At 48.1% G+C, this 144,179-nt stretch overlaps 1 protein-coding gene across 2 annotated transcripts; it reads right to left on the bottom strand.

The window, feature by feature from the left end:
- Window positions 1-26,425: 26,425 nt before the first annotated feature.
- On the bottom strand, window positions 26,426-133,266 carry DLG5 (discs large MAGUK scaffold protein 5). Of its 2 annotated transcripts, XM_080926709.1 has the most exons (32): window positions 132,772-133,266; window positions 91,181-91,249; window positions 81,919-82,081; window positions 80,361-80,504; window positions 79,555-79,738; window positions 66,970-67,229; window positions 65,572-65,884; window positions 62,057-62,241; window positions 60,500-60,625; window positions 58,318-58,450; window positions 57,464-57,591; window positions 56,640-56,815; window positions 56,250-56,353; window positions 52,735-52,827; window positions 50,219-51,238; window positions 49,426-49,549; window positions 49,000-49,144; window positions 47,699-47,811; window positions 47,064-47,153; window positions 46,721-46,871; window positions 43,928-44,090; window positions 43,666-43,799; window positions 42,923-43,072; window positions 42,091-42,274; window positions 41,055-41,203; window positions 40,198-40,368; window positions 38,248-38,441; window positions 31,117-31,260; window positions 30,763-30,890; window positions 29,709-29,818; window positions 29,116-29,225; window positions 26,426-28,058 (listed from the first exon to the last, which is right to left on the bottom strand). In XM_080926709.1, exons 1-32 carry the CDS (start codon window positions 133,073-133,075, stop codon window positions 27,955-27,957), a joined length of 5,766 nt encoding a protein of 1,921 aa, XP_080782835.1. In that variant the 5' UTR covers window positions 133,076-133,266; the 3' UTR covers window positions 26,426-27,954. The 2 variants fall into 2 exon arrangements, with proteins under 2 accessions (XP_080782835.1, XP_080782836.1); XM_080926710.1 differs by lacking the exon at window positions 80,361-80,504.
- Window positions 133,267-144,179: the final 10,913 nt, after the last annotated feature.

Raw genomic sequence — 144,179 nt, 5'->3', positions numbered from 1 at the left:
GCTCCTGCAGACTTTTAAGCCTGCAGTCTATTGAGGGAAATGCACTGCGGGATGCTGTCCCAGACCTGTTAATGGAGACACTAACAGTTGACAGAAAAGGTGTGCCCATCTCTGGACACAGTTTCTTCAACTTCCCAGTCTAAATGGATGACTAATGCTAAATGAAAACAATTATAAGGTAATTAATTGACTGTCAAAAGTTAATTCAGGGAATGCTCAGCAGCTAAGAGCAGGCACTCACTGCCTTTGCAGAGAACAGGAGGTGGGTTCCTTGCACCCATATCTGGATGACAACTACCCATAACTAGCTCCAAGGGGACCAGATACCTCTGACCTCTGTGAGGAACCTGCACTCACACCTATACAGCCCCTATATGCATACATTTGCAGTCATGATCAAATTTTTTAAAATTCAAATGTTTACTCTAACCATATAGAAATTTATTTAGATATATGGGTAGACAGTGGGACTGCCTAACCTTGATACTCAATGCTTTTTATTTACAAATTATTTACAATATAATTCCTTTTTTTTATTCTTAAAAGAAAATAAAATTGAACTTAGAGGTGACACAGATTTTGTAACTAGCAGACAAGAGACATATACGAATGCTGGGGGTGGACATGTGACGTGACCCACCTGAGCCTTAGCGTTAGTAGCACATACCTTTAATCCCTGGAGTTTCAGGACCGCCAGGGCTACACAGAGAAACTGTGCCCCAAAACAACAACAACAAAAAAAAAAATCCACTTGCAAAAGATTAAAAGAGAGCTTCTTTGGCAGCTCAAGCAGGGAAAGAGAGCTAAGTCAAAAAAAAAAAAAAAAAATACTAGATGCTATAAATAAATGTAATGTTTGAGATGAGTGGATTTGAGGGACTCATCACAGCAGAGGGCCAGAAAGTAGGGAGACAGTCAGTGAGCTCAAAGATTCTATCAGTAGGAATGATCGCATAGTTTAGTGAAAGAGCTTAACAGTCAAAACACTCTGATGTCTATAATGCACACACACACACACACACACACACACACACACACACACACACACACACACGAAAAAAGAACATCTAAATTGATATACAAAGAGAAAAACAGTAACTCACAAAAGAATACCGAAGGGTTGGCAGAGTACCTATAATGACAGGGTCTCATAATGCCTCCCTAGATGACCTGGACTTCTCCATGTAAAAAGGTTGACCTGGAACTCCAGAAATCTACCCATCTCTGCCTGTGTACTGCTAGATTAAAGGCACTCATCACTGCATTTGGAGCTTCAAAAGAAAAGTTTAAACAGAAATATTCAAAGTGGCCTTTTGTTTTTTTTCAAATACATGCAAACCACATGCCCCAAAGACCTCATGCAACTCAGAAGATGACCAAGTGCTGTCTTTGTGGTTACAAAAGAAAACTCACCCAACAGCCTGAGGAGACTTAACAAGGAAGACATCTTCAGAAAAGAAAGATGAAATTCCTCCTAAAGTCAAACCTTGGAGAATTCACCTAGAACCAGCAGTTCCAGCCTTAGTGATAGAAGGAACTAGAACCCATAAAGACAAGAACTCAATCAAGGCTGTGCCTTAACAATAGAGTAGTGCTAACCTAACAATGCTTTGAAGACTCAAGTTTACTCCCCAGACTACACAAACAAAATAAATAATGAAACATTTCCCACTGCCCATTGAGTTATTTTAAAGTTTCCACTACCTCCAGCCCCCAGCCTCAAACATAGCTTACTCTCTGGACATCTCTTCGGCAGTATTCTGAAGCAATAAAAGAGATGGATCTCCCCAGCACAACCACGGCCTGTCAGACAACTTCAGTCCTCCCCACCAGGAACAGAGGAATGCCCTGTTTCTCAGGAATGCTTCAGTCTGAACTTATCATTTTCACTTATGGGGTGGGATGGGGGGCTAGGGACTGGGAGCCAGTCGCTCTGAGCAAATGTCACATAGGCCACTGCGACCTGAAAGTGTAGTAAACGGACGCTCTGGTCAGGCTACCCTAATGAGCACAGGGGGCAAACATCCCCCAATACTAGTTGAATTCTTTTCTTGATCTAGAATCTTAGCTCTGGTTCCCAAGCTAAGGCAAAAGAGCCTCTCTCCCTGATACAAAGTGGGTCAGCACGAGGCCCTAAAACATTACTTTAGGAATTTGGGGCTATTTTTTAGTTAGCACACAAAAACATAACATATTTCATTATGACATATATATAGAGAGAGGGGGGGGATTGATTCTTAAACACACACCTACTCCCCATTACCCTTCTCCTTTTGTTTCCCTGGTCTCTTTATTCCTCTCAAATAGTGCCCCATCTGCTTTCATGTCTCTCTCTCTCTCTCTCTCTCTCTCTCTCTCTCTCTCTCTCTCTCTCTCTGTCTGTCTCTCTCTCTCTCTCTCTCTCTCTCTCTCACATATATATTTATATGTGTTAATATAATATGTGCATACATACCTTTATGTGCATACACATGCACACACAAATTCTGCATGTAAGAGAAGACATTTGTCTTTCTGTGTCTGGCTTATTTCACTTAACATGATGGTGTCCAGTTCCATGCATTGTCCTGAAAATGACATAATTGCATTCTCCCTTGTGGCTGAATAAAATTCAGTTCTTGTGGATGTATACCACAGGGTGCTCTTTTGTGAGCACAAGATATAGAATGGCCTGGAACGTTTCTCATTCTGTCATTGCAGCAACCTTAAAAACTGCAGCCTACAAAAACAAAAAACAAAAGGCCTCCCGGCCATCACCACCATCACTCGGACTTTGACTGTACCGTTTCTCCTTCAGCCCATCAATCTGTCTTTTCTCCTCTGTCCTGGTAGGTGTAGGGGAGAGGAGATGGTCAGCTCAGACATTCAGAGCTTACTTTCTCAATAGATATATGCTCTGGACCTCTCACAGGAAGGTTACATCAACTAGAAACCATGGCATTCCACTGTCTCTGATTTGGAATGAAATCTGTATGGGGAGAGGCATGCTCCTTGATTGTAGCACTGTTCTCAGAAGCAAAAAGGTGATACCTCATCAAATATTGGTAGATGGTGTGTTATACCCACACAATGGACCTTAAAAATGAGGTACAAATGCATATGGACTTCTAAAATGTGAAAGAGGCCAGACAACAAAGTGCTTACAGTTCCATTATTTGAACAACCCAAAATTCAAAATTGGTAAACCCCACAGAGCCTGAAAATTTATGGTTGCTAAGGCCTGGGGTTGGGGCAGGGGCTGGGCATGGAAGGTGGAGATGTTTTGGGACTAGGTAGAGGTGATGGGCTATAGGCTATGAATTTATCCATGTGCCTGAGCCGTGACTTGGAGGAACCTATTTTCATGTTGTGAGCTTTACCTCAACAGGGATGGGGGGACAAGTGTGTAGAAAGTCATGAGCAGAAACTTCTAGTAACTTCCTACTTTAAGAGTCACCAGGCAGGCTGGAGAGATGGCTCAGTGGTTAAGGGCACTGACTGCTCTTTCAGAGGTCCTGAGTTTAAATCCCAGCAATCACATGGTGGCTCACAACCATCTATAATGAGATCAGATGCCCTATTCTGGTATGTCTGAAGATAGCTACAGTGTACTCATATATAATAAATAAATAAATAAATAAATAAATAAATAAATGTTTAAAGAGTCACTAGGTACAGACTCTAAAGCTAAACATTGAAATTCTGTGGGAATATACAGCCATGAGCTGTCATCAGAGGTGATTTAAGAAATAGTGGTTGGTTTTAAAATGCCTACAAAGAAAATCTTACAGCAAAATTCACTTAGTTGATTTTTAGGAAGATTTTAAAATTTTCCGTCATGTGTATACGTGTGCCTTTATGTGGGTATATACATGTGAGCGCAGGTGACCACGGATGCCTGAAAAGTCTCAGATGGAGCTGGAGCTGAAGTTACAGGCAGCCATGAGTCACTCAACATGGATTCTGAGAGCCAGATTGGTGTCTCCGGTGAGAGCAGTGTGTTCTCTAAACTGCTAAGCTGTCTCTCCCGGCCCTCAGATGATTTCTTAGAAGAGTGAAGAGAGAAGCTTTCCAATTACTAAAGGCTGAGTAAAGTCATTGTCCAAGACCCACACTGTAGGAAACACTGCAGGAAACTGTCTCAGCAGAAAGAACATCACATCACAAGGAAACAGATCTGCACGCAAGAACGAATGCTGTCAGGAGTGAACCGGAGAGGAACAGTGACTCCATTTCTTCAGGCCGTTGGCTCACATGCCTGAGCAAGCCATTTGCTTACCTAGACCCACGACAGCACTGCCTCTGATGACCATTTCTAAGCCACCCTCTTTAGACCTTTGCCAGGCAAACACTTGAACCCAGACCCCCAAAGGTCCAGCCTCTTTGTCTCTCTCCTTCTGAGACAGCAAAACATTACCACGGTGATGCTCTTACTGCAGTAAATTCACATAAACCAAGTTTTGCCTTTAAAGAAGAGAAAGAGACGAGTACAGTCCCCACACTGGAATCCAGTGTTTGTGTAAAATGATATGTCTGCCTACACTGAGAAAGACCTGGGCCGGTCCCTACAGTGCCCCCCTCCCCTTTTTTTGGAAAGGTTCTGGAACTTAACTTCTTCCCTTTGACTCTTTTTATTCTTTTATATTATCTGGGTGCCCCACAACAGGTTATCTATTACCTCTATAGTCTAAAAATCCCAGCTTCAAAAAATAAAATAAAATAAAAAACCCAAAGAAACAAAAATTAAACAAACAAAAAAACAAAAACAAAAAAGCCTATGGCTCAAAGCTATGCTGTCATGAGTCTAGAGAGAAACATTTGACAAAAACTGCCCCCCCCCCCAGTCAAAGGTTATTCTTCGCCAGGCTGGACAGAAGAGTCTGGGCAGAGAAAGTTTAATATAAACTCGGATCATTCTTGTCTTAGTCATTAAGAAAAGTCAAGTGTCATGCTTCTACTCAGCCTAATGGGCACACCCAGGGTGCAGAAGTCCCGTCATGGTGCGCCAAGGTTATGGAAAGAGTCTCTTGCAGAAGCAGTTGGGGTACAGGGTGGCTAATGGTGTCATCTTCAGTGCACTGGGGCAGAGTATGAGACAGTGGACCTAGTTGGGGTGCTGAGGCAGACACTGAGCTTCCTGACTGACTGCACACTGAGGATGCAACTGGCTCACCCCTGACCAACTATTCCCAGAAATCTACCTCCACCAGGCCCAGACCTGAGTCTGAATCTAAGCATCACTTCCGTCCCATTGAATGTCAGTGACTCAGGACAGGTCAAGCAGCCTGAGCTGGAAGCAGTCTGATGATACCTCCCACATATTCCTCAGTGAACTCCATGAAGCCTTCAATGCCATACAAGGTAGATGCTCCACCTCTGGACCATTTCTGGGGTTTTCCCCATGCCCTAAATAAAAGTGTTCTTTGCTTTGTCTTTATGGATGGGATCCCCAGACAATGGAGCTAGATGATTTCTTCTAGGTAACAGGAGGGACCCCTCATTACTGACTCTCTAGTGAGAAAAAAATCTAGTACCCTAGGGAGGGAACTTAGTACCATAGGAGTAATAACATTTGCTGCACCCAAAGTAGCAAATGCAGTTGGTTCCTATGAGACATCCCCTGGGAACAGCCAGAACCCCTTGAACTTCCCAGGCTGGGAAGAGTTACTGAGGAAACCACAGGCAGGCAGCCTTGGGAGGAAACTCACCAAGAGCACTTTCTGCTAGCATTTCTCCTACTTTTCGATAGCTTCACTGAGAATCAAAACTTGAGTTAGAACATAAGATGATGTTTTAGTTGTAATGTGTATGATGTTCAGTGACCATCTTAGGACATGGTCTTGATTTCTTCCCAGCAGGGCTGATCTCTGCCCACTCAAACCCATATTCCTAGGAGCCAAGGCTGGAAGACTGGAAATGCCCTGTGCTTCTTCCCTGGATGGCCAGGATGGCGTGACAGTAGAGCTGTGAGCCACAAGGAAAAAGAACAGTCCCATGCATCCCTAACAAAGAGTTGACTACTTGAAAATAGCCAACGAGGGGCATTGGGGCAGGCTACCCCTAGGTCTTTGTGATTTTCTTAGAGTAGTCCCATGTGGAAGTGAAACCCAAAACTCCAGATAGGAACTGGACTGAATTGGGGATGGTCTCTGACAGGCCTTGGGTATTTGTAGTGTATACCTTGTCTTCCTAAAATGCTTTGGGGTGTTGCATTACTTGGGGGTCAGTTGTGCTTTGAGTGTAGGCTCACAGTGCACTTTGTGTTTGATTTAAACCCATAGGGCCTTCTTATGGGTCCAAAATTAGCACACAGATCTGGGGTGGGGGTGTCCTGGAGAGTCCCTCTTCAGTCCAAAGATACCTCAGCCTTGTTTTTCATGAGGAAGTATTTGAGCTTCTTAGCATTCTCTGGCAAGAAAGTTAAGCAGTGAAGAGATTTCAGCTGCCGTGCCTTAGGCCACTAACATGACCTAGAGATGCTTCAGAGCCATGTTTCTGGCCCATCATCAACCACAAACAGCAAGCTGCTGACACTTCCTAGCAAATAGGATGGTGTTCTTGATGGTTCCGATCCCCTAACAAGATTACAAAGCTCACTCAAAATCCCTTTTATACTGAGTCACCCCAGCTTGTCTTCTCAGCTCTTCTATGGTACCAAAGCCCTCTTAAAGCATCACCTCCCTGGGTAACATTTTTTTTTTGCTGTGCTACTCATCTGAAATGTGTAGGACTCAATCCAAGGGACCTTGCCTCCCAGGAAGTATTATAGTGCCCTGTCTCCTAGAGCTCAGAGCTTTGTCCAAGTCTTTTGATTGACATGCAAGCTGAGGTTGCTCTCTCCTTTCACATGGAAATATCTAAGAGAGGATTTTTTTTTTTTTTTTTGCCTCCATTCTCCTGTAGTCAAAGATCTTGATTCAGGTTCCAACCTATACCCAGAAGTAGCATGGTGCTGAAATACTATAACTTTGCTGATAAAACACTTGCAAAGAGCATTTGTACAGCCAGAGAGCTGGCTGCTGGTCTGTGTCGCTAGCACAGTAAATCCTAACATAGTCTTCTAGAATTAAGCCCATGGAAAGACTAACAGTCTGAGGTAGCCACTGTAGAAACACATAACCATTGGGGGATGATACTGGAGTGGAAGGAGCGGGTGCCAGCCCCAGCCAGCTGCCCCAAGCTCCGGGCCTGCAGTGAGACATTTGAACTCTCATTTGATTTCCTAACCTCCTCGTTGTCTTAACTGAGATCCCCTCTCACTCTGCAGGATGCTGACTGCACCAACATTACCAGTACACTGGGTCACAGTGTATTGCTATGCCAACTCCCTAATGGCAACTCCCACCCTTCTCCTTGTTGCAGACAGCATTACTAGAGCTGCTAATCCCTGACCTCTGACCTTAACATTAGCCAGCCAGCGCAGAAACTACCTTGACAGACTGGGACTGTGCTTCCTAGCTGCAAAGGCAACTAGCAGCATCCTAAGGACCAGTCCTAAGTATGCTTCAGAATCTGTGTCCCTCATTGATCTAGCTGAGGTCCCTGGTTCAAGGACAGGTTCCCTGGTCCTAATGGATATCTCCTTCTCCTGGGATTTCCTCTTGCAGTGGCCACTGAGGATCAGCACACCTGACCTGTTCTGAAGATGTTGCTACCCTTCTAGGCTCAGCACTGCTATCCAGGGATAGCCACCTTCTTCGCACCCCAGACGGGCATCCTAGGAAAGCAGTGAAGACCCTGGCCCTGCTACTGTCTATATGACCTAAGGCAAGTTCCTCAACCTCTTTGTGCCTCAGTACCTCCCACAAATCCTACAGAGCTGGGATGAAGATTGACGCCACCATGACAGCACATCACATAATAAAAGCCACATGGCTACTGTCAAGATTCCTGATTCCTCAGGGCATCGTGTGGAGCTCTGAGTCTCCTGCAGTCTTCCTCACCTGTGCTGTGTAACATCCCTTCAAGTTTGGATTCATCCCCCTAGAGGACGGGGTTTGAGGGGGTGGCGCTCTCCTTACCTAGGACCTCTCCTTTCTTAAACTTTTTCTTATGTAAAAATTGAAAAGAGGTGCAGGCACTGTGTGCTGGCCTCCAGAGGCTGGCTCTCAAGTCATGGTGCCAGCAAAAGCCTGGAACATCTCTGCCAAAGAAGAGGAGACCTACCAAGAGCACAAGAGGCTGGTCCACGGTGCCCCTCTGAGAGCACTTTTGAACCCATTGGGCCACCAAGTCTGTAAAGCCAAGAACTGAGCCTTGGGATCTCAGCCACAGAGTGAGTCTGAGATATTCACTGGTTCTCACTCAGTACAAGATGACCTATGATTGCTGGAGCATAGGTTTTAATGGACTAAGCAGTTATGTATGTCCTCTGATGATCTTCCTGGAAGTCTAGGACCATGGCTGGATGCTCAGCCACTTCCCCAATGGAACCCATACTAAAGCCAGGCATGAAAAACAAGTTCAGAAGAGAAGTAGGTAAGGCCTCACAGCCAGGAGTTCCTGCCCTAACTCGGGGCCCTCTCACACAGTCCTGCCATTGAAGGACTACCTAGAACCCAACATCTCCATCTCCTCGGTGACTGGCTTTTTTAGATGTCTGTTGTCGAGATGGATCTTGGTTAGCTCCGCTGTTGTCTGCAGTTCGTCCAGCTCTGAGAGGACTTGGCCTGGCTCATCGCTCATGTGTTGGCGTTGGAAGTACACACTGTGCAGCTACGCTCTGCATTGCTCTGCCAGTTTTTCTCCAGCCTGGTCATCAGTTCAGCTCTCTCCAACCACGGGAGTGCCACCTCCAACTTCAGAACGTTGTTTGGTTGTGGACTTAATCGCTCTCTTATATTTTTGGTTGTGAGCATAGTGTTTAATGACTGAGACATCTCTCCAGCACGGCCTCCTCACCCTCTTGATGGATTATTTCCAATCAGAGGAAGGTTGGCTGAGACATGGGAAGGACAGGCACCTACCTAAAGGGCAGCTGTACCTGATACTATGTCAACCTGCAGCGCACACACACACACACACACACACACAGAGAGAGAGAGAGAGAGAGAGAGAGAGAGAGAGAGATACCAGGTTATGCTCATAGATGGCCAGATCTACCTCCTACGGGGCTTCCTTCAGCTCCTAACATATGTCTTATAATGTTTTCAACGGGTTTCCAAAGCCTTCTTGTTCCTCCTTCGTAGGCCCCACTGTCTTTGATCCCCACTGCCAGTTGAAGCCTCTCTATCCAGTTTGGGCGTGACCAGTCACACTGGTTTTTTGTTTGCCTTTGTTGTTGTTTTGTTTTGCTTTTTTTTTTTTTTTACAAGCTGTGCTTACTTTTCTCATGTTTACCTGGCTCCCCTTTGTACTTTTCTGACTCCCAAGTAGTTTTTACTGATTTGATCCTCCACAGAACCCCCAAGCCTGCTTCAACTTCTAGCTCAAATGGCATCTTTTCCTGAGAGACCCCTTCTCACACTGAGGGCCTGGCACATCCAAACCCAGCCTTCTTTAGGGTCCTAGCCCTGTTTCCCCCCTGTCACCAATTACCTTCATCTTTGTCCCAGTGCCCCTCATAGGTTTCACTCATATGGGAAATTGGTCAAAGGCATGGGTCTTTGGTTATTTCTAACTATGGGGCTCCAGGCACCAAGGCAATATGGAAGATTAGACTTCCACACTTTAAAACAGCATTTCCCAAAACATGCGCTTGAGAACACTGATCCTGCATGAGGTCTAGCACCAAACAAAACCAGTAGTATTTCCTGAGGACTTGAATTTGGGAAACTGCATTCTGGCCTTCGTTGGGAATCAGCTGCACAACACTAGAGCAAAAGGACTAGAAGAATTCAAGTCCCCAAACCGACTACTACCCAGAGAATGTATCTCGGGGGAAACTAATAAGCTTTTGGAGGAAGAGTCAGAAATATCCAGGAATCCAGGGTAGGTAGGACTGCCCAAGGCTGAGCACCACATTCCTAAAGGCAATGAAATTCTAGGGAGCACACTACCCTGACAAATTAACCTTCCCTTTCTCACCTACTAGGAGGACAACCACCACAGAAAGGAAGGTTGATGGGACGATATATGAGTGAGAGAATGCTCAGAACACACGGGACAGCCCGGCTTAGAGAAACATAAATACAAGATGGATTAAGGACCAAACAAAATGTTTCCTGGACAGTAGTTCTTGGTGACTGAACCAACTTGATATTGTGAGGTGTCGTTTTCTTCCCTGGTTCTGGTTGAGAGCATTGAAGAGGACCAGAAGACATGAAGGATAAAGGTCCTAGGCAACGAAGACCTATTAGGCTTCCTTCCTCCTCCTCCTTCTCACCTAGGCGCCTACCTCCTCTGAAAGAGTTCACAGCAGTGCGCCATGTCTCTCTGCTGAGTCTGACTGCTTCAGCAGGCTCTGGCTCTCTAGCAGTTGCTCCAAGTACATGGTGACCCTCCTGATGTGCCCTTTCCACCAAGCAATGGAGTCCTCCTTGGCTACCCCCAGCTTGCCCATGGCTGTGTCGTACCCTTGCTGAGGTTGTCTGGTGGCCCATATGCCTTAGCATCTGGGAACAGGAAAGAATCCTGCTTACCAAGAAGCAAGGCAACAGAGCAAACCTCCTTCGCCTCACTTCTACATCTAGAGATAGGACGAATGATATGGTGGAGGGGACCTCAGAGCAGATAGAGGGTTGATTTATAGGCCCAGCTGGCTTGTTGATGGGAATTCCTTCTCAGATATTTGCTGTGAATTCTATAGACATTCTGTGAGCCCTGCAAGAATGTGCTGTACAGAGAAAAGCCATGGCTGTCTGGAAACTTGCATGGTTGCAGAGTCTAGAAACTTAGGGGCCAACAGTTCTCTCTGCAGATAAAAATCCTCACCTGAATGATAAGACAGGTCTAAACTACACAATGTAGCTACTGCTAAATACCTGTTTTCTTCCTGTAGTCTGGAACTTCTGACCCTGCTAGTTAACAGGTACCTATTCCTACTTCTAAACGTGGTTTACCTCCCCACTAAGCCAGGCAGACTATATAGCTCCTGGAAAAAAAAAAAAAAAGTCGCATGGGATGTAAAAATGATATGCTAAGCATGACCCCCAGGGGATTCTGGGAGGACCCAAACTATGGACACCAACCAGGGACCCGTTTCCAACAAATAGTGCTTTCCAGATACGGATGTTTTGGCTTCCAAGCCCCTACCACCAATCTACTGTGCTACTCCGTCAGTTTCTCCAGCCACAGGCACTCACGATCACTTGGTTTGTCATTTTCTCTGCTCCCCCAGGGGGTAGATGCAAGGTTACACCAATTCTGAACAGTGTTGAGTTTGAGAGCTGAGGCTGGTGACACAAGAACAAGGGTGATGCTCAAGGGTGATAGAAGTTACGCACTTGGGATATTACGGGGTGGGGGTTGGGGAGGCACTATTTAATTTGCCATCTACAGATGGGCTCTGAAAGGACCTCATCACATGGCTTATATACTCTTTGACACTGGAATCCATATTGTCTCCTGTTCTCACAGCCACAGGTGAGGGCTGGGTTTAACAAACATTCACCCATTGACTGAGATGACTAGCCATGCCCAGGGGACTGGAGGGAGGCTAGGCTCTGGGGGCTGGGGGGTGTGCCTTTGTTGTTACCATTGTTGGAGCCCAAGGTAGTCATGGGTTATCTTGGCATTAACAGGATTTTATAAGGCCATGCCAGAACAAGAACACATGCCTCACTTCCAGACCAAAACTTTACAATAAAGCCAGTGATGCAGGCAACTGCTCTCTCTTCTTTCCTTGGCTTATAAAGAGTTTTCTCCAAGTTCTCCCTAGTAGGGCAACATGAGTGTTTTCGTGGATTTACTTTCTTGGAGTAAGTGGCCAGTGACCACCCAGGATAATTCAAAATCTTAGGTATGGGGAGAAAGAGTATGTCCAAAGGGTCATTTAGAACAATTACGTAGCTACCAGAGAGGCTTCCAGTAAAATAAATAAATAAAGGCAGTAGCTTTGAGCACAGTTCAAATATGACTGATAGACTAAGAGGCATCTGACTTCTGAGTGGGTAGGTAGGGGCTAAGTTCATCCCATGGAAGAAGAGAGCCACCACAAAGGCATCAGGATATGGGCACCTGTGGTGGTTACCGAGGTGGGTGCTGGAGCGTGTCAGGCGGAGTGGAGGAGAAGCTCCCATGTCATAATCGTTCCTGCAGGCCTGTGGCTCAGGTCCAGGCTGCAGCGATCTTTGGTGCTGAATGATGCAAACGAAATAGAGAGGTGGGGGCTCAGCAGGGGCCACTGGAGAGAAACACTGGGCCTTCCTGATTCGGGTTAGCAGACTAAGCCTAGCCACTAACAAGAACCTTTGAGCAGTAAAAGTTTTCACGCACAGGGCAGTCAAGGTGAGTGTCATGATGAGGTAGGTCATAGAGCCCTAGGAAAAGAGAAAGGAAACGTGCTCACCCTCTCCTTCTCTCTTTGCTTTTTGTTATTGCCATTATTCCCTGGATTAAGCTGTCATTTCTCCAAAAAAACAAGTAAGTCACTGTCTCACCATTACGCCAAGAAAGGAGAGGGAGAATGGGGGACGTGAGAGGGTCGGTATTATAATCTAAGCAGTCAGCAGTTGTTTATATAGACCAGCTCCCAGACAGGAGATCCTATAACTTTTCCATGTTCCTGGATAAAAGTAGGAGCCCCAATCCCTGTATGGGGATAGGGGAAGGAGTGGAACATGAGCATCTTAGGACCAATAGGAGGAAGGAAGAACATCTAATAAAAAAAGCAGGCCCCACCCCCTTTTAAAGCCATGGTCGAGCTCGTGAGCCCTTCCTCAGCTGGAGGACTCTGCAGTACTTGCCAATAACTTTACTTTGACTTTGCCTTCAATTATTTTCCTGTTTTATTGATTAACTGGCGGGGCATAAGAACACAACCTAGGACATTCATCAAACCCTCTTCACTTCCAAGGTCAGGAATAATTGAGCCTACCTGACATGGAATAAGGAGAGAGAACCAGAAATGTCCAGCACTCTCTTTGTGGGTTCCAGATCCAAAGAGGACACTGGTGATCAGCAGAGCAAGACTCACGGGCTGATTCTTTTTCTCTTTCTCTCCCATAATGAGCTACAGAGAATTTAAGGCCTACCAACTTGAGAACCTTGATACCACTCCCTACTTCTTAAATGAATCACAGCCAAACTCCCAAGCAGATTTTTTTTCTTTCTTATGAATGTAAAATATTACGTTTCTTCTAATGACTGTACCCTTGGGAGGCCGGCCATGGAGCCTTGAGAGGCTGTCTGTCCTCCTCAGGTTCCTTGTCCTTTATGCCTTTATGTACAGTCAGTGACCAGTACCAGAGAAGACTATCCCAGTGCGGATAACTTCTGTTCCCTTAGGGGGCACCTGCTGACTCACTTGCCCACAATTTTTATCCTCTGCTCTGTATCCAGAGACCCTGCCCCCGAAGCAAGCTGTGACTCTCCTTCTTCCTCTGGGTCCTCACCTCTCTCAAAGGGGCCCAAACAAAAATATATCTCATTTTTCTCTATCTAAACTCAAAGACCTAAGAAAGTTCATCGATAATCCTGGACTATATGCCCAAACAACTATCAGTACTATCCAGTGGCTAACTAGAAGTATGACAATGTTCCCATGGGCCAGCAGTCACGTTGCCTTTGACAACACCAGTTGGGAACCACCATGAACCATTACAGAGACTGAAAAATGAGTCATTTCTTTTATTTATTGTTTGTTTTTTGAGACAGCATCTCTTGGTGTAGCCCTGGCTGTCCTAGAACTCACTCTGTAGACTATACTAGTCTCAAACTCAAGATATCCTCCTGCCTCTGCTTCCCAAGTGCTGGGATTTAAGGCTACACCACCACTGTGTGGTGTCATTTCTTCTATTGCATTATAGAAGGGATAAGAGAACAGAAGACCAAGACCATTAACCACGCCTAACTTGTGACAATGTGTGTGGAGAAAAAGGAACCATTGGTGATTTTCCTCCAGAGGCTTCAAAAGAACTATATCATTAGATACCGCATGATAGAATCAGGAGCACTGGTCTGAAATCTGTTCTTCAGACTTTTGTGATGGCTAAAGAAACCTTTTATGCTAGGCATCCATCTTGATACCTATCAGCCATTTGTCTCTGATCCCAGTCCTTGGAAGTCAGTGGGTAGTAAGTCCCAGTAACCCTGACTCAGTGACCCCTATTCAAAAATGTACAGCGGTAACTATGGACTTGTTATATGACTATTTTTTTTTTGCCTCTATAACATGCTTACATGGATACCCGAAGATTATTTTGAGTTTTAATAAGTAAACTTGGCAGAACAAAATTGTTTTTCATTGCTTGCACAGATATTGAAGGTCTCCATGTGGTTTTCCCCTTTAAAAATCCTCACTCATACCCTTTGTTTTAGGGTTTTATTGCTGTGAAGATATACCATGACCAAAGCAACTCTAATAAATGACAACATTGAATTGGGACTGGCTCAACCGTTTCGGAAGTTCAGTCCATTATCATCATAGCAGGAAGCATGGCACCTTGCAGGTATACATGGTGCTGGAGGAGCCAAGAATCCTGTATCTTGATCCAAAGGCAGCCAAGGGGAGACTGTCTCTCTGCAGGCAGCTAGGAGAGTCTCTTCTTCCCTGGGTTGAGTTTAAGCATAGGATCTCAAAGCCCACCCACATAGTGACTCACTTCCTCCAACAAGGACACACCTCTTAATAGGGCCAACTCCATAGACCAAGCATATACAAACCACCATACCTCTCTTTCACGAAAATCATAAATTTGGCTCCAATTGTTGGTCCAGCCAGCATCTAATCGAATTCTTTTTATTGGAATTGAATTGGGTCTCTGATCATTTACCAGCGGTCACAAATTCTATAACACATTTTTAACCAAGTCTGCCTCAGCATTCACAGAAAGCCCAGCACTAAAAACCAATGGTTAAACCAGGGAAATCATTCGATGATTTAGTCCAAGCTGCTATGAAGTTTTCTCTAGTTGAGTCCAGAAAAGGTGGAAATGTGGGTGAGGTGGGGTAAGCAGCATAGGGAACTCTTGACCACATTATAGATGAAACCTTTTAGATCAGGTCCTTTCCAACCAATGGACTGAGCCCAACCCAAGAACGTGCTTCTATTGCATGTTGGAAGGTTACTTTACTTCTGACAGCTGACAGACAACTCACAAAGTAGAGAAAGGCCTGGCTTTAGATCCTGGATGACTCACAAGAAGAGCTGTTAGACGCCACAGTGTTTCTAAAGGGCAGTAATGAGTCCTGGAACCTCACCCCAGGTTCAGGCTCTCCCACCTGCTACAATCTGAACATTGGGAGAGCACCATGGCACACACCCCTTTCAAATCCTGGATTTTTGGTTCTCCTGTCCTCTCCTGGACCCTGATTAAAATGTAAGGCCATTACTCAAGGACCCTGGAAACATCCTGTCTCTTGGTATCTTACTTGTTCCCAGGAAAATCTCCATTTTAGTCATTCCTTTCTTGAAGTTTAGGGGGCATTAACTAGAAGTCAGAGTCCCACTTCCTCCCTTCAATGACCTTTGCTTCAAAGATAAATGAGCTAGTGGAACCAATAGGGGAACATGTAGGTTGATTCAACTGGCTTTTCTGCTCCACTTTTTATTTTTTATTTTTTGTCACTAAATAAAAAGGGGACAAATCCAGGTTCGTTGACCAATATCAGGCTTCAACTCCATAGCATGTTGGGTATCTAGGTTAAGATACGGATCCTTTCTGGGACTCGAAAAACAATTTGCTGAATGTCAGACAAGCACAGCCTTGAGAGAGGGCTGTAGCGACAGGGTCAGCCTTTTCAGACAGAGAGACTAAAGCCGCCAGTTTCACTGTGATCTGTTGCTTGTTCTCTCTGCCCAATGGCTCCAGTCCTACTTTGACTAAAACAGCGCATCTATCCCTAACCTAGTCTGCTTTCTATTGCTGTGATAAAACATCATGACCTGGAGAAACTCGGGAAGAAAAGGGTTATTCCACTGTACAATTCTCAGGTCCCGTTGAATCGCTGAGGGAGGAAGTCAGGGCAGGAATTCAAGGCCAGAGCCTGGAGGGAGGCAAAAACCGAGGCAGGGCCATACCAGATTGGTGCTTATTGGCTTGCTCCTCACGGCTTCCGGCTTCCTCAGTCTGCTTTCTTACAGCTCTCAAGAGCATCTTTCCAGGGATACCAAGGCTGACACTGGGCGGGACTTCACATACCCATCATTACTCAAGACTTGCCTACAGGACGTATGACTGGGGCATCGTCTCAGTTCAGGTTCCCTCTTTCCAAATGACTCTAGCTTGTATCACGTTGACCAAAATCGAATGGGCCTGGTCCCCTCTGAGGTCTACCCACTCCTCTCCACTCCATGATGCCTTGAGTGCCCTTGCCTTTATAAATCCACTTGCAATGCTGCGGCATGGACCAGCTAAGAGAACCTTCTGATGCTACCTCCTTCCGAGTTCTCATGGGGGGAGGTTGTTTTCTGTGCTTATGTTTTCTTTGCTAGATTACAGGCTTTTGAATCCAAGATAAAAATGGTAAATTACGAAGAGGTTCTCTTAAGCCAGGCAGCCCAACAGATGGCTCCTCTTCGGTGTCTCCAATGAGACATTGACCCTGAGCCCTGATGTGATTGCTTCCTAGCTAGACTTGGAAATATGATAAGGTCTGAAGGATGAAGAGTTTGTGAGACAGGACCAAGGGAAGGAACATTTGAGAGGGGTATCGAGGGCTCAACCCACAAGGGAGCTTAAGATTCACCCATCTAATCATTAACAGTTGACTGACACACCAACCCTTGAGGCCTAATATTTACTCTGGAGACTTAATGGATGGTGGGTTCTGCACAGGCAAATCAAAACTAGCCAGGCAAAATGCAAAGAGAATCAATTAAAGCCAACCTAAACTACAAATGCCACTAGTAGGAGCCTGACTCCTGAGATAAGGCTATTCCCAACACTCAGTAGGGGTCCCCCAGGGAGATGTATTAGGCCATAACAAGAGCGGTCTCCTCCAACTGGCCAGAAAATAGACTCTGAACTGAAGAAAGTGCTCATAGTTCCATCTCTCTTGTTTTTAAAAATTGTGTATGTACAAGCATTTTGCACTCTATGTGTGCCTGGTGACGGAAGAGGACAAAGGAGATGGTCTAGATCTTTTGAACTGGACGTATAGATAGATTGTTGTGGTGTTGGGAATCAAACCACTGTCTTCTGCTCTTAGACAATGCTCTTTTACCTGCTGAGCCATCTCTTCATTTCCTCTCACAGATGGATGCTAATGAGCCTAACACACTTCTTGCTTACATCCTTAAGAATTAGTCTATCCTGAGCTACAAAAGTTTGATCCATGGCAGGACCTTAAGAGAAAAGACCTGACATTTTTTGTCCCTCTTCACTTGAGCCTGATCTAAATTTGAAGGAGGGGGGGAGAGAAAGTGACCTTTAGAAGATATCAACCATGCTATCCATTCTAGAACTTGATCTCTTTATAAAAAGCAAGGTATTAGTCAAATTTGCAGGTCTTCTGTCTCCACTTATAGGCACACATTGATTGCAGTCACCAGTCTTCAAACGAGCAGTGTAGCTGGTGGGTAGACACAGTTTGTAAAGACAGACATCCCAGTAAGCTTGGTCCTTCTCGATTATGGGGTCATCATACCCATGACCTCGTAAGATATGAAGTCCTCAAGAGATAATACTCCAAATACAAGAGTTCCCTCCATGAGAACATCCTGAGTCTGTCTCTTTTGCCAACCAAGACCTAACAAATAATATGACGCACTTGGACTACTATACTGTAGCCTTGGCTGGCCTAGAACTCATCATGTAAATCTGGCTGGTCTCAAACTCACAGGCATCCACCTACCTGCCTCTCGTTTTATTCATACAATATATTCTGATCATATCTTCCCTCACTTCCCCACTCAACTAACTCCATGTCCTCTGTTAAATAAATAAATTTAAAAAAAAAACAGGCAAACAAGCAAACAAAAAAGATAAAAGATAGAAAAACCCATGAAAGCCCATAAAAATGCAAATTTTTACATTTTTATATTTTTTATATTGTACACATAATGTACAAACAAAAAGCCAGTAAGGACACACAACACACACACACACACACACACACACACACAGAGAGAGAGAGAGAGAGAGAGAGAGAGAGAGAGAGAGAGAGAGAGCAAGCTCAAACAAAGCAACATGGAACCTAAAGGTCTTGGAAGCACCACTAAGCTAATTGGGTGTTGCTCATCTATTCCAGGGTATAGGGCCTACCCTTAAGTGTGGTTACTATCCAGTAAGACTCTACTTGGGGAAAAAAATGAATTTTTTCTTTGCAAGTTGATGGCAGTTGGAGAAAGCTTCATGATTAGGGGTGAGAGCTCATGCCCACTTCCCCCTCTCAGGACTGGGACCCCATCCGGCCTGAACCTGTGCAGGGCCTGTGCATGCTGTCATAGTCTCAGTGAGTCCACACAAGTGTTGGTCCTGAACATTATTTTCTTAGTGTCATCATCCCCTATGGCTCTTACAATTTTTCTGCCTCATCTTCTGCAGAGCTCGCTACACCCTGAGTGGAGAGGGGTTTGATGAAGGCATCCCATGTAAAATAGAATGTTCCAGAGTCGGTCACTCTCTGCACATTGTCCAGTTGAGGTTTTCTGTTTGTTCCTAGCCAAAGCAAGAGGAAGCTTCTCAGGTGATGGCTGAGTGAGGCACCAGATCTATGAGCACAGAAGACTGCTGTCAGGAGTCATTTTATTGCTAGGTTTCTTTAGCAGAACAATAGTCGTTGTTTTTTCCCCGAGGCCCATGACCTTAAGTAGATAAAACATAGTGTTGAAAGTTCTAAAGTCAAGAAATGAGGCTAGGGCATAAGGGGAAGATGCCACGGTCCCTTCACCTTCTCAGAACGTATGACAAATGACTCTGACCCTCCCGAATGACATCAGTGCACAGGGACAGAGAGACCCATGACTACAGGAAGGCATCAGCACTAGATGATTTAGCATTCTATCACAGTCTGGTCTTGTGCAAGCCCCCAAGGCAGAGAGTGAGCAGGGGCAGAATGGACCTGCAAGATCAAAATGTCATCCACAAAGGCCAAACATCAGAATAGCATCAGACTTCTATCAGAAACTCTAAAAGTCAATAGAGAATGAAATGGTATATTTTAAGCCCTGCAAGCAAATAAATGTCAACCAAGATGGCTGTGTCTTGCAACACCGTCTTTATAGTTGAGAAAGAAATGGAGATGTTTCAAGACAAACACAGACCAAAGCATCTAGTGACCTACAGTACTACAGAAGAGGCTTAAAGAGACACTGTACACGAAGGAAGGAAAGAAGAAAGGAAGGAAAAAAGGAAGGAGGAAGGAAGGAAGGAAGGAAGAAGGAAGGAAGAAAGGAAGGAAGGAAGGAAAGAAGGAAGGAGGAAGGAAGGAAGGAAGAAGGAAGGAAGGCTATATAATAAATGGCTCAGCAAAGGCATGTGAGAGACAGGTAAACCAAAGGGATCTTGGAAGGACTCCATCACGCACAGTAAGCCTTCCAAACCCCAGGACTAATGGGCAAAGCACAAAAACACTCCAACAAGGAAAGCAACCAGCAAAATAACAGATGCAGACCAGCTGACTGGATTATACAATACAATCCAACTATCTGTTGCCTCCAAAGGCCACATCTGACTGGAAACAACAACCAAAGACTGGGAATCAAGGCAAATAAAAGCTGCAGACAAGCTAATGTAGCCATTACAGTCTCTGAAGGAACAGACTTCAAAAGGAGCCATGACTGGTTATACCGGCTCCGGCCTGCAGAGCTGCTTCCGCAGTCTAGAGAGCTTGCTGCTGTTGCGTAGGACCTGAGCTTGGTTTCCAGCATCCACAGCATAGCTTACAACTATCCATAATTCCAATTCCAGGGGACCCAGCACCCTCTTCTGGCCTCTACAGGGACCAGGCACATATGAAGTGCACACACATAGATGCAGGCAAAACACTCATATACATTAAAACAAAAGTATCTCCGATGCTTTTAAACGCCAGGGCTTCTGATTTCATAAACACCAATGGGCAGAAAAGGCCAGATAGGCACCAACACACGAGCACTGGGCGACAGATACTGACACCCCATTCTCATTACTAGATAGCCATCTAAACTAAAAGTTAAAGAAGTGTCAGAATTAAACTACATAATAGATCGATCGAATGGACTTAACATGTCTGTAGGATGTTCCACCCAACAGATACAGAATGTAGACACTTTCCTGCAGACCATTGTACCTTATCTAAAATTGACAAGGGGCTGGAAGATGGTTCAGCAGTTAAAAATACATTCTGCCCTTCTAGGGGACTCGGGTTGGATTTCCAGCTTCCACATGTGGCTGGCAGCTCAGACCATCTGAAATTCTGATCGGTACTGTAACATTTTTAAGAGGGGACATGGCGCCCTCTTCAGGCCTTCACAGGTATTGCATGCATGTGGTACGCAGACATGCACACAGGCAAAACATAGAAATACATAAAATAGACCACATTCTCGGCCTCAAAGCAAATTTTAACAGATACAAAATGATCAAAATAATGTTTTGTATTTTATAAGACTATGGGGAAATAAAATCAAAGGGAACTGCAAGGGAAACCAGAGTAAGTGTGTAAATACCCAGAAGCCCGCGGATACACTCTCGGATGAATGATGGGTGACTGAGGAAACTAATAGAAAATTTAAAGATCCCTAGAGTCGAGCAACAATGAAAGCACAAGTTACTAGAAGTCTTGTGACACAGTGAGCGCACTCTAAGAATAAAGCTAACTGTGTTCTGACATTAAACATCTCAGGGCCAGCTCAGGAGCTGTACCCCATTAATTCCCACACTTAGAAGGTAGAGACAGGTGAGTTTGAGGCCAGTTCTGTCTGCATAGTGAGCTTCTTGTGACCTGGGGCTGCACAGTGGAGACTAGGGAGGTGACTCGGTGGGTGACGTGTTGGCCACACAAGCTTGAGTCCGATCGTCAGCGCCCATGTAACATCCAGGAAGGGAGTCGAGAGACTGAGCCCAGCTGGGAGGTCCCAGGAGCTCGCCAGCCAACAGCCTAGTCAAAATACTGAGCTCCATGTTGAGAGATGGACTCTCTCAAAAAATTAGAGAGGGGCTGTGAAGGAGGGTGACACAGTATCAACCTGCCCTTCACACAGGCAGGCAAAGAAGAGTGCAAATGCACGCACACACAATTACACACACACACACCACACACCTATCACACACACCACACACACCTATCACATACACACCACACACACACACCACACCACACACACACACACACACCACACACCTATCACACACACCACACACACCTATCACATATACACCACACACACACCACACCACAAACCACACACTACACACACACACCACACACACACACACACTACACACACACACACACACACACACACACACACACACCACCACCATCATCATCATCATCATCATCATCACCACCACCACCACCAATCTCAAATAACATTGTTTATATTTCAAGGTCTAAAATAAAAGAAAGTCAAGTCTGAAAGCAAACTTGTAACCAGCATTATATGCTTAAAGGGAGAAATCCAAAGTATCTCTTCTACAATGAAAAGGAGATGGGAGTGTCACTCTCTCTTATTAACAACGCTTGGACTCTTATCTGGAAGCAAGAAAGTGACGTAGAGGATATTTTTAGGAAAGAATTCAATTGTCTCCCATTTATAGACAACATGTTCCCATACGTAAAAGATGCTAAGCTGAAGGAGGGATACTGCTGGTATCACAGAGCCCACTCTCGAGTTACACCACAAAACTACCATCAAGTGCGGCTATGTGGAAAAGCAGATCGGTGAATAAAGCAAAGCCATGCAGAGTTTAACAAAGGGGTCTGAAATACACATTGGAAAAGGCCCTTCAATAAGTAAGTGGTGTTGCGGGAAGCGGGATAAAAGGTCTTCTACAAGCCGGGCGATGGTGGTGGCACACATAGTAGTCAGAGGCAGGAGGATCTCTGAGTTTGAGACCAGCCTGATATAGAGAGTGAGGTCCAGGACAACCAGGGCTGCTACATAGAGAAATCCTGCCTTGAAAAAATAAGACAACAGAAACCAAAAACACTATTCTGAGATAGCACCTTATAGTCAGAATGGCTGTCATCACAGCTGGCAGCCATTGTGGAAATTGTTTTAAAAAATTAAAAATAGGACTACCATATGATCCGATAGTTCCATCCTGGGGACTGTATGGAAGAAACCCATACCTTACTATAGAGCTTAATTAACACCTTATTACTGCTTTATTCACTACAGTACAGAACAGAAATCGGTGTAGTTGTCCATTGAAAGATGTAGGGATAAAGAAAATTTGAGGCACTCTTGTACATTTTTCTTTTAAACATTTTTGTTTTGTTTTTTGAGACAGTGTTTCTCTGTGCAGTCCTGGGTGTCCCGGAACCTACTCTGTAGACCAGGCTGGCCACAAACTCAGGGATATAGTATAAGACATAGAAACAAGAAAGGAAGGGAACGGTGAGTACGGATAGTGAAGTGTCTTTGCATTTCTAACTCATCAGTCTTTTGGTTTGGGTGGTGGATAACTGCATAAAATATATTTGTTAATGAAAATGTAAAACCCAGTGTGAATTTGCACAGCTTTAGAACAGCTGTTCTAATGGTAAAAAGTTCATTGAAATGGATAGGCCCTAGGTCTGGTTAGTTTTGGTGTGTGATCTTTTCTACTTGCATGGCTTTTATAAAAATCCATTTGCAAATATATATACACACGTTAGAAAAAAAATTTGAAAAATGGTGCAGGAACTGGAGAGATGTGTCCATAGCTAAGAGCACTGACTGCTCTTCCAGAGGTCCTGAGATCAGTTCCCACCAACCACATGCTGGCTCACAACCATCTCTAATGAGATCTGACGCTCTTTCCGGCCTACAGGCACACATGCAGGCAGAATGCTGTATACATAACAAATTTTAGAAACAAAAAACTGGTGCTATAAAAGGAAAATTAAAGCTAGATCTTTACCTCCCACCCTACAAAAAATCAGTTCGAATTGGATTGAAAATCCTGATGTAAGGCTTGAAAAAAAAAAATCTGAGCCTGCTGGAGGAACACAAGCAAAACGCTTCAAGTTTTCTTCATGGGCAAAATAATCCCAGGAACTGACAAGTGAGGCTGCATGGAATTAAAAAGCTCCACCTATGAAACAGTTCCTAAAGTGAGTGAAGAGGGACTATGAAATGGGAAAGTCGTTGACAACTCTAGTTCTGACAGATGTAAAATAAATTATCTGATGAGCTAATGAACTAGATTCTTCTCAGAAGAAGAAATATAAATGCCCGATAAATGATTGAAAATAGTATTTACATCTTTAACATGCTTAGGCACCAAAAAAAAAAAAAAATGCAAATAAAAGCTGTTTTGACAATCTGTCTCACTCTAGTCAGATGATTACCCTGAAAACAGCAATTGATGCTGGGAAAGACGTTTTACCCGCTCTGGTGCAGCCACTATGGAAATCGGTTTGAAGGTTCCTCAAAAAGGGAAACAGAACTACCACATGCTCCAGATACTGTGCTCTTGGGCATAGATCCAAAAGACTGGTGAGTTAGTGTGTCACAGAAATATTGCACAATTCACAATAACCCGGAATTGTAACCAGCCTAGATGTCCATCAACAGAGGAATGAGTCGAGAAAATGTGTCCCCTCCTGCACACACAGTTTCATTTGAGTGTTTAAAAAAAAGGAAGCACAAAACTATGATGTTTGCAAGAAAGTCAATGGAATGAGAGAGAAAAACAGGAATATCTTTTCTCATATGTGGAATCTAAATTTGTGTGTGTGTGTGTGTGTGTGCGCGCGCACACATTGATGACATGATATATAGATGGATCATGAAAGTGGAAGATGCCCTAGATAGATGAAAGGTAAGTGGATGGATGGATGGATGATTGGATGGGTGGATAAATGGGTGGATGGAGAGAGATAGATGGAGAGGTGGATGAAGAGGTGAATAAATGGATAGGTAGACGGATGGAAAGACGGGTGGGTGAATGGAAGGCTGGCTGGCTGGATGGATATGTGGAAAATGGAGGGATGGATATGAAGGATAGGTAGATATAAACAACAGGTAGATTAAAGGACTACAAAAGGTGAGGAAGACACCCAACAGTTAATGGCAGGACGCAGGATGCCGTGAAGAAGGACCTTGCTAACCCATGCATGCCCCATGCCTCCGGAGGTCTGCCTTCGCTGAGGACCATTCCTCCAACGCTGCCCCTGTGCCCTTTGTGCAGTACATTTTTCTGTTCTTTTATCCTTGACATATATGACCCAGGTGGACCTCTGGTTCTGCCGATTTCAAAGGGGGTAGCCACTTAAGCACTCAGAACAAATCCCCTCCCACAAGCTTCATTTACATTTTAAGACTTGCTCCTAACCAAGGAGAAAGGCCCAGGTTCTAGACCTGCTAGGTCCCAGCCCCCAGGCCTAGGATGTCCTCCGTGCTCACAGTGGCTCTGCCTGCAAGCCTTCACTAATCCTAAACATTAATCCATCCCAAACTATCCCCTTACCTGCATCACAGAATCCTGAAGGATGTCATGGGAAGTGTCCCTAAGGATTGTGGTTTGGGTATGAAATGTCCCCAAGAAGTTCATGCATTTAACACCTGGTCTCCAGATGGTAGCATTGTTTGGGAAGTTATAGAACTTTTGAGAGATGGAGCCTGGCTAGGGGAAGTAGGTCACTGGGAAGTGAGCTTTGGTGTTTTATAGCTCTGCTCCACTGTTTCCTCTTCCCTCCATACTACAGAGGGTATGCACATAGTCGCCCCCTGCTCCGGCGGCCATACCTTTCCCACCATGATGGAATGACCCCAACTGTAAGCCAGAATAAATCCTTCTTGACACTACTTTCTGCCAGGTCTTTGTTCACCAGAAGCAAAGTAACCAATGGAGAGGGCATCTATCTATCCCTTTGGGTACAAACACCAAGGCTGGGGCTACCACCACGTCAACTTGGCCTTTTCAGGATGATCTGAGGGACTCCATGCAATGCAATAGTGGGCACAAAACCTTGTAGCTGTGGCCAAACAAAAACATTTAAAAGAAAAATGTACAAGAGTACCTCAAATGTTCTTTATCTCTACATCATTCAATGGACGACTATACTGATTTCTGTGAGATCTGGGCTGCCAGGAGGTAAAAACAGGCCCATGTGGATGTGAGTCACTGCAAGCCTACCACTCTGTAGGCTGTGGATAAGGCCATGGTGGAACATGTGGGAATAAGAAGGAAGAAGGGCGACATCAACACCAAGTCTGCCCCCATTGGACCACCACACTGGGGCTTGGGCAGAGCATTCTCTCTGAGCCCCCACAAAGAGAAGGGGCAGAGAAGAGCTGGAGAGATGGCTCAGTAGGTAAAGTGATGGCTGGTCAAGCATAAGACTCAGAGTTCAGATCCTAACACCATGTTAAAGAATTAAGGATAAAAAAGAGCCAGAAGTGGTAGTGTAAATGTATAACCCAGAACTGTGAAGGCGGAGAAAAGAGAATCCAGGTAGTTTCAGAAATCAGTACTCTCCAGGATCAATGAGAGGCTCTATCTCAGAGGAAAAAAAAAAAAAAAAACAGAAGAATCTGGATGTTGACCTCTGACCTTCACATACACACCCACAGGCAAGTGTATTTATGAATACATGTGCGTGCATACACACACACACACACACACACACACAAATAATAAACACGAGCAGTAGAGGCAGGTTGTACTCTAGGCTGAGCCTCCCTCCATCCTTGTAACCACAGGCCACGCCTTTCTGTCTACTTCCCAGTGCTTCCAGCACCTGGGTCTTGCCTCCTTGCAGGTTGCTTCTGGGGTCCTGTGGTTCTGGGTGTTACAATGTGATGCTCTGAGGTTTTTTGGTTTATTTTTGGGTATTTTTTTTATGACGGGGGGGGGGGTATCCTAATCCAGGTAGGGCATTTCCAACCTGAGGAAATAGATAGCACACCAAATGTGGACGCTCTAGGGTTCTCCCCAAAAATGCTCCTTTGTTTTTGCTTCTCATAGCACAGCTTGACACCTGGAGGCTTGAACATGAGGACCCGAGGGCTGGTCAAGCTGCAACCATCACTCAATGCACTGCTCGGCAGATGACAGATGGAGTCGGGCAGAGGTGGGCACAGCAGGTGATAGACTGTCAGTGAACCTCTTTCTTCACCCAGAGGGCTCAGGCTCCCGCACTGCAGGGGTCCAGGTGGAGCGCAGCCACACAGGAGAGAAGAAGCTACAACAGGTTGAGCTGAGCGGAGCATCCACCAGGATCTGCACTCACAGGTTACACAAACTGACCTTTATTTGTTGTACTGAAGTCTGTTTTTGATACAAAGTAACATTTTAGTACAGCATGTCCCACCTGTCAGATCCACACCTGCCTGCTCGCTGAATACTGAACAGGGCCTATGACCAGGGAAATAGCCCCCCCAGTCCTGAAACTGTGCAGAGTAAGACCTTGAGAGTAGCCTGCGGCTTTTCTCAGTCATCTGAGATAGAAAATGTGTGCCTGTACGGCACAGAGCAGCCGTGAGGACTGCAACTGTCTCTCTCTCTTTAAACAGCTGTGCAAGAAAATATATCCCTTTAAAAAAATGTCAATAACGGCCACACTACAATCTAATGCCTAGAATTACAAAGAATAAAATGAAATCAACGATTTCTTGCTAGTAAAATGAAATGTTAGGAACAGTATTAAAATATAGGTCCTACCCCAATGACACACAGAACCCAGTACAGTACCTATTAACAGGACACACAGTTGAAGAAGGGATTGAATCAGCTCTTTAGCAGATAGATCTGGTATCAGAAGTGTGGTGGGGGTGGGGTGGGGGATGAGAAAAATAGATTGGAAAAAAAACAAAACAAAACAGAAAACCCAACAAAGAATGGGAACGTCCTCATGGAATCAGGCTGAGAATGTTGTAATCAATATGAAAAAGCTCCCAGGTTTTCTTTTTACGAGTCTGACCACTGTCCCCACCAGAAGCCAAACCAGTGTAAGGGTGACCTTGCAACCTTGCACTGACAAAGGCTGCCTGCCCTGCATCTCAGAGCCTATGGGGAACCAACGGCAGGCCCATGCTCCCTGCGGAAGTCTAGGGCTAACTAGACGGCAATGCTTAAATAGAAACTGCAGCTGGAGAAGAAACAAGAGGCCAGGGAGGCAGGAGAAAGGCCGAGAGGTGAATCTGTAAGAACACCAAAGCTGCTTTCCCAGTGTGGGAGTGCTGCCGTGGCAAGATGGCCCCACCAAGGCACTGGTTCTGGTACCAACAGTGGTCTGAGCACCTGCAGTTGTGATGTCTTCCAGAGGAGGGGCCACCGAGGAGCAGGAAGTCTGTCAAAGCTCTGGTCCCACTGACAGGAACCTCCTGTAGCAAAGCATCCCCCTACCCCACAATGAGGTTCCAGAATTGTCCTGCCCAAGACAGTAACATCAAACCAACAGGGAGTGACAGAGGGGTCAGGATCAGGGGCTGGGCACTGACAACATGGAGCTATTCAAGTAAACATAGACAACCAAATACTTAGAAAAGGCTTGTAAACTTGTGATCAGGAAGGTCCTGGGCACAGCAGCACCTCTGCTGGGCTGGCTATGGGAAATCAAGTCTTTTGTGTTTCTGCTTTTTGTGTGTTTTAAAGCGCGTGTGTGAGTGGTGCTGTCCACCAGCTGAGCCCAACTCTTTGTGGCTCTCCATCTAACAAGGAAGTGTTCCTGGAGTCCTGGTTCCAGGTCCTTCCCAGCTTGTCCATAGACATACAGACAGACCTCTAGTGGCTAGAAAAGAGCCAGCCAGCTGTCTCCACCATCCAGTCATGGAGGTGCCTCTGGCACAGCTTTCTGCTAGGGTGGGCAAGCGGGTATCCACAGGACTTTACTTTGCTCTTGACTGACCATTGCCAGGATCTGAGTGCAAATGCTGGACAGGGCTCCACCCTGGACGACCCCTGCAGAGAAGGCCACAAACACAAGCAGGTTAGGTCAGCTCTAAGTAAAACCCTCCCGCCCACTAAGGGAAATGAACACAACCTGCTCTCCTGTTTGTCTATGGGCTTCTTGACTCCCCCACATGAACCTTGTGCTTTCAGTAGGAAAGAGGACAAAGGAGCAGCCCCAGTCACCTGGATTACACTGACTGCTCACACTCTGCCTGCCACAGTGCCTGGATAGGGGAGGCAGGGGCTGGCCCTGTACTGGGAACTGGAGAAGCAGCCTGGGGACATATTAGGAGGTAGGACACAGGAAGCAGGGAATAGCAGGCTAGTGATACTCCAAGTCAGAGAGGACACACCCTCAAAGGGCCAGGTACCTTCAGAAAGTATTGTTTCTGTTTAACCTAATTTAAAGACAAATCAGTATATGTATAGTTTGGGTTTTTTTTGGTTTTTGTTTTGTTTTTTGTTTTAACATTTCCCTTTTCCTATTGGTCAGTCTACTGTTCTGTGATAAGCTGGAAATGAAAATGAGACAAAGCTAGGGTCCATGGAAGTACTCAACCAAACCCCAACCCTTTCTGTGATTTGCTAAAATGGCCTCACTAGCTCCTACAAATGCCTCACTTTACCCAGTAGAGGCAGGGAAGCCGGAAACCTTCACCCACAGGGTGGTTCATTTGGCAACCAGAGACTGGCCTTGCTTCACCAGCCCGCTTCAACCTTCATTCCTCCACCCCTCCCCACCCCCACAAGATGCCCTGGACAGCACTCGGGATAGACAGCTGCCTGCACTGGACTGTTGTGGTTCCCAACCTGTCTGGGGTCACCGTGGTCATGTTGCTGGGTGTTTGTGCCGAGTCGGCTCCTACTGCATGTTGTGGTCAAACCATGCCCAAAGGCTGGTTTGTGTAGCCCTGCCTCCTGGATCAGCTCTGGGCCAAACGTCTATGTACCGAAGGGTGTGTGGCAGCTGCCCAGCCTGTCTTCGAAAGTTGCATTGCTGTAATTCTTAGGAATGTCACTTGGGGAAAACTCCAGTTCCTAGCTGGCTGGGCCCACAACCACTTACCTGTGAAGTACCTGCTGTACTCCTGATCGATCTTCTGTGCTGTCTCGAATTGCTCTTTTGAATGCCTCTGTGTCACCTTGTCCCTCAGGTAGACAGGGTCTCTCTGTTCCCTGCAGGGGCAGGCAGGAAACTAGGGGTGAGTCCTGAACTTACCCCTGGGTCTCCTCTTTCTTCCTTGGTCCAGGTGACAGGGGCCTCCATGAAGACAAATATTGGCTAGGTAGGGCAGGGGATCTAGGGAGCATTCCCCTAAATCAACAGCATCTAGGCTGACAGGGAATCTGGGCATCTTGGTATCCCAGGATATGAACAAAGTTGGCAGACATACCAGCCGGCTCCAAACACAGGTACCAGGAGCCCACCAGCACGGAAAAGCCAAACAGTAAGGGGCCTGAGTGAGTATGGCTGAGCTGGACTTAGCTCTGGCCTGCTGCACAGCAATGCAGAGGAAAGGGAGCCCTGCTGGCTGAGCCAGCCATACTCTGGAAGTGGGATTGTACCCAAACAGGAGGAGGTGCAAAGCCTGAGGGGAATGCTGTTGCTCCAGCGTTGGACCCGCCCCCAGCAGGAAGCCAGCTGGCCCAGACACCCACTTGATGTGCTTGGCGCTCTTGTATCGGATGAAGATGACAATGGGGTAGATGTGCATGTGATGTAGCCTCTCGATGGCATGCGGAGCGATGTCCAGAAGACAGTGCCGGTTCTGAAGGACAGTGGCAGAGAGTGAATACAGATGGCAGGGAAGAGGACATATCTTCTGCCCCCTCCTAAGGACCCACCCTTGTCCCACACAACTCTACCTTCCTCTACACTAAAAAATACCAGATAGTACAAGCAAGGTTTCTAGAAGACCACTTAAGACAGGGAGGGAGAATTCCCTGGGGGATTTATCTCAGCCCACCCACTGATGGCTGCTGAGGTGTGAGTAGAAACTGGTCAGCAAGCCACACCTCAATGTGGACACTTTCTTGGAGCCCTACCCTACCCTCACAAATCTGTTCCACTGAAGAACTGTGGTGGGGGAGGGGAGCACAGAGCTTTGCATGGCTATGAGAAATACACCCCATGAGCCCCTCAGCCTCCAGGATGGGAGTCAGCCTAAGAAAGACTACAGGCACCCTGCGTGTAACTCTCCCCACTGAAGGGCATTTACTAACTGAAGCTTGTCCACATCAAAAAAGTAGTGGGCATTTCCAACTTCCTGCAGCTCACACTGTGGAAGAGGGAAGTCAGACCAGAGAAGTGGCTGGAGAAGACAAGAGGCCAGAGGCTGAGCAGCGGCAAAGAATGTCCACTCTGCTAGTACACCTTGCAGCTAACGCAGCCCCTGGATGTCAAAAGCATTAAGAGACACTCCTGACCTTTACGGGGTCAGGGACTGGGTGGTAACTCTCTGTATCCATGTGTTCAGGGATCCATCCAAGAATGGTCTAAGAGAAGGCCTTCCCAGAGTTCAAAGCTTTCCTCAGCACCCTCCAGAAAGCAGAGCGGCATATACCCACAATGCTAGTGACACCTAGGTCCTTCTCAGGGGTCTGTGTGTTAGTGGTGAAGGACAGAGACTCACAGTGTCCTGGAGGATGAGACCAAGAGCAGGAGGTCTCAGATACCAGAGGAGCTCAACCCTTGGGCCAAAGCCCTAGGTACCTTTTCTGTGATCTCCTTTATTGAAGCCACGGTGGTAACATCAAAATGGCCACTCCTCCGCTTGTAGTCCACAAACAGGCAGTCTTTGACACCCCGCTCAATGGCTTGCTGGGAGGCCTTCATCACCTCTGTATGGTAAGATGCAGAAGTCAAGGTGCTGAGTACACTGAGGGGCCCCAATGCAGAGCAACTGATCATCAGCACAGACACCCAAACTACTATCTGCTCTCTTGTCGAGAACAGAGGGCCACAGGCAGGGTCTGTACACATCAGCAGAACTCTTAGACTCTGTAGGACCAGAAAGGTAAATAAATAGGGACAGACACACCTAGTGGGCACAGGGGCATCCCTTACCAAGTGGGCATCTGCAGAACTTGCCGGGTGCCTCATTTACCAGCATCTCCTTCACCACATCCAGTAAAGGCCCCAGGATGAGGACAGGCCGAAGAGAGGTACAGTCCACTTTCTGGACCCGCTGATAGGCCAGGCTCACTGAGTCTAAGAGACAGAGGGGGCAGGGTCATGGGCCCAGCCTGGGCAGAAGAAAGCAGAGCTGGGCAGCCATGCCCTGACCTTGCGCATCTACACAGGCCCACCCAACCTTACTTACCTGGACATGTCTGTCTTCATCTCTCAAAACTAGGCCAGCGACAGTGGCCAGCTTGCCTAGCTTTATCAGGATCAAGTAAGTCTACATCCCAGGCACACCAAAGCACCATCACTCACGCACTCACAAGAGACCGCAGGAGTTCCTCTGCCTCCGAGGACACTGGGACAACTGATGTCCAGTCATCTAACCCCTCACTCTACCCCAGTCTTCCTCGGTTATCCCAGGCCCGCACCCACTTCATGTCTTCCTCTGCTCCGTCAAGACACAGCTCCAAGGTTTGCAAGCCACAGGACATGGACAAGAAGGATAGAGGTAATAAGGGACATCTTTGGCCCCTGCCCATGGACCTGAAGAGGTGGTACTCTGAGCCAGCTCTGCTCATACAGAGGGTAAATGTCTAAGGCAGAAGACAGAAGGGACCTGGGTCTTGAACACAGAACTACATCTGCTGAGCTGCCCACCCACTCAAACTATATGTTGCAGCTCCTGCAAGGCTTCAGCTACTGCTCTGGGTTAGCTTTAGTGATCAAGCCATCTTCCTAGTTAGTTAACACAATGTGAACCCAACCCCCAGATGCACAAAGTTCTTACAGAAAGAGATGGTCAGAAAGCTAACAGCAATTAGCTGCCTTCCTAGAGACTCCAAGATGGTGTACACTGGCTTCTCAGAAACACAAAGAGATACAAAGCCATCTGTCCAGTCTCTGCCCTTTGGAAGTTCATGCTAACTGGGAACCCAAGACAGCAACACCAAATACCCAGACAAGTGCTGTGTGAGGATTCCAGGTATGCAAGTGAAAAGTTAAAGGAGTGCTGGGATGAGCTGGTTCAAACTGGATGAGATCAGGCTTAAGGTGGGGGGCAGAGAAGGGCAGGCTGGAAGAGGGCACAAGGTGACTGTGGCAGGTAGATATAGAGAGGCCAGGGCTCTGTGGGGTCTGCACACCTCTGTGTGGGCACTACGGGTAGAAGGCAGTGGCACAGCTACCTGGAAACACAGTCACCGAGTGCAGAGACCCACCCACTGGCAGAGCAAAGAGAGTGAGGGTCGTCTTGCCTCAAAACGCCTGTCTATGTGCTTGCCCGAGAGGATGGATCACATTGGTTTCTACACAGTTCATCCTGGCCTGGGGCCCACTCAGTGTGTAGTCTACATCCATAACCTTGGAACACCAACGCTCTTTCTCTTTTAAACAATTAGAGCACAGATCTAGCCGATACTGTTGATGGTTGTATCTGCCATTACTACACCACACTAGCCTCCTCAGGTGTCGCCACTAGGTTAAGATGGACGTATGTCTTTCTAAATGACGCTTATTACTATAGGCGGGTTTTTATAGATTGAAAAAAAAAAAAACTCTAGTGAATATTCTCTCTGTCTCTATTTGTCTGTCTCTCTCTGTCTCTGTCTGTCTGTCTCTGTCTCTCTGTCTCTGTCTGTCTGTCTCTCTCTGTCTCTCTCTGTCTCTCTCTCTCTCTCTCTCTCTCTCTCTCTCTCTCTGTGTGTGTGTGTGTGTGTGTGTGTGTGTGTGTGTGTGTTGCTAACATCCAACAATAGTGACATGATACCATGAATGGCTTGTAGCTCCCACTCCCCCTCAGACTGTTTCTGGAAGGCATCACAGGAGGTCATGTTCCTCTCTCGAGGACTCTGCAATATTCCATGCACAGATAAAATGTAAGCCTGGGCAGAGCTGCCGTCAAGACCCTGGAACTCAGGCAGAGTGCAGGAAATATCCATAGCAAGTGAGACAAAACTGGAGTTTAGGGTATTCACAGCAGCCGCAACCCAAGAGCCAAACATGCAGTGGAGGGGCTGGGGTGGAGTGAGAACTTGAGTCTGGGAAACTGACTATGCAAGCATGCGCCCTGGAGCCCAAATCCCCAGCACCCGTGTAAAGAGCCATGGACACCTGACTAGCCCCAGCCATATGGGACAGAGGAATGAGGGCTGCCACACTAGCTCCAGGTTCAGGAACCTTGTCTAAAAGAAATCAAGCCTTTCTGTCCTCTTTGAGTGCATGTTCAACCATAAACACACGTGTACACACCATATATGCTTTACTCGTGAAACGATTTCCCCAGCTGCTGTATAGCATTTTTCTAAATGTGCATGATGTGTGTATATGTGGGGGGTGTAATGTACACCATGTGTAGGGGAGAGGGCATGTGTGACGAGCGTGTGTGTGTGTGTGTGTGTGTGTGTGTAGGGGGGCATGCATGCTGTGTGTGTACAAATATAGATAATACCTATCTCTCTATCTCCCCACTCACAAGTAAATAAATACAAAGAAAGCTAAAACATTAAAAAGCATTTGCCAAATTCCTAAGCGCTAAGAAACAAGAAGCTAAATGTGTAAGAAAAACACAAAACTGCAGGGCAGTGGAGCTGAGACCCAGGGGCCAGCTCAGGGGGTCAGGGTGAAATGTACACAGCACAGAAGTTACAGTCCCGCCCGAGGTCAGCTCAGCCTCTCTGTGGACCCGGGCAGTCACCAGTGCTGGCTCCGGAGGTGCTGCTGGAAGGCTTTACTCTCAGCCTCCCTGTTCTCAACAGTTTAACTAACAATTTCCAGGCATGTTTAGAAAGCAGGGCCGAAGCAGGGCTGGAGCAGAGCAAAGATGACGGACGGCTGCCAGACAGTCCTCACAGGTGCCGAGTTTTATTATGACAGAACAACATCTGTGGCACGGGTGAACTGGACAGGGTGCAGGGGCAAAGTCACCAGGAAGCAGCAGGCTGGCTGAAGCAAAGAGAAATGGGCTGGAAGGAACGGGGGAAAGCATGCCGGAGACACGCGACAAGATCCGGTCAGAGGACGAAGATGCCACAGAGGTGGCTTAGGACACGATGGCCTAGAACTTTCTCTAACATCAGGCTGTAGACTTCAGAACCGGAAGGTAAACATGCCTGGGCAGCAGATGGCGGCCTGAAGCCAGGCACACAGACAATGCCCAACCCCACTGGGTCTAGGGGATGTGACCTTAAGCATAAAAGCCTTAGTGGAAACACTCATAGAAACATTATCAGGTAGGGCCAAATGTGCTCCGAGAGCTGGCTCACTTCCTGGTGCCAACGGCCTATGACTAGTACCTTTTCTAGAGAGGTAACATTCTCCTGAGTTGCCTAGGAGGAGCTTAAATGTCTCCATGGGGACATGGGATTTTGAGGCAGACACAGGTGGGAAAGGGGTTGTGAAGAAGCAAAGAGAGGTTTCAAGACAATAGGGATGTGCCCAGAAGCAAAAGAATGTTGGCAGCCACTGCTCAGAACCAACAGAGGTTAAGAACAGACCTTCCTTCAGAGTTTTGCAGGGCAATGGTGGCTGCTGGCACCTGACTTTGATCTGTGGCACTAGTCTTGGACATCTGGCTTTCAGAATGAATATACACTGTTTTAAACTACTCGTTGTAAAGATTTGTCACAGTAGCCATAAACACATCCCCTTGTATTGGCCTCTTCCTTGGTAGCTCTCCTATGGCATTTATATAAACGCTGGGGATCTGAACTCTGGTCCTCCGCCCTTAACCAGGTAAAGCACTTGGCTTTAAGCATGGAACAATCTTCCCAGCTTTGAACAGCTTTTTGAATTGTGCATGCCATCTGTGTATGGGGGCAGGAATACTGTGTGTGGCGGTCAGAAGGTCCATTTACAGAGTCAATTCTATCCTTTCACCTTTATGTGAGATCAGGGAACCAAACTCAAGCCTCCGGGCTTGCTCAGCAAGCTCCTTTCCCCCACTGAGCCATCTCTTTTAGCTCTAAGAATGGTAACTAAAAGCTCCTAAATAAATGCCATCAGCCCTCTGTATTCATAGTTTTGAGTTCATGGATTCAATCAACTGGAGATAGAAATGTCGAAATCAGGTGTCACAAGTGATCTAGAGACACTTAAGTATGTGGGAGATGAACGAGAACTAGAAGCCATATGCAAACCCCAATATCAGTGATTCATGAGTTAGCAGGACTCACGAATCCTTCCAGGTTCCCGGTACCCACGTGGTGGCCCGCAACCATCGGCAATGCCAGCCCCCGGGGTGATCTCACACCTATAGATGTGAGGATCTAGAGGAGGCTTGGTGCCAACTTCCTGACACACCACAGAGTGCCTGTGAACACCAATATATGACTCCACGGAGAAGGGCATTTCTGCAAAGTGGTAAAGTGGGGACAATGCATCCTGAGTACACTGAGCACTCACAGGAGATGTTGAAGGAAAACAGAAAGATGACAAGGTCAGACAGACAAACAGAACGAGCGGGAGGAGTGACCAGCAGCAGGAGAGGTGAAGAGGACCTGTGAACACCGCCAGTGCACTAACTGGGGTGACACAGGAATGGTGGTGAGTGGAGGTGTGGGGCCAGCACTTCAGACTTCCTGGGCCATCAGTCAGAGGCAGGGGTGAGGGCTACTGAAATCCCAAAAGACTACAAACTGAAAGCTGGCAAGGCAATAAAATACCTGATTATTCCCAAAGTAGAAAGGACAACTGAGGCGGAAGGGTGGACACAAAGAAAAGACGGGGCAGGTCACAGGACACTAAACATCCTGATCACACAGTGATGGAAACGTGTGCTTTGTTCACATTCCTGTCCTGCCACCTATCCACATGTGAGACTCTTGATAGTATTGTTAAAACACACCTGCCACAGCAACTGAAATGAAGCTGCCCCGCCCCACCCCATCTACCCTACCCTACCCCACCCCACCCTACCCACCCCACCCTACCCTACCCCACCCTACCCCACCCTACCCTACCCTACCCTACCCACCCTACCCACCCCACCCTACCCCACCCAACCCCACCCTACCCTACCCTACCCTACCCTACCCTACCCCACCCCACCCTACCCTACCCAACCCCACCCTACCCTACCCTACCCCACCCTACCCTACCCCACCCTACCCCACCCTACCCTATCCTACCCCACCCCATCCTACCCACCCCACCCTACCCCACCCTATCCTACCCTACCCTATCCTACCCTACCCTACCCTACCCTACCCTACACCACCCTATTTCATCCTACCCCATCCTACCCTACCCTACCCTATCCTATCCTACCCCACCCTACCCTATCCTACCCCACCCCACCCTACCTCAACCTACCCTACCCTACCCTACCCTACCCCACCCTACCCTACCCTACCCCAGGAACAGCAAACAAAACTACAAGGAAGTTCAAAGGATGAACTGTGGTGGCCAGAAAAAAGGTCAAGTGGGTGGAGACTAATTGGAAATGTGATTAGAAATGAAACAACCCACATTACAAATCTTCTAAAGGGGACACTGTTGGAAATAAGATGGAGGTTTTTTTTTTTTTTTTTTTTTTTTTCAGTGACAGAAGGGTTATTGAAGGAAGACAGAACAATCTAGAAGGCACCCAGTGCTAAAACAGCTTCAATCTGAGTGGTGAGGCTGGAGAGATGGCTGAGTGGTTAATAGCACAGGCTGTCCTTCCAGGTTCCCTACACCCACATGGTGGCTCGAAACCATCTGAAATGCCAGCCCCAGGGAGAGCTCCCACCCTCTCCTGGTCTCTGCAGGTATGTCACACATGCAGTGCACATGCCTGCATGTGGGTAAAACACTCAGCACACACTAAATAAATATTTTACATTTTTTAATAAGCAGGGCAGAACTTCCATAGAGCTGACACACCCACCACCCCTCACTAAGCACATGAGAAATGGTGCCCATGGAATGAAGAAGTGGGTGTCAGCTAGCACAGGCCAAAAGAAGGAAGGGTCATCATCCAGGACAGTCTCTCACATTCCCAGTCCACATAGCTCCAGCCTGGCTCAGCATCCTACCTACAAGGGTCCTGTGAAAGATCTCCGATGGATGTGTGAATGAAGCAAGAAAGGCTGAAGAGCGTTCAGCACGAGCCAGACAAAGTGTGCACGGTGCAGAAACCACAGCCCCAGACCCAGGGACTCTCACTGAACTTGGAGTCTCACATTTCAGCTAGGCTGGTTGGCCATGTGCCCCTCAACCTTTCTTCATTCCCAGTGCTGGGGTTACAGACACATCACACCCGGCTTTTGCTATGTGGATTGGAGCTTGGGTCCTTAAGCGTGCACTTGACACAGTGAGCCATCTCCCCAGCCTAACCCCTGCCACTTTGGCCTTGCCTTTCTCCTTCCTGATACACGACTGGAGGTACAAATAAATATGGTGGCCGAGAAGAGACCTTGAGGATTAAAGGCACATGCTGCACTGGCAGATTCTCAGGACCACCCTGCAAGCCCGAATGCCCACCTGCAGACAAGTATGGGAAAACTGCTCACCGAGGCGGAAGTCCACCATGATGAGAAAGCCTCTGGGCTTGGTGCAGTGTGGGAGACTCCCTTCATTAGCAGGGCTTCTCCTTCACGGACCTTGCTGGGGATTCTAAGCCCCCCACACATATGCCTCTACCTGAGGAAGGTCAGGCAGCCTCAATAAGCTAACAGGACCAATTTCCTTTCTCCTAATAAAACCTGGTCAGCCAGCACCTGGGATTCCTGGAAAGCTTCCCCATGCTAATGAGGTATGTTAGGTACTCACAGCCAATGACCTTTGACCATCCTGGATGTTTCTGCCCTCAGTCCCCCAAAACTTTATAAGCTTTGAATCACCCTAAATAAAGTTGATCTGCATCCTGATAGCTGCTCCTGGTGTGGTCACTCACAGTGTTTGGACTCACAGGGCGTCCAAACCCACCATTGATGTCTCTGCTCCCTCTGCCCTGGTGAACCAAACTGGCCAATGAGCACAGAGACTCACAGACAAGTACCCAAAGACATGTGAGCTGTGTGAAGTCTCATGGTGAAGCTTTGGTACCCCACCACCCCCACCCCTGGAGCTCATTGGCACGAGCCCAGCACTTGCCTTCGAAGAGAGGAATGGAGTCATTGGAAAAGGTGTCCAGGGCGAGCAGGTCCTTGCCATCTTTGGACCCATTGCGTTTGTGTTTATGTTTCCTTCTGAAGAAGGAACGGCGTGCAGCTGCCGACAGCGTCTTGGCTGTGTTGTCGTCTTTGACCTCAGACATGCTGAGCCTCCTTGAGAACTCTTGGTCCATCCTGCAGTCACAGAAAATGACAATGCTAGGAAGACCATGGGGAAGGAGGAAGCTAGGTTCCCCCAGCTACCCCCCAGGCCTCCCTAACTATTGGCCATGCCTCAAGGCCCTCAGGCATCACCATGGCAACAAGAAGTTGGGGTCCAGCTTCAGAGCAGGTAAATTCCCACGGACAGCCAGCTCCCAGCAGCTGGTGCCAGTGACACTGTTAGCTGTGGCCCTGCCATGCTGCCATGGAAGGTGCACACACTACAGTCTGACCGTGTAGCACGTGACTGCGTTTGCATGAAATGCCTAAAGAGAAAACTACAGATTTGAAGTGAAATGAATGGCATAGGGCTGGGGGGTGGGGTGGGGGTGTAAGCTGTGCTTTGATCTGTATATGAGTTTTTCTGTGACCCTCAAGGGTCCAGATGTTGTAGGAGACTTGATCCCCAGAGTAGTAGTGCTAAGATGGAGTACTGAGGTGTCTATAAGAGACTGTGTGTAGTGGAGATTGGTTAGGTCTCTACCCTTGGAAAGGATTACTTTCTCCAATGGTAGGCTGTTAAAGAAAGAGCTAGCCTGACTTTGCAGCAGTGCCCGCTGTAGTGATTTGAATAAGAATGACCCTCAGAGAGTCATAGATTTGAATGCTTGGTCATCTGGGAATGGCACTACTTGAGAGGGATTAGGAGGTGTGGTTTTGTTGAAAGGAGTGTGTCACTGAGGGTGGGCCTAGGGGTTTCAAAAGCCAAAGCCTGTCCCAGAGTCTCTCTCCCTGCTGCCTCTGGAGCCCACAGATATAGAACTCTCAGCTACTATGTCTGCCTGCATGCCACCAGGTGTCTTGTCATGATGACAATGGATAGACCTCTAAAACTGAAAGCCAGCCCCATTTAAATGCTTGCTTTTATAAGAGTAGATGTGATCATGGTGTTTCTTCACAGCAACAGAACACTAAGACGCTTCCTGTTTTGCTATAGGATCTCTTTCTTCCTTCTGCTCCCCTACCATATTGTGAAGTGGCCAATGAGGGCTTCATCAGATGCTGAACAGATGAGGCCACCTGACTTTCATCTCCAAAACCAAAAGAAAAACAAACCTTTCTTCCTTGTGAATTTCTCAGCCTCAAATATTTTGTTACAGCCACAAACCAAAAGCAGACACAAGGTAACACAGGGTAATAGTTAATTGGGCTTCTATCAGAGGTGATGAGCATGCTTTAAAATTAACTCTGGAGTAGCTGGGAATGTGATCTAGTTGGTAAAGTGCTTGCCTAGCATGCTCAAGGCACCATGTAAACTGAGTGTAGTGGTACATGCCTATGATTTGAACACTCAAGAGATGGAGGCAGGAGAATCAGATCAAGGTCACCTTGTCTACATAGCAAATTTGAAGTCAACCTGAGGCTACATGAGACCCTATCCAATCTGTGTGTGTGTGTGTGTCTGTCTGTCTGTCTGTTTATAAGTAAATAAAATAATGGTGAAGATGATTACACATATCTTGTGAGCATACAGGACCCTGTATCAATCAATCACTGGGATGGACTTGTCTAAATAAGAATTACAGCTTCATGACTGTTTGGGGAAAAAAAGTATGCATCCTGATTCACTGTGGCGCTTCTATACACTGACAACTATGAGGAACAGCTTTCTGGACCATGACCAGGCCACATGTGTTGGAGCGGCAGCTCCCGAAGGAGTCAGTTGTCCAGCAGCTCACTCCACACTGATAGGCCCCGAGGTTCCCACCTGGACATGGAGAAGACTTACACATATTTGCTGGGAATTTGCCCACGCTGGATCTTCTGGGCATTCTCATCCAGCTGCCAGGCCATCCAGGACCCAAACATGCCCTGGGGCAATGTGTCATCCACATACAGGATGTCATCTTTCTTAAAACTCAGTTCAGGCTCCACTTCTGCCAGACGGTCGTACAGGGCCCTGGACCATGGAATAGGGGACACAGGTTGAAGAAGCCCATACCACACACCTGCCTCTTGAGGCACCTGTCTGCTGTCTCCAGACATCAGGAAGAAAAGGATTTGGGGGTATCCCGAAGAGGCCCCCTCAAATACATTACAGAAGAGGTTATCCCCTTTCTTCCCCATCACTGAGCTCATCCCTACTGGAGAAAGACTTCCTGCACCCTGTCCTTTCAAACAGGCATTTTCTATCTGCCTGTCTCTGAAGTTAAAGCCACTGCTTCCTGATGGGAAAACATGTCACTTGCCACCTGCATGGTGAGAAGAGTATCACTCATGCACGTTTTCACTGACTCTGTGGTCTGAGGTTGTGGGGGAGCCCTGAGCTATTCAGAGGAGATGCCTGATACCCTCCCACATCAGGATGTGCACGTGACTTACAGGCGCCATAGGCACCTGGGGTCCATGCATACTGCAGAGGGCACTGAGAAACTTAAGGGGAGATCACAGGAGAAATATAACATACAAGGTAAGAGGCGTCAGGTCTCAAAATTCCTGTAGACCCTTCCCACCCCCACTCCCCCAAAATAAGCATAGCATATAGACAATGGCAGTGTGAATGATGAGCCCTGGGGGCAAGTGGTCTAGGGGATCCAGCGACCCTATGAACTTTCCAGAGTCCCTCCCTTACTGCCGATGTAGCACCTGATGTAGAAGCTGTCGCCGGGCAGGCCTTTGGCCCTGGTGAAGTCCTCGTGGCGGTACTGCACCTTCAGGCGGATACTATCCTTAGGCTTCAGCATCTCCACATAGACATCCTCCACCGTCTTGCTGCGCATATCCAGGTTGCCATACTGAACGGGGACAGGGTACCAGGGTCAGAAAGACAGCCTCCCCAGTGCCCCTGCCCTATGACCACATGGCTACCAGAGCCAATGGAACCACAGAACAGTGATGACCTCTACTCTCTGCTTGTGAATCTATATCCTTGGCATTGTGCTGGCTATTTTTATGTCAACTTGACACAAGCTAGAGTCATCTGAGGAGAAGGAGCATCAACTAGAGAAATGCCTCCATAAGACTGGGATTTAGGCAAACCTGTAGAGCACTTCTTAATTAGTGCTTGATGTGGAAAGGTGCAGCCCATTGTGGGTGGGACCTCCCCTGGGCTGCTGGACTTGGGTTCTATAAGAAAGCAGGCTGTGTAGGCCACAGAGAATAAGCCAGTAAACAGCACCCCTCCATAGTCTCTGCATCAGCTCCTACCTCCAGGTTCCTGTCCTGTCTGAGTTCTGCCCTGACTTCCCTCAGTGATGGACAGTTACCTGGAAGTGTAGGCTGAGTTAAATCCTTTCCTCCCACAGTACTTTGGCCATGGTGTTTCATTACAGCGACTATACGTAGTGACTGAGAAAGCCATCTGTGTGCTGTCTCCCCCAGGGCATGGGAGACTCAAAGTGAGAAGACAGAGAGACAAACCAATCATCTCAGAGACCTGTGGCTCATGAGACTGGCACCTCCTCCTTCTGGCTGTCCCAGACCAGAGCCAAGGCTGAGCCCTTGGGATGCCTCAGTGGCCCACCTCGCTGCCCAGGGCCTTGGTAGTACCTATCGCTTAGAACACGAATAACTCCCTTGACAAGTTGCTGGGCTTAGGGGAATTCCATATCCTGTGCCATGTGAAAGGACACAAGCTGACATCACATGAACATGGCCTGGCACACACAGTGGAAGAACTCACCTCAAGAATGAGGTCTCCTGGCACAAGGCCATCGGGACCCTTGGCAGGACTGTCATCTTCCACCTCAGCTACAAACACTCCGTGCAGGTTCCCACCACACAAGTGCACCCCAAGATCCAGCTGGGACTTCTTGATAAAAACAATGCGGGGATCAGGGGTCTTCTTGCTGGTATCTCCCACAATCCTTTTGGAAAGGAAAATAAAGTCCTTAACATGTACAGAGAGAGGCAGACTGAGTGAAGGAAGTTTTTGCCAATGCCCTGCCTGCTTGCTTTGCAGATCTGGGATTCCTGAGAGCCAAAGGGTAGGCTGGGCACAAGCTCTCCTCTGTTGAGTCAGTACAGGATCAGAGGCTGAGGGTAGCAATGTGAGAGACAGAAGAAAGAGGGCAACAAACATTTCAAAGAGAAAATGAGAAAGCCAGTAGAGGACAGAGCAAAAGGCAACACCCGTGCTTCTGGCCCAGCCATCCTTCAGTGCCTTAGGACACATGTCTTCCTGGGCTGAGCTTGCCTGCCTTGGACTAGTTGTTAACAGATAGCTTACTCGGGGACACACCTGAGCAGTTTCTATGCCAACTCATACAGGGTTGTCCCCATCAAGACCTGAAGAGGCACAGGTGACGCTGGGAACATTGTGAGGAAGCCAGACATCTGTGGACACCCTGAACAGGATATAAAAGTAGGGCCCAACCCTGGTGACAATTTGCCTGCACCTAAGTTTCAATGGGAGTGTCCCCAGGCAGAGATGCCTCAATCTGCAGGATACTGGTTGACACAAGGCTCCCAGTAAATAAGGAGGTCCAATGGACACTCAGCATGCCTATACTGACCTGGAGCTGACGGAGCTCTGCTTGGCCGGGGGAGTGCCAGGGCCTTCATCCTGTTCCATCAGTGGGTCAATGACAGACGGGTGTTCTGAGGTGGCAGCACTGCTGCTCTGGAGAGTAGTGTGGGTGGCGGCAGCAGGGTCCAGGTGGGAGCTGGGGGTGAAAAACAGGAATGTGACTCACAGGCAGCACTGGCAACAGGCAGTGTATAGGGAACCCGGCTTCACACACTAAGTCCTGGAAAGACAGACACGGGAGTCTGACAGTGTTCTGCCTGCCCCACAGGGTCTGCCTGACTCCATCGAGGGACCCCCTGCAAAGGTATCCAGCTTGGGGGACACACAAACCTACTTCCCCTTCTCGGCTGCTTTTATTCTCTGCCAATCCATATGTGGTGGCTCTGCATAGGACATGTAGCCCCTCCTGTCACCCAGCCTGAGACCCACATTTTAGGGGCAGGTATAGGCAGGCATCCAGTGTTGGTTCACACATAGTCAGCCACTGAATATGAATTCCAAACCACCACCACCATCCCCCCCCCCCGTCGTGTCCCCAAACCCCAGCTGTCCACACTCTGAATGTTTCAGAACCCTGTCTCTGGATACCCCTTGCTCCAACTTCAAGGTGATTCATCTTCCCTTACTAGAAGAATCTCAAAAACTTGGAACTGGAGTTAGGTAAGTAATCACCAGTCATACCCATCTCTCCATCCCCCAGCCTGGACAACGGCCCCCTGGGAAGCTCACCTGGAGCGGGAGTGGCTGTTGAGCTGATGAATGTGGGGGTTGTACTGGGCCAGGATGGTGATGGTGTCACACTGCTGTCCGATGATGAGCCGGGCCTGCTGCTCAGTGGCACTCCTCAGGTTTATGCCATTGAACTGGAAAGATGCCCAGGGCAGAGTCAATGATGGGCAATGACTGAGATAGTGAACATGGACTTGGGAATGCGGCTCTTTAGGGAGAAAGAGAGGAGGGAAGGAAGAAAGGAAGGAACTCGACCTCTTACCTCGAGTAACTGGTCCCCATACTCAAGTCCAGCTTGGTGGGCGATGCTCCCCATGGTCACCTTGGAGACATAGATACCACCCTTCTCTCCACTCACGATAGATATGCCCAGAGGCTCTGAACCCTTCTGCACCTTCACATGGCGTGGCTCTTCCACAAAAGGCCTGGAAAAAAGTGCCAATGGTTTCAGGGACTCCGACCCCAAGCAGTAGAATGGGGAGGCAGAGATCCAGCATGCAGTCAGCAGGATGGCTTGGAGCTCAGGTGTTGTGATAATGATAGAAAATGACAGCTTTGGGCAAAGGTACACATTCCTGAAAGTGCATGCAATACAAACACAGCACATCAATACAAACATAGAAAAGACAGAGAATGGTTCATGACTATAAATCACACACACATTTTTATTTGATGAAAAGATCTTATCAGGATATGCATATCCCATGGAGGAAGTTCTGAGAAAACGTGATGGCTCTGTAATTACAATCTCTCCTCCCTCCCAAATGTATGAATAGGCAGTTCTTCTGCTTGTGGGTCCCTGGGATGAACATGAAGCAGCTTTAAGCCGTGAGAAGAGGGCTGAGGGACACTGGAGCAAGGATGTGCCCATGCATTTACTAGCCAAGGAGCTGCCTCCCATATCCAAGGGCATGAAGGGGTGTGAGAAACTCATGTCAGGCCAACCTCAGACTCCTCAGTGAGGAGGACCTGGGCCTAACGGCCACGGGCAGCCTCAGAAGGATTCTGTGGTGGAAGAGACACATGGATGGGTAAAGGTTAGGAGAGAAGGGATACTCGGAGGACTACACACTTGAACAGACTGAAGATCCAGGATTCTGCCAAGCTCTCCCCTAGCCACAGCTTCACCCACCCACCAGAGCCTCTTGGTCTCTGTAAAAGGCTGAGGAAGAGGGATTATTACCCTTCCACTGGAGGTCCCCTCTAGAGCTCAAGAAAGTTCCAGGTTTAGACAGGCCTGTCACTACCGTGAGCCAAACAACATCCACAGCTGTGTCTTGGAATAGCAGAGAGTAAAATGTTTTTTTTCCTAATTTAGAAAAACATTTTATCTTTACATTTATGTATTTGTGTGTACATATGCGTGTGCACACATGTGCATTGCCATGTGCATGTATGGGATTAAGAAGACAACTTTTGGGGTGGTAGGGGCCAGTTCTGTCCTTCCACCACGAAGGTCTGGGGGATCAAACTCAGGCCACCAGGCCTGGCAACAAATGCTTTTATCTGCTGAGCCGTCTCATTGCTCCCAGGAAATTCTTCTTACGCTTCACTGACACCCTTCAGGTAGTTTTCCTTCTACAGGTCTTCCCTGGAACTTCTAGCTCTACAGGCAGTTCTGCCATTGCACATGGATCAGAGTCCCAGGTAGTTTACAAGGACCCTTAGAGGACATCCGACTAAAGACTGTCCCCAGAGCCCAGCCTAAGAAGGTAGAGCAGTGGAGTCACACCAAGGAGGAAGCTGGACTAGTTCTCAAGCGAAGTTCATCCTCCTCCAGTGACTACGTTTTCCCCTGTCTACATTAACATAGTGTGTTTAGCTTGTAAAAGTGTGGTGCTGTGGTACCTTTAACCCCAGCACTTGGGAGGCAGAAGCAGGCAGATCTCTGAGACTAAGGACAACCTGGTCTACAAAGTGAGTTCCAGTACAGTCAGGGCTATATAGAAAAAAAAAATCTTAAAAAGAAAAAGTAGGTGACCAAGTTTAATAATGTCACATAAAGGATAAGAAGCTGAGGCTAGAGAGATGAGCATCTTAGTAATGAGCATTGCTCTTTAAGGACACGCCAGGCCACTCACAGCCACCTGTAACTCCAGCGTCTCGGGATCTGATATCTTCTGACCTCCAAGGGCACACCTGCACTCATGTGCATATATACCTTAACACAAACACTCAGACACACAGACACACAAACATATACATAGACCAATTCACAGACACACACACAAGAAACTGTTCCAAATGACCCTATGAAGACAGAGAACACGCTCTGGGTGGGAGAAACTCCTAGTGATTTATATGCATGTTTATATCCATGGGTTTCATTTTATTAAATTTATGTCAGTGTGATGGTTTGAATATGCCTGGCACATGAAAAATGGCTCTATTAGGAGGTGTGGCTTGTTGGTATAAGTGTGTGTCACTGCACAAGCAGGCTCTGAGGGCTCCTGTGCTCAAGCTCTGCCCAGTGTGGAAGAGTTTCCTCCTGGCTGCCTTTGGATCAGGATACAGAACTCTCAGCACCATGCCTGCCTTGCCATGCTTCCTGCCATGATGATAATGGACTGAACCTCTGAAACTGTCAGCCAGCCCCAATTTAATGCCTTTATAAGAGTTGCCTTGGTCATGGTGTCAAGTCACAGCAATGAAACCCTAAGAAAGCCAGTCCATACCTATACATGCACAGATTTTTGACAAAGGACCTTAGGAAGACTGTGAACAGTGGCATCTGAAGGGAGAGCAACAGGTGTCTACTTCATCCATCTTCCCATCACCCATCTCTGGCCTAACTGTGAGCCCTGGCGGGCAGGAATCACTCACAAAACAGGGTTTGGACACAGCTCACTCTTGTGAAATGCACTTCCATAGCCCTGTCCCCGGCCGGCCATCTCTAGCATCGTGCTTAGCCACTGCTTGGGGGAAGAGCCCACCCGGCTCTGCTCCCGCCATCCACACCTGACCTGCAGGCCTCAGGCGCTCTGCACTACCCCAGCACTGGGGCACATATGATGTGCCCTGGGTTACCCCAGCCACAGGTGTCCCTGACACTCACCTGTCCTTCCTCCGTTCCCCATGGGAAGAGGGGTTTACTGCAATTCTGGGCAAAGTGGAAGCTGAGGTCTGAGGCTGGCTACAGGAGGACAGGGTATCGATATTCAGCGGGGACCGGGGAGGAGTGCTACATTCAGAATGTGACAATGAGCCTGCCAAGAGAGAAGAGGTAGAAGTGACTGGCTCTGCCATCTAATCGCAGGCTGTGTGGGTCTCATCCTGCGCCTGGGGCCCTGATGACAGTCTCCACAGCAACAATGAGGGCTAGGCTCAGTCAGCTTTCACAGAGATGACTAGAAGGGAACCCGGGGCAGCAGGCACAGGAGGGAATGCCCAATTCTTACCTCGGTCAGAGCCCATGACAGACCGGGGATATCTTGGTGTTAATGGAATCTTAATCCGCTCTGCCTTGAACTGCAGGTTGCTGGAAGACCCTGTTGTTCCAGGAGACAAGTATCAGACCTTGTGACTAAACCGCAGCCCTAGGTCCTCACCTCACTCAGCAGTCAGCATGGTAACACATAAAGCTCACTGAGTACCCCTGAGGGAAATGATCCGTGAAAAGCTAGAGAGAAGCAGACCCGGAACGTTCCAGAACAAGAGCACATGCCCCAAAACGCAACAGTCACCTAGCTGCTGCAGCGGATGCTCCATCTTCTCTCTGAAGCCCTAAAGACCTCGCCCAGGGTCTTGCTACCAGGCAACAGGACACCCCTTCTCTGGGCTACATATCCCCCAAATATGTGTCCATATAGCACACCCCGAATGACTAACTCAGGGTCATGAAACAGGACTCCAACCAAGAGGTCACTTGGACCAACCATGCAACCATCACAAACCCTACAGGCAGAAGCAGGAGCTTGGAAAACATTGCTATGATAGACAGGTCCCAGGATATCAGTCATCCAGAGGAGGGAGCAGAGCTCAACCTCTAGAGGAAAAGGAGTCATGTGGGCGGCCCACCCAAAGTGGTCGTTACCAAGGCGGGCACTGGAGGGCAGAGAGTTGGAACCCTGCGAGGCTCGAATCTCGGAGTAGTCACTGCAGGCCCTGTGGCTCAGGTCCAGGCTGAGGCGTCCCTGATGCTGGACACTGTGAGTGAATCAGAAAGATGAGGTGCCCTGGAGAAGGGCTAAGACCAGACATGACCACCAGGGAGAAACCCCGTAAGCGGCCTGAACCTCCCTAACACAGAGGAGTACGGTGTTCTTGCTGTTTGCCTGGGAGAGCAGACTGACACTAGTTGCTTCTCACAGACAGCATCTATTCAGGACCTGTCAGCAGTGGAGGGACCACACAAGGGCCAGGATGGAAGTTGGATGGACAGAAAGAACAAGACTCTGCCTCGAGTGGGCATGGTCTACGGGAGGCTGGATGTGCGCCGAGAGTCATCGATAGAGCAGTGTTGTACCTCACCCAGGACAGCATGCCCAGGAAGTAGGGGGTAGCAGAGATCAGCCGGGTACTATCCACACTGACTGGCCTGCAGTCAGTGCCAACCAAGTGGCTTAGGTTCTGTAGTGATGATATCTCTTCACTTAAAAACTCTTTGTCCTGTGTCTCCCCTGTAGGTCTTTCAGCACTTAGACCTTGGTCTTGGCCTCTGGACTCCCTGGCAAGCACTGCCTAGGTTCCCAGGCGCCTGGCCCTCAGCCCTGCAGCTCTCCTTTCAGAGGCTCCTCCCTAACTTCGGTATAGGTACTGTTGGTTTTCTTTCCACATTGAGGCATTAAACCCAGGACCCTGTGCAGGTAGGCACTTGTTCTACACTGAGCCCAGCCCCTGTGGTAGGCCATTACTATTCTTCTAGTCAGAACAGCTTCTCTCATGCCACAGTGCACTCTGCAACCACTCAGTGTCCAATCACAGCCCAGGTGCCGCCCCGTTTCACTGGGGTCACTTATCACCAAACCACATATACACCTGTCTCGTGCCTTCCACACTGAATACAAACCCCATTAGTGAAAAGCTGCCTTTCAAGTTTACCACTGTTTGACCTTGAAACCAGAACAACCATTGGGGCATAGTAGGTGCTCATTAAAAAATTTGCCAAACAAATGAATAGGGTTATCCTGAGCTTTTTCTCCCACTTCTTTTAATTTCAGGTTTCTTTGAATACTGGGGTAAGCTCACATAGCATCTGCTAAGCCCAGCTCTGCTTCCTCAGCCCTTTTCTAGCAAGCCGTAAGGCTTCTCTGTTCACAGGCCTCTGTAAGAATAGCTCTCCAACCAGGAAACTAGACAAGTGGTACTCAGGACAGCATAGGGGCCTTGACATACCTGGGAGACAGGCTGTGGGAGCCAGCATCCCGGGGCACGGGGGGAGAGCCGCAGGGAGCCACTCTGTGGCTGCGCACAGTATAGATGGGGTTCCTCAGAATGGAGCTCACAGTGGTGCTGGGAGTCATACTCCGAGGAACAGTGCCTAGAAATGGGCTGGGTCAGAACAGCGGTTCCAGAACACCCAGACAGCGCTGGACAAGCATATACCCTCCCACAGACAACAACCAATCTCAGTCTTTAAGGAAAAGGGTTCTAGGTAGAGAATTGTAGTCACTGAATTTGCCTTATGGCTTTGACCACTGGCCTTTCCCATCACAATGAGCCAAAAACAGAGAGGGGACCAATGACCACAATCACGGGCTGAATACTTGTGACAATATCTCCTCTTCCCAAAGACTGGACATCCCTGTCCCAGCAGCTTACCCACAGATGGCCTGTTGGGGTAGAGGAGGGGGTTGCCATGCCGGTTGGAATGTCCCGGTGAGTACGGGGACCATTCCTGAACCTCAGGGGAGAGCTCTCCGCTGGCTGGAACACACTCCTGTTCCTGCAGAATCAAAGGCAAGAGTGTCAGCTGGAGAAAGTAAGCACTCAGCGTGTTTGGGAACTGACTTCTGCTCATGCGCCAGCTCCTCCACTCAGGGCTATGGACTGACTAGTGGGAGGGGCCACTGCCCAACCATGTGGTCCAACACCGGCGCAGACAAAGGGCTTCCTCTACAGACCCATCAGAAGACAAATGCAGAGAAAGAATCTGTCTTTCAAATAAACAGACTGTGGGAATGGTAGTTGGAAAGGCATGTCAGAGACAGGAGGTGCGGTGAGCACTGTGCCCTAGGAGTTTCAGCTCGAAGCAGTCTCGAGCACAGACAGCAGGTCTGCCCAACTACCAGCTCCATACATACCGTTCATCTTCCCCAAATAATCTGTCACTTTTTTTTTTTTTAACAAGCTCAAAAACTTCTTTAGAAAGCAAACCAATCATATGTTCAGGCAAGTGTTCTCTTAGTGCTATTTCCCACTACCACACATGTCCCATGACCCTTCCTTATCCCCTAGAGGGGACTGTTGCTCGCCAGCAGCCACCTGCCACCCTATCCACTTTTGAAGGCACACACAAACAAAGAAGGCACCGGTTCCGTAGGAGCCTGGGAAACTGGGGGGCTACTCTGAAGGCTTCCCATCCCAGATGCTCCAGCCCCAGCCCAGCCTCTACCTCCAGGCACTGAGCAGGAATCACTACTGGAGAGATCTTGGGCCGAAAACTAGGGGCAGACTTTGGCCGGTGCCGCTTCTGTCCCAGCTCATCTACTTTCTGGGAGGTGAGGTCTTCATCACAGGGCTTCTTGGCAGGCAGGTAGGAGGTGTCTCCATCCCCTTCAGAGTGGTAGCTGGAGGCGATGCGAACCCTGGCCTTCCGAGGAGGTGAAGCATGCCTGGGCTCACCAGGGTCCATGCTGTGGGGGGGAGCACTTGGAGGGCTTGTGGAAGGTGAGCTGCCCACCAAAGTGGCTTCTGACTCAGAACTGGTCTCCAGCCTGTGTTGGAACTTGATAGAGTCACTTCTCCTGGGGGGCTTTGGAGGTGTCAGAGACCCTACCCTCTTGGAGGGCTGGGGGGAGTGAGTAGGCCCAGGGCCTGGAAGCAGGTAGTCTATTTTGGGGGGTGTCTGTGGACGCTTGAAAGTATTTGGGTCAAAGATAGACCTCCTTTGCTTGGGTTTCTTATACACAGAGAGCTTCTCAGGCCCTGATGTGGAGCCAAGCACAGCCTTGGGCCAGGTCCCACCACTATTGGGGCCCTCGGGATCTACCTTGTCCAGGGGCGCCTCTACTGCCCCACAGGGGCCCACCTCAGTCTCAAAGGACAGCAGTGGTCGCTGACTCTGCATGTCCAGAAGCCCATAGCCACGGTCTGCAGAGGTATCGGAGCGGAATGAGTTCAGACTCCGCTCAGAGGTGCTGGGACAGGCCTGAGGGGAGGCTGGAGAGGAGGCTCCAGAGAAGGGCTTGTGCAGAAACGAACTGCTGCCTCCAGAAGGACCCAGCTCCTTCCTGTCCTCCAGCCGGTCCGCATAGAAAATGTCCGTCTGCGTTGAATTATTGTGCTGCAACAAGTTCCGTTTGTTATGTGCCTGGACCTCTGAGCCGTGGGCTCGGCAACTCAGCATCCTATCTGAGTCCTTGATATTTTCAAAGATGTTCTGGCCACTCCATGAGGAGCTCTGGGGAAACACCTGAGCCAGGGGTGCAGGGGGGCAAGAGAGAGAGGTGAGGTTGCTTACAAGCGCCATTGTAAACTATCCCCTGAATGGAGCAATGAAAAAGAACAGCCACAGCTCCTCGGCAGAGACAGACAGACACACAACAGGCACACGAAGATGCATGCACATATACATTAGTGTCCAAGTTTTCTAGTGAGCCTGGCTATGCAAAACTCATAAGAGCAATAAAATCTTGTTGGCTTTCAGCCACCTGCACACTGTGTAAGAATCATTAAGCATAAAGGTAAATTATTCATGGTAACCCAGGCAACGGAAAACTAACCAGGGCTAAGAGGAAAGCTCTCATGTCACAAAGAGACAGAGAAACATCATTTGTAATGAGCAAGCCTATATGAAAATGGGGTCCGGCTACAGGGTATTCTAGAAAAGGCAGAGCCTGGACACAGTAAAAGAATTGCTGGTTCTAAGGAGAAGTGAAAATGACCAAGCAGGACCCAGGAGACTTTTATGGCAGTGAAACTACGTGCAGAGTACTTTAATGATGACCATGTATTAGTATACATGTCCAAAGCAGTGGCTCTCAACCTGTGGGATTTACCTTACAATCCATAACAGTAGCAAAACCACAATAATGATGTGATACCGTAGCAAGGAAAATAATTTTGTGGTTGGTGTCACCACAACACGAGGAACTAACTGTGACAAAGGGCTGCAGCATTGGGGACATTGAGAACCACCGTCTAATCCCATAGAATACGTGACATCAACAGTGAGCCCCCATTAAGCTATGCAGTAGTGATGGCACATCATCTGTACCAAAGGCACCACACAAATGCAAGGCGTTGATACCAGGGGAAACCTAGACTGGAAGGCCCACATGAAGGAACACACAGAACAGTCCGCCAGCCCAGATGTTCTGCAGACCTAAAACGGTCCCCAAACATCTATTAGTTTAAAAGAGTAACTTAGAAAACATCTCATAGTAAACTGACAAGACTAGTGTTCCTAATTTCTACTGCTAACCTTTTCAAGTGTGTAGGAAAGTTGATATAGAAGTATGGGTGTCCACGCACCCAGTGACCAGATTCAACAATCTGACCAGATAGCCTTTATCATCTTCATCGATGCTGACATAAAGAACACTGGAAAGATGTATGTGTGTGTGTCTCTGTGTGTGTGTCTGTGTGTGTGTGTGTGTTTCTTGGTATTTCCTCAGCTAAGAACTTTTGAGTGAACCATCACAGAGAGTCATTCTCCACTAAATTTCAAAGTCACTGCCTGGCCTAAGGAACCTATGTCTAGGACTATGATTGTCTAGTCCTGATTGAAATGTACCCATCTGTTCTCAACAGTTTTTCAACCTATCCCAGTCAGTTTTCCTACACCCTGCAGTTGGACATCAATGACTTTCCCCCAAGGATCCTGGTGCTCTTTAGAAACAGCTCAGGAGCATGGAGCTGAGGCTTCTTCTCACCCTCCCAACCATGGCAGAAGTGCCCACTGCCCACCTTCAGGAGGGAGAGGGTCAAGGAGTCTTGACAGCTGCGCAGCAGAGATTCACATTCATTCAGAGACTTATTGTCCAGTGCAATACCGTTGATCTAGGGCCAAAGAGAGAGCTGGTCAGGCCTACTGATGGGGTGGTCTCAGTGATTCTAGTTTGCCAGGCCAGAGGCTGGGCCCACATGCCAATCCTAGACTCTTTATGTAAGGAGCCAAACTGGGGATTAGTGGAGGAAAGCAAGACCCTTCCCAGCAGCACCTGGACCTATAGATTAGTATCTTCCGAAGCAGGTGGAACACAATCTTAGCATCACTCTGGGTGGGACCAGAACATAGAGGACCCCAGGGAGACATCCTACTATGTGCTCCCAGCTCACCCCTTCATGCCTGAGTGGCCAAAGGATTCATATGGCTCCTGGAAGTGGGTGGAGAATGGAAAGGAGAGCATGTGACACAGAAAAGAACCACATGAATTGAAGCACTGCCATTGTCACAGAGAATCAACACCCTGTCCTGAGATCTGTCCTTCTCCCTCACAGAAACCATCTGTGAATGCCTATGCTGTAGTCATCCAAGCTGCAGAAACGTCTGGTAATGGGAAAAGCTAACATTGGGGACCCAGAACACATGGAGGCTGTCATAGGGTGGTGTGGAGTGAATACAGTCTTGATGGAGTCACAACTATATGATGCCATGCATCACACAACTGAACCTCCAGGGCAGGAGACTGTGCAGGAAGGGACTATAAAGAGGAGACAGAAGGGGACCTGCATGATAAAGAAGCAGTTCTGTGTCTAAAGGATGCTCTCTGCTTGAATCTGAGGCCTGCTCCAGAGAAGAGGACTCAGGCCTGATATTGTAAATCTGATCAAAGCCCATGGCATTGGAGGTCTGTTGTTTTGCTAAATGGCTTTGTTGTCAAATGTCAAGATGTAATACTCACACTTACACCCATGACTTTATGCTGCTTTCAACCTCAGCCAGCGAAGCCTCTTTCTGCAGTGGACACTGGCTAATGTATTGACTCAAAGCTGACCAAAGTGGACAGAATAAACAGCTGCAGAATGGTCAGCCTTAAACTGAACACCAGCTACCTAAGCCTCAGAGAACCGGAGAGGAGGCCGGGGAGCAGTGCTGTGAGATCCTGTTATCCCAGTGGACATGGCAGGAGGGGTCAAGATAGATTACATGTGCAAACTTCTCAATGAATAAGTAAAAGATATTTTTAAAGTCTCACAATACAAAGCTATATCAAAATGCTCCGCTGTGTAAGACAGTGCTATGTTATGACATCATAGCTCCAGTGTGTGACATCACAATGCTCCAGTGTGCCAACAAAATACTAAATGGTACCCCTCACGTCATTGTTTTTAAATAATTCTGCTTTCAACTGTGTTTCTAGTGGCTCGTAGAGCTGTCACCACTCCAGTGGAACATCACATTGTTTCAAAGTGGCATCAGGATGCTCCACGGTGCTGTCACAACCCTGTGTATGACATCACAGCTCCGCTGTGATGTCAGAATGCTCTACTGTGTTCTCACAGCATGCTACCACAATGCTATATAACACTGCTCAGCTGTGCTATCATGTGTCCTCATAGCACAATGCTCAATTGTGCCAAGACATGCCACATTTTTATGACATCACAGTGCTCCACTGTGACATCACAGAGTTCCACTGTGCCCTCACAAGGCTGCACATGATATCATTAGAAAAAAATTCAAAGACAACAAAAGACAGATGATTCTTGAGGAACAACTCTCAAGGATGACCTCTGGTCTCCTCATGTTCTGGAACACATGCATATACACATCTGCACATACATGTACCCATACAAAGACACACACTGCCACCTCCACATATAACAACTAAAAAGAAAATATCTACACAATGTGATTATATTGGGAAGGACAATTAATGTGCATTTCCTGATACCTTGTCTCCAGTTTTAAGACCTTTCCCTGTGACCATGCTGTTTTTAGGCACTGGCTCTCCTCAAATCTGAGGAGCACTGGCAAGGATGTGCAGTGATGAGCTGTCTCTGTTAGGTTCTAGTCAGGCTGACAGGAGAGCTTCCTGGTAGCCATGGAGCACTGCTTATAAATGCAAAGATGCCCACGCTGGACTGGCTGGTAACACAAGCTGACATCCCTGAGGACCCACATGGGGGCTGAAGATGTGCTCCTTGTAGACAACTTGCTTAGCACACATGACAGTCTACACCCTAGGTTCCAGCCCCAGTACCACTGACTGATGAATTATATCAATTTAGAAGGAACCACAGGAGGATCTGCAGACATTAATCTCTCTAGGTCATGAAGTCAAAAAGAAAATGCAAGGTGAACTAATGAGGGTGTTACACTTCTAAACACAGCTATAAATACAATAAAACCAGAATGTGCATGCTTGAAGCAGTGCTAGAAGTAAACCCAGTAAAATGCTAACTGTGGGAATCCACAGATGGCTCCAGAACCAGATGACAAGCTGTCACTACCGCCTTGTACAGAACCGGAACTTTACATGTGTGCCACGAAAAGGCACATGTGTGTTCCACGCCAGCAGGTTGGTCTGAAGATTGGCACGTGTCAGCCCTGCTACTCAGCAAATGCTTCCATTTCTCATTTAGTGCTGAGATTAGGATGTCCAGAAATGGCTGTCCATCACAGCCATCTGTAATGGGATCCAATGCATTCTTCTGGTGTGTGTCTGAAGACAGCTACAGCGTATTCATATAAATAAAAATAAATAAATCTTTAAAACGAAAAAAAAGAAAGAAAGCACCGGTGATGGAGAATGCAAATTGCAGATCCCACTGTTGTGTTTAAACACAAAGCTAGACCCTATACATACACAGAGAGTCTTACACGAGCACTCGAGGGCTGGGCTGAAGCACCTTCCATGTGGGGGCAAATCTCTAGGAATAGACTCAAAACAGAAGGGGAACGACTGCTTTTTGATCTGTGCGTGTGTGTGTGTGTGTGTGTGTGTGTGTGTGTGTGTGTGTGTGTGTGTTTAAATCATGTGACTATTTTATAGCAAACTGGTTTATGTTGGTAATTTAAAAAAATAGAGTAGGCATACTGGTCAGTAAAATTACACACACACACACACACACACACACACACATATTTAAACCAAATACAATCAGTCTGAGGCAGGAGGATTGAATTGCCTTATCTCCTCTCAAAGCATACAACAACTTTACAACCATACATACACAGTTGGAAAACAAATCACAGATGTTCATTCTTGGAAAAGTGTCCGTTACAGGCATCCACACACTGAGAAATGCTTAAGAAAGGCTTGATTGCCTTCAGTGTGCAGAGAGAGAAGTGATTCTCTTCTTCCTCCTAGACTGTCTGTTCTTCCTCATGTTCTACAACATTCACTATCACAGCGACTCAGCACTTCCCTCAGGAAAAAGGGTTTTTTTTTTTACTGTTCATACAGTACAATACCCATGACCTCTTGTTCAAGGCTCCCTGCCTCGTAGCAGAGAGCTCTGTTCTGGAGACTCACCGCAACAATCCTGTCTCCCACGGCGAGAGACCCCTCTTTGGCAGCCGGGCTTCCAGGAACCACAGCGGCGGCATACACTCCATTCTCCAAACTGATGCCACTGTCTACAAGTCACAGGAGGGCATGGGATGACCTGGCCTGGCTGCCCCATCCCACTTCTACTGACTGCATTTATTAAAGGGACTGAATTCCATTCTGTGTTGCCCCCATGGGGAATCCATCGCACCCCTATCTGGTGAGTCAGGCACTTGAGACTCAGGCAACCTCCCACCAGGACAGCACCTGGGCTGCATTAACCCATCAACATGCATCCCTGGGAACAAGGCAACCTACAAACACAGCACCCTCCTCCAGCAGAGAGGATGGCTGCCTTATCTTGAGGCCTACTACCTTTCTGTCCACTGAGGTTGATATGCAGAGGTGTGACGACCTTCCCACCCAGGGACTTCCTCCGCCTCACAACCATGTTGATGGCTCCCTCTCCATTGAGAAGGGCCTTGATGGCCTGCTTCTTGTCTTTGTTGATGAGGTCCACATCGTTGATTCTCAGCAGCCAGTCGTTGACCCTGAGGAGGGACAAGGTCAGGCAGGCACTCACTCAGACCCTGAGACTGGCAGCTGCCCCTCACTACCATATCCGGGCAGAAACGTCAGGGAGCAGGTTCACATCCAAACACACTAGGGCTGTAGCCTCCAGAGTACACAGCTGTAAAACTCTCGGATGCTAGCGTTAGACAGACGCTGGTGTTAGACAGCCTTGGCTTCAAATCCTGACGATGGCACTTACTAGCTGTGAAACCTAATGTTTCAGTCTCTCCATCTGTAAGTTGAGGCAATACCTGCACTTGCCTAAAATTATGAGAATTAATGATGAAAACATAGTGTGCACACCAGTACTTGGAGTAGTTATTAGGACAGGGTACACTTTATCCTCCAGTATTTTATGGAATGAGTAGGTGGTGCCACATCCTCCTGAGCCCTGGTCTCCCAGAGAAGCAAAAACACAGCTCCAGCTACCTGGAGAAAAGCCAGATTCAGGGGGGAGCCAAGAGGAGCTTTCTTTAAGACCATCCCAGCTGGGCTTCACACCCCTCTGTAGGTCCTCAGATACCAGGACATGTTCATTTTGCTGCCAGATGTCCTCCTTGGAGTGGTCTACACTGGGTGGGAGGACGCCTCTTGCCCTCCAAGGGCTGGCCCTCCTCAGCTCTCACCTTAGGCGACCATCAGCAATGCTTCCTTTGTCCACCTTGGTGACAAATATGCCGCAATCCCCTGGGAAACAAGGCTCATTCACACCTTCTGCCATGTCAAACCCAAGTGCCTTCAAGTCAACATTCTCCTGTGAAAACAGCACCAGAACGACCCTAAACCCAAGCAAGGCACTCGGTCCTTGAGATGGGCATGTCTGAACAGCTGCACCTGCCCGCTCTAGCCACTGTAGATATCCCTGTGTGACTATTGCCCCTGGTCTTTCACTGGGGCCTCTGCCTTCTGCGGGATTTGTCAGCACCACCATGAGACACAAGTAGTGTAGCCGAGCTTGGGTACATGCTGGCTAGTCTTAAGTCAATTTGACATAGGACAGAGTTATCTGGGAGATGGAAACCTCACTTGAGAAAATGCTTTCATAAGGTCAGATCACAGTCAAGCCTATGGGGCATTTTCTTAATAAGTGATAGATTTGGGGTGTGGCCATCCCTGGGTGGTGGTCATGGGCTCTGTAAGGAGGCAGGCAGAGCAAATATGAATAGCAAGTTAATAAGCAGCACCCCTCCGTGGCCTCTGCATCAGCTCCTGTCTCCAGGTTCCTGCCCTCTTTGAGTTCCTGTCCTGACTTCCTTCAGTGATCAACAAAGATGTGGAAGCATAAGCCAAACAAACTCTCTCTTCCCCAAGTGGCTTTGTCATGGTGATTCAGCCCAGCAACAGCAACACCAACTGGGATGGCTGCTCTCTACCTGGGGGAGGTAAGCCACGAAACAAGAACCAACAGGGGCCTCCTCGGCTGCCCCCAAGTCCTCACACCCAAGAAAGAGGACAAGCACAGCCACCCAAGGCAGCTCACCGTCTCTCTCTCGAATTCCACAACTTCTGTTTCCCACTCCATGGAATCTGTGTCGATGGCTGAGTCGTGGGAACTGTGGGCCATCAGCTGGCGGAACCGGGCCTCCTTCTCCAGCTGGCACTCCATCTGCTCCCTGTGAAGAGAAGAGCGGTGGCCGTGGCCCTTCTGAAGGGGAAACATCTCACTGAATCACGGCTCAAAACTAAGGCAGCCAGAGCTGTGGGCTCTGTCCCCTGGTACTCCAGCTTCTGGTAAGCTACAATGAAGCTTTCATGAATTATCAGCAGGTTTCCACAGTAGTGTTTCTAAACACAGAAAGTCTTGCCAAATTTATCTAGAGGTTTAGAGCAATTTAGGTAAGGCCAGCAAGAGACCTAGAAATGTAGCCCAGTGGTGAAATGCTTATCTGGCAGCTATAAGGCTCAAAGGTAGAAGCGTGATGGTTAGCTTTTTTTGTTTTGATTTGGAGACAGGGTCTTACTGTGTGGCCCTGGCTATCCTGGAACTTGCTCTGTAGACTAGGCTAGCCTTGAACCAGAGATCCTCCTGCCTCTGCCTCCCAAGTGCTGGGACTAAAGGAGTGTGCCACCACATACACACCTGGCTGGTGGTCATTCTTAAACAAATTATGGGTAAGGAGACATGTTCAGGAGCCCAGGGCAGCCAAAAGCATTGGATCCCCGTGGAACTGGAGTTACAGGGGATGATAAACTGCCGGACATGAGGACTCCACAAGAGCATTTCCTTACCAGCTGAGCCATTTCTCCAGCCATGGCATTAGTCTTGACTGTCAACTTGATTCAACTGAGAAAAGCTGGACTAGTCAACTGTGGGAGTGTTTACCAGGGTGTCTCTAGAGACAAGGAGATAATAAGGGCTCTAACTTAATCTAGAGATCAACCCTTTCTTTGATTCCTAATATGACAGCATTATTGGGAGGTGGTGGAAAGTAGAAAGTGGAGACACTACAGGAATTGGGTCACTAAGATGTCTTTAGGGTCAAACCGTGTCATGCCCCAGCTTCTTCTTGAAGTCCCTTTGCTCTCATAGTAGTGTTTTTGTTTTTTTTTTTTGTTTGTTTGTTTGTTTTTTTGTTTGTTTTTTTTTTTAACACAGAAAGTCTGCCCAAATTTATCTAGAGGGTTAAAAACAAGTTAGAAACTTGTTTTGTAGACCACACTAGCCTTGAACGCAGACATCCTCCTGCCTCTACCTAGAGGTTTCTTAGAGCCCATTAAGTGAACAGCTGTATCTGCCACATGCCCTCCTAACACCACTGTGTTCTGCCCAGAAAACCTGGGGTCAGGTAACCATGGGTTGAGATCACCAAAACCGTGAGGCAAAAAATATTCTTCCTCTGTTGGGTTGTTTGTGGCAGGTACTACGTCGCAGACACAAGAAAGGAGCCAATTCAAGGATGTTTGCCTAAAGTTCAGGAGGAAGAGATTTAAGCTAACCACTGCCTCTGAGAGGAAACGCGGAGTGAGGGATGGTGACACAGCCACAAGGAAAGACGAGCACGTTATACAGGCCTGGTAACCAAAGTCCCACCCCTGAGACCCCCATTAAATAGCTGGATATGGTGGCATGCATCGGAAATCCAGGCACTCCTACAGTGAGAAGAATCACCCAGATGCCTTACAAATGGGCATCTACGGAACAGACTGCCAGACTGCCAAGCCTCGGTGGCAACTCCCTGGAAAACGGTCCGCTGTAATCTCACTGCTAAGCATGTGCCTCTCTCTCTTCTATGCACTCTGGGCACCATGAGTACAGCAGTACAGTGTGCTCGGTTGGTGCTGTTTGCTTCATGCCTCTCCGGGGCCAGGGCGGATGCTCGGTACACTTCTTGGTGAGTGAATAAAGGAACGGATAGGGAAATGGGCAAACTATAAATGATGCAGAGATGTCCATCCTCAAATGCACTGCCTGGGAACAGGACCTTCCCTCTCGTGTGCCTTGGCATTGGGTGTTTGCCCTGACTCCATGAGCTTATCAATGGGCTGGTGCCATCTTCTGTGGACTATCAATATTCAAACCCATTCCTAGCCTACCACAGTGAGTCAGAGCGAAGGGACACAGTGACAAGTCCCTACTCAGTGCATTCAAGAATGCCCCACAACAAAGGGAGAGGGATCGTCTAGACAGAAGCCCAGCCCAGGCAGGTAACTCCCAAGCCTACTTGAGTTCCTTAAGTTCACGGCTGACGTCGTTCTTCTGCTTCCGAGTGTCATCCAGGCTACGGAGGGCTTCAGCCAGCTCACTCACTGCTCGATCTCGCTCTCGCCTCAGGTTGTCACACAGGGTCCTGGCAGAGAAAGCAGAAGTCAGGGTTACTGTGAACCACGGGAATGGAGGAAGGACCCACGGTCTGTATCACACCACCTGTCAGCCCCCACCTCGGAGTTTCAGTCTAAACAAAACAAGCACAAAAGGAGTGCATGCCCCCACCCAGACCAGCCCACTATGTAATCAGAGACAGCACCCCCGTGCCCGCGCTCCACACAGTCACTCTTCGAGCAGGAGCTCAGCGGCAGCAGAGGGGTTCTCCTCTGCAGTGAGACCCCAGCCCACTTGGTGAGCTTCGCTGCTCCAACAGCCATACGTTCCTTAACTGGCTATATCCAGGGCTTTCGACCTATGCTGCTATCAGGCTGAGGGACACTTAGCTAGGACTCAGCTCCCTGTCTCTGTTTGGGTGCAATGGAGAAACCTGATGGGAACCTGGAGGTGTGTGGGGGACCCCAAACCATTTCATCCACTAGGCAGGGTACACAAGATACAACAGGAGGGCCTGTACTTGGCCATCTCCAGAGTAACGTGCCCTACAGCTGGTCCCCATGCCTCCACAGCCTAAAACCTTCACTGCGTTGGTCACAGTCCTGCTCAGGGGGAACACAAAGAGCAAACCAGAGCTGGAGCAAGCAGGAAGCACCCAGAAGACCTTAGTACTCCTCCCATACCACACACCAAGTCTCTTTAACATCCATCTTCATTTCCTGAGCCTCCCTGCCAGGGCGCAGACCTGTCCCTTTTACCGTCTCGGGGCTGCTCTAGAATCCCTCAGTGAGCATCTTACTGTACCCTCCCCACTATCCCTGGTTCTGCCCAGGCACAGGATCTTACCCACATTCCTTTGTTTCCATTCAAGACCCTCAGAACTGAAACTCAAGGATATTGTCACCTTACTCCTAAGGATTCTCCAGACTAGGACATGGCCACACCCAAATCTCTCCTCGGGTAATGCACATAGGCGCCTCCCCTTCTATCCCACAATGCTCCTGCCAAAGAAACTGCACTCAAGCTTCAAGTTCTAGCTCAAATGGGCCTGGGAGACTTCCTTCCACCCTGGGTAGCCTGCATGACAGCCTGAGGACCTGGACGTCACCTTCATGCACTGTCCTGCCCTCTGACCTAGAGCCCCTTCTAGGTATAGACACACAGAAGCCTCCTCTCAGCTCTTGTTGCTTGGGAACCTAAGATGCTGGCAGAGTAGATGTCTAGCAACACAGAGAGAAGAAAACAAACATAGTTCACACTCAAGATGTCCAGAAGTGAATCAGGAAGGAAGTCCAATGGGAATCTCTAAAGCTAAGGGGTGAGGGAGAACCAGCTGAAGGGGAGAAGGGAAGAGCCACAGGCCCTGTTGTCTCTAGACACATGGCCAATGAGCATGAACCTAACAGACCTCAGTGCACAGGAGAAACACAGGGCCATGCCTGCCCACGAGCACCCTTACCGGATGCTGTCACGTTCTGCCACAATCTTGTCCCGCTCCTGAAAAGCCCAGTCCCGCCGGCACTTGGCCACGTCTGCTTCCTGGAGGGCTTCCTTTAGCTCTTGGCACAATGCCTTACACTGCTTTCGGAGGATTTCCACCTCTTTGTTGGCTCTCCCGGCATCCATGGTCACCGTGTCTTTGATCTAAAGGAAAGAGGTCGAGCGGGTTACCCATACTTCCTAGGTAAGTAGAAGAGGTTACCCACACTTCTGAATTGCAAAGCGTACCGGCTTGAAGACGGGGCTCGGGGCTCAAGGGAAACACTAAACCCAGGTGCTTACATCTGAAACTCTTCAGCATGTCTCCCTGTAGGGCTCTCCCCCTCTAGTAAGGATGCTCCTCACCCAGCACAGGAGGCACAGGCATGGAGAACTGATGCTAGAGAATGGAGTGCTCCTGTCCATGGTCCATGTCTGCCTCTCTTTGATTCCCACTGGAATCACCATTCTAGCCACTGAAATAAACTACCCTAAAAACACTGCCCCTCAGACACTTGAGTGAGACGGGGTAGGGAGATTAAAAGTAGCCTTGGAACTAGGGAGCCGAGACAGCCGAACGACGGACCTCTGCTGAGGCCCTCAATTGTGCTGATGACACACTGCAGGAATCTGGCAGTGACGTTCCCCCCGTCCTACCCTTGCTGAGAAACCATTTTCACCAGCCTTCCTCTCTGCTGACCTCTACACCAGTTCCCACCTCCGGGAACTCAGCCTGGGGTCTCACATGGCCATCCTTAGTGGTCCTAAGGCCCCAGGTGTTGCTGAAGCCTGTGCTTCTGAAGATATGGGCTGTTTCAGAAGCTCCTCACCTGAAAGGGGGCCATAAAGAAGACCCAGGGGCTGCACCCCACTCCCCAGCAGGTGCACTACCCAATCAAGGGTCCCAGGGACAGGGTATTAGAGGTGTGTGACAGGGAATATGGCTTTCCACCTAGGACAATGTTGTTTCTTTCGGACGCTTTCCCTTTAAAACACCAATGGCTGCACGGCTGAGCTTGGCTCGTCATGCAGACACAGCTGCAGCCAGGGGCAGTGGGAAAGCACTGCCAGCCAGGGTACCTCAGATAGACCTTCTACAGCAGTGCTCCACTTAGGGGAGCAACAAGACCTGGGAGAGCATCACAAAAGGAATCTCCAGAAAGACAACTCTACAATCAGGGAACCAGATGAACCAGAAGGCCTACCTAGCTAACCCCAAACAGGTGACCAAGCAATGTGGTCACCATTCCCTAGAGCCACATCACTAAGAAGCATAGGTCTGGTTTCCTCTTGGCTAGCGTTACTTCGGGGTGTGAACCTAGAACAATGTGCAGAGGCTGAGAATGTCAGCTCTGGTGACAGCAGGTAGAAGTAGGCTCTCCCCTGGTGCTTGCTGACTCAGAACGCCAGGAAAAGATTCCTGCCTCAGCTGACAAGTCACCTGTCAGTCAGCCAGCACCCCCTGCATAGCCTCAGAGGACTGACTCCAGACTAAAGGACATGCCTGGCTGCCTTGAGTGCTGAGTACCAGGGGCTGAAGACGTCAGCCCCCACATTAATGATGCTCATTGCTGGAGGCCAGTACCAGGGGCTCCTCGCTGTTCTTCATACTTCTCTGTGTATATGACACAGGTGACTTCTGAAATTTGAAATCCCCGTGGGGCAGGCTTTCTGTCTTATAGGCATTCAACATCCCATGACCTTTTTAGTCTGGTGACCAATTTGGTCAGTCTCCAAAGTGTTTTTTTGTTTGTTTTGTTTTGTTTTCTTGTCTTGTCACTGTGGTTTTCTGACTTGATATTTACATCCCCCCATCTGCAATAAGAACATACGCAGATACTAGGACACAAAAAGAAACAAATGGGATATTTAGGACTTATTGAAAGTTCCTTTATGGATTGGTCTGGTTGTGTATACCTACAATCCTAGCATTTGCTCTAAGGAAGCAGAGGCAGGCAGATCTGTGTGAGTTCATGGGTCGCCTGGTTACTATAGAGTTCCAGGTTCCAGGGCTACAAAATGAGACTCTATATTTAATATGGAAGGAAAAAAGGAAGGAGAGAGGAGGGAGGGAGGTTTCTTTGCGTAATTTTTTTTTCTAAAATTTTATCAAAATTGGGCGAGTCAGGTAAAGTAGGTAACGTCGTTGTAAGCAAGGCCCTGTCCCCAACACACACACACGTTGTACTACATGCTCCTCTTGGCAGTGGCCTTCACCTCAATGGTCTAGGGAGTGTCAACCCCTCGGTATGGAACTGTCGTTATCAGTCCATTTTACCTATAAAAGTTACATGGGTGTGCACGCATCCCGATGAGCAATAATAAAACAAAGTCCTGTCTTCCCAACTCTGTGAAGACACAATTGCCGTGTTTTCTGTTTGTGTCACCTGAAAACTATCCCTCAAGGATGAGTGTGATCATCACATATATCCCGTTTGCAGACTAGGGCACAGAGGCAGGAAAGAGATGAGAGGTCATGTTAGAGAGGGAGCTCAGACTCTAGTTCAGGGCCTCAGTCCCTCTCACTTTCCACCGAAGGAGTCACTGCAGGTAGAAAGGCCCCTGGTGGGGTGACTAATCCTGGTCGCCAACTTGACACACGAAAAGAGGAAACAGCTTTGATGGAGGTAAAGTGTTACTCTAGTATTCCTAAGTCTAGAGACTCCTGTCAAAGCCACAATGTGACCAAAGGGCAGACAGCAATCTCCATGCCTGTCACCTATGGTCAGCAGGGCACTCCTGGACCAGAAAGGACATTCATCAGTGGTGAGGTCAGATGGCCAGGCAGGAAAGCACACAGGAGTTAAACTATGAAGCCCAGTCCTGCTGCTACTGAACACCTCAGTCTCCAGCTCTCGAGGGACTGTCCCAGAGAGCAAGGCTTTAGAACAAGGCCTAAGGCTTAAGTCAGCAGAATGTACACAAACGGCTGGTGGACAAAGGCCCCTGAGGGTGCTCTTCTGAATGAGGCCATCAGTCCTCTGTAGCTAAGAACTCTAGAGAGTCTCAGGACCTCGTTCACAGAGTCGGCCCGAGACAATTCAAGATGTTCCACTTGACCAGAAAGAACAGCACATTCCTCCTATAATCAAACTGTTGTTTTCAAACAAACCAATGTCAGTGTCACAGCACAGGCGAGACAGGCATGGCCTTGTGATGACTTGCTATCCATTTATCTCATTTTATACATACACAATGCAGCCTTGGACCTGGGCACCTGCAAGGTCATGAGACTAGCTCAGTCCTCCCGCCTAGTGCACCTTGTACCCGTGTGCATGTCCTATGGTGTCTTCCTGTATCCAGAACAATGGCTAGACATTCTGACCCAGTTCTCCTCTAGACCCCAGACTGCCATCAAATACCAAGCCTAAGCTCCTCAGAGACCCAAATGGTATCTCACAACCAAGCCTGTGAAGAGACGGCCCGGCAGCTCGGACCATCTCATTCATCCCTCAAGAACTCTGTGGCCACCTTCCCTGCTGGACCGCTGCCTACCTGCCGCAGGGCTTCCACCTCCTCGCTGGCTGCCTTCTTCTCGGATGTGCTGCTTTTGAGCTTGGACTCGGCCAGCTCTACCTCTGTCTGTAGCTTGTCCAGCTCAGAGATGACCTGGTCGCGCTCGCTCATGATGAGCTTGTACTCGCTGTACACCGCGTCTCGCTCCTCCTTGTATTTCTCCGACTCCTTGGCTGTTTTCACCTGCTTGCTCCTCAGCTCTGTGAGCTCAGACTGCAGCAGCTCCATCTCCCACTGTAGGTCCTTGTTCTGGGCTGTCGCCTTGCTCAGCTCGTGGTGGATTGTCTCAAACCTGGGGAGGAAAAATGTGAGGTGGGTGGGGCGGGGACCTGCCATGTCAGCTGTGAGGCTGCTAACCCCCAGCACCAGCCCCGCTGGTGCGAGACAGTCAAGCATGAAATTTTGACTGAGGTCATTCTCACCCCCAGAGAGAATGGTCACTGAGTACTAGTGCCCTGGGCCTGGAATGTTTCTCAGCCTTTAACAAATGCCAGAAGTTGAACTGAGGACTGCATGCTCTCTACTCTACTAGAAAGAACAGCACATTTCTCCTATAATGAGGCTACATTACTCTGGAGGGAAACACACACACACACACACACACAACTAGAGTGACAGCATAGGAAAGGCAAATGTGGCCTCATGATGGCTTAGAACCACCTCATTTTACAGACAGACCTCATGCAGCCTTGCAACCTAGGTACCTGAACAAGGTCACATGGCTAGCTCAGTCCTCCTGCCCAGAAGGCGCCTTGCACCCAGGCAATATGCAAGGTAGAGCCTGTCACACAAGAGCAGCATTTCCTGACCTGTGTGACTGAGAGCGCCTTCGGGATCCCCACAATAGCCACATCCCCTGAAGCCTGCAGCAGAGGCGACACTCTGCGTTCAATGTGGTAATTCATAAATCTACTTATATGCAGAGAGTTTTCACAGGAAACCAGTGAACACCACAGTGAGCCCACACGTGGCAGGAACGTGCTGCTTGCAATACTGTCCAGGAGGGAATCACGCATCCAAAACCAATGGTTCTTAATAAAAGTGAGAGTTCAAGGCACATACTGCCCGGAATAACTAACTACCTTTCCCATTTGCAAGGTGCATGGCCACTCCAGAGAAAGGTTTAAAGGGAACCCCAAGAGTCAGGGTGCTCAGGACAGAGCCGGATGCTCACACGGGAGGGAAGGAAATCATTTCTAGGCTAGTGCAACAACAGACACAGTATTTTCATTGACTAGAGCACAGTGTTCTGAGGTGCTTCTCTCTGGGAAGCCCCGTAGATGATGAGAAGCCCACAAAGGACAGGAGCCTCAAACAAAGAGAACCCAATTTATTACCCCCAACATACACTGCCCTGTGGCCAGCCTGGGCTCCTACCTCCTCAGAGAGAGAGCACACTGGTGCTGTAACTGGATGGCCGTGTCCCTCTGCTGGGTCAACATCTCGGTTTGCTTTTGCAGGCGCTGGTTCTCCTCCCCGAGCTGCTCCAGGCGGCTCAGGTCCGAGTTGTGCATCGCAACCTTCTCGCTGTACCTCTTCCGCAGGGCATCGTAGTCCTTCCTGACTACCTCCAGCTTGTCCATGGCCGTGTCATACAGCTTGTTGAGGATCTCTGAGGAGCCATTGTGCTTCAACACCTGAGGACCCCAAGGACTCGTGCTTACTGAGAAGCGAGATGGGCAGAGCAGATATCTCCCTTCTCTTCAGCCCTCAGAGGGTGGGAGAGAAAGAGAGAGGGAGGGAGGGATGGGGAAGGGAGGGGTGGGGGAGGGAGGAGGGAGAGAGGAAAGGTGCATGTCTAGTGCTACAATCACAGGGTTTGGATCATTTAGATTCATTACTTCTCGGGCTGGAGAGATGGCTCAGTGGTTAAGAGCACTGGCTACTCTTCCAGAGGTCCTGAGTTCAATTCCCAGCACCCACATGGTGGCTCACAACCATCTGTAATAGTCATGCCCTCTTCTGGTGTGTCTGAAGACAACTATAGTGTACTTATATAAATATAATAAATAAATCTTTAAAAAAAAGATTCATTCCTTCTCAAATGTTTGTGTTACAGAGAATTCCCAAGTACTACAAAGCAAACCACTCTATTTACAAGAAGGCAAGAATGGCCAGCCTGAGACTTCTGTGTTTGGAAAGGTCTAAGTTCAAGGCTACCCCCTGCTTAACTGGCATCCAGGAACCTGATGGTGGCGGTGAGCCAGCTCAAGGGGAGACCAGTTCATATGAAGTCTTCAACTTTTCCCTAGTAAGAAATGGACTGCAATCACCACCCAGGAAAATCTAGATACTGCCTGTCAACTGTGCTTCCCAAGATGTGGGAGTGCCATCTGAGCTGTCACACCTCCACACTGAAGATCAAATGTATCTGGTATGACTCCCCTGGCTAATGATAGGGGAACACTGGTCCTGATTTCCCCCTTGTCCTTTTTTCTTCCCTGTGTTGATTTCGCCTTGTGTCCTATTTTAGCCACTGGGAATGATCATATATTGAGTCTGGTTTTTTGAGTTCTAGCAAGTCACAACCTTGGAGATGGCATTGGGGGGACTTTCTAAATAAGGGTATAAAATGTCCAGAACTGTTCTAAGCATTGTCAGTATGGACCAGGAGAGGAAGCCACTCTGCCGTATGGTTTGTTAATCTCAGTGCCAGCACTGGGGGAAATGGACCCACCTATGGAACAAGAACAATATCCTCCTATGTTAACATTAGCTTTGAAAAAAAAATGATAAAATGGAAGAAAGTACCGTCCGTATACAGGAGGGTGCTTCTAAACAGCACAGAGTAAGAGAGGAAGGCTGTAAGGGAGGCTACCACCTGGGGAGGGCTTTCTGAGAAAGTGCTTTGAAGTGAAGATAACAAAGACAAGAAATTAGCCAAAAAGCATGACTATAGCCAAATGAAGGGACACACGTGCAAAGGCTACAGGGCAGACACACAATGTTATGCAAGGAATAGCAAGAGGAGGATGCAGACCAGTAAGAGCCAGTACACACAGAGGCTTACAGAAGCATACCCAAGTCCAAGGCTCAGAGGGAAGGCTGAATCCCGGGGATACAGCAGACTGTAGGAGTCTAGAGAGAGCATGGCAGAGCATGCCTGTTCCAGGACTCCAGCAGGCTGAGGCTGCAGCAGTATCTAAGTTTGAGGCCAACTGATCTACACAGCAAATACAACAGTCATGACTGTGTAGTCAAACAATGTCTCAAAAACAATAGCCAAAAAACAACACACAGAACCAACCAAACAACCCCAACCAGAAAAACAGAGAGAATATGAGCACAAGGACCCATCCTATGGTGATTTACAGGAGCTCAGCTTCACCTGGGGTGCCGCTTAAGAAGAGAAAAACAAAGCAAGGTAAAACAAAACACCAGCACACCTGAGAAGACGGGGTTTTTCAGAGGCTACCTGTTGAGCACTACTCAAAGATCTTTAGCCCTTGGTGACTCACCACTTCTGTGGGTTTGCTTCCTTATTTCTCAAATAACAGGACAAAACTGGAAAGGCTGGCTTAGCCCCTGCAGCTCCTACAGCCCAGGAACAACCTTGTTCACCGTGTGGGCCTTGAGTTATCAACACCATCTTTGCGGCCCAGACACTCACAACCTTGAACCGTGGGACATGTCCTCCAGAGACAGACAGAACATCTTCACAGGAGGAACAAGTGATTCGAAAGCCAGGGTGGAGAGAGAGAAATAGTCCTGTGATTAAGAGGACTTACTGCTCTTGCAGAGGACCCATATGCTAATTCATAACTGTGGCTCCAATTCCAACACCCTTTTCTGGCCTCTACAGGCACTGCACACATAGGGTATGCATATATACATGTAGGCAAAACGATCATATACATAAAATAAAAAATAAATAAATCTTTGATAATAATCAGGGGTCTGGAGAAGGCCCTGAGGTTAAGAACCTTCAAGGCTCTTGTAGAAGATTTGGGTTTAGTTCCCAGCACCACAGACACCCACAGAGGACACCACATCCACAGAAATAAAAACTAAACAATTTATAGAAAATATAATCACAGAGACCACTGATCTCTGGCTCTCTGTGTGTCTGTGTCTGTCTCCCTCCCTCCCTCCCTCCCTCCCTCCCTCCCTCCCTTCTTCAGACCCCATGCCCAGAAGTCATGGCTGCAAAGCTGTCAGAAGCCAGCTTCACCCAGCTCTCTGCGTCTTTCAGTTTTCCTCTATTTGCTATAATGTACAGAGCCCAGGTACTGGATGTATTTGTTTCCCTGTTTCAACTTAACTGGATTCTTGGCTTATAGCATGTGCTATGACCCCAGCTTTCTTTTCTGCTCTCTTCAGAAACTATTCCTTTCAAAAGGAAATTTTAGTGAACTGAAATACAAAACGTCTTTACAAAGTAGAAGGTAAAAACCTCACTGTATTGTGGAAACACTTTACTTTCAGACACACACACACACACACACACACACACACACACGTACACACACACACACAAAACTGGGGGCCATCTGACACTCAAATTCTCCTTTGAGGATAAAGGAGGGGCAAGGAGGGGAGGGGAGGTACGAGGAACAGCAGCCATGACAGACACTGCAGCTTCTGTCCTGGTGGCACAAGGCCTATAATCCCAGCACTTGAGAAATAAAAGCGGGAACGCCAGGAGTTCGGTCATCCAGTGACATGGCAAGTTAGAGGCCAGCCTGTGTCATATAAGACCCTGTCACAAAAATGAAAATATGTGTTGGAGCAACGGTCAGTGGTAAAGTTCCCTTGCTGTTCTCACAGAACCTGAGTTCTGTTCTCAAGACACACACACAGCCATGTGGCTCCCAATCCCTATAACTCCAGTTCCGGAGGATCTGATGCCCTCTCTTGGTTCCCACACATATGTCAAGTGTGCAGACTCATGCAGACACACACGCATACATTTTTAAAAAGAATAAATCTTTTTAAGAGTTGTTAAAGAGGGTTTCTATCTTATTTAGCTGAAAAGTCACCCCTGTTGAGGCAATGGTGGGTCTTTCATCTTTCTCAGGCTTACGAACAGTACACTGTCTGGACAGTCCATATTCTGTTCCAGTCAGTGGCCACCTAATTTTCCATTCACCTCTAAGCTATTGTACAATACTCATATTTTTAAGGTATTGTCAGTTCCACTAGCTAATAAGTAGTTCTTCATTTAAAAATTTTTAAAAGAATTATTTATTTTAAGTATTTGAGTACACTGTAGCTGTCCTCAGACACACTAGAAACATCAGATACCTTTACAGATGGGTATAAGCTAGGATGTGGTTGCTGGGAAATGAACTCAGGACCTCTGGAAGAGCAGTCAGTGCTCTTCACCTCTGAGCCATCTCTCCAGCCCTAAACAATTTTAAGATCTATTTTTATTTTACATGTATGAATATTCTGATCGTGCATGTCAAACCTACTACTTATGTGCATTACCTGTGGAAACCTGAAGGGAGCACCAGATGCCCCTGAACTGGAATTACAGATGCTTGTGCAGTACCATGTGGATCCTGGAAATCGAACCCTGATCCTGGACGAGAAGCCAGTTCTCTTAACTGCTAAGCCATCTCTTCAGCCCTGGTCCTTCAGTTTTAAATTTCTATTCCGGACTTCTAGCAAGACTGGGCACCTTTCCTGTATTTATGAATTATCTATCTTTGTCTTCTAGGAACTCCTGTTTCTAACCATTGGTTTCTCCTCCTTTCATTTCTACGCCTCTTGTAGGCTGGGTAAGAACTGTTCACCAAGCTGCACCAGCCCTCCAGGAGCTCATTTTAAACTTCAGCTGCCTTTTCTGGGCGTATTTATCACAATGATCCTCTGCGTATGTGGCTTGTGGTGTCTGTCATGCCGAAGTCTCACTCTTTAAGGCCCTTTGGATTCTGTGCTTCAGTGCTGTTAGGACAGCCTCTCCTTCCTACCTTGAGGTCATAAAGCACCCTCCTCTTATGACTTCTAAGAAGAACTTTTATTTCCCCATTTAAACCCTGTAACACATTTCTATTCATAACTTGAGATAGACAGAGAACAATACACTCCTCCTCTCCACAAACCGCTGACCAGTGGAGACAGACTGTATACACAGTGGCAGAACTGAGGACACCTGACATGTTCAGGAGCAGACAGCGGGGACATCCTCAGACAGTGCCACCGCTGAGGCATGAGAAGGCCATCCCATGGGGATGGGACACGCCATGATCCTGTGGCAGCAGAGGCTCTGGCTTCTGCAATGGATTGCTGTGCTGGACAAATGCCTCAGATACTCCACTTAAGACTGACTTCATAGTTGGGTGTGGTGGTGCACACCTTTAATCCCAGCACTCGGAGGCAGAAGCAGAGGAAATCTCTGTGAGCTCGAGGCTTGTGTGGTCTACAAAGTGAGTTAGCTCCAGGACAGCCAGGGCTGTTACACAGAGCTGTAACTCAACAACAACAACAAAGACTGACTTCCCATGCCTTGTTTCCTAACCACCTGTGTCAGGTGGTTAGGGTAAAACTTAAAACAACGGCAGAGCTGCCATAGCCTGAGTTCCCCAGCAGAGGGCAGCAGTAGGAACACGGGTTCTCCAGCCTCCTGACTGAAGCACTACCTCCACAAGACTGGAGTTTGTACCTCTGTAGCTGGTCCTTTCACTGAGAGCCAGTTTCCCCAGTGCCCTAACTTTGAGGAGCTTAGAGCCAATTGTGCTGAACGATCCAGGCTGTCAGGATAGGCTTTCGTTCGTGTAAGAAGTCTACACAAATGCTGATGCCAACTCAAGTGTCCCTTAAGCTGCTCAACACAGCTCAGACAAGGCGGTGAGTTGGTAGGGACACAAGAGACTGTGAGAGAAGACAGACCTGTCCTGTTTCCATTATGGCTGCCTCCAGGGCACAGGGGTAAAACCCTGAGTGAGGAGGTCTTGCTTGCTGTATTCCCTGCCCTGCCTCCCTCTCTACCTCCTGGCCTCTGCCTCACTACAGCCTCGGAGAGCCATCAGCTCCCACAGAACAGCATCCAGACCTTCAAAGAGGCCCCCAGGCCCCGAGCATTTCTCAACTTCTCTCACAAGGGCTCAGACTCAAGCCTGTACTTCATCATCAACAGCCTCACAGAAACCAGGGAGAGCTGCAGTCACGTGAATTCCTGAGCACTGGAAACGATGCTATCTGCCAGTCTAGAGAGTTTCCTGTTCATCATTAGAAGATTATGTTCTTAGTGGAAGGTTACAAACGTACACAGAGACATGCTTACTTTTCTGTTGCTGTGATAAACAAAAGAAAATAAAAACCCACCCTGGCCAAAAGCAGCTTAGGAGCGGAAAGGGTTTACTTGGCTCCCAGCCGCAGGCTGCAGTCCACTATAGAGGGGAAGTCAGTGCAGAAACGTGAAAGACCATATCCACAGAGCAGAGGGCGAGCGAGCACGTGACCTTTGCTCGCTTGCTCTCAGCTAGCTTGCCTCACTCCGTTCAGGGCCTAGCATAGAGAATGGCGCACCCCAGAGCAGGCTAGGTGTGAAGGTTTGAATGGGAATGGCCCCCATAGGCTAACATATTTGAATGCTTGGTCATTAGGAAGTGACACTTCTTGAGAGAAATTAGGGGGTATGGTCCTGCTGGAGTGGGTGGGGCCTTGTTGGAGGAAGTGTGTCACTGGGGGTGGGTCTTAAATGCTCAAGCCAGGCCCAGTCACAGTCTCCTCCTGCTGCCTGTGGATGTGGATCCAGATATAGAACTCGCAGCTGTTTCAGCACCACATCTGCTTATATGTCCCCATGCTGCCTGCCATGAGGACAATGAACTAAACTTCTAGAACTGTAAGCGCCAACTAAATGTTGTTCTTTCTAAGAGTTCTCTGGGTCACCATCTCTTACAGCATCAGAACACTGACTAAGACACAGGGTCAACGAACAATCGAGGCAATTTTCTATAAACATAACCACAGGCCAACCGATCCAGACAACCTCTCATTAGACTCTCTTCCCGGTGATTCCAGGCTGTGTCACGTTGACAATTAAAACCAAGCAACACACACACAGATACATACACACAGATACACACATACCACACACACACACCATACACTCACAAACACACACATATAAAGACACACACAAGCATGCACACACATATACAGAGACACATACACACATATGCATAACACAAAGACACATACACAGGTACACACACAAATATACATACCACATTATACTTACACACACAGATACACACATACCACACCACACATATACACACACATGCACACAGACACACACACAGGTATACACACAGATACATATACATACAACACCACATATATACATGCATGGTACACACACATACATACACGTATTCCACACCACACACATATACACATGGTACACACACAGATGTGCATACATACCGTACCACACATGTTGAGCTTCCCAGCTAGACTAATAAAAGAAAAATATCTGGGCTACCTTGGGAGGAAAGCCAACTTTCACAGATAGAAAAAGAGCATTTTAAAACTAGACACAAAGCAAAGAGAGCAGAAAGTTAAACGATCTGGTAGAATTGATTTTAAAAATGTTACTTAGATGTGGATAATTTATAACAATCACAATTTGAACATATACACATGCTACACCACACACACATACACATGGTACATACACACATGTACACACACAGGGCCAGCAAGCGACTCTGTGTAAAGGCACCTGCTTGCTGTGAAGCCTAGCGTCCTGATCTGAGTTCACAGTAAAAGGGGAAAATCAACTCGAAAGCTGTCCTCTGACTCTCACACATGTCCTATGATAGCACAACTAACATCCCTAACTAGTATAGAGATAGTGTCATAATAAAAAATGTAATATATGCACAAGACAATGAGATACATTTGTGTCAACTGAAACAGTATGGCAGGAGTTCTGACTAGTCAACACACAGAACGGAGGTCAGATACCACTAACAGTAAAATAGTACAGGTTCAAAAAATGGACAGTGTAAGGTAGCCCATGATACATTCACTGTAGAGTAAAAAATCAAGTGCAAATTTAGGAGAGAAAAAAAGCTCCATGCGTGTGTTACACATAAAAGAGGGAGGAAAATGTCACAAGAACATGTACACATGGTAGAAGTTGGTTATTTCTGCAAAGTAAGACAAACTCATTTGGGGGTGACTTCGTTGCTGCTTTTAGAATGTCCTTCTTTTAACCAAGGACTATGAGTTGGTTTAGTAAAGGAAGAATGGTACAAAAGCCCCTGGAGTTTGCTTTTCGAACCTAGAGCTCCTCAGCACGCCTGCTGCACCCCCAGAAGAATCCAAGATGACCCATTTCCCACCAAGGAAATGGAAGAAGGGCCAGCTCTCAACCTCCTCCCCCACACTCGCACACATAGGACAAAGCACCTGTCCGAAGCTCTCAAGGGACAGAGGCCCAGGCCCAGGCCCACCTCTCTCACAGGGGGTGGCCTCATTTTCTCTGAGATAAGTCATACAGAGGACTAGAAGGCCCCACAAATCCCTCCAGCAAACATGCAAGTCAAACAGCACCATTTACCCTGCAAGGGCCTCTTCAGGTTTACAAGGCGTGGGAGGAACCTGGCAACAAAAGTAGCCTTGTCCAGTGAGTCTGACCTTCGCCTTTAAATCCAGTGGGGAGCAAGCCTGTGCCATCCCACGTCACCTGCTCCCTCTAGAGGTAGCCTTCCCACTTCCTGGGCAGCCTCTGTAAGGGTGAGAAGGGCAGCCAAGTAGAACAGGGGCCCAGCAGCTCACAGCCTCCACTGCCTCCCCTCTGGTAACCTAACCTTCTCTGTTGCTGGGTTTCCAGGCTGAAAGCACAGTCTAATCAACCTGACCTGGGAGCATCTACGACCAGGACCAAGTTCAACACACCTACACAAGCCTGGCCACCAAAGGCCACAGATATCCCAAAAGAAAAGGAAGCAAATGAAACCATAGGAGTAAAGGAAGGAGAAAGGCCTTCCCATGTGGAGTGAGCAGGAAAGGGAGGAGAGAGAATGGGTGGAAATGTGTCTGAATGAGTGTCATCATCATCATCATCTTCACCATGTATTTTGACACAGTACCTTACTATATTGCTCAGGCTAGCCTAGAACTCATAATCCTTTTGCCTCAACCTTCCAAGTGCTAAGATTATGGTCATGGGACACCATGCCCAGTAAAGGATTTTGTTTTTTTAAATAAAATTTGCTAAATGTCTTACTTTCATGTGGAATGACACCCCACTGAAAGGCCAGACCATACTGTACCTTTTTGTCGGTTTACTATGGACATCTGATCACTTCTACACCAGGGCTGCTCTGAACAATGTTACTCCAATGCTTGTGTCCTACTTCCAGTTCTGGAAATGGCTGGGTCACCTGGTCATTGCAGTTCAAACTTCTAAAGAATGGCTTCTCACAGGGTTACCCCCATTTTACACCACCAGTAATGTCTGAGGAGCCTCATTTCTGCCCACCCTCTAAGAAGTCACTTTTAACTCAGAGTGAACTCACTTGGAATAAAAGCCGTCACTGGGTACCACACAAACAGAACATGGGGTAAGCGCATTAGACCTGGCATAACTCCACCCCACCACACTCACGAGACCCAGGATGCTGCCCTGAGACAGTCCCGGTCTCACACCTCAGTGTGGCTGTGGGACTTCCGCTTGACAGAGATGCAGCCACTAGCACAACCATATCAGAATCTCTCAAAGAGTGGCTAGGGGTGTAGCTCAGTGAGCAGAGTGCTTATCCACAACCACAAATCTCTCTCCCTTCCTCCCTCCCTCCCTCCCTCCCCCACCCCTCTCACACACACACACACACACACACACACACACACACACACACACACACACACACACACACACCAGGGAAAAGACTGACTTGTTGCAGTCCCTCCTCTGCAGCAGGAGGAGGTAGTGGGCCCTCCCTGTTGTCTACCAGGCTCTGCTGCTCTCACCCTTACTGCCCCTCCCAGGAAACCTTTTCCATCCTGAGACTTACTGATCCTCTGCACAGCTAAACTGGATCACACAAGACTAAGTCCCTAAGAAGAAGGGCTCCAAACAAAGCCTCCTGACAACTTCAAATGCACTTCATAGCTCCCTGCACTGAGTCTACCCTAGGCTCTTCATAGAGGAACTGAACAGAAAATGATTAATCCAAAGGAACACATTTTCAAAAGAATAGAGTAATAAATAGGGGGAAATTCTGAAAATGGCCTCAGGATCAATCAATAGGAGGCCAGCTAAATCAACTGTGCCGCTCTTCCAAAACTCAACACTGCCTAAGGAAGGGAGTTTGTCCTCAGAGAGAATAATGCACAGGATCTATTCTGCATGACTTCCTGTTGTGAGATGAATCACCTGTGAATCGCTCTCCAAACACAGTCACACACCTGCAACATGCTGGGTGTCACCTCTGTGCAATGACAGAAACAAGCTTTCTTTTCATCTATAGGCTGTTCATGGTCGCTCCTTTGCTATTTCTTACAAGACACATTTTAAAGCTATGTTCCTCTGATTATTATTATTATTTTTTTTTTGGACAACTGAATCTTGCAGCCATTCACTGACACAGACAGACCAGGACAGGAAACTGCACATGGGGGGGGCGAGAAATCAAACCAGCTGGGGTGGAGAACTGTGGGGAAGGAACACAGGACCCAGAAAGAACAAAAGGGGGTGGTATGGTGAGAGTGGCTACAGAGGGGGGAGACACAGAGGACCTGCAGAGTAATGGCCAGGAGGTGCAGCACATGGGGACTTGAGCCTGTAATCCTAGCACCCAGGAGGCTAAAGTAAGAGAAAGGCAAGCTCTCAGGTAGGCCGGGCAATGTTGAAAATAAACAAAAACAACTTAGCTAGAACTGGCTGTGGTCGGTTAATTCTGGATGCATTTTAAAGGGGAGTTACAAACATGAAAAGAAGGGAAGAATGGTTGTGGGCTAAGCTCAAGCACTGTGTATAGGTGTGTGTGTGTGTGTGTGTGTGTATGTGTGTGTGTGTGTGTGTCTGAACTCAGTTATTGCTGACATCCTTCCTACTGCAATGCTCTGGGAAGGGTGACATCCTAGCATCTACTCACACACTAAGCACTCAAATCTTGCTTTGTTTGGGAGGTGGGGGGTTGGTTTTTGCTTCCAACTAATGACATCACAAGAGAACCTGGACTTCACTGTGCATGCAACCCCAGATAGCCTTCTACCTCAGCTGGAATTAGAGAGATGAGACCCTGTAGATGGCAGATATATCCTCACAATACTTTTAAATATCACTTTTCCCCCATTAAAGGGAATGAAATATGCTTTGAAAAGATAAAAATATGGCTAGTACTAGAGGCTAGAGAGAAACTCTAAAATGATCCTGGGATAGCTTGTAAGCCAGACGCCAAGGAGACAAAAAACTACAAGTGGCTTGTCAAAAGAAAGAAGTAAGCCTGAGGGTCCAGTACTGGCCAGAATAAGGCTACAACACGGAGTAAAAGAGAGGAGAGAGGTAGGGAAAACGAAAGGGCGAATGGAGGCCAGTTTACAGCCGAGAAGCCTGGAAACAGCAGCTTTTGAGTGACCAAGGAGGACAGACCACGACAGGCAGAAACCTAGCCACAAACCACTGGACAGGGAATACAGCAAGGCTTCCCTCATAGTCATCAAAGACGGGCAGACTGAATCAATCTTAAGATCAGACCACCTCAAAACAAGGGAGTCCTATAAGACATCTGCACAGCAACCTTCAACCACGTCAAGGTCATGAATGTCCGAAGCCTTAAGAGGGAGACCAGACAACGAAGGTTACAGTGTAGCACGCCAGTCTGAACCTGGTCCCTTACTGAAAAAACACATTCGTAAGAGGACCAGAAAGATGAGGCAAGAGGAATGGAGATAAGAAATGGGCGAGGGGTGGAGGAGATAATGAGTGTGTTATTTGCACAAAGATGTCAGAAGGAAAATCAATACTCCATACAATGAATATATACTGTAAAAGAAGTCCTGCTGCTGGCACAGCTGCACTGGGTCTGACTGCGTGGTGACCAGTTGATGCTGACGTTTGCATTTCTGACATAAAAAAAAAAATCCGTGTTTGTATTTGGGGTGAGGAGGTATCAATCACACTGGTAACTATCTTGGGTGTGGGGCAGGGGTTTACTCTAGCATGCTTGCAAATATCCTACAAATTTATAGTAATTTCATAAGTAGTTTCAGAAGATTTAAAAATCTTAAGTCAGCAGAGAGCAATACAGAATCTTGCCAGATAAGCGGGTGAGTTGAGACCAAGCACACCAGCTCTGCTATTTGTCCCTTAAGGACTAAAATCGCTACGGGGAGAAACTTTTCCCTCGAAGGCTGAAATCTCCCACCCCTCCCCCATTCTGTCCTACACCCTTCTTCCCACAGCACTGGCCACCAGTCAGCTTCAGACTGCAAGCTCCAGGGAGGGAGAATCTGCCAATAAAACACACAGAAAACAGGCCTGGCAAACTGCTATCTCAGGCTTCTGCCAGTGGGAACCGAGAGTTGGACAAGGTGAAGAGATCTCCTTGGGATGCAGGGAACGGAAAGAAGAAAGGTCACATGCCATCCAATGTGATGACAACGAAGCCACTCACTTGACATTTGCATGGGCTCTCTTCCTTACAACCTGCTTTCCACCTGGGATGTCACATGACCCCTACACACCAAATGAACCACAGGGCCAGAAATACCCCTAATGGCAGGCAACCGTGATTATGTGAGTAGTCGGTCTTCCTCCTAGGACTGTGGCTTCTAGCAGAGCAAGGCTGTTTGCCGATATTCAGGTTCCTCAAGGGAAGCGGGCTTCCCAGAAATGTTTGTAAATAGTCACACAAATGAGCAATTGGGTGCAAACTCTTTGGGTGGCTGTATGAGGGTGATAGGTGAATGTATGAGGGAATGGTGAAGGGGCAGGTAGGCAGATAGATGGGCAGGGAAGTGGTCCACTTTGGCTTGCCCCTGGCTGCGGAGTCCTACCTGCTGCTGCTGGGCCCGGAGGTCACCTATCTCCTTCTGGTCCTCCTCCCTGAGCCGCTTCATGTCCTCCCAGGACTGCTGCAGCAGGTTCCGCTCCCTCCGCAGCTTCCCGTTCTCACGTCTCAGCATGTCCACGTCATCCTTCAGCTGAGTCTGGTCACTCAGGAGCCGGCTGTGGAGGGTGCTGAAAGCCCACAGAAACATTTAGTCCTGACCAATTTCTCCCCCACGCCCCATCTCCAAGTACCCAGTTCCCCAAAGAGGTCAAGACAGTGGCTATAGGAGCCAGGCCTACAGCGCTCAGAGGAGGCCAAACCCAGAGAACAAGTAAACTCCAAAAAGAGCTCAACCCCAATTCGGAAAACCCCAACATCAAAAGGAGTACAAATATCCCCGAGGAAAGGAGTCCCAACCTATGCCTCTATGCCCTGGGGCCTAGTGCAACAAGGCAGGTAAAGGTCAAATTCCCTCTGGGGGAGGTCAGGAGCCCCAAGGAGAGAGCACCCAATCTGCCTGTCCCATTCAAAGCTGTAGTAAAGCCCCAAGCCAGAGGTCTTAGGCAGGCTGACCCCTGCCTCATGTTTTAAATCTCTCTTTTTTCTTAATCTGCTAACTTCTAAGACTGATAAGACAATGCTGGGAGGAGCTAACAATCTCTTTCATACTTAGCAAAACTGAGTCTAAGAGGCACAAGTCCTCTTGCTAAGTGGGAGAACCAGAGCCCTGGACTGTCCTGTCCACAAACGGAGAAGGGCAGAAGGTGGCTACTTCACAAGTGCGGGGGCCTCTCCCAGCACAACACTCACTGATAGAAGTCTGTCTCCTTGGCCACCTCCTCGCACCTCTTCAAGGCGTTGGTGTGCTGGTTCTGTAAGCTCTGCAGGTCCGACATGGCCCGCACACACTGGATCTTTAGCCTCTCATAATCAGGATTCAGCCTGTGGTAGGGTCTGGCCCCAGGAGTAAAGAACCCCATGAACACAGGCCTCAAGGATCATGTGAAGTCAGGCTGTGTACTGGACTACCCCAACCCAGGGGATGCCACATTCTGGCTCCCATGTACTATGACCTCCTGGTGCTTATGACATTTGTTATCCTGGCTTCAGGCAGCAGAGGCAGGGGTACAAATGGAGGAAGCCATGTCTTCTTGAGTTTCGTCAGGACCCCTGGAGGGGCAGACTAGCTCTCTACGCTCCCGGGAGTCTATGCCATAGGTCTGGGCTCATCAGAAACTATAACGATGCTTCTCCTGTCTTCAGAACAGGGATTGTCCACCTAAGGTGCCTATTATAGCATGGGTGCCTGGAACACATAATCAGTATTTCCAGGGAGGAGTCTCAACATCTGGATGTCTTTATAAACTCCCCAGGGCATTCCAACGTGGCGCCAAGGTGAGCACACAGGCCAAGAGCCTTGCTGCTCCAAGTGAAGCTCCAAGGCCTCAGCACTGGCAATACATGAAAACTGAGAGAGAAGCAAATCCTCAGGCCCTGCCACAGCAACCTGACAGCCAGGGTCTGGAGGGGGAGAAGGGAACCTTGCATCCTGTACTTCAATAGGCTGCCTGGGGAATGCTGGTACGCGGCTCCCTACAGCCGGCTGAGCAAACGCTTTTGCGAAGGGAACAGACACTAACACTCCCAAGAACATGTTCTCCGAAACAAAAGGATACCAGGTGAAAGGTACCGTTTTAAGAGATCTGTGTGCCACAGAGAACTCTAGCCATGCGGTGCAGCAGGCTGTGGTCTTCAGGGAGTTAAGCAGCATGGGGCCTTCGGAGACAGTGTATGTGTGTGCATGCCCGTGAGCACATACACACTCAGTACACACGCAAACGGTGAGATGCAGCCGAAGGAAGATACAGCGTTAGGCTTACTGCCTCAGCACTGAAGGGTTGACAGGGCCAGAGAGCGCCTACCACAGTGACCTGTGAGGCAGGCACCAACGGCAAGTGGGCTAACCAAGCTCCTCTGTCACAGCCTCCTACAGCTGGCCTAGCACAGAAGCTACTGCTTATCTGGGTTACCTCAAATGTATGACTGAGACACACGTATAACCCACCTCAACCCCTAACTTGTGTGATTTAGGTCATAGGCTCTTATTTTCACTTGGGAAAGGCATAACACACACACATACACACACACACACACAGAGAGAGAGAGAGAGAGAGAGAGAGAGAGAGAGAGAGAGAACGCCTCCCCCAGCCAGGCTTAAGGAGGCACAGTATCTGGAGGACTCAGGACACAGGGTTTAAGGAAACATCCTGGAGCTGAAACCTCCAGAAACTGAGGAGCTAAGGAAAAGGAGCTTTGAGGTGACACAGCGGTGTCTGGATGGTCACTGGGGAGCTGGGGCAATGACTACCTTTTGTCAAAGGTGGCTCCATGGGTGGCGAAGGCCAGGCGCTTGCGTAGCTCATTCCTCTCTCGGGTCATCAGCCGTAGCTGAATGGAGAGGTTCTCAACCTTGTCATTGGCGGGCTGCTCAGTGAGGAGGGGTGGTGGGGATGGTGCCTTCCCTGTAGTCCCTGTGGGTAGGTAAGCACAAGTTGACACACACTCAGACATCACGGGTTGCTCAGCTACTCATGGGCAGTAATGAGCCCTAGGCCTTCCCATTGCCTACTGCAAGGTACCAAGTGAGACCAGGCCCTGCTGGCTGCTGCAGGGACACCCAGTCCTGCAAAATCGATCTCACCTCAAGCTCTCATCACAGACGAAGTTGACACCAGGGTCTAGACCATCAGGGGGGAAAGCACATATTTCTGATAGTCTTATGACCCTCCAACCATAAACTTATTTTTTACGGCTATTTCACAACTATAATTTTGCTAATCAGCAGTATCTCAGTTCCTAAGACCATTAGGAATATGTATTTTCTGATGGTTGTGACCCACAGGGTGAGACCATGTGATCCTGGCCAAAGATCCTGAGCATACCCATTCTCTCCCCAGCCTGGATTTCATGCCCCGTTTAGGGCACTAATCCTTACCTGACATCTGGACGTGCTCATTGTCACCCATGTGACAAAGAAGACAGGCCAGACTACCTGCCTCCAACCCCAAGCAAAGGCCTGAGGAAGAGAGCATATTGGACCAAAGTGAATACTCCTAAAAGCAGGGCAGCCCCAAGGTTGGCTGGGACCCACAAGCCATGTCCCCATCCTCTCTCACCAAAGTTAGACGTGCAAATCAGTCCCTACTGCAGATCCACTGCCTCCGGACCTGCCTAACCCAGCCTAGGCTGGCTGGCTTGGAGGATGCTGAGAGTTCACAGCTTATGTGCAGGTAAATCCTGAGACATCTGTAGTTAACCCACACCATGCCCTCATCTCCTGTGCACAGGACCAGAAGCGTATAAATGTCTTCCATTTTTATGAAGGACAACAATCACTGCTGTCTCTGAGCAGATTTAAATGGCTCTCTAAGAATCCAAAGACAAAACACTCCATCCATAAGAATTAGATCACGGTCCTTTTACGATTAGCCCCATCAGCATGTCCACCTGACCTCACCTAAGTCTTGGAGAGCTGGAGTGGGGTCAGAGGAACTCAGAGCATCCATCTCATTTTGTGGATGTCATGGGGCGAGGGAGTGTGACTCATCCCTGAGGTGTGGCACTTGTCTCCACAGGAACCAGACATTCAAAGAGCATGACATTCACCATCTATCTGAGGCCCTGACCAAACCCCTTCTGATCCTTGTTATCTGATGGCTCACACAAACCAAATGTCAATTAAGTGAAAAGTGAGCCTTGGCTCTTCCAGGGGCCCCAGGGAGGATGGGGAGTTCCATGTGACCAGAGAGAGATGAATTTGTCACGGTATGAGATGGGGGCCTCAAGCTCTTCTCTCAGCATGTTAGCACCCCAGCTGGAGGTTCCCCAATGCCTTGAATCTAATACTCATAAAATATATTCACCTTCATTGACTATGAACTTGACTGAGTCTAGAATAAACTAAGAGACATGCCTTTCAGTGGGTCTGAAAGGGCATTTCCAGGAAGGATTAGCTGAACAGAGAGGACCTGCCCCCCCCCCCCCCCCGTGGACTGCAGCTCTGAAATAAAGAGGCAGGGGTGGAGGGGGTGGGAGGTGCAAAGCTGCCGTGCTCTGCCTGCCTTTGCTTCTTGCTGGTACTGCCGTTCTTAACTGACACCAGAACCCAGCTTCTTTGGTTTTCAGGAACCCCCCAGGCCTTCAGCTCCAGTCCAGGAATACTAAAGGTATCCATCTTTGTGCACAGAGCAGCATCTGCTTTCGGGGATTCAGTGGAAGGACCTGAGCCCTGGCTACCCAGACACAAAGTAGGTGCTGACATCTAGGGCATGCAGCCAAGGTGTTCAGGCCCATATAGTGCCCCATCCTCACTTCATTCGTCTCCCAGCTGGCCACCACTGTTGTCCTAGCACTGTCCATGACACCCACAAAACAGACAGTGACACGTGGGCCCTCACCCCTAGCCCCAGACTCAGCTCAGACCTAGGCTTTAAGCTACACTGTATTGATTACCAATGAGACTAGACTCCTCTCATCTCTAAACTCTACTTTCAGCCCCACTGTCTTCTCCATCCCGTACCAGACAGAGGCACACGGGGAACACAGATGAGGTTGGTCAGGTTTGAGGACCCCAGCAAGAAGCCTCTCTGACTTAGTCTGATGACTACAGCAATTCTAAACCGAGAACTCAAGACGAAGTCCAAAATGCGCTCAGCCAGGAAGTTCTAAAGTAAACAAAGTGGTGTGGCAAATCCTCTCCAGCACCATTCAAGTGAAACAGTTTGTGGCCTGGGAAGACAGCTCAGTCAGGACACCACTTTCTTAACAAGCATGAGGAGCTGAGTTTGAACCTCTACAAGCCATGTAAAGCTGCCAAGCATCTATAAGTAATAGCAGTGGCAGGGGGCAGAGACAGAGGATCTTTGGGGCTGGTTGGCCAGATGGTCTAGACTTACTGGCAAGCTCCAAGTCAATAAGACCTTGCCTCAAATGAGGTAGAAGGACTCATACCAAAGGTTATCCTCTACGTCTTCACACATACCTACACCTAGGCATGTGTGTCCATGCATAAACGTATACATTTTGATTTTTTTTTTAGTAAAAATTTTCCCATGCTTTCCAGAATTGGAGAATGTGCCAAGGATGAGGTAGCCCTACCGTGCAATAGTCACCCAAAGTCTCCCAAACCTACATGACTGGTTGTTCTCCAACAAGAATACATAAGCCTGGAAACTGAAGAGGGGAGCTCCAGTGAGCTGCGGTCATGATGGAAGCAACTGAGATGAAGACAACTCCACGTTTCCCCTGCATGACGTCATCTCTGAGTTCACCTCTGACCAGTCCCAGGCGCTGCAAAAGTTGTTGGAGAAAGACGCCTACCCTAACCAGGAGGCTCCAGAGGCCTGGTCTGATGCACTCAAACTGACAAAAGGACAGATCACGTACTGCTTCTTGAAGAAGAGGCATGAGATGATTCTCAAGCAGTTTTCTAAGGCCCATAAACCCCAAAAGCCCCGGAAGAATTGGAAAATGTGCTGTCACAACTATACATCAAGAGGGACCATCAGGCAGAGCCCCAAAGAGTCCTCTCAAAATGACCCTGGATTCCCTGAAGCTTTGGAAGCCTTGAAGAGTCTGACCGAAGCAAGGATGGCATGTCACAGGATTCCTGACTTTTCAACTTCCTTGTTGGGACAAGGGGCTATTGGGATTTATGTCTACGGAAGGTACATTACTAATAAAGCTTGCATTCATAAAATCTTTTAAAAAATGCATATTCCTCAGTAGCAAGAGGAGCACCAGACCAGGCCCAGGACTACAGATACCACAGCCACATGCTGTGAGTGCTAGCAGCGGGAATGGTGGGAATGCAGCTACTGCTGTACTGAGAGGCCATGGTAGTGAGCGAGGGATAAACAGATCCCATTCTCCACCCTGCAAGTCCCCAGTCCCTCTGCCACCACATACTGCTTAGGACCAGTGGGCAGCTAGGCAGTGGGGGACAGCCATGTGGGCGGCTTGCTTCTTTCTCCTCATCCCTCAGTCCATGTTCCAGGTGACCCTGAGGCTCCTGCAGGCTTATTCACTGCAGGCTGCCTGTTTGACTTCAGATCCCTTAGTGTCAGAAACCAAGTAGAAAACTAGGCAACAGCAGTCAGCTAGGGGGACACCCAGGTGACCTGACGGCTCTAGGCCCTGGCTGCTGAAGGTGATACCAAGCAGGGACAGAACATGGGGAACAGGCTTACCAAACCAGACTTACAGACAGCCCAGGACCACCCAGAGCTGGTAGGAAGGACCTGGTCCTTCTCCTGGGCAACTGTTTCTTATAGCTCCTGAGCTGTACTAGAGAATGCACACCACCCACAGCTGCTGACTCTGAAGCCTAAGATAGCAAACATGAAAACACACATACACACACGCACACCCTCCTAGTGGTTCTGCTATAAAGTTTTGGCATCAGACATTTACTATACCTAAAGGTATCCCCTCTGGGTAAATACAGGTGTCTTCTGCTGGCCTCTTTCCGGAAGTAAGGGAAAGCGGGGAGCCCCCAGCACAGCAGCTGGAGCTTTGCCACTTCCTGGCTCTCTGGCCAGACACACTAATGCTCTGGAATCCTCCACTGGGATCTGTTTTTCAGGACACACTGCACCTTCCCCAGAACCATGCTTTCTTGCTATATTCACAGGCACTGAAAGCCAGCTTCCTTCTGCCTCTCTCAGGTCTCTCTGTGTCTGAATATGTCATTTGTCTCGACAGTGTGGCCTTGTGAACATGCTTAAGTGATCCTTATGGGCACTTCCTGATAGAGAAGAAGGTGCTCCCACAAGACTAGATAATGTCAAAAATGTAAGAATGTCAAGGGCTTCCCTGGGATACAAAAGACTAGGAGCTGGGGATCTAGCCGACTGGTAGAGAACTTGCCAGCACGCACAAGGCCCTGGGTTCAATCCGAGCACTGTAGAGACCAGTGCCATGGAGCATACACGTGATCTTAGCACTACTGTGGACAAGTCAGGGGGATCACAATTGGAGGTTGTCCTATGATGAGTTCAAGACCAGCCTAAACTATATAAGGTCCTGTCTCAAAAGATAATGAATGAGTGAATGAATGAATGAATGAATGAATGGATGGATGGATAAATAAGAAGGCTGTCAGGGAAGAAACTGCTGAGATCACAGGAATATTCCCTGCCTCCCTGCTGACTTGGCTCCTCCCCCAACAGAAGCCACACTACCCTTTCCAGAAACCCTCCCTGGAACACAAGGAAATCCCTCTGCACCAGTCCTTCCCACAAGCCAGGGATCCATCTCTCTGGTGAGTGAGAATCCTCCCACTACTTCCATCTGCAGGGAGCTGACTAGGAGTGTCTCCTCCCCACTTACTCGAGATGAGAAACAAAAGACTTGTGCAGAACTGGGTCAGAAGCTTAAGTGTGCACTAGGGAAGCTCTGCAGCACAGCTGACAATGAGGAAGGGGGGGCCTCAGAGAAGCCACAGCCAAGCTGATGAAAGCTATCCCCCAAGGGGCCTCCAGCAGAAGGACACTGTAGCTACCATGATGCTGACAAAAAAAGCTGGAATAGCGAACAAGCTCTCAGGCACCTAGAAAAAGCACAAAAACACTCCTAGGCAGAGTGTGGTACTCCAATCCTGGATTTAGAAAAATTCTGTTAAAAAAAAAAAAAGACAACACAGGCTTAGGATGTAGTACTTGCCAGTATGTACGGAGCCCTGTGTTTGGTCCCACCGCTAGCATAAACCGGATGTAGCATTGTACACCAGTAAGCCCCAGCACAAATCAAGTAGTGAAAAGAGGGTGAGTTCACAACCAACCTGGATACACGAGATACTTAGACTGGTTAGTTTTCATTTTTTGACTTGACACAAACAAGAATCACCTGGAGAGGGTCCCTCAATGGAAGAACTGTCTCACTCAGACTAGCCTCTGCCATGTCTCTGGGGAAACTCCCTCAACCCACTGTTGATAGAACTCTTCCTGGGGCACATGGTCCTGGACCGTATGAGAAAGCTAGCCGAGGGCAGAAGGGAAGGAGCCTTCCTCTGTGATTCTTGCCTCTGATCCTGGTTGAGTTCCTGAGTCCCTCTGTGGTGGGCTTCTAGTTACCTGGGAAGAGTAAGCCAAATGAACCCTTCCTCCCCAAGCTGCTGTTGGTCAGAGCGTTTGTATCACAGTGGGACAACGATGTTTCAGAACAATAAGAAAAGCACTCTATCTACCTCGTCTTAACCTAAGGCTCCTCTGGTGAATACAACTTGCTCTTCACCACTGTTTCATCTAGAGATGAAGCAGGAAAGTAGACGTCACATCTCCATTCTAAGGGCCTTTTCTTGCTGTTCCTAAGGTCCACAGAGAAAGGTCAAATAAAAGTGGGTATGTGGGGTTGGAGAGATGGCTCAGTGGTTAAGAGCACTGACTGCTCTTCCAGAGGTCCTGAGTTCAATTCCCAGGAACCACATGGTGGCTCACAACCATCTGTAAGAGGATCTGATGCCCTCTTCTGGTGTGTCTGAGGACAGGGACAGTGCACTCACATGAAATAAATAAATAAATCTTTAAAAAAAAAAAAAAAAGTGGGTATCGATCTGGCCTTATGGGCACCACCTCCCCAGAGTGCCAATGACAGGCTCTGCCTCTCTCTGGAAGGCACTGGCCCAGAGAACTGTCTAGCCCTGAGGAAGATTAGTCTGGTCTCCTCAGTGGACTAAATGTAGCCCATCACAGACATTGCGCTTCCCACCCAAGCCTGACTAACTGCCACCGTCAGAGTTTTTGACCATCAGATGGTCAGGAACCTGCACCTTTGTTGAGTGCTTAAGCATGCAGCTTAAGGGTCAGGCGTGTGCCACAGGCGCAGGGCCACACCAGTGACCCTGTTGTCCTCAATGACAAAAGATCCTTCCCAGGGCTTCTGAGGAAGGTGTCTTTGATCATATGGAGACATTACAAGAACTAGCTGCCTTGTTCATCTGGATTGTCACCTGTGACAACCAAGACGGAAACTCCGGGCCATAGGTGGCTTCTGAATCAATTCCATGTGACTCGTGTAATGGAGAAACTAGAAATGTCACTACATTTAAAGGCATTCAAACATAAAGAACCACTTTATGACCTCCATATTGGCCCCTGTAGCTCTGGGTGCTCTCAGATCTGGCAATGACAGCTCAACGGCTGTTGTAGGCAGTCTGCCATAGGCCTGAGGGGGCAGAGCCCCCTCCTCATGTGCTCCAGCCTGGTCACAGTCATGCCAGCTCTATGAGGTCACACATTTCCTCACTGGTTCACGGAGTGGGCGTGGCTGTTCAGCTGTGAACAGAAAAGAAGGAAAAGCAAATCTTGGTTCCTGTGAACTTGAGAGGACTGACCACAGGAATACAAGCTCTTGCATGAAAGAACTGGGCACAGCCAGTGCAGGCTGAGCTCGTGATGGGGCACACAAAGATTCGCTTTCAGCCTGTTCATGCCTCTCAAATATCTGGGGACCCTCAGCACAAGGGCCAACTTGCCTTCAGGTTCAGCCCATTGAGCTAGGCATGGTGGTATATGCCTGGAATCCCTATACACTCAGGGCCAACCAAGAGTTTGTAGTCAGCCTGTGCTACACAGAGACCCTTGCAGAAAAATATAAATCCCACCTTCCTGCTCATTCTCAAAATGCTGACGTAAGCAGTACATAATGTAAGGAGCAGAGCCTCTCTCTGGAACCCCTGTGAGATCATACATGTTGCTTGGAAAAGTGTTATTGCCAACTCAGAAAGACAATGTGACTGTGTCTGCAGTATTTACTGGAGAGAAGAGCACAAGACAGAGGAAACAATGGTTCACTTCACCCTTCTATTTAACCTACAGCCCCAGTCCTGAAAAGCCAAGCCCACAGTCAAACTGTAATTCCAGACTCTTTGGAACTTTCTTCCTGAATTCTAGACGCCAAAACAGCTATGAGGTGACTGTGCTCTTTTCAGATGTGGAAGTCCTGATCCAGGAAAAGGAGAATGTGAACCTTATTTAGAAATTTAGAGACAGAGTGTTTTACAGATGAGCAACTTGAGGCCACAGTGGACAAGACAGATCTTTAACCTGGTGTGATCACAGTGTCCTTAGTGTGCACACGCACACATGCATACATACAAGCACACACGCGCACTGTCCTGCGCACACACGCACGCACACAGAAAGAGACAGAAAGAAGAGGGGTGGGGGTGAGGGGGTGATTCAGGAAGAAGCCTACCATGAGACGTTCTGGCAAACTCTGTCCCAAACCCTTGAGAGCACAGGGCCTTGCCAAGTCTCTGATCTTGGACTCTGACCCCAGAGATCTGTGAGACACATTTCCATGGCTGAAGTCCCAGTCTTGGAGACTACACTAAGGCCATCCAGGAAGACACACTCCGAGCCTGTTCTCAGTAGCTGCTTGCCTCCAATCTTACTGCCCTCCCATGCTCTAAGAGATTATTTTAGTCTCTACCCTGAGATCTAGCAGGCCAAGGACCACACCTGCCCTACAAAGTGCCTGGTATGAAGTGTTCAGAATGTGTTTTCTACTTTGTGGGTTTTCTTTCCCCCCACAGTTTCACCCCCTACACTAGATAGGATTGAAAAGGCATAGACGAGGGAGAGAAACTGTTCTAGTTTATTTCTTTTTTGAGCATGGCTACTTACAAACTGTAGTCAAGCCCTCTGAATGACCAACCAACCCCACCTAAGGGGCCCTAGCATTTATGTGCTCTCAAAAAAGTCTCAGAATTTCAAATGGCATACGACTGAAGAAATTATCTTCAGCTGGCAAAAACACGCCTCTCCTAGAGCATGAGGCAAATCATAGCCAGCTGCTGTGGACAGTGCGAAGCAGACCCATATTCCCATACCTGGGATTAAAACAAAAACACATTCTTATAATATCTGTGTTTCTTAAAGAAGCCAAGATTCCAAAATTGCCACTTTAGCAAATGAACTGACAGGGGGTGTGAGCTCTAGCTGGTTTAGGAAACTGAGACATGGTACTTTCCCATCTCTCTGTAGCAGGGAAAACAGTGACTAGGCCAAGATCTCTTGTGCTCCTTCAAGTCCATAAACTCCAGGACCCCACTAAAGGTATCATCACAGTCATATAAAACTTTGGGGCTTCCCATAGAGGTATGCAACACGGGCAAAGGTCACACAGAGAAGCTTGAGAGGCTTAGAAAATCATATGGCCTCTTGTCAGCACAGAAACCTGAGTCAGGGCTGGTCTCACTCTCCTAGGCTCAGGGCAACATCCATTTCAGCATGGACTAGCTTCTTTCCCAGGACAGCACATGACACCTACTGCAGAGGACAAGCATGAGGGGTCAATCTTAACAAGCAGCTTTTAGGGGGCTGGCCAGACTCACTGCTCATACCCTAAAGAAGTAATAAAGAAGACAGATGTGTCTCCCACACCTACCTCCCTAATACCAAAGCCAGACTTCGGTTGACAAGGGAACTAGAATTGCACCCACAGAGGAGGAATTCACATATAACCAGATGGAAGGACTGCTGTCCCATGCCAGGGATCCCCTCCCAGACCATCTCCGCTCAAGATCCAATCCTCATCCCATCCACTGTCCCCAGAAAGGAAACACTCACCCACACTGCTGAGGGAGCTGCTGCTCTCCGAGTCTGAGGGCATGATGGACAGGACGCTGTAGGTGGAGCCTGGGGACAGAAAGCGAGACCAGTGTTACTAACCAGACAGGCCACTCATCCAAGCCTAAGCTCTGTTATGTCAGCCTGCTGCACCAGGCCTGGGAAGCTGGAGTTCAGGTCAAGAGAGAGATGTGGTGGGTAGTATCTGGACTTGGTGCCTTGTGCCCACCTTTCTTCTTCACACTCACACCCTGAGGCTCTGAACAGTTGGTAGAGGAAGTCCAGGCTACCAGCTGCCTTCTGTCCCACATGGCCATCTGAGTCTCAAACCCCAGAGAGGAGAGAACTGATTCCATAAAGTTGTCCTGTGACCTACTCATGCATACATGCACTCGCATGCCCATATACACACAAACATACACACAATAATAACAATAAAAATAAATTAGTAACCCAAGCAGTGGAGGCACATGCCTTTAATCCCAACTCTCAGGAGGTAGAGGCAGATGAATCTCTGAGTTCCAGGCCAGCCTGGTCTACAGAGCAAACCCCGGATAGCTTAGGCTACACAGAGAAACCATGGCTCAAACAACCAATCAATAAATCAATAAATAAAATGAGTAAGAAACATGGCTACAAACATAGCTCAAAGGGAAAGAATGCTTACCACCAAACCTGATGACTTGAGTTCAATCCCCAGGTCCTACAGATGAAAAGGGAAAAAGCTATCCCCTGCAAGTTGTCCTCTGACCTCTAGCCACATGCTATTACACTTGTAAGCCCTCTCCACACACTGAATACATGTAATAAAAATTTTAATAATAAAAAAATGAAGTAATCTAAAAACTTAAGAACAATCACAATGCCGCCAAAACCAAGGGTAGCACATTTTGTTCGGTGGAGGGGGACAGGAGCACTGGGAGCTGAGTAGGCACCCAATGTCAGTTAATCAATTGTGTGCACACACTGTCATCACATTCGGTTTCAAATATTTTTCAAATACTAGGTGCAAACCTGTCAGCCTCAGGAATAAACAAGCCAAGTGTTGAGATGATGAATGACCACCTGGCCTGCTGGACCCTGGTCCAGCCTGTGTGAGGAAGAGGCTGGGGCCTCACGCAAGGACTTGTCCTCTAGCATCAGTGAAATGTCACACTAAGGAGTGAAAACCAAGTTTTTCACTTGGATATTGCTTTCTGAGGCCTGCAGCTAACGCAGAATTAAAGACAAAGACAAACCAACGGGCACTGGAAGACAACATGGTGGTTTGCAGAAAAGCCACCAGGCAGGGGTGGCAGGTTACCCAACACAGAGATGAAGAGGAACATCTTGTTCTTAGAACCAGATGGGTGAGCACAGGTGAGGTTTTGCTGTAAGGCCTCTGAACAAGCCTTGGGGCTCTAATGTTAGAACACTGTTAAGAATTACCCAGAAGCAGAAGGGGCCAAATTCGAAAGAGTCTCTTCCCTTCTCCCACTTCTGCTCTTCCTGTGTCCCCAAGAAATACATATTCTCGGAAGGAAAAATGTAGAAAGAGAGAGATGTAGTGGGGGTTTGGTGAATGGAGAAGAGAAATGAGGAGGGAGACTTGGGGCTGTAGCTTCATAGTGAAGAAACCTTCCCTGGAGCAAAGGACACCCCACCCTACTCCTAACCCCTGACAGAGGAGACTGAATAGGGATGAGGTTCCCAATGAAGACATAGACTACAAAGGCCTGCCAGGGAGTTAGCAGGCCTCCCTATCTGACAAGATGAAGAGGGAGTAAAACCAGGACAAAACACACAGGGGGTGAGGGACTGGGAACAGTAAAGGGGGGGAAGGGAGCAAGAACAGGCCAGGGAGCAGCAGTGGCCTCATCACTGAAGTTTCTAGGAGTCTGGGGAGTCTGGGAGTTTAGCAGCAAGTGAAAGGCCTAGGAGTGTGGGTAGATATCTAGTCTTCCAACGGGACAGTCTTAGGCTGAAATGTGTCCTCTAGCATCTCAATGGCAGTTGATGATGCTATCTGCAGAGGGAAGGCAGCAGGGGGACCTAGCATGACTGTCACAAGGCCATTGTACATCATTTGCAAGGCACTAGAACCAAAAATATTCCATCCATCTGTGAAATACCACAATCCTGCTTTAAAAAAAGAAAAAAAGGAAAAAGAAAGAGGCCATGTTTGCGCTCCTGAACCTCAAGTCCTACCTACCCTAGTATCCACTGGCTTATAAGTATATGACTGAAGCTGACCTTGAACTCCTGATCCTCCCTGCCTCCCAAGCAACACCCTGTTCATGCAGTGCCAGGGACTGAACCCAGAGCTCTATGGTGCTGAGCAACTGAGCTAGACTTCCAGATCCACAGAAGGGTTTTGCTGGGCATTTCACATCCGGACATTTTTGCACCAGAAAAGGGAACACTGCAAAAATAGCTTTTTAGCTAGAACATTAATTAGACATATGTATAGTGTACAATGTGATATCTCAACGAATACACACATGCACATATATATAGATAAGCTACAAGTTGATCATCTGCAGGTGATGTTCATCATCTCTTACAATTGTCATCTCTTTTTTTCAGTAATTTTTTTCTATTTTGAGATTGTAATAGTTCATCACTGCCCTTCCCTTTCCTCCAAACACTCCCATGACTCCTACACCTGGCCTTCTTTCTTTAATTGTTGTTAAGTGTGTGTGTGCATGTGCGTGTGTGCATAATGCATAAATGCAAGCTAATTGGTCTGTATAACATGACTTATATATGCAGATTTTAAGTCCTCTCTTTTATGCTTGGCACTCTTGAAGTCGGGCACAGCCAGGCCTTCGCAGACAGCTGTGAGGAGCCAGACTCAACCATATTTCAGTTCGTTTTCTCCGTGGGATCAGGAGGCTGGCCAGCTGCTATACGGTGGATTGTTTTTTGTTAGACACCCACTTGGGAAAGCAGGCGCAAATAAATGCTTCCAGTCACACCCCCACAAGTGTGTGCTCAACTCAACCCAGCCAGGCACTTCTGCGTGTGCTCTGGAAATGCTAGTGCTAGAATGGAACACTCGCTTCGTTCTCTTACTAGCATCTACACTGCCCCATCTTCCAGTAAAGCAGCCTGCCCCATCACCACCACCTCCACCACCACCCCCAACACACACACAGTCTCCTCCTCCCCATGGCAAATTTCCACTGTTAATTAAGCTTGGCAGATGCACCTTTTCCTCCCAGTCTAGTATCCTCCCTAACTGGTGGAGTACATGTCACAATTCTGCAACAAACACATTCTGTTCCTCTTTCCTGTCCCCAAAGTCCTGCCCCGCGCAGAATGACATCTTCATTTGGATCTCTGGGCATCATTCTGACCCCTGAGCGCCGGCAGCTGGCAGGGTTCCCAGCCCTGGCAAGGCTGATGGGGGTGGGGTAGTAACTGATTAAGACTGAACAAGGCCCAGTGTTAACGATGTTCTTAGAGCCTTGGACATCACTGGGGGAAAGGTCCAAGGATGGCACTGCCTGAGCAGTGATTTGTCTGTAAGGCCCTATGTGCTCAGGACTGTTAGCAGAAGGCAGAGGAGTTACTACCTTCACCTCCACCTACCCCAACCCCAACACACACAAGCTACGCAGTGTCTTGTCAAAGCTGATAGCTTCCTGAGGGGCAATTGTCTGATATCATCTCCCTCTGGAGTTTTACAATCAAACCTGAAGGGCAAACAGGAATCCCACCTCAGCCCAGCATACTCAGATATCTTGTCTAGCCTGTCTGGCTATAGTGGCCACGTAAGAATGTGAGAGTTTCCCGGATTCCCAGAAGGGACTTCTGTTGTAGCTAACTGATGCCTACGGCATCCTAGAAAACTTCTGTGGTTAGAGGAACATACTCTGCCTAGAAGCCCAGGCCACAAGACACCGTAGAAAGGGACAGTTTCTCTCACATATGCTACCTGAGGGCCAGCCTGTGAGATTCTAAGCAGACTGAACATTCCCACAGAAGACCAGCTTCAGGTGGATGTGTGGGCTTGAGGGTCACCTATGTGGGTTGTCTGCCATCTGAGGAATTGCTTAGGGACCTGGCTAAACGGTAAATCAAGATAGGAGCTGACACTGCATTTCTAAGAAGCCCCAGGGACATGTGGACACAGACCAGTAGTGCAGGGACCAAACAGGAATCCTAATTAGCAGAGTGGAGCTGTGGATGTTTCCACACAAGCCCTGGGGGAAGTAGGGAGCTCTGAGAGACAGCTGACACAGAGACACTTGGTGACTGACAACCCCCCCCCCAAGCATTATCTACATCCTTCAGAAGAACTCAGGCCTGCTAATTCTGTTTACTGTGTGACTCAGTCCTCCTGGGTCACCAAGAAGACTTCAAAAGAACTTCCAGAAGGATGGTGATAAGGGAACAAGCCAGACTCCCAGGCCGTCACCCACCCCTCCAATCACCTGGAATTGTAAAGGGCTGGTGACTCACGCTTGCGCCATAAAAACTCAAAACAGCTGAACTAGCTTGTGGAGGTCCATATGACCACCAGACACCCTACACAGCATGGCCACAGATAGGCTAGCCCCTACCTCTCAACCACTGGGGAATGAGCTTGCTATTCCCAGGTGGCTCTAAGGCCCCATTAGAGCTGTCCTCCTCCAGTTCACACCTGAGAAACTATAACCCACATGTCTGATCACTCCCAGACTCACGCATGTTCCTGCAGGGCACTGGGTCAGCTGAGAGGAAACAGGATCAGAAGCTCCGGAGGCTGCACACCTGCTAGGAGGGTTAAGAGAGAGACCTTCCCATCTCAGCCTCTAGGCCAAAGGAGATGGAGTGATGGACGCACAGAGGTCAGCACCAGCTCCCCTGGCTTATCTCCCAAGCCACCATACCTCACCCTCAGGCTCTGTGTGTGTCCACATGTTTACTGTAACATGGGGATGACGGGAATGCTTTTCTCCTGAAAGTCCCGTGAGGATCAACTGAAGCTCAGAGATTGTCTGAAACAACACCTTACAGAGCCCGCCCCCAAGCCCGAGCTGTAGAGATTAGATTCTGGTCAGCTGGACTACAGCAGGCCCTTCCCACCCTGCCCTCCTCCATCCTGCATTACCTAAATGGAAGGCTGCGACAGTGATGAAGTCACAGTCCATAAAGAGACTGCAGACTGCATGGCACTCTCTAATAGTTACTGATGGCGGTTAATGGGTCCTCAGCCTGCTAAGTGCTAGGACTGCGCGTGCTTTGGCTCACACTGCAGACATTGCTTCAGTTAACACCCACAATGACCTTGAGGTTCTCTTTGGGTTCATTTTACAGAAGAGGAAACCAAGGCTCTCGATTATTTGATTTGTTTAAAGTAGAGCTAGCCACCAGTGGTGAACAGGACACAATCCACACATGCTACCCTTCGAGTCTGGGCTCTTGGGGCTCTGAGAAGCAGAACATTCTAGAGAAGAATAAAGAACACCGACTGGTCCTCACTGGTGAGCCGCCCTCTCCCTGACTATGGTGGTAAGGAAGATGTGAGTGGTGAGTCACTGTCACTGTCTGCTGCTCACCTCCTGTGCTGTTGGACTAGGGAAGCCTCCTAAAGAACTATACTGAGCCCCAACACCGGAGGTGGCCAAAACTCTGGTGTTTCAGGAAAGTAGAGGGATGACTATGGCCACGGGACGAAGCACACACAGATTAAGGCATGTCAATAGGAAGCCCTACCTGCCCCACACAGCTTCGGGGTCCGTCTGCGGGTGAGAAGATGCTGACTGCCTCAGTGAACAGCAACTGGTGACTCGGACCATGCCTGATTTGTCCTTGGTGTGTACAACCCACCCAGAACAGTGGGGCTTGTACATGAGGATCTGATGTAGGTTCTCCACCCTCAAAGGTGACACTACAGTGTTCTTTGCAAAGTCTGAGGACAGGTACCGTTAGCTTGGATAAGCACAGACACGGTGCTCATCTTTCGCCTTTTGGGGTCATCAAAAGGATGACTTGCAAAGGTGGCAGAGCATGCACCTGTGGGGTGGACGGTGGCATGAAGGAGCAACAGGAGCACATTGTGCCTGAAGCTCTCCCTGTACTGTAGGTGCTGAATCTGGAAGACAGGACTCCAGGGAACTCAGAGATCAGGCTTGCCTCTGTAAGTCCTCTGCAATATGGAACCCATGACATGACTCAGTAAAGAAAACAAAGCAAGCAACGTCAGAATTAATGGAAACACACAACCTTTTTGCTTGTACTTGTTGGTCTGGTGGGGGTGGGGTGTTCGGTTGGTGTTTGTTTTTATCCGAAAGAAAGGTCAGGTCAGATAGCTGCTTCCCCACCTACAGAAGGCTCTGCAGACTCCACATACGAGTGCCTGGGACCACTAACTCTTTCCAGATCGGCTGAGCTCTAAGTGGGAGGTGAAGAAAAGGGTGGAAGGCTGTCAGCCAGCACCAGGTAGGGACAACCTTTAATACTGCCTTCCACTGTGAAAACAAGCCCGACTTCCTGCTGTCACTCTAGATTATGGTAGGTGGCATATTTGGCCAAAAGAGGGTGGGCCACCATTATGCCCCACTTGGGGAGCATGGGGGCACACAGGGTGTGGGAGGTAGGTCAGGGGTCAGGTGCAAAAAGTCAAGAATTCATTAGTGATGACTGCAGCCACATCTGAACAGCGGCCTGAAACTGAAGGAGACTGACCACAATACCACTGCCTTGTCCGGCATCAGGTAAGGAGACAGCCAAGTTCCTCCAGGTTCCAGTCCATATTATCAATGATTAATAATGATCAATGTCTTGAAATAAACTATCTTAGAGCCCTAGGAGCCACAGAGGATTAAGATCCCTGAACTGTCTCTACCTTTGCCAGCTCCTTCACCCAGACTGGTCCACTCATGTCCACCAAGAGAAGGGGACATCTCCATGGATCTCTGGTCTGCCTGACCCATAGACTCCTTGCCTTCCATCATCTCAGGATGTCAAGGGGCTGGAAATCTGCCCACTGTTCGTACCGCTGTGTGACCCTAAGTCAGCTGCTCCCATACTCTGAGTTCTTCCTTTCCTACTGAATAGAAAGAATATGTGGTGATAAGAGGATTCAATGAGTAAGAGTTCAGAAAGCCAATAGCCTTTGAACAGCTGGGCACTCATTAAGCTCTCCAGGACCCCCTATCTCAGCGGCTTTCTAGGTAATGTCTGCAAGGGAACATCAAACAGACATCAGGGCCTGTGAATTGGCTCAGGCAGAGAGTATCCAGCCTTTGTTGAAGTCCTGGAGGGGTTGCTGGTAGAAAGTCCTTTTTGAAGGACCTGTGTGCCACCTATTACAACCTTCTCTCCATGTCTAAATAAAAGCCTATTCCTGCAGGTTTCTCTCAATTATCACTCTGGGCTCACCTGTGGGAGATTATCTGGATAACATTAATTGAGGTGAGACCATCTACCACTATGGGTAGTACCATTCCCTATGCTGGGATCATCAACTGTAAAGAAAGAAGAAAGTTGGGAAATATAATCACATATTTAACAGTGAGAAGAGGTAGAGAGAGAGAGAGGAGGACATTGAGCTAAGCACAAGTAGTCGTTACTCTGGAGGTAACATGATCAGCCATCCCAGACTCCTGCTGCTGTGACTTCCCCCACCCTGATGGACTATAACCTCGGACTGTGAACCAAAACAAATCTTTCCTTCCTTGTGATACTGTTGCTGGGTACTTTATCACAGAAACAGCAAGAATAACTAAGATAAACAAAGACAAAATGGCCCTTTTTTTCCTTTCCACCATTCTGCCAGCCTGGCCAGCTCCAGACCAGTTCTGTCTTCCCTTTGTTCTGCTGCATGCTGAACAAACCTACTTTCTAATTCAGCCATTTCCCCTGTATGTGGGCATTGGCCAATCAAAGCAAGAGAGAGGGAGTGGTGTGCTCTCCAAGGTGCTTCCCTTTGGTGGCCATGTCTATACTGGGAAATGGTACCCACTCTAATGCTCAGAGAAAGTCATCAAGATGCCTCAGAAGGTTAAAAAACAAACAAAAAAAAATCTGCCACCACACACCTGATCACATGGTGGAGAGAACCAACTCCCTCGAGTTACCCTCTGACCTCCACACCTGTGCTACAGCTGGTGCGCGCGCGCGCGCGCGCAAACACACACACACACACACACACACACACACACAACATACATACATATACTGGGAGTTCATAGGGATGCAACAAATAAGGAGGCAGGTAAATCTCTGCCCTTCTAGATCTTATGTGAGCAGTGAAGAAATAAAATCAAGCAGTACAGAAAGGCTCTCAGGACCTGAGCAAAGACCCAAGGAAGTGTAGGAAGGCTGGAAGAGGACTGTTCCAAGAAGGGGCAGAGAGTGCAAAGGCCCTGGGGTCAGCTCGTTAGAAAGCTTATACAGTCTGGATCGGGTAACCTGCAGGTCACAGTGACCATAGAGGCCACAGGAGAATGTAGAGCTCTCCTCTGAGTAAGATAAGAAATGTCTGGAAAGTGTGCATTTTCCCCTCTTCTAGTAACCCCTTTTCCTTTCTATATTTATTCAAAATACAAAACAAAACCCTTCCTCCCATACATGTGCACAGAAGGACAATTTAGAACAGCCAAGGGTGTAACTGAACTAGAACCAGTGTTGTCTGGCAGGAACAAGGCTCTGGGTTCAATCCCAGCAGCACTTATACCAGAGAGGGGCCCTGGGCTATAACCTAGGACTCTGGAGACTCAAGGTGTAAGGACAGCCTGAGCTACATGAAACAATGATGACGAAGAGGAGGGGGGAAGAGGAACACAGCAGCAGCTGGAGCTAGGCCAGATAGTGCATTTCAACAGCCCAGCACATGAGCGGTGAAGGCAGCAGGAGACCATATGAGACAGGCTAGGCTTCGAAGAGAACAGGAAGGAGGAAGACAGAGCCTGGGGATAAGAAGACCACTCAGGATGCTCCCCTAAACTGCTAGTACAGGGAGGGTGGCCCAAAAGTCAAAGAAGAATGGATGAGAGAAAGACAGACAGACAGAGAGAAGATATGAGCATCATCGCTGAGGGGTTTGGTCTTCAAGAAGGGCATGCTGTTAGCAGGGGAAGAGAATTGCAAAGGAGCTGGATCCACACAATGATAAAATCACCAAAATGTACCAGTCTGAATGCACTGAAGAAAACGTTCCATGCAGGGTAGGTAGTTTGGGGCTAAAGCACTTGCCTCCCATGCTGTGAGGCTCTGCTTCCCATTGCTCACACCAGAGTCCCTGAAGACAGCCTGCTGACACTCACTGGAGTCCAGAGCTAGCGAGACCATGCCGGCCTAAGCCACCCCACTGAGGAGGATGTGCAACACAAGTCCAGGACCTTGGGCTGCTGATGTGATGCCCTTTGGTAAGCACAATCGGAGGCTGAAGAGGCCAGAGGCAGAGCTTCCTACACACTGATGGGCAGTGATACAGCCGAAGGCCAGAGGTCCAGGTCCACCTATGAAGGCAGGAGAAAGAAGACTTTCTAGAAGAGGCACAGAAAGAAAGATAGGGAAATGTTCTAAAAGGTACCACGAGAGAGCCTGGGAGGGCTGAGATACATCAGCACATACTAGGAAGAGTCAGGAGGGGGAAAGGTTTGCTTTGGGGACTGAGGAGATGACTCAGTCGGTAAAGTGTGTCTACACTTGCATGAGGACCAAAGACTGGGCCCTGCAGTCCATCCTAGGATCTATAGTAAAGAGAAAAACCAAGGCTGGGTATGATGTTACATGATCATATCCCAGTTCTAGAGGAGCAGAGACAGGTGGATGCCTGGGACTCGCTAGCCAGCCAGTCCACCCTACTCAGCCAGCCTCAGGCCACTGGGAGACTCACAGGGGCTTGTCCCCTGGGCTCCCCACACATACACATATGCAAAGACACTTTCATTTAGTTGTGTGAAAGTCAGAGATGCTCTCCTAAAGATGCAGCTAGATAGGTGATTAATTGGCCTAATTTTCCCACCAGAAACAGAAAGAGTTTGTATCAAAAACTAGAAACCAAAAAGGCATCTAGAAAGAGCCATTGCGCCCATGTCTGGAGCACTGTGCTCCAAAAGCCTAAACACACATCTGAAAGGGAGCCAGCTCTATTAATGATTTCTATTGTGGGCAAGATGGAGAACTATGTGTCACCCTGGGTTTCTATGGACTGCCCCTCCTCCAGAAGCTATTTTAAAGTGCACAGTACTCGGCGGGCTCACTATAATTAATTGCTAATTGGAATTAAACTCCCCAATCCAATCTGTTCTCCAAACCTTTCTTTTTAAGTTCTATTTTATTTACAGGTATGTACATTTCTAGGTATGTGTGAGTGTATGTATGCACACATTTGTGCAAGGGCCCACAAGGGACAGAAGACGGCATTAGATATCTGTCTGTCTGTAAAATTGGAGACGAAGGTGTTTGTGAGCCACTAGGGAGTGTTCTAGGAGCCTAACTCTGGCCCTCACAATTAAGCAGTAAGTCCCCATAACTTCTGAGCCATCCCTCCAGCCCTCTCCACCCCTCTTAAAGGAGCAGGAGTAAAAGGAATCCTCCAGGAATAATGAAATGGTGCCTGTCTCTTTACATTGATTCTTTCTGTAAAGCTGGGGTGGGGGGGCGAAGCACACAGTCCACCTGGCATGAATTCTCCAACAATAGCCTTCAGAGAAAAGAGGCCAGTCCAAAAGCTGCAGGACACAAGGACAAGTAGAGAGCCCTATAGAAACTTAGCTCCCCCTTGTTTTCCCTGGCACGTTCACAGCAGGAGTTTCCAGGTGAGCACTCAGCAAGGGGCAGCCACACCCACATACTCAGGCAGGAACTACAGCTATCTGTATAGGTCCTACTCTAGCACCACCAAAGCAGGACAACAAGCCGTGAGCAACCATCTCCCTAAAACCCAAGGCAAAAGTCCCATCAAGTTACAGGTTCAACTAATGACCTCAATGACCCATGTGCTCACTGTGACCCAAGGACATGGCCAATCTCATCCTCCAGAGACCAGCTGACAGGTCCAACCCCTCTTTCCCAGTACAGAAAAAAAAAGTCTCTCCCCACCTCAGGCAAAATCTGGGCCCATGATGTCTTCAGATTGCCCAAAGACAACCACAGGAAATGGGGAAGGGGAGTAGAAGTATTTCAAATGCGCAAGAGGATATGGGTCATCTTTTACACAGGGCCCTAGGGAGGGAGGGTTGATCTTGTGTAATAAGAGAAAATGTTTCCCTATTTTGTGTTAAAAAAAAAAAAATCAAAACCAAAAACCAACATCTGTAACCACAAAGGGCAGCAAATGAAACCACAGTATGCCAGTCCCCAAAGACTCAAAGCAATCCTATAGCTTGAGCCTATTTACCTTCTGAGCACAGGCCCTGGTCTCTTTCTCTCTTCGCAGGCTCTAGAGGCATGCCCACTCTGTGGTTAGGCATGCCCGGCATGCCAGGCCGTGTGTAGCCCACCCTAGTATAAACAACCACCATAAAACACAAGTCGAGCAGAAACCCCACACTCCAGCTTGAGCATGCTGGGGAGAGAGGTCTCACCCCAGGTCCGTTCTATGGGCTGAGAACCTAGAGGCTCTCAGAGGTATAGGTTTAACAAAATAACCCAGGATTCTATAGGCAAGAGCCATCCTCCAGGCCCTATGTCTATAAAACCACCAAGCTGCCTGTTTTGTAAGCCCCACACTAGCTTTACCTGCCCTTCACCTATGAGCTGGCAAGCTGTTCCTGAGGGACACAGTGTACACAGACTGAAGCAATCAGCTCCACCGTTCCTCCAGGGTAGCCGCAAGCACACACATATAGAAAGTTCTTCACTGTAAACAACTCTATACTCTCTCCTTTTTCTTCTTTTAATTAACACTACATTGCTTTGGTAATGGGGGGGGGGGGAGTCAGTAGGAAATGTAAACCACCATAACTAAAGTATGCTTTCAGATATTCAGTTTCTGTGTAAAGAAATTGGGTGATTAAAAGGAATGTATCTGGAAAGACTACTAAGAATAAAAGAAAAAAATCCAAGCTGTCATTGCCAATGTCACATCAGCCGAAATGAGATAAAGGAGGCAGAAGTATGGTTGCTGAGGCCAGGAAGCCTGTCTAGGCCATCACCAGAAATTATCTATTTTTAAACACACGCTCTACTTCATCACATTTCAGAAAAACAAAGAGAAGACCTTGAGGGGCAGACAAACAGGTCCCACAGTGACAAGCAGCGGGTGTGCTTTCGGCAACAGCAGCCACCCAGAGCCCGCCAGCAGATCTTCATCTGACAAATTCAGATCTCTTGTGGCAGATGGGACTCCAACAGAGAGTCACCATCAGCAGGGGCCCCACAAAGTGCCAATTTTCATATTTCCTAGGGCCTGCGGGGCTCTGGGCTTCTTGGCTTAAATGGAAACTGTCAGATAGGATTTTGTGCAAACACGCAGTTTCCTCCGGGGCAAACATTCTGAGAATACACCTTGCTCTTTCATTTTCCGACAGCTTTTTATACATGGTAGTTGCATCAACGATGAGACAGGCCAGAAAGGAGGACTTTCAGGATGCCAGCACGGAGCAGGCAAGGGGTGCATAGGGAAAGAGCTGAATACATTGCATGGGCTGGGGGTAGAGGGCACAAATATAGGGGCCACCCAGCTGCTCTTCCCCACAGCCTCTCCCCCCACTCCTTGTATTAGCATATCCTCCCTCCTGTTGACCCTCAAGGTCTTACAGAAGGAGCTGGAACAAAACAATGACAAACCAAGCAGTGAGAGAGGATGGGAAAAGTCTTGAATAAAGGGTATTAGTAATAGGGTGAGAGAGAACTCAGTCAGTAAAGTGCTTTCTACACAAGCAAGAGATAAGAACCCTTATTTGATCCCCATCACCCACATAAAGAGCAATGAAGGAACAGCAGGCTCCTATAACCCCAGGGATTGAAGAGGTGGAAGCAGGAGGATCCCTGGAGATTGTTGTTGACCCAGTCTGGTCAAATTTAAAGTAATGTGGAGAGCAATGGGGGCAGGTAACTAATGTTGACCTCTGGCCTTTACATGGATAGAGACAGAGACACACAGAGAGAGATAGACAGACACAGAGAGAAACTCAGAGAGTCAGAGACAGAGAAACACAGACAGTCAGACAGAGGCAGAGAGAGAAGCAGAGACAGAGAGACTCATAGAGATACAGAGGCAGACAGAGAGATACACAGACACCGAATTATTAACTCTTCTCCAGAGCTTATTGTCTGTTAATGACAACAATTCTCCTGAAATCATTTTAAAGAGTCAACTATTTTTTCTCCTAAGACCTTTTCCTGACTCTTCTTAAAATGGTCTCAAAATAACATATATTAGAAAGCACATATATAAGTGATATGTGGCAACTGTAACATTTCAGCTTCTCATTGGTAATTCAAATGATCAGAGAATTCACCTCCATACCACGGCCAGCACACTTGGAGAAAACGGAGTCTACAGTGAGGACCAACCTGACTCTTAATAAAGACACTTTCCTCAAGCCTCATGCTTTATCCTGACTAAAGTTCATCTTCAAGATGTGTGCCTTCTTAGTGAGTACGATTACTGCTTTGGGGGATGATGAAGAGACCCTTCCAAGAAAGGAGGAAGCACTGTCAAAATTGACACAGTGAGTTTCCAAGTTTCAGCTCCTTACATTTACGGGGACAAATTAAGCACCTGACCAGGAAGATCCAAAACCTTCCTCCCCCTCCCCCCCTCCCACTCCCTCTCACATGGGCAAGTATGGAAACCAATGGAGACTCTAGACAGAAATAGAAAACAATCTTCAATGGCAACAGAATAGGACTGACAATCTGAGACTCCACACCAGCATCGTGGAGAAAAACAGTCTGTTCTGGGTACCTGTTCCCAGCTGGCTGCCCTAAGTGCAGACACACGGTCAAGCTGGAACACCCTCCACCTACCACAAAGGCCATTTGTTTCCCCTGAGTGCCTAGAGCATTAGTGGAACCAGTTGGCCCAGTCAGGAACTGTGACCCTGGTGGATGGGTGGTAACAAGGAGGCACTGTGACCACACGAGATAATTAGTAAAGTAGTATTGAGTTACATAGTCTAGCAATTCACCTGCCAGGCAGGAATATGGGCAGTATTCTGCTTCCAGATATTAAAAGGGGTCAGGTGGGGTTAATTACAAGCTATCCCACCTCTGCTTCTATACACTAAGTGTTGTACCTTGAGACACTAGGGACACAGGAGAAGAAACTGTGGTCACGGCTGGAGATGCAGTTCAGTTGGTAGAGTGTTTGCCTAATTCACATAAAACCCTGAGTTCAGGGAAAAGAGGAGGAGGGAAGGGGATAGGAGGGGAGGAAAGAAGATTGGGGGAAAGGGAAGAAAAGGGAAGAAAGAGAAGGGAAGGGAGGAGAGGGAGGAAAGGGGAGGGGAGGGGAGGGGAGGGGAAGGAGGGGACTCAGACTGATACTTAGACCCTAAGAACAGAGGGGAGGGGAGATGAGAGGAAGAGAGAGGAGGGGATGGGAAGAGAGCGAGGGGGAGACACTCTGAGACAGACACTTGACCCCTATGGAAACACAGTAGCCCAGCACTCCATCTCAAATGGGTTGTACACACAGCTCACCCCACACAGCACAGTGCACAGGCACATGACCTAGGAACACAACAGCTCTACCAACTGCTGACAGTATGACAGCGACCAAGTCTCCCCGCACAGGCAGGAAGGTGGACCCTGAGGAACAGCACCCTCTGCACCCCTTTACCTCCCTGTAGGTCAGCCCCCCAATATGTCCAGCTCACCCTGCTCACCCTGCCCTTCCTGTCTGTTTGTTGTGTCCCGGGTCCTATAGACATACATTCATAGGCCAGATCTCAGGGAGCAGGAGTCGCAGTAGCTTGCAGGGGATGCTCCAGCTAATAAAATAATATCCATCCCTGCTTTGCTTACAAGCAGCAAGCTGGCTTGGGACACAGGCAGAAGCCAAGGTGCACTGAGCTAAGACACAACCTGCACAGGCAAAACAATGTAGTTGGCCTATCAGAAAATAGGAGCCTGCCGAGGAAGAGATAAATGTTTAGAACACTCCCGGCTCTTCCTTCACCTGTCTGGGAAATACCTTCAACAGAAAACTTTAACCTCCAAGAGAACACTATCACCAGAGAGTCTCAGAGTGTTAAGACAAAAGGTCTCCAAAGACCAAATAATGTAGTATATGTATCTGACAGATAAAGAAACAGATTCCCAGCAGGGCCAGGGGTCCCCTTTGGATGCTACACCTGTGGCTCATATTGCCTCTGACCGCTTAACAAGGCACTGTCACTCCGAGTTCCTAAGCATCAGGGCAGTTCTTACAAGTTAATGGAAAAAAAGACAGCTCAGCGGTGCACCATGTACTTAGCAAGAATAAGCTTCTGGGTTCTCTCCCGAGCACTACAACTATAAATACAGGTAGAATGCTATGTGAACGGATGATCAAGACAGCTGGCCAATGACATGGGGAAGCAAAGCTCAGTCTCAGCCTAAACACAGTGGGTACTGAACAAGTGGGTGAAGAAAAAGACCCTGAGAATAGTTGTATGGCCCAGGGACAACCCTGGCTCCCATCCTGCCTCTAACACTAAGATGCTGATCTTAAAGCCACTGAGTTCAACCTCAGTGTCTTGCATTCTTCATCAGAAGATAAATGTGTCCCTTCTTGCCTGGAAAACACACACACACACACACACACACACACACACACACACACACACACACACACACACCACTCTGTTTTAGTCCTTCTCGGAGTCGTAGAAATGCAGCCATGACTTCCTCCCATTCTCACTGCTGCTGAGAACAGACAGACAGATGCCAGACACCAACAGCCCCGCTTAACTGAGGATAAGAAAACAGGACCCAACAGGCTTCAGAAGTGTATCTGCAGTGTCCCCGGAACCCACACACTAACTCTTATTTGAAACCTGGGTCTTAGGAAGCAGCTCTGAGAGTCCCTGCAGTGCCCACAAGCTATGTCTGGCCCGGCAGCAATACTCACAGCCTGTTTCTTGGATGAAACAGACATGTATGACGGTAGACTGCTCCCTGCTTGGAGACAAGAGGACTGGAAACTCAATTCACAAGAGCACTGATAACCCCACTTTGTGGGCTGGGCCTCACCCTGCTTCCTACTTCTCTCTGGAGGGAGTATGTGTAACAGTCTGCAGTGAGGGGAAAGCCGCTCTCCTGACTGAGTCCACCTGTCTCACCACCCCTCCCAAACAGCAGTCATCTCAGGTCCTTCTCACACATGGGGGGGTCACCTTTCTGTCCCTTGGGAACTAAAGTAGTCAAAACCCCTTCCTAAACACCAAGTCACGTAGCTCCAGGCCTTTACAGGAAGCATGAGACAGTGTGGTCTGCCAGGTCCACCATGTCTGTGCCTGGTGGCCCACAGGCTCCACCACCTACCTGGAACCAGGACCCTGGACATGTAGACATACAAGGGTGCAAAGGTAGCCAGGATCCTGGGGTTGCTACTGGTATGAGCTCCGGAGCCCAGCTACTTGGTCAGGAATACCAGTTCCCCAATTTGTGAGCCAACCAGCTTGTATAGCACAGGCCAATTCTTTAACCAACCTGTGTTAGTCTCCTCACCCACAACACAGGGATGCTACCGTATCCACAGCCCAGAACTGCTGGGAAACCAGGAAAACAATTAGCATGATGCCTGGCACATGATAAAGTACCATCCTCCCCAGGTTCTGTGTATACAGCTCCCTCTGGGGTTTCGTGTACTTTTTTATTTTGGGGGGGGGGGAGATCTTTTTTGGTTGCTATTGTTGAGAAGAAAAAGTCAGAATCTCAAGTAACGTTTTTCTTCCAAATACACGGGCCAACACAGCCCTGTCAGTCAGTACTCACTCCTCCTGGGTCCCCTTTAAGCTTAAAGCTCTACAGGCAGAGGCAAGCCTGCCTCACTGCTACCTCACTCGGTGAGGCCTTCTCTAATCCCCCACCCCACCCATCCACAATGACTCCAGGATCCCCCTTTTCAAGGAGCTCTCCTACCTAGCCTGGCAGCTTTCTCTTGGCGAACACAATTTCAGCTTGCCCCTGCTCCTCCTCGGGTATGTGTTCAACCCCCTCTCTGCTCTCTCCCACCCAGGGGGAGAGGCCACCATCCTATCTCTGTACTTGAAACATACTGACTTCTCTTTGTGGGTTCTCCTCGAGGCAGCCTCTCAGAGAAGTGACTGTGGGTTAGGGGAAGGGAAACAGTGAGACAGCTCCCAGAAGGACCCAGTCCTGTGATGGCTCACTCCACTTGGCTTTTCCAGCAGTGACAGGAGGCAGGCTCTGATAACAGACCCGATTCAAGCAGGCTTAGGGCCTCACTTCCCTGCCTCTTCCCTCCCCTTCCCTTCTCTGCCATCCAGTTCTTCTTCCACCCCAGGCTGAGAGCTGCTTTGCTAAGGCTCCATCAAGGACCAAGCAAGATAACCAGAGACTAAGACCAGCCACCCCACCCCAAAAGCAGAAGAAAGCTCTCAGATGTTTCTGGCTTTTCTGTCCTGGGTTACAAGACCTGTAATCCTCCAGGCAATGGTGCACTTCAGCTGTGGGTACTGAAAATCCAATGTGATAGCTTACACTGTCCAGGCACACACTTTGTAAGTTCGAGTGATTCGGAACACACAAACTAGCTTCATGCAGCCACACTGGGAGTCTCCAGCGTCTGATAAAAAAGAGAAGAGCTAATCTCAGGGCACCTTGCAAGTTTCGAGGGCTCAGTATCATAACAATGCATTCTAACAAAGACAGGGCAACTCCTCAATTATGGGGTGTTTTGGGAGTGGGGTTTTGGTTTTGGCATTGTTGTTTTGGTTTGAAGTATTTGTTTGTTTGCTTGAGTTCTTGTTTTTTTTTTTGAGACCGGACTTCTCTGAGTAGCCCTGGCTGTCCTGGAACTTGATCTGTAGACCAGGTTGGCCTCAAACCAGTCTTTACCTCCCCAGTGCTGAGATTAAAGGAGGGCATCACCACACACGGTCAACTTTGTTTTTTCCAGATGTAATGCTAGCAGTCACCAAATGTAATATGTTTATTAGAAGTTCAATTTAAAAGGAAAAAAACAAAACTACAGAAGGTCTGCATAGGAAATCAGGATCAAGAGGTGAAAACCCAGTAAGGCTAGGGGTGTGTAGCTCAACAGAGAAGCACAGGGCACCAAAAAGAGAAGGGGAGCAGCTTAGAGGATATGCATGGGGGCTGAATTTCTTGGATGTGACTACAAAGATGTGTCACTCAAACAGGGACTGTATCTTCTTTCAAGCATGCATCAGTGTGACACATTTTTCAGGGTTTAGGGTTAAATGCCTTGAGGGCTACTAGTCTGACTTAAAGAAGGGGGTGAGGATGGGGCTGATCACATAGCCAGGAGGAAGAGAGAAAGTGGAAGGGCACAAGCAGGCGCTAAGTAAGCCTGGTGAACTCCATGTGGCCTACACAAGTGCTTTTTCTAGATCCTTCTGAGCTTTGGGGGGGGGGGCCTGCAAATTTTCAAAACAAAATGCCACTTGGAATCTCAGTGTTTGGGGAGAACTGAGGCAGGAGGTTCATGTGTTTGAGGACAGCCTGCTCTGCAGTACCCTAATTTAAAAGGGGTCAGGGAGGGAGAGAGACACACAAAAAGAGAGAGAATATGTGAGAGAGAACAATGCCATCAAAAGAATGTCAGCCCTGAAAACATGCACACAAGTAACATTGTGCAGACTGATGAGGGTATATTTAGGAATGTGGGTGTGTATGATATATATGCATACCTATAAGCATATACAACAATCAATTAAAGAGAGGCCGTGAGTTTGAAAGGGGGCAAGGAGCAGCATATGGGAGAGTTTCGAAGGAGGAAAGGGAAGGAAAAAAATGATATAATTATAATCATCTCAAACCAAAGGAAAAATTTAAATGTTTAAGAACTGGGTGGTCATGGTGATATATGCCTTTAATCACAGCACTCAGAGAGAACCAGCAGGTGGATCTCTGTGAGAGCAAGGCCAGACAGGTCTACACAGCAGGTTACATGTCATAATAATAATAATAAACAACAACAAGAACAACACCAGAAAGTCCCAGTTACATGTGGTAAAGTTAGGCAAGGTCCAAAGGAAACTTAACAAGACAGAGTAAGAAAGAAAAGGAAATGGGAGGGAAGTGGAGAGGAAAAACCTGAAGCAAACACTCCACAGCCCAGACAAGTCATTTAAGTGTTAAAGCCAGGCCAGTGTCACTGCATGAGGGTTCGCGTGTTTTGTGTACCCAGATGGAAGACTATTGCATAAAGAAAAACTTCTGTGCTAAGTCTTAATCACAAAATAGGAAACACACCCAAAAAAGCATGGTTTCCAGAACACTCTGTCCCCTTGCCTCCAGGTGTCTGATAATGGTTGATCCCCAGTTCCAGTCCCACTGCCCCCCAAAGTTCACACTGCCCACTGAAGCTCTAGGAGCCACCCAGACACAACTACAAGCAGGCTACACAGTTGCTACTGAGACAAGCACCTTCATTCCCATGACAGGAGAGCCTCCTCCATCAGGGAGGACAGTGTCTGCATCACAGACAGGTAACCATCAGACCTGGCCTGGCCTAGTTGAGATGGTCCAGCACTTCCCTGCAGCTTGCCCTCCCCAAAATCTTGGGGATCCTTTGCACACTGCCATTCCCCACCATACTTGGTAGTGGGCTTTGCTTTACCTGGGATGAAGCGGGGAAAGAATGCTCGTCCTGTTGGAAGTGCTCCCTAGGATTGAAGAACTCTGCAAAGAGGCTGGTGACAAAAAAAAAAAAAAAAAAAAAAAAAAAAAACAACCAAGGGAGACAGGTTGCAACAGCATCCAGCATCTCGAGATGGCTGGTTGACTTGCTTCTAGGTGGAGCATGGGAGAGGAAGAAAGGAAGGAACCAGAGGGAGGGGGAGCAGAGGGACCGGAACAGGGCTCACTCTAGAGAGCTGCCCCGGGCTTGCTAACTAAAGCTTGTTTCAGTCCTCCAACAGTTATCTTTTAATCCGACCCCGGAAGACACCAGCTGGCAGCGGTGCTAAAGCAACTCCCCAGGGCATGTGAGTCACCAAGCTGGACTCCAGGTCTGTTCCTTGAGGCTGGGAACCTTGCTGTGTGTACCTGAGGAAGTGGTCCCTGGCCCTCTAAGGACTGGCTCCTAGGCTGTGCAGGATCACTGGAGGCTGAACACCAAGATCTGAGGATAGAAACCCAGGAAGGGTCTGAGTAGTCAGTTGGCTGCTTGGGTTTTACAAGCAGACAAGCTTGGTAGGGTGGAGAATCCTGACTGACTAGAGGAGGAAGCAGAATGACTTGAGTGGCCACTCCTCCACACTGCTTTGCTGATCAGAGGCCAGACTGGAGGACACTGTCCCCTGAAGTCCCCTCAGTTATCCAGGACACAAAAGCCACCACCTCTTTGGCTCACTACGATAACCCTATTCACATCAATGGGCTACAGCACAGTGCCAAGGACTTTGACAGAGTGTGTACACATGGACACATATGGAAGAATGGGGAAGTCTTGAGAGTAGCAAGGATGAAGTCAGAAGTAACCTTAGCAACACAGGTGCTGACTCCCTCTCTTGCAATAGCTAAGACAGGACAGAAAGCCACCCAGGCCTTTCAAGCTGAGGAGCTGCAAACTCCCAGAGGCAGCAGAGCCACCAACTACCAGCTAGCTCCATCATGTGTCTCTGCCTTCCAGGTGACAGAAACCTGCCAGCAGAAACTGATGGCTAAAAACTCCAGACGTTGGCTGGGCATGTGGCTCGATCCTATAATTCCAACACTGGAAGGCTGACACAGAACAGGTGAGAGTTTGACATCAATGAACTACAGTTAGTTCCAGACCTGCCAGAGTTACAACGTGAGACACTGTCTCTCAAACAAAAGATGTCAGAGGGGGGAAAAATCAACTCCAAACTTCACACCACCACCAAGTAGCTCATTTCTCACCCCAGCTCAGTGAGGTGCTCGTGAACCCCAGGAGTCAGGAGACAAAGCATGGCTCCACTAGTGTGGGATGAGCAACTGCCTTGGACTCTGTGCCTCAGTTCCCACCTTTAAAGCCGAACAGTAGACTTTTCTCCAGCACTGCTAGAGGATTTAATAAAGGGTCGGCATGAGTTCCCTGGCAGCACAGTGAGTGTTGGTCATGGTCCAATCACACCCGTGTGTCCTATGTGCACAGGCGCCAGCCCAGCTTTCTACCCATGAAAGACACTCGCCTTTGTCACGGCTAGATTCCCACTCAGCAAGTATCCAGCTCTATGGGCTACTACTTCAAGAGTAGCTGGCCTACCAGGGATACATGTCTAACCCAGGCTTTCTCACCAAAACCTCTGCTAGGGCTCCAGCATTCCCCAGTGGCCAGCAGAGTCAAGGGTGGGATAGAGACCAACGTGATGTTGGTCTCCAGACTTGCCTTCTTAGGGTTGCTATTACAATGATAAAACAGCATTGACCAAAGCAACTTGGGGAGAAAAGGTTTGGCTTAGGATTTCACATCACAATTCATCATCAAAGGAAGTCAGGACAGGAACTCAGCAGGGCAGGAACCTGGAAACAAAAGCTGATGCAGAGGCCATGCTGCCTACTGGCTTGCTTTTTTGTGGCTTGCTCAGTGTACTTTCTTATAGAACCCAGGACCACCAGCCCAGGGGTGGCCCCACCCAGAATGGGTTGGGCCCTTCTCCATCAACCACTAAGAAAAGGCCCTACATCTGCCTACATACAGCCATATTTTATGGAGACATTTTTTTAATTCAAGTTCCCTCCTCTCAGATGACTTTAGTTTATGTCAAGTTGGCATACAACTAACCAGCATAAACCCCAAGACCTACGCCCCAAAGCTTGTTCCCCCAGATCACATGGTTGTCTCACATACACACACACACACACACACACACACACACACACACATACACACACACACACACACACACACACACACACACCTGGGCACAATATGAAAGAGATGACAAACTATCGAAGCTCCTCTTCCACAGCCTTCCATGGCTCCCTCTGGAATACTAGAGAGGATAAAGCCAACAAGTCTCATCATCATTTGAAGGAAGAAGCACATGATGAGCATCTGATTGCCTACTGTGTATTATCTACTACATCCTTTAAAATGCCCATCTATAGGATGCCACTACATCCTACAAGTCAGAGCAATGTGCCTAACCCATGCAGTCCAGAAGCAGCAGAAGCAGATATGGAGGCCAGGTCGAAGGCCAGGCCCCTACTCATCCCTCCTTGACTTCCTCACCTGGTTGCCCCTGTTACCTGCTGTACACTCAGAAATCTTCCTCTGCCTGGAAGCACCCACCTGTCATGTGATGGCCTTCAACTCCACCTTCGAAAGCCTTAAGTTACCTCCTCCAAGAGATTGAGCTTCAACTCAACTGTGTCTTAAAGCAAAACAAAACAAAGACAAAACCAAAAACCCTCTCCCTCACTGGTATCTTGTCTCTGCCCCAGTTGCCTGGTCATAGTCAACTTCCAGCTTTGGATAGACCTTCCAGACACCACCAGATGCTACTGGTATTCTAATGCTAATACTAGTTCCACAAGACTGGGTTGCCCCAGAGAAGTGAGAATCTGTGCATAGACCCAAGTGACACTGACTTTATTTATTTATGATTGGTAAATAAAGATGCTGGCCAGGCCTGGGGAGTTGGAGGAGACCCATGAGGGAAAGAAGAGAAATGGGAGAGAAAGTTGCCATGAGTTAGAGGTCAAGCAAACATGGCCACATGAGGGGCGGGGGGCAATTTGAGTTAAGAGCAGCTCAGATGAAACATAGCAAGTAATAACTTGGGGTTACTGATAAAAAAGAGAGAGAGGTTTTATAGCAGAGGGTAGCTATCTGCCCAGCTCTAGTTCTGACTAAGGCTTATTGTAATTAATAAAAGTTGTGTGTCTTTTATCCGGGAACTAAATGGTCAAAGGTGGGGTAGAAACCCTAGACTGGGATTAAAAGTTTCTACACCACCACTGCCGTGCATTCTGTTGTAGTGAATAAGTAAATGAACATATGCTTCCCCTCTAGACTTACAAACCCAACACACAGGGCAGGCACAGCAGACCTGACATCCACTGGAACAGCGTAAAACAGAGTGGCTGGTCTCCCAGAAGTTACACTGGCAGAGTCAGCACTGGCTGGCTAACCCTTCGGATAGCAACAGCAGGGTCCGAGTGATGCAGCCAGAGCCACCAAGGAAACCCCTACACAGCAGGAGAAAGTGGTCCCAGTGAACTGTGGGAGCTGTGCACTGGAAGGGGCTTCAGAGCCTCCTACTTGGCTCCCTGCCACCCTCAATCCTAAAAGAGGATGTGACAAGGCGCAGATGCAGCTACTCTGGTGCTGGAGTGACAAGAGGCCAGGGTGAGCTGGCCTGGGGCACAGTGGTGTATAAGCCAGAGATCCCTTTGGGGAAAGAGGTAGAAAGACGAGCCCTCTGTCCTGACCCACTTCTCTCTGAGCTCAATTCCCAGAGCTGGCAGCACAGCCCCAAAGTCAACTGTGACACCCTTCTCACCTGGTGATGTCAAGAGAGGAACTCATGTTTACATTAGAGCACTCAGACTCATCAAAGCCACTCTGAAACTTCCAGTTCACATCTGGGAGAGTTGTGTCCCCGAACTGGGCAGGCCTCATCCACCTAGCCTTGGAGCCACAAGGATGCCAGAACCCAGGTAACCCTCTGCATCCCTTCTTAGATGGGTGCAGACACTGAGCAGATGTGGCACATCTTTCTCTAAATCCCAACCAGTGCTAGAGACTGAGGGTGTAGCTCAGTATGAGAACACTTGTCTAGCATACCTGAGACCTAGGTTCCATCCACAACATCACTACAAATAAATAAACAAATAAGCAGAATGAACTCCTGGGGACCAGCCTTCCCCTGGGTTCTGATTCAGGAAAGCTTGACAGGAAGGAAGAACTACTGAGCTGTTACCTTCCCAGTGCTGGGACTATAGGTATGGACCATCCCACTTTACCCTGTTTCATTAAAAAAAAAAAAAAAAAAGAGTGAGTTGTTGGGGTTTTTTGGGGTGTGTGGGGGGAGTGGAGATAAGACTGTCTACCTCGTTTGTCTTTTGGTCCCTCCCATCTTCCAAATTCTCTAGAAAATCATTGTTAATTACATACTATTTTAGCATCCTGATTCCAAAGTTTTAGATACTGGAGCATTTTTTATTAAAAATTTGAGATTTTTAACCAGTAAAGCCTATATAAATATTCCCAAAGCAGGAAAAGTCTACAATCAGAAACACTCCTGGTCCAATACATTTCAGTCCAAGGTTATCTACCCTGTAATTATTTTTTTAAACAAGAAATCTTTTCATTTTAATGTCTAGGGTCAGATGACATAAAACCCGAAACCTAGTTCAGTTGGTGAAGGAGGATCTAGAAGAATCATAAATGGTTTCTACTTTACTCAAGAACATAGCAGGACACCTTCCCTGCCGGGTTCTGTTTGAGTATGCCCAGCAAAGCCGTTCCCTCCCTCCCCAGACACTAGGTTTTAAGTCTGGAGACTGAAAGGGCTACTCCTGGTCCTGAGGAGAATTTTTATTATCCTGAAGCTAAAATGTCCCAATTCCTTGTGTTATGCACCTTGCAGTACCTGGCATCATGAGCTTGAGCTGTATGTGAGCAATTGTTTCTCTAACAAGTTGTCTTAAAGGGTGAGAGCTACACTCCTCCATTATGGCCTCCATGAGAAGGCGGGTTTTGCAAGACCAGCTGACGCATGTTCACAATGTCAAATTTAAAGTGATGCTGGTTCACTGCTTGCTCTATAGTTACCTGGATGATTATCTAAAATGCTTTTGTTACCACTGCACCTAATGTCCTGCAAACCACAGCCACTCCACCCATCTTCTGGGTGGCTTAATCAGCACGGCCAAAACTACAGTAAGGTCCCTTTGGTGTGAGCAATCTGCCTGAGGTTGCCAGCCCAGCCCAGCCCCACAGACGCCACAGGGTCAGAGGCTAGTAACAGAGCAAAGCTGAGGCCCTCTCTCAAAGACAGCAACAAGAAAGCAATGTGTTCCTTTCCCCTTGTCTTTCTCATTTCTCCTTCAACCCAGTTCCCTGCCTACGGCACAGATGTGAGGATAGCCTTCTGTTCTTGCAAGACACGCGCTGCTTATGTTATCAGCCATCTCTCCCTATTGCTTACTGCATCCCCAGTCTCCTGGGCTGCTTACACCTCTGCCAAGCATTAGGGTGTTTTGTTTGTTTGTTGCTATTGCTGTTTTGAGAAAGGGCTTACTGCGTACCCTTAGCTTGCCTGAACTGTACACACTAAGCAGGAATCAAACTCAGGGATCCGCCTGTCTCTGCCTCCCAAGTGCTGGGACTAAATGTGTGCACCGCCACACTAAGCTAAGCATCCATTTTAAGGGACACTGTCGCCTACCATGTATCTATCTTATCTGTCCTGTGGTACTACCTTGGTGACTAGAAGCCCAAACTACTCTATCTGCACATTCTGCTCTGCAGGAATGGACACCCACCTGCCTCCTCTCCAACACAGGACATGACAATGTAGCCTACATCTTCCCCTCCAGACTTGCAGGAGAACTTGGTGGGGGCATTGACACTCAGGACAAAAACCTTGGTGCAAGGCTTTGGTGAAGGCATCCTGGGGCATTTTGAAGCAGCTCTCGGGCAGCCTCAGCAGCTGAGGCAGGAGTTCCCATAACCCTACTGCCATGGTCACTGACAATTTTCACCTAATCCCCACCAGTCTCGGTAGCAGGAAAGGGCCAGAGCTCAAGGTTTAGGTCAGGGTTGTTCCTCACCACACCTCCAAGAGAGGCATCTGTTGTGAAGGAACACAGGCAGCACGAAATGGAAGCAACAGAAGCTCCACTGTGTTTTAGCGAGGGTCTTACTGCTGTGAACAGACACCATGACCAAGACAACTCTTATAAGGACAACCTTTAATTGGGGCTGGCTTACAGGTTCTGAGGTCCCATCCATCATCATCAAGGCAGGAGCACCGCAGTGTCCAGACAGGTATGGCGCAAGAGGAGCAGAGTCCTACATCTTTTTCCAAGGAAGCCAGGAGCAGACTGGTTCCCATGTGGTTAGGAAGAAGGTCTCACTGCCCACCCCCACAGTGACACACTTCATCCAACAAGGCCACACATATTTCAACAAGGCCACACCTCCTAATAGTGCCATTCCCTGGGCCAAACATATTCAAACCACCACAGGGTGGAAAGGTGAGTCAATGGATAAAGCATTTGCTGCTCTTACAGAGGGCCCAGATTCCGTTCTTAGCACTACAGTATGACTCACAGCCACCTGTAACTCCAGATCTAGGTAAGCTGACACTCTTGTAGCCTCCACGGGCACTGCGTGTGGTATACAGACATATATGCAGGCAAAACACTCATCATATAAAATAAAAATAAGTCTAAAAGGGAAGTCTCTGCTGTGAGTCTTGTTTTGTGGCCTGGAGTTGCCACAGGCAGCCGGGGCACATCACATACTGACTCACTCATAAGCAGCTCTCCGTCCATCTGCTCCGAGAGACCAGGCCCCTCCCACGGAGGCCAACTGCTGAAGCCAGCAGCAACAGCTCAACTCTTATTTACAATCATCTCCTCCTACAACTGATGCCTATGACGTGAACCTCATATCACATGCCACTTACCACATGACCTGCCAACACCTAAAGTGGTACACACCTGTTCAGTGCGTCCGCACAAGGTCAGATCCTGCTGAAGATCACAAAACACACATAAGCTCTAGGCTTACTTCTGACAGATCAGAACTTCTACAATGTGACTGCATGGGGGGGACACACACAAGTACTTTAACCATTATCTGGGTTAACAATTTGTTTTAAATGTGACATTATAGACACGTTAAGTCCCCAGTGTGTCACTGAGCCACAGGCTTGTGGCAATAACAAAGATAAAAACCAGACTTACCCAGTATTTTCATTTGCCAGGCACCACTTGCAAAACCTCACAGACAGGAACTCTCCTAATGCTCACAATATCAAATTCCGTAACTCTTTCCACTTCGTCAATACAGAAACAGATACAGAAACAGAGAAGGAAAACAGTTTACACTTGTACCAGACCCTCTGCTCAGATCCATCAAACTACCTCCAGAGTACCCCGGGCATCCCTCATCTGTGACCCCACGTCTAAGTCTGGGTAAAGAATCCTGCTGGAGGGACTGAAGGAGGAAGATGGAATGCAAATATAACTGAGTCGGCACGCCACGCAGCACTAATGCTCACCTGCTCAGCACCCGTGGGGCCACTTCCTATGACAACCCCCCACACACCTTTCCCAGCTGAAGGGGGGCAGTAGAAGAGATTCCACTTCCGGCATCAGAACACCAAGACCTGGAGAGATTACAGGTAGTGATCATGGGGACGAGATTAGACAGCTGGTCACTCACTTCCCTTTGGCCACCCTGCTCCATCACTCCCTTTGACCCAGAAAGAGGATCCCCACATGGGACAAGTCTCTGCAGAGATCATAGACACGCACATCCTAACACTGCAACCAGCATTCTCAGGCTTGAAACTTAGGAAAAGCTGCTGTTCCGATCCACTCACTAACTCACAGACGGACAGTAAAGCCCACCGGAAGCCTGGGAAGACTACTTGGTCTTCCTTTCACAAAACACAGACCACCGTCGACTGCAATCTTTCTCCCTCAAGCCCCTGAGAATAGGTGACCTGACCTGCCTGCATCTTCCCCAAGCTGCAGACAGAGGCTGGTGATCCTGGCCTCATTCTCCCCAAGTCTGCCAAGTAAACGCCCTGCTCAGAAGCCCTGGATTCCCATATAGACGTCTATTCACAGAAAGAATTCTCTGCCCTGTCTCCAAGAACACCCAGCCTTTGCCTTCAGCACCACTTTTACCAGACCTGCTTCCTTCCTTCCTCCAGCCTTCAGGCCCTGCTGCACCCAGTTCAGCTTACTGCACATGCTCCCTTCCTTAGGTACCTGCCCCGGAGTCTAAGGCTCTCGTCAGTATTGCTAGACACCTGTTCATGCACTTGGGGTCATCCATGAGATGATACATTCTGCAGGGGAGGGAGGTCAAGGGCCTTCTTTTATACACAAAAGCCCTTCCCATAGCCTAGAAACTACAAAACAAGTGGGAAGCAAGAAGACAATAAGTAAGACTGGCAGCTTCCAGATGTTTCTAAAAGCAGAGACCCTGAACAAGGGAACCCTTGGCAGAGCCTAATATATATTCCTAACAGAACAGAGCAGTACTCAGTATGGCTCATGGATGGTACTGGAAACTTTCTTATACTCACAGCCTCAGCGCTTCAAGGTGTCTCCTACCAAACAGTGACAAGAGGCAGGCTGACAGACGGAGGGAAGCATGGATAGACAGACAGATAAAATCTGATATGCCTAGGCTCTACTCTAAAGCGTGGGCTCCGGTGCAAGAGGCCAACACAGGTGACCAGTTCGACTTAGTCTCATGAGAAGCTTTTTCTACGTGGCAAGCTGGAGGCAGGAGAGTTTTATGAGACTTGACCACTTCCCACAGAATCAGGGTGGCTGACACTACTCTGTTCCCTCTCCCTGAGTCCATAAAACAGAGCAGGCCTCTAACAAGATGTATACCTACCATTGTTTTATCAGAAATGAAGAGAACATGGATGTAGAGGCATTCACACTAAGCCCCTAAACATTGAGTTCCCCCAGATCTAACTATTGTTTTCAGGAAAGGGGGTGTAAAACCCCAAGTTAGAGTTTTGTTTAATTTCTCCCTTCTTTCTGGATTCAGTCCCCCTAAAGCTAGACACCTGGGTGGACTTTGACTCGGGGTCTGTGTGCCTCCAATGTGTTATCTTTGGAAAAAGTTTTTCCCCTGAGACCAGAGACTCAGAAAAGAATCCCTGCTTGAACTTTGACCTGTGACTAAGCACCAAGGAGTCAGGAGTGTCAGTTAGAGAGGTTTTTGCTGTGTCACGGGAAGAAAGCTACATAGATCCTCCTGCCAAAGTCAGGCCCAATCTCTGACTCAGCACCAAATTTAGACTTCATGTTCTAGGACTATCCAAAAGCCCCATCTGGCAACAGGTGCTCAGAACCCAAACGCTAAATGCATCAGTGATGGGATGCAAAGGGGAGGGGTATCCCAGGCTCAGGACCCAGAAATCTCAATGGGGACTTTCACAGGAAGGCCTGCGGGAGAGAACAAATGCAGCCTTTATGAAGAACCGGTCAAGGACTCCAGCGCTTGCCAGCCTCAGAGCAGCTGGTGGCCTGACATAGCAGTGGAACTCTCAAGACTGGCCTACTTTGCCCAACTGTAGAACACAAATATCAACCACATGGGCCGGTTAAGGATTGGGTTCAATGCCTGGGAATAAAGCTGGAGCGCAGCTTAGCACACTGGGGTATCCTGTTACTTGCCCATGCTTGCGGCTAAGCCAGGCCCACATGAGGAAAAAGCAGCCCAGACTTCCAGACACCCAGACACCCCAGCCAAGCTACTCCAAGTATGAAAGGGGATCCTAGCTCCAGATCTGCTTCTTTGTGTCCTTGGACTGCTAGTTTCCCTGTGTAAAATGAAAACCTGGACTAGTCTCTGAGATTCTTTCCCATCCTGTCTTCAGCAGTTGAAGCTCCTTAAGAGAAAGTGTTAAGAGGTAGAGAGAAGGCGCAGGAGTTAAAACCACTGAATGATGTTCCAATAGGCCCAGGTTCGATTCCCGGCATCCACATGGCAGATCACAACCCTCTGTAATGCTGGTGGAGGGGATCCTGGGTCTGTGAGGGCAGCAGGCACACATGTGATGCATGGAGATGCGTGCAGACAAAAGACCCAAACACATTAAGTAAGTAAATAAACAAATAGACAATAAGTACTTCAAATGAAAATCAAGCCATGAAAACACGTCTGGTCAGGAAAGAAAATAAAATGGAGGTGAGCTGGAAAGAGCAAAGATGGTTGCAACTCCTGAAAATGTCAGCGGGCTGCTTCCAGAATATTATAAAATTTTAACAAATTACACAACATCCGGACAGGGAGCTGGCCAGACGCCTCAGCAGGTGGGGGGGCTTGCCTCCGGGTCTGCTGACCAAAGTTTTATTCCTCAAATCCACGTGGTGGAAGGAGAGAAGGGACTCCTGCTGACCTCTGACCTCTCCACAGACACAATCCCGCCCACCCCCACATACAGAAGCACAAACCAAACTGTGCTGCTTTCAATTTCTCTGCTGCACTGTCATTTTTAAAAATGTCTAGACAGATTTCAACATGCACGTGGAAAACGTTTTGTCAACAGTCGAAAAAAAGACAGGTTTATTTATTACATGCAGATATGTAAATTGAGAGAGACCACTACACCTATAAAAACCCAGACATAGGGCTGGAGAGTCAGCTCACTGGCTAAGAACAAACACTAGCTGTTCTTGCAGTGGACCCAGGTTCCGTTCCCAGCACCCACATAACAGCATACAATTATCTATAACTCCAAGTTCCAGGGGGTGTGACACCTTTTTTCTGACCTCTATGGGAAACAGGCACACTTGTAGTTAAAAATCATATACACAGGCAAAAACATTTATACACATAAAGTAAATAAATCTTAAGAAAAACAGACACTACACACCTTTGTTTAGTGATATGCAGGGTGCAGCTGGAGGGGGCCGGGGGAGTGGTTGCTCTGTCATGGAAAGCCACATAGAGGTTCCTCCTGCCAAAGTCAGACCCATTCACGGGCAATTGTCCCCACGGTACAGCCTCCTACACACGCAGCTCTCAGGGGCTGGTTAATGTGTCAACCGGATAATGGTCCTCTTATGCAATGTAGGGCTGGGCTGGCTAGTGACAGATTTTTGTTGTGTTCTGTTTTTGTTTGAAGCTCAAGAGGAATCTTTCAGAAATAAATAATAAATAAAGGGGTAGCTGGGAGTGGGTTCTCATTAGGCACATTGGGTCATTTGTCATTTTTCAAATGGTTCGCCTCAAAAGGAGACTTACAAACACACACAGAGGAAGCAAGTACACATAAAGCTCCACACACAGCAGCCTCTGGGACCAGCCAGGACTCACCCCAATAAAGCTCTGGGGCAGCTCTTCTCTCTCCAGGCATGGTGCTGGGGAGGAGGATCTAAGCGGAGCACGATGCTCCAATGCCATGAGTTCCGGGACCGGCCTACATGACATCAGTTACATGTAACAGCAACACCTTGTTAAAATCTGCATTTAAACAAATTACCTGGAGATGCAAGGACAACTGACAACTGAGTATCAGCTTGGCACAGACCGCTAACACACCTAGAGCAGGGCACTCCGAGTGGGCTGAGTCCCATCACGAACCATGCTGGCTGCTGTGGGGGTGACCTTTGTGGGCCCAGCACTTAGCGGAGCCAAGATAGTAGAAGCAGGGACTAAGCACATACTGACAAGTGATGGCAGGGACAGACACACAGACAGATAAAGCTGTGACTGTATTTGTAAGGATTACCCCCTAACTAAAGGCTGCAAGACCTCACACAAACAGGCAATATTGGGATCAGCTCTAGAAATTTTTTAGGTATTTTTTGAATGAAGGATATGCTAGCTAGGATTTGTCTTAAAATACTTCAGCTCATGGGAAGAACAACGTTATCAACCAGCCAAACCCTCCACAGCTCCCATGGACTAGAACACCAACCATCGAGCACCCATTGAGAGGCCCATGGCTCCAGTTGCCTATGCAGCGGAGAATAGCAGTGTCTGGCATCAATGTGAGAAGAGGCCTTTGGTCCAGGGAGGGTGCGTTTTCCCAATGTAGGGGAATGCCAAGGCACGGAGGTGGAGAGGGGCATTGGGAGCAAGTGCACCTTCATGGAGACAAGTGGAGGGGGAAATGGGGAGGGAGCAGGGTGGGCGATGGGATAACATTTCAAATGTAAACACATGGAGTATCTAATAGAAAAAGAAAGAAAAGTACTTGAGGATTCTGCGGTTGCTGGAAGAGGTTGCTCCTTTTATAATCCAGTCATTTCCACAGGCTTGAAAAGACAAATCACTTAAAAGGCAGGAGAGAAGGAAGAAAAGGCTTTGATTAATCTGAGTTCTCCTCCCCCCCCCCCACCCAGTGCCTTCCCTGGGCTCCCTGCACTCATCTCTCTCAGCCAAAGAGCGCTGGACTCACCATCTCCACAGTGTCCCCTGAGAACAAAGGGCATGGCGATGCCTCCTTATGACCAAAGCCTCAGGAACCTAATCCACCAAAGTGCCACAGCCACAGCCTCCTCGCTGACGGACACCCCAGGTTGTCTCCTCGTTGGTAGACACCCTAGACTGGCCCCTCAGCTTCTGTCATGCCAACCCCATTCATGGCCTATGACACTTTTGAGTCCACATATAGCCCAAGGCTCTTACTCCTCTTAAGGGCAAGCCAATCCCAGCAGACAGAGTGACAACAGCTCTCATCAAAGCCCTCAGAGAACACTACTGATCCCTTTCACAGATGGGAAGAGGAAGTCCTGAAGGTTAGGCAGCTGCTAGAGTCACAAAGTTCAGGGTGGAAACACTTAAGATGTAAACCTAAATTGCCAGGCCCTCAAGAGCATGCTCATGGCATTCAACTGCCTCTGATCCTAGAGCCTTGCTCTCTGCTCCAATCCCACCTACAACATCCAAGCCACCTGGGCCATCCATTCATTCATTCATTCATCCACATCACCCATCCTCCATGACATCTCAGAACAAAGACCATCTTCTCTGTTCTCCAGACCAGCTGTGTCCAAGGCCCAGCAAAAAACTTGTTCTTGAATCACAATTACCAGGTCTGCCTAGACCCGCAGCAGCCAAGCCACCAGAGCAGTCCCCCCCATATCCTCCCAAGGCATCCTTAGAAGCCCTGACTTCTATGGCCCAAGGCCTAGTCCTGCTGCTTCGATCCTCAAGAAAAGCATCTCAAACGTCCATGAAATCAGACTTCATTCTGGTTAAGCTCCAACGGGTCCAGCAAGAACATAAACCTAAAATCTGACAGCTATAACCCCAGAACCACATGTGTCTAGTTCAGCTGGCATCAGAAGCTAAAGTAAGGGAAATGTTTATGGCTCAGGTGCTCCAATCAGAGAGCCAGAGGAAATGAGAATAAGTCATACGTGCTGTGTTCCAGTACCGTGTCTAAAGCTGAAGTTTCCCATCTATATTCTAGTGAACACAAATGCATCAAGATGTCCCACAGAAAAGGACTTTGTGGTCACATCAGTCTATGAAGCCATGCTAGCAAAGCTGGCCCACAATTGCTCTCCAGAGCCTAATGATATGAAATCAGGCCTGCTCAAAGCAGCACTATCTGAATGCACTGGACCACAGAGCCGGGCCAAGGCAAAAACAGCATCTATCCGCATCCCATCAAACCAGTGCTCAGAACATGTTTCCTGGGGAAAATGCTGACCCAGACCTTTTGAAAGAACATTCTGATAGAGCTGGTATGCTGGACGAGAAATGAGAAAGCAAACCAAGCCTGAGCAGTCTATGAAACAGAAATGGCCCAGCACACTCCAAGGCCTTTGTGGTGAAGCTATTAACACCACAAAGGAGGGGGAAAGATTGCTGGCCCTGAGTTTTCTGCTGGGATGGGATGGTTGAGGTCTGCCCCAAAGGAGTCAGTCACAGACAAGTTCTGAAATGAACTCCTTTGCAATCCAAAGGAGCTGCCCTGCATCTTAGCAACATGCATGTGGAGGTCTCTGTGTGTGTGAACAGGTGTGTGTGGATATATACATGTGTATATATGCATGTGAATGTGTATCATACTTACATTTTAGACAAAGGGAAATTGTTAGCACTAGGCCTCTACCCAGCCCCAAACTAAAGTGTTACGGACAGAAAGCAATGGCAGTTCTTTTAAACCTTGCATCCGGAACTACTGCAGATCCAAAGAAGAGAGCATAGAGTGACAGATGAAGAGACTCCACAGCCTCCTCTGGCCTCTGCACATGTGTGAAAATACATATATATGTATGTATGTATGTGTATATATATATATGTATGTATGCATGTATATGTATACACACACACACACACACACACACACACACACGAGGAAAAGATACACTGAGTTCAACTATAACAGATATCTAAACTAGTTATGTTCATGCAGACAGAAAAGGGAATAGTGGTTGTCAGGGGCTGAGGGGAGCAGACCACTGTTCAGTGAACATCTTCTACAAGATGGCCAAGTTCTGGAGACCGGTGATGATATGGGTAGTCCAACAGTCTATAAATACTAAGTGCCACCAAAGGGCACACTTAAAATGCTCAGACTAGCTCTTTTCACATCTTCTGCCTTGTTGGAGTGAAAACAAAGTGGCTCAAGGTAAGTCTTATGGTACATGAGTCTTACTACAGTTAAAAAAATAAAACAACTCAGAGCACACAAGCTCTGACCCCCGAGGCTGACCTGAACGCGTGTCACCATCCTCCCCAGGATGAAGGCTGGATAGTCTACACAGGATTTCCAAATACTTGTTCAGGTAAAAACATTTGTGGAATTACACCTCAAAAACATCAACTGAGGCACAGGACAAAGATTTACAACTTGTCCTAGGAAAATAATGGAGGGAAAAAAAATCCAGTTATCTCTAGTCCTATCCCATTGAAGATTCCCTGCTAAACACACCAGGCAGCCCCAGCTTCAGCTAGCTACGTAGCTCAGGGTTCCTGCTCTCTAATGCCCACATCTTTCCAGGAAATCACTGCATAGCTTCCCTCCCACTGGAGCTTGCAGAAGGTGCAGGTGATTCTTCTGAAGTAGGGGTAAAACACACACACAAACACACACACACACACACACACACACACACAGGGGGGGCACACAATGAGACAAAATACTTCTCTTACTATACTCCCTTTCTCAGGAAGCGGAGGGAGAGTATTCAAAACACCCCACATTAACATTAAAGCGAGTAACAACCATGGCACAGATCTGGAACTGTCCCCAGAAATCCACTCCAACACAACTACCACACCCCCTGGGACAAAAAGCCATCTGGGGAGTGCTCAGAACCCCACAGGACTGAGAAACCCCCCATCCAATGCTTCACCAATTCTGTTTGCTGTTGAGCGAGGGCCAGGAAGCCAAGAGGCTCAGCCAAGGTCAGGCTGGCACTTAGAAACAGATCCCACATGGGGGCTCCTTCAAGGACAATTGGCTGATATTAGAGTCTGAGAAGGAGAGGCTGCCTCACAGGGTGCAGAGCAGCCAGCCCTCCACAGCTGGTACCTGCTGGCTGACCTTGAAGACTTCAGACCAATGTCATAGCGCCAGCTTCCATCACAGTGAGATGCATCTGAGAGATGCTCAGAAGCATGGACCATGTGGCGGAGCAGAGTCGCCTCCAGATTACACAGTGCTGGTAACATAGCCACAGAGCCAGTAATGCTGATACCTGTTTACAGTGCTCACAAGGAGCTGCAACAAACCTTCAGCAATCTGTCTGTTCCAGGTCCCTACTGTCGTTATTATGTGACATGGTTCAACACACTAACCAAATGCCCTTCCTTTGTGCTCACCATTGATTATCAAGCAGCACTCTGAAGCAGTGAGTATTTTATAATGGCTGCATTAGGGCCAAGCTCCCGGGTAAGGAGAATAAGACCCATGATAGCACAGGAGAGAAGAGAGCTTCCAAAATGGCAGGCAGGGCTTACTCACCCATTAGGCTGGACTTCCCAGCAGGCTTGCTGACAGTGTGGCTGATAAGAAGCCTGCTGGGAAACGCGTGAACTGCTAAAATTGTCCAAGTATGCCATCGTTACAAAAAAGGAACAGTCTTTGCTTCGTTATAAAATTTCCATAAAAACTCCCAACTGCACGTATTATAGAAGAAAGCTTTAAAAAAAAAAAAAATCCCATTTTGTGAATCCTAAAGTTATCTTCAACACTAAACTCAGAAGTCATCTCAGTTCCAAACATCCAGTTCTCCTTCTAAGCATTGAGCTATTAAGATCTATCCAAAAAGAGAAGACTGTGGCAAGGACAGGGCTCCATTTCCCCAGAACAACACTGATGGAAGGGGCAGTCTGGGAGGGATGAAGAGAAAGAGGAAAGACATTTGCCAGGCTGGGGCATTTCTGCAACTTTTTTTTTTTTTTTTTTTTTTTTTTTTTTGAGGTTTCTTCTTGTTTTCCAGCATTTTCTTGTCCATCACTGTTCCTGGGCCAGGAGCCAGGGGACTCAAGAAGGTGTAGCAAGCAGGGTGAGGTGGGGAGGTGGGTAAGAGAGATGTTAATCTAAGCATTAACATCCTAGAGACCCTGGCTATGGCCCAGAATACAAAGCCCTCTAGGGGAAGGCTAGATAGTCAGGCAGCATGGATGGACAAGGCCAGAAACTCCAGGCCACCTGACATTAGGGGTACGTGTATTTAGGACTCTACAAGTTTTGGTGACCACCAGCTTTTCCAACACCAGCAGTTGTCAGTAATAACTTAACACAGCAAGATGCATGTGTGGAGAAGCTAACTGTCTTGCTAAGGGCCTGACCATCAATAGCCCACTCCAGCGATGAGCTGGTCTACTCATTTGATCAAGGGCAGTGCCGAGCATAATGTCTCTCTCCTTACACTATCCACCCAGCCCATCTTACCTTGGAGAAACTGCTTCTATAAAAACTGCCTTGTACTGGAACAGATCACTAATGATGGGGACAAAGCCAAACCAACCCTGGCCTTCTAACTCGGCCACAGACACTCTGCCTCAAATGGATACATGCTCCTGGTCATGACACTGAAAATCTCTCCAGAAGATTTTTCTGCCCTAGCTGACTAAAGAGAGCTACCTTCCTTCCCCGCCCAGGATCAGTGAACATCAAGCCTACAGAGACCTAAGGCTACATTTCAGACCTACGGGAAAGCTCACAAGATTCAGGAGTCAAGGGTCAAGGTTTTAGAAGGTAGCTATATGTCATTTCACACTGGGATAACGGCCTTAAACATGCATGTATAGGTGACTGAACACTACATGATCATCATGGAGTATACTTACAGAAATGTCACTAGGTTAATATAATCTTATGAAACCACTGCCAGACATGTAGCCTGGAAGAAATATTATTATGGCTGTATTATATATCAATAAGTTGTCCTTTTTGCCTAAGACGATTTGAGCTAAGTTGTCATGGTCCCCGAACGGAGGGAACTACAACCTGCCCCTGTCAGGAACCTCTTCTCAACCATGGTCTTCAGGTTCCTCTGCAGCAAATAACCCAACTCTGAAAGGCAAATGCTGGCTTGAGCTATACTCTGTCTCTTCCCCTACTGATCCCCCAGACTACACCAGGTGAAAGGGGCTGGTGCTCAAAAGCAGCAGAGGAAACAACAGACTCTGGCAATCACCAGGGAATAATAAATACCTAACATCTGGCAACACAGGTCCACCCACACTAGTCTCTGGAAGAGCCTGGCAGGGTTAGTCCCTTTTAAATAAAAAGAGAGAAAGACAGGGGGTCTAGGTGAACATGCGGGCTCACACCTGCAATCTCAGCATTCATTGGGAAGGCTTAAGAAGGATTTCCACAAGTCTGAAACCTGCTTGGGCTACAGAGAAATATCCCATTTCCAAAAACAAAAAATGCTTCCAGCCTCACCTTCTACAACACCTATATTTCAGGGAACATCCAAACCTCTCCCTGGACCCCAGAGGCCTCCTTGCCTCACACCCTTGGTAATTCTTTGTTCCAGCAGCCTGTACCCTCTACAGGCTTTTTATTTGCTGCATGTTTGCTGTCCTCCCTATATCCCTCTCTGCATTCCAAGCCTCGAGTCCCCAGGGGGCTGGAGAAATGGCTCAGTGGTTAAAAGAACCTGTTGCTCTTGCAGAGACCCCAGGTTCAATTCCCAGCATCCAATTAGCTCACAGCCATCTGTAATTAAGTTCCAGGGAATTTGATGCTTTCGTTTGACCTCCACATGCACCTACAAAATGCAGGCTAAACATATATACACATAAAATACATCTTTAAAAATCAGGTGTGATGGCACACGCCTTTGATCTCTGCACCTGGGAGGCAGAGGCGGGTGGATCTCTGTGAGTTTGAGGACAGCATGGTCCACAGCGTGAGTTTCAGGACAGCCAGGGCTATTACACAGAGAAGCCCTGTCTATGGATGGATGGATGGACGGATAGATGGATGGATGGATGGATGGATGGATGGATGGATGGATGGCAGGTTCCCTTTTAGCTTCAGCTCAAGTGCCAGTCTCTCCTCCAGGTTTCCCTCCACTTCTTCAGCAGATGATCCTGTGACATGTTCTTCCTGTCAGTAACAGCATCTCTCTCCACGAAGTAAAGAAAAGGCACAGGACGAAGGAATGGACAGAAAGGGATAAGACAATTTCAAGTACATGGGTGGTGAGATCCAGCAGGAAGACAATTCTGTCTTCTAAGACAAGCCTGGCACAAAATAATTTAAGAAGCCCTCAATAGGGCTGGAGAGATGGCTCAGTGGTTAAGAGCACTGGCTGCTCTTCCAGGGGTCCTGAGTTCAATTCCCAGCAACCACATGGTGACTCACAACCATCTGTAATGGGATCCAATGGCCTCTTCTGGTATGTCTGAAGGGAGAGACAGTGTATTCACATATAATAAATAAATAAATTAAAAAAAAAAATAAACCAGAAGAAGCCCTTGATATTTAGATGGCAATTAGAGCCACACTAGGTCCAGAAGAGAGCAGTGGAGAGACAGTACACAGTTTGTAAGAAAGCAAAATACCTGCTCTTGTATCTTTCATTCAACAGCTCCATCTCCCTGAAAGTGTCCCATTGCCTTAACAAGGCCTTAAGACAGACTCCTGGCTGCTTCACTCCAGCCCACTAAGCCAAGCTCCCGGAGCTGGGCATCTCATCCTTCCCTAAAGACATTCCCTCCCCTGACCCCAGGACTGAGGCAGGAGGCAGGGCACCCTGAACCCCACTATGCAGATGAAGACCCTGAGGGCCCTCAGAAGCAAAACTCAAGGATCTTCGTAAGAGAAATCAGAAATTGCAATTAAATTCACGAGAGAAACACCGAATCGATAACCAAATTCAACTCTAACACAATAAAAAGACACAGGAGACCCCATCACTCAGTCAAGGGTAACTCCCATCTCTCTCTGTCACCAGTTGGGGTGACCAGCTGGGTGATACTTCCTTCCCTACAATCCCATGTGTGAGCAAGATAGCAGAGACCAGTAATCTCTTGAACCATCGGTGAGAAGGCCTGGCCAGCAAACAGGAGGAACTACCCAAGGCAAGAAACAAGAGAGAGGCTCCTGGTGTCTCTCACCTTCCTGCCCTCTGACCTTCCTGGTGCCTGACACTGGCCCTGGGAACTCAATGTAATGAAGATGTTAAGGCACCCCTCTGTGACACTGGGGTGGCCACAAGCAACAGAAGGTGGCACATCAGGCCCAGGACAGGAGCCCCTGCTTCCCCCTAAGCCAAGCCTGTTTCTTCAGTCACAGTACTACAAAGACACACAGACAACCATTGACTCACAGCCCGTCCCACTGTTTACCAAAGCCTCCAGATGTTGTCTTGCCATATCAAGTGCTACCCAAATTTCCCCTAACCTAGTAAATAAAATGAACTTAGCCTCCTTGACAAGCATTTTTCTAAGGATTTCATGAGCCTCTCTGAAGCAGTAGAATTCTGAAGTGTGGGGAAATAGATTTAAAAAAAAAAAATCACAGCCCTAGGGATAAATCTCAACCTTATGGTATCCCATCCCTTGGAGGGCAAGAGATGAACCTTAAAGATCAGATCAGAGGTCCCACCTACAGGGCATGAAGGATGTCCTTAACACATGCCATCTGTCCTCTAGTTTCTGTAGTCTAGAGATTAACCCTAGGGCTGATACACACGCATCACCGTGAGGACTTCTTGGCTGCCCTCTAACTTCTGTGCTTCCTCAGACCGACTTCTAGAAGCAGATCTTTGATAAACGCCTTTCTCCAAAAATAAATTAGAAGTAGTTAGAATGGAAAAGGTATCTGGTGAGGTCCTTTATTCTCTTAGCTGCACGTGACAGCCTCTTCTAAGCAACTTCGAAAGGCTATTCAAGGAGACTACTGGCTTTGCCCTGGAATTCCAGTAAATCATACTTGCAGGGACAGCATGCAGGTGTGAGAGATGGGAATGCACAAACCAGAAGTCCAAGGGGAAGACACAAGGGCATCCCTGAAGTGCTCTGTGGTGGGGCTGCAGTTCAGCCTCTCTGTATGCCAGTTTCCTTCAGCTAGAGAAAACAGGGTTAAGATGGCCCACAGAGATGAGAACTGCTACTACACACACCTAATAAAACCACTCCCTTTATAAGTGTAGCTTTTAACAGTCCCATAAACGGGTCTCCTCAACCCCTGGCCCACACGTTGCTAAGGGCAGTCTTATTTTTCCAGCTCTCTTCACTCACTATACATGTGTCTTTACTGATTTTTATTATGTGTATTGATTCAACTTAAAACAAGGGCAAGACCGACACAAGACACACACTTGCTGTCTTCAGGCCCTAAATATGTTTTCAAAAAGCAATAGACCATAATTGAGAACTCCTGGCATTCTGTCCTTCCTGAGCATTTTAACCACTTGAAGCTACACTATTCTCTCTGGCAAAGCAGGAATACTAGATGGTTCACATGCTGTCAACAGTGATTAAACGTGATAAGGTAGAGTTCCTGCCACAACACACGCCATCCATGCCAGCCCTCATCCTTCCTTGTCGAAGAGGTTGGCTTCTTCTCTCCACAGCCCAGTCAGGACAAGCCTACCACAAGTCACAAACTCCCAGCAGAACCCCTCCCCCTACACACACTTACAAATCAGTCACTTCCAAGAGCAAGAACACAGGGGTTCCAAAGGGCACCACTCAGAGGACTCAGTCACCAGCTCTTCTCCACCGGGAACTCAGAACTCACAGGGAGGGGACTGAGCCACAGCAACCACTACTAAGATTTTCCCATGGTGCAACGCAACTTCCTCAACTTTTCCGGGCCCACAATTTCCAAAGAAACCGGGGAAGGCGTTGTGCATAATTCACAGCAAATCTGGGCGAGTTAGGAGACTGAGATCCAGGGGGCGAGAAGGAAACAACGGACACCGACACAAAGTGAAAAGGCACGAGTGATCTAAACGGGGAGGCAGGGATCAAAACTTATGGGATCTGCCCCTGGCCTAGATTCCCTTCTTGCTGATTGCAACCTCGGGCTCCCGAAGGGTTAGCCGACCGTGAGAAGCTTAGAAAAGAAGGGGCTGACCGACATCCTTCCGAGGTGTCCTCGGACCTCCGCCCCGCCACCGGACCCGGTGGCCTCCGGAGGACTGACTCTGCAGCAGTAGCGACAAGGAGAGGAAAGACGAAGCTTTCGGTGAGGGGGTTATTGTTCCCAGAAAACCGCAGGTCAGAGGCAGGAGGTGTGAATTCGGTTCCCGGCATCCGTCCCTCCCCCGGTAGGCTAAGAGAGGAGGTGTCACCCGCGCCATACAGGTAGAGCGGTGGCCGCGACCAGAGCCCAGTCCCCCACCCCCACACCTCCCCGGGTGAGCTGCAGAGAGAAGGGGTGGCCGGAGGGCAGGAGGGGCCGCGAGGGACTGCCACTCACCCGCGCCCTCTGTAGACTGCGGCGGCCCGACGACGCCGTTCAGGTAGAGAATGGGCAGCAGGTGAGGCTGAGTCTTCTCCAGGGCAGCGCGCAGGTCCTGGAAGTGGTCCTGCTCCTTGGCCAGGAGTAGCTGGAGCAGCAGCTCCGCCTTGGCGCCTCCCGCCTCCTCGTCCAGCTGCCGCCGCTCGCCGGGGCTCAGCGCTCCTGCTGCCTCCAGCAGCCCGAGCACGGCCTCCACCTCGGTCATGGCCTGGGCCAGGCTCTGCTGACACTGGGCGAGCAGCTCCCGGCGCTGCGGCTCCATGGTGGCGGCCCGCGCCGCCCCGCCCCGCCCCGCCGGACGGCGCCGGGGCTCCCTGAGGCCGGCGGGCTGCACGCCGAGCTGGGCGGCAGCCTAGGGCGCCGGGAGTCGCGAGGCGGCGGGGCCCATGGGCCGGGGCCTGCACGCCTCGGGGCCGGGACGATCGGGCAGCTCTCAACGGCCGCCTCCCGGGCTCCGGGGCGCAGCCATATTGGCTGCGGCGGCGGCGGCGGCAGCGGTGGCGGCGGCGGGACTGGAAGAGGAGGAGGAGACGGAGGAGGAGAAGAAGGAGGCGGAGGTGGGGACGGCGGCCGGGGCGCGCCCCGAGGCCTCGCAGCAGCCAGGCATGCCCCCTCCAGCTCCGCCTCCGCGCCCACCGCCCCGCCGCACACTGCGATCGCCGCGGGGGGGAAAGTAGCCGGCCGCCCGACGGCTCCGGCCCGGCTCACCCGGGCTCCCACACGGCCGCCTGCACAGCCGCGGCCCGCCCCTCTGGCCTCTCTCCTCCCGGGCCCGCCTTCGGCCTGGAGGAGGTAGCAGGCGACTGAAGCACTGGGCAGAGGGGAAGGGTCCGAAGCCCACAGGCCTTAGCCCACAAGCTACTGAGAGCTACGGCCCCTACCCTGTTCACATACTGCCCCTAATCCAGGCTCTTCTGAGAATTCTAAAATAAACCAAGGACACAATGCAAAACCCTCCCCCACTAAACTTGGACATCTCCAGTTTTAAAGACCTCTCTAGAATCAGTCACCATTCCAAGATTTTCTTAGAAAAATCTCCCAATAAAATCCCCTCACCTGCCCAGCAGTTCATAGCATCCTGTTTACCTGTATCAGAGCTCCAGAGTCAAAGGCAGTAGATGTTTGCAGGAACTGGGTGTGCATAAGGAGCTTTTGCTGTGGGCTGTTGGAGCTTTCTGGCAAGAAAAGTGCTTGTCTTTTCGGTGTCACCCCAAGATTGTAGCAAATCACAGTTACCTTGTTTCCCATAATGACTGCAGCTCAAGCCCTTCTCCGACAGCCCTCTGCAAGCTGCTCACCTGGGACAAAATGTGCATCCCAAAGAACACTACAAACTTCTGCATTGCAACCACTGACTTACTTTCTAAGACGGGCCAAGAACTCTTCCTATGCCACTGTCTCCAAGACAAAGGCATCTCAAATGTCCTTCTTGATAGAAACCATGTTTGTTACTAGGAAACAAACTCTGAATGATGATGATTAGAAGAAGAAGACCAGGCTTTGCCAAACCTTAGGTTGCTCTGTGCCTCAGAATGATGCTCAAGGTAGAAGAGAACCTAGTACCTTTCCTCACCTGGTATTTCTCAGGAGAAAGGGACTAAGAAGACTGTCAGGCCAAAGATTCTCAGCTATGGCTTCAAGCAAGTTCAGCAGGGTCACTGTAGCACTGTAACGATCTCAACATTATTGTGAACATGTGTTTCCTGGGCTGGGCTTGATAGATTTATCATTTTAAAGGCTTCAGTAAACCGACATGGATTCTAATATGCTGAGGCAAAACTATTTGAAGATCTCTCTCTGTTCAGATAGCCTGGGCTTCTGTGACCAAGAAGACGCCCTAATTTTATTCTGTTGCTCTGGCAAATACCATGACCAAAAAACACATTAGAGAAAGAAAGTGAATATTTTAACTCACACTTCCAGGTCACAGTTCCATTGCTGAGAGAAGTCAAGATACGAATTCTCACTCAGAGCCAAGGCAGGGTCTATTGAGGAATGGGGCATACTGACTTGCTTGCCAGATTCATGCACAGCTAGCTTCCTAATACAGCCCATGACCACTTGCCCAGGGAATGGTACCACCCATAGTAGGCTGGGCTGTCCTGCCCAGTTAGCAATGAATTGTCAATGAAGATATGCCCATATCACAGATCTGTCCATAGACCAACCTTATGAGAAGACAATGACTCCAACTGACATTCTTCTTTCGGGTGATTCAGGCTGTGTCAGATCGATTTAGGGGAATGGGGGCCCATTGTTGTCATGGTGCCATCATTTTGCAGAGTCCCTGGACCTCCCTCGCTCCCCTGCCCCTAAGATACCTTCTCTCTGGCTGGTCGTTACTTAACCCGAGAGCATCCCTGAGTTTCCCATCTAGGTTCTTATTTGAATTAATAGTGAAGAAGAGATGGTGGGGAGGGGTGAAAATTAGACGTCCATCTTTTTATTGATCAGAGAACCAACTAAGTTCTGTGTCCAAAGGGTGCTGAAGACAGAAGAGCTATAGTCTCCCAGTCACTCTCAAAGAACAGTGCAGAGATTAGGAGTTTGTTCCAGGAAGCAATTGAAGAGAACACTTCCTCCTAGGGGCTGGCTAGTGGTGCACACGACTTTTGTTGAATCCCATATAAGATGCTCTGGAGGCCTACGTGAAACATAAATTCTAGATGAGAGAGCCTGCGGACATATTTAATGTTTTAAAGTTGTTTTAACCAACCACCTTGGCATGAACTCATTTCTGTAGCTTCCCCCTGGTCCCCACAATCCTTGACTATATAGGCTCAATCAAGTTAAATGAGGGCATTAGAATGAACTCATGCTTATAAGAAGAGGGGGCTACTGGGTTGGTTCAGTGGGCAAAGGCACTTGCTGCCAAGCCTGAATGACCTGAATTGGATTCTCAGAAACCACAAGGTAGAAGGAGAGAACCATCTCTCATAACTCATCCTCTGACCTGCACAATAAACATGTGCCACATGCACACAGAACCCCCGCCCCATCTACACACACATAAGTATTTTTAGACCAATTCTTGATTTTTATTTCTTAAAAGAGCTGCATCTTTATTTTGCTTTCTGACTCTGTGCTTGTGCCTTCAACACTTTGACAACGATTTTCTGCTCTTCAATAAGGAAAGCCTGTTTGATCCTCTCATGGACACACTTGGCACATATGGAACAACCATAGGCCCTGCTGACCTGAATCTTTGTCTTAGACAATCTCATAAGGACACTGGGTCTCAGAGCAGGGACCCTTTGCAGTCTGCCTAGGCACACACTGCATGCAGATTTAGGTGCTTTTCCAACCTTCTTGGTATCTAGGTAAATGATCCTGTTGCCAGGTAGAAAGCCTTCGACTGGATGCCAACCTCTGAACCATCCTGAGTGCCTCTAAGCACCATCCCCGCAAATAAATACTTCTTTAAGGAAGTTCTGTACTGGGGAGATGGTTCAGGGGGTGCTTACTGCGCAAGTCAGCTTGAGATCAGATTCCTTAAACCTACAGTAATGCCGGACCCAATAGCACATGCCTGTCATCTCAGCACCATCCCTCCAGCCAGACAAGGAAAGACGAGAGGACTATCAGAAGTCAACGGCACTGAGCTAACCTGGGGCACACAAATAGCAACCGTGTAAGAGATCCTGCCTCAACGAGGTACAAGATGGAAGTTTTCCTCAGACCATCATACACACATACCCACGGCACACCTACACCCTCATACACACACAACGTTTTGTTTTTTCTAGACAGGGTTTTTCTGCGTAGCCCTGGCTGTCCTGGAAGTTACTCTGTAGACCTGACTGGCATCCAAGTCACAGAGATTCACCTCTGCCTCCCAATTGCTGAGATTAAAGGTGTGTGCCATCATGGCTGGGCCAGAAATAAATTATTTTTTTATTTGTGTGTTTGTTTGCCTGTTTATTTGTTTGTTGATAATTTGTTATTTATCATTTATTTGGTTGGTTGGTTTTGGTTTCAAAGACAGAGTTTCTCTGTGTAGCCCTGCTTGTCCTGGAACTCAGAGATCTGCCTGCCTCTGCCTCCCGAGTGCTGGGATTAAACGTGTGTGTCACCACCTCCAGCAAAAACAAATTTTTAAAAAGGGAAATTTGAACTCAGACACCCATGGCGGCAGATGGCATATGAGTGGGGAGCAGAGGCTGGAGTAGTGGGTGCACAAGCAGAAGAGAAGACTGTAGGAAGTAACAGGAACAAGGTCTGGGACACATTCTCCCTGGTGGCTTTCAGAGGAACCAGCTTGGCAAGCCCTTTGTCTTGAACTTTTCCCCTTAAGAACTGTGAATCAGTAAGCCATTGTTTTAAACCCTAGTTTGTGTCCAGTTGTTGTGGAAGCTCTTAGAAACCACATATGTCCAATCACAATGAGGAGTATGAAGGAAAAGATGCTGTCTCCATCTTTGAAAACATCCCTGTCATCTCTTCAACGGCCTAAATATCTCTCTCTCTCTCTCTCTCTCTCTCTCTCTCTCTCTCTCTCTCTCTCTCACTCTATCTCTCTCTATATATATATATATCTGGATTTATCCGCCTTTCTTCCCTTCTTTTAAAGGTTTAGTTATTTATTTATTGGATATCAGTACACTGTAGCTGTCTTCAGAAACAGCAGAAGAAGGCATCAGATCACATTACAGATGGTTGTGAGCCACCATACAGTTGCTGGGAATTGAACTCAGGACCTCTTGAAGAGCAGTCAGTGCTCTTAACCACTGAGCCATATCTCCAGCCACCCCTCCTCTCAGACTTCAATTCTTAGAAGGTAGGGGAGAGTCTCTCTCACTTGAGAGAAGCCACTCCTTGTCCTGACTTCCACACAGGAACATTGGAACAAACACCTTCTCTCTACTTGTGCTCCGCCAGGCCTCTTCCTCTTGCCTGGACAGGATTAGGGCTCCACTCAGAGGCCCTTCTTTGTCCTTTCTTGTATTTTCCCAGGAAGAAATCATTACCTGACCTCATCCTGTACAAAAGTGCTCCATGGCTGGCACTTTGCAATCAGCCTTCTGTCTGTCTTTCCCACAGAAAATGATTCTCTGGGCTGGCAAGGTGACTCAGGTACTAAGAGTGCTCACTGCTCTTGCAGAAGACCTGACTTTGGTTCCTAGCACCCACATCAGACAGCTCACAGCAGCCTGATAACTCCTGCTCCAGAGGATGCGACACCCCCTTCTGGCACCTGCATTCTTAAAAATCAAAAAAACAAAGCAAAACAAAACCCAAAAAGCCCATCTATCTTCTCCCACTAATTCCAAGCCACCTCAGCGGTCCTTCCTTGCTACCTCCCTCAGAACCTCTGATCCTCCTCACACCTCTCCGTCCTCCCCTTCACCACCGGACCCTACACTGGCCCTTTATGTCTCCCTAGCTGGCTCCAGTCCTGTGCCTTTCTCCTCGAGCACCTTCCCCCCTACAGAGAAAGCATTTGGGAACTAGAGTGGACACCCCTTGTCCGTGTCCCCAAGCTGGTTACTTACCTTTCCCAGGCCTCCAGTTCGCTCACCTTGGAGCTCCCACTTTTTAGTAGAGTACTTAGACAAAGAATGATAGGATGTCTACAGAGCCTCGACAAGGCCTAGGATTCGGCAGAGACAGAAGAAACTCAGCAGAGCACTCGCTCGCTCACTTGTGCAGGCGACCTCTGCTGCTCAGAGTGCTTGACTGACAGGTCAGCTTCTAAACGCCCCGCCCCGTAACCCTCTGGGCCTCAGTTCTCTTGTGTGCAAAAGAGATAGGATAGTAGCAATGGTATCAGACTAGGGCTCAGTCTCACATAGGTGCTCTTCTGGCCTACCTCTGGGAGAGATGGCTGAGTGGCGGGTGGCATGTAGTAACAGGTTTTGCGCAAACGATTTCAGTCTCTTGACAGAAGAGTAACTGACTTGGGGCCAAAAGAAAGATTTCCATTTAGCTCCTGTTCAGGTAATAAGTGTGGGGGAGGGGACCTTCCACCTTGTTCCCTGCTCTGTCTCCCTAGCACAGTCTGTATAGCCCTGTAACAAAACTCATATACAAGTCACAAGAACTAAGGAAATGTGTTGTCTTTGGCATGTGTACATGTTATATCCCAATGGAATTTTAAAAAATTACTCATTGAACATATATGTGAATGAATGAACTAGCGTTTAGCATTGAAGGCCTATGTGATGGTATGAATCAAAATGGCTCCCATAGACTCATTCATCTGTTTGAATGCTGGGCCCACAGAGAGTGGCGCTATTAAGAGGCATGGGTTTGTTGGAGGAAGTGTGTCACTGTGGAGGTAGGCTTTGAGGTCTCATATGCTCAAGCTCCACCCAGTGTGGCTTACAGTCTCCTGCTGCCTGTGGACATAGATGTAGAACTATCAGGTTTTTTTATTTTTCTCCAGCACCTTGGCTGCCTGGATGCTGCCCCGCTTCTCCCACATGATGATAATGAACTAAACCTCTCAAACTGTAAGCCAGTCCCAATTAAATGTTTTCCATTATAAAGAGTTGCCTTGGTCATAGTGTCTCTTCACAGTAATAAAGCCCTAACGAATACAGCTCACTTTTGGTGGATAAGGTCTGTAGCTTAGTGGTGAAGTCTGTACTTTGTATATAAGAGGGTTTAGTTTAATATCTAATACTGTAAAGAAACAACGATGACAATAAAAATATTAATTACTAATTTAAAATGCCACAAGGAATTCAGGGAAGGAAACCACCACAAGAGGAACAAGAAGCAACCCAGAGGAGGTTTACAAACTCTCTCTGATGTCCCCTAAAGTGATGGCAGGTTGAAACTTGCCACAGCACCAAGAGTTCTTCAGAGCAACCCCCACAGGGTTATCAGCAGCATTCCTTTTCCCTGCCTAGACAGATGGGCTAGGGGATTCTACTAAAGGTACCCCTCTTCAGAAGTGCAGGTCTGATTAGGCAAGTGGAGCTTTGGGGAATCTCTTTAGGTTCTCTTCAGGCCCAGACCTGCCTGGGAGTGTTAACCCTTTGATTCAGAGCCCTTCTGTGCATTTTAGCTTAACAGGTACTCTGCCCAAGGAAGCCATTATCAGCCTGTTTGCAATTGCTTTGGACTCTTAGCTACTTTCATTTTAATCGTTTAGCCCTCTCTTTTTTTTTTCTTACCACTTTATTTTTTTTAAAAAAAAAGAGGAATACATATACAGATTTTTAAAGGCATTTTGGCATAACAATATATGAATATTTTTGTCAGCACTTAATTCTTTTAGAGGTTTGATAGCATGCATAGAAATCCCACTAGTTACCATAAGCATGAAGTACATGTAGGACAGAACATAACATGGAAACAGATTTCTTGTTGGGTATAGATTAAGCATAATGATCTGTGAATACCAAAGATTGCCACAAGGCTATTATCTTAGCTCTTGGATTATTAATGATTTGAGGTCCAGGTGTACCACACTATGAGAGGGTGCTATACATTTTTTTCCTAAGAAGGACTGAGGCTTTCTTCTTCTTCTTCTTCTTCTTCTTCTTCTTCTTCTTCTTCTTCTTCTTCTTCTTCTTCTTCTTTTTTTTTTTTTTTGCCTTTGTTTTTCTTGAACTTCATATAGTCTGTGAGTTGTTTCTGGGGTGTTCAGAGCTTTCTGGGGTTAGTATCCAATTATCAGTGACTGCATATTATGTCTGTTCTTTTGTGACTGGGTTATCTCACTCAGGATGATATTCTCTAGATGCATCCATTTTCTTAAGAATTTCATAAAGTCATTGTTTCTAATAGCTGAGTAGTACTCCATTGTGTAAATACACCACAATTTTTGTATCCATTCATCTACTGAAGGACATCTGGGTTCTCTCTAGCTTCTGGCTATTATAAATAGGTTTAGCCCCCTTTTAATTAATATCTGTCAGCCAGTATTGACACCACTGCCAACTTAGTTCTCTTTGGCACACACACACACACACACACACACACACACACACACACACCCCAAAGACACCCATGTCCTAAGTTCCTGGAACCTACAAATACTTTTTGTTTGCTAGTTTGTTTGTTTGTTTGTTTGTTTGTTTTTTGTGGTTAAAGTGCTTTTGCTGCTATGGATAAGGTTACAGGATGGATTAAAACTGAGAGACTGAAGTTGGGCAGTGGAGATGCAGGCCTCTAATCCCAGCATTTGGGAGGCAGAGGCAGGTGGATCTCTGTGAGTTCCAGAGGCCAGCCTAGTCTACAAAGAGAACTCCAGAACAGACAAGGCTTGTTACACAGAGAAACCCTGTCTCGGAAAACAAGATCAAACAAACAAATGAACAAAGAACCTGAGAGACTGCTCTGGACTATTGAGGAGGGTTCAAACTAATTGCAAAGGCCTTGGGAGGCGAGGAGATTCTTAGGATGGGAAGCACTGGTCTGGCCATTACTGGCTATTAGATGGAAGGATCTGGGCACCAGAGATAGATTCTGAGATAGCAGTTCCCTCTGACAGCCAACAAGGAGAAGATATCTCAGCCCTAACTCTGCAGAGACCTAGCTGGTCTTTGACCTTCCTGCTTTCTGCCTTGAGGGAGACCCTGATCTGGGAAAACTAGCCAAGCCAACCAGGGCCTGAGGTGTCTAGAACTGTGCAGTACTGAGTGAGTGCATACTGAGTAGGTTTGTGCACAGAGCACGTAGCATCCCCAATAGATATAAGCCATTTTTGCTGCTGTGGAATGCTGTCTCTGGCCACAACGTGGCAGTTCCTTCTGGACGTCTCAGTACTTGTGATTGCTGTATGAGACCTGCAGAAGCTTGCTTCATGGGTTCCATTGAAGGTCTGACATGGAAAGGGGCTTAGGGAGTGCTACCCTTCCTGGAGGATAAAGATGTCATTAGCAATTGCTAGAAGGTGGGGCGCCCTGCCCCTTGGGAATTTACAGAAAGGTAAAGATTACCGTTGCCGAGCAACTCAAAAGGCTCATCCTTCACTGAGCATTTATAGGCACTTAATAGTTGGTAGGAGAGATTTCTTTTTCTCAACAGCATAGTCACCTATAAGTTGTCTATACTCCTGTTAAGTAGCCCCAGCAAAACCTGTTGGCACACTAAGTTACACTTGAATGGACTAGTTTGTTTCTGTCTTTGGTGCCCTGTCTGTGGCAAGCATTCATTTTATTCTCTCACTCCAAAAAATGTTTCCATAACTGCTGAATCCTCAGTGCCTAGTAATCAACAGTCCCTCAAAGTAGCCCAGGATTCAAGGCTCTCACTAGGCCTTGCTTTGGATTCATTATTTGTGGTATCCTCAGTGGATCAATGGGGAAGCTGTCCAGTAAAGAACTCTAGACGCTGGGTCTTGCTATAGACTCAGTGAGATGAGATGCAGGGGCTTCTGACCCAGAACTTACATTCTGATGGATATGTGCCAGGTGTTCCTAGAGTGCATCCCAGTGACCGTTCTAGAAGTAAGTCTGTAAGTGTGTGTGTGTGTGTGTGTGTGTGTGTGTGTGTGTGTGTGTAAGAGGACAAGCAAAAGTACATGTCTCTTTGTGCATGTGGGTATTGATGGAAACCTCAGGGATATGGTGGCTATGAGTGGAAAAAGCAGTCTTCTTAGGGCCAGTTTCCCATCCATCCCACCTGGGAAACGCAGTAACATCTAAAGAGTGCTCCTTAAAGGAATGAGTCATCTCGCCTGCACCCCCACCATCCAGGGCCCTGGGAATGGAATTCTCTGTTAGCAAGTGCCATGCTTCCCAGAACTTTTTAGGAATGCTGTATCTGAAATGATTGAGGCCTGTTTGAGGGAAATTTACTTTAAGTTTGGCTCTCTGTAACTTTGTGAACCCCGGAGACATTTCCCTACCTCTTGCTTTATTTCTAACTTGAGAATGGCCCTAAGCCAAGTGCTCTTGGTTAAAAGATGAACCTAGGGCAGGCCCATTTCCAGTAAAGAACCTGCCTAGAGAACAGGAAACAAGGCAGAACCTGTGGATCAGAGATTGAAAGTCTTTGACAATCTTGGATAAAAGCGGGAGGAAGGATTACCAGTGGTTAATGACTCCATAAATAATTATTGATTGAGTGCCTGCCCTGCGCCAGGCACTAGGCTAGCCCTGAGGCTACCCACTGCACTTTGCAAAACTAAGAAGCAGCTTGCTAACCCCAAGCCAACTGTTGTTCCTCACTTAACTCCCTGTTCTTTCCTCTTGACTCTCAGTCAGGTTTTATCCCTCCAGACACGCACACAAGCCACAGCCAACAATCCATCCTTAGCTCCCCACCCTTAGATACTGTTCCTCTTGATTAAGCACTGGGTAGGAGTGTATTCTCCAGATACCTATTTGAAGTCACACTCCGGGGAGTAGGGTGGGGTTCAGGGTGGGGTGGGGGCTCTTTGTAAGACTGTCTTCCTGGGTATATCTCCCAAAAGGACTTGTGGTTTAATAGTGAACTAAACTAAGAGAGGTCTTATCGGTCTTTGTAGAGCAGTCTAGGTAGAACAGAACAATAGCTTCGAGATTCCTCTGTCTTCACTAGCTCCCAACTGCCATCAATCAGATCGAAGCACAGGCTTTCTCCTGTTACTGCTTCCATTCTGGAACAACTGGCTTATGCTCTCTCACACACACACCAGTTCAGTGTGCCTTTTGAGGGCTGGAGAAGCTGTTCTGTGTGGTTAACTGTACTTTGCCATTCTAGGAACTTATATGGCAGCTTACAACCATCTATAACTCTAGTTCCAGGGTATTTGATACCCTGGCCTTCTTGGGCACTGTACACACATGGTGCACATACATGCATGTAGGCAAGACACTTATATACAGTAAATAGAATGAATACATCTTAAGAACAAAACAATGTGACTTCTGCCATGTTGCCTCCTGTCTTTTGGAGAAGTTTATGTTTTCACTTCTTTCGTCCTTGTTGTTGCTATTGTTTTCTTGGCTTCTTTTTTGAGACAGGGCTTCTCTATGTAACAGCCTTCTGTCCTGGAACTTGTTCTACAGACCAGCCTTATCTTGGATTCATAGAGATCAGCCTGCCTCGGCATGCAGAATTCTGGGGTTAAAGCCAGCGCACCCTTTTGAGGTTCTCATTGTTATAAGCTTCAACGGAGGGAGCTGTGCCAGCTTTCTTTATGAACAGACTACAACGTTGTCATCTTTAGAAACACTGACATGTTGGCCTCTGTCCCCAGCCCTGACCGCATGCATAGCAGGGCTCTGGGCCTTTTGTTGAATGAACAAGGGAAGGAGAGATGATTCGTGTTAATTGCTTAGAAATGCAAACAAAAATTCCAACGAGGTCACCTCCATTTCTCTAATGTAGACTGTGTCTTAGTTAGGGTTTTACTGCTGTGAACAGACACTATGCCCAAGGCAACTTTTATAAGGACAACATTTAATACAAACTGGCTTACAAGTTCA

The sequence above is a fragment of the Micromys minutus genome, assembly GCF_963924665.1.
Source record: "Micromys minutus genome assembly, chromosome: 12".
Lineage (NCBI taxonomy): Eukaryota > Metazoa > Chordata > Mammalia > Rodentia > Muridae > Micromys > Micromys minutus.
Note: the sequence above shows the minus strand (reverse complement) of the source record. Positions and strands in the feature narration are given on the sequence as shown.

Excerpts from the sequence above, each read along its gene's own strand:
- DLG5 (XM_080926709.1), bottom strand. The coding sequence starts at position 133,075 with ATGGAGCCGCAGCGCCGGGAGCTGCTCGCCCAGTGTCAGCAGAGCCTG. Across the intron at positions 46,872-47,063 it reads TGTCATGGGCTCTGACCGAG|GCTCATTGTCACATTCTGAA; the intron begins GTAAGAATTGGG and ends CTCTCTTGGCAG. Across the intron at positions 42,275-42,922 it reads CAGAGCTCCGTCAGCTCCAG|GATTGTGGGAGATACCAGCA; the intron begins GTCAGTATAGGC and ends CCTTTCCAAAAG.